Source organism: Medicago sativa, chromosome 2, assembly GCF_051527215.1.
Source record: "Medicago sativa cultivar Bolivia chromosome 2, Bolivia_mono, whole genome shotgun sequence".
Taxonomy (NCBI): Eukaryota; Viridiplantae; Streptophyta; class Magnoliopsida; order Fabales; family Fabaceae; genus Medicago; species Medicago sativa.
This window is the reverse complement of record NC_140750.1, coordinates 76,694,902-76,839,080: the sequence shown is the minus strand read 5'-3', so window position 1 is coordinate 76,839,080 and position 144,179 is coordinate 76,694,902. Positions and strand designations below refer to the sequence as shown.

At 32.4% G+C, this 144,179-nt stretch overlaps 8 protein-coding genes, 2 long non-coding RNA genes, 2 other non-coding genes and 3 pseudogenes across 20 annotated transcripts in view; 9 read left to right on the top strand and 6 right to left on the bottom strand.

Moving 5' to 3' along the window:
- LOC146950910 (large ribosomal subunit protein uL23y-like) overlaps window positions 1-979 on the bottom strand; it is a 2,404-nt gene extending 1,425 nt beyond the window's left edge. Inside the window, exon 1 of the mRNA XM_085746860.1 lies at window positions 896-979. Within this exon, the coding sequence (XP_085602986.1) occupies window positions 896-911 (16 nt within the window). The 5' untranslated portion in view covers window positions 912-979. The remainder of the gene's footprint in view (window positions 1-895) is intronic.
- A 1,859-nt stretch (window positions 980-2,838) lies between these two features.
- Window positions 2,839-5,925, bottom strand: RIBA3 (monofunctional riboflavin biosynthesis protein RIBA 3). The gene is made up of 7 exons (XM_085746857.1): window positions 5,785-5,925; window positions 5,387-5,690; window positions 4,902-5,123; window positions 4,478-4,803; window positions 4,142-4,271; window positions 3,720-4,016; window positions 2,839-3,160 (listed from the first exon to the last, which is right to left on the bottom strand). Exons 1-7 carry the CDS (start codon window positions 5,838-5,840, stop codon window positions 2,969-2,971), a joined length of 1,527 nt encoding a protein of 508 aa, XP_085602983.1. The 5' UTR covers window positions 5,841-5,925; the 3' UTR covers window positions 2,839-2,968.
- A 985-nt stretch (window positions 5,926-6,910) lies between these two features.
- LOC146950908 (UDP-galactose/UDP-glucose transporter 5-like) lies at window positions 6,911-15,007 on the top strand. 4 transcript variants are annotated; one of them, XM_085746854.1, is made up of 12 exons: window positions 6,913-7,135; window positions 7,220-7,480; window positions 8,977-9,090; window positions 9,200-9,292; window positions 9,395-9,460; window positions 10,291-10,389; window positions 11,647-11,726; window positions 12,187-12,299; window positions 13,433-13,521; window positions 13,708-13,794; window positions 13,885-13,953; window positions 14,487-15,007. In XM_085746854.1, exons 2-12 carry the CDS (start codon window positions 7,352-7,354, stop codon window positions 14,604-14,606), a joined length of 1,059 nt encoding a protein of 352 aa, XP_085602980.1. In that variant the 5' UTR covers window positions 6,913-7,135; window positions 7,220-7,351; the 3' UTR covers window positions 14,607-15,007. The 4 variants fall into 4 exon arrangements, with proteins under 4 accessions (XP_085602979.1, XP_085602980.1, XP_085602982.1 ...); XM_085746855.1 differs by having other exon boundaries at window positions 7,012-7,135; window positions 7,230-7,480; XM_085746853.1 differs by having other exon boundaries at window positions 6,911-7,480.
- A 1,337-nt stretch (window positions 15,008-16,344) lies between these two features.
- LOC146950907 (sequence-specific DNA binding transcription factor ATNDX) lies at window positions 16,345-28,603 on the bottom strand. Its single transcript, XM_085746852.1, has 20 exons — window positions 28,467-28,603; window positions 28,299-28,366; window positions 24,600-24,643; window positions 24,354-24,479; window positions 24,117-24,275; window positions 23,454-23,537; window positions 23,248-23,376; window positions 21,775-21,993; window positions 21,036-21,161; window positions 20,835-20,930; window positions 20,322-20,477; window positions 19,837-20,125; window positions 19,594-19,719; window positions 19,438-19,507; window positions 18,657-18,720; window positions 18,465-18,539; window positions 17,829-18,362; window positions 17,717-17,751; window positions 17,241-17,377; window positions 16,345-17,124 (listed from the first exon to the last, which is right to left on the bottom strand). The coding sequence occupies exons 3-20, from the start codon at window positions 24,639-24,641 to the stop codon at window positions 16,859-16,861; spliced, it is 2,733 nt and encodes a 910-aa protein (XP_085602978.1). The 5' UTR covers window positions 24,642-24,643; window positions 28,299-28,366; window positions 28,467-28,603; the 3' UTR covers window positions 16,345-16,858.
- A 15,690-nt stretch (window positions 28,604-44,293) lies between these two features.
- LOC146950906 (small nucleolar RNA R71) lies at window positions 44,294-44,400 on the bottom strand. Its single transcript, XR_015029430.1, has one exon. It is a non-coding gene; the product is annotated as a small nucleolar RNA R71 (small nucleolar RNA).
- Window positions 44,401-53,177: 8,777 nt separating this feature from the next.
- On the top strand, window positions 53,178-55,600 carry LOC146950905 (exocyst complex component EXO70H1 pseudogene; annotated as a pseudogene). The gene has a single exon (XR_015027730.1). The product of XR_015027730.1 is annotated as an exocyst complex component EXO70H1 pseudogene (transcript).
- A 22,588-nt stretch (window positions 55,601-78,188) lies between these two features.
- LOC146950904 (uncharacterized) lies at window positions 78,189-81,047 on the top strand. Its single transcript, XR_015025491.1, has 5 exons — window positions 78,189-78,601; window positions 79,907-79,974; window positions 80,053-80,152; window positions 80,280-80,413; window positions 80,728-81,047. It is a non-coding gene; the product is annotated as an uncharacterized LOC146950904 (long non-coding RNA).
- A 901-nt stretch (window positions 81,048-81,948) lies between these two features.
- On the top strand, window positions 81,949-82,700 carry LOC146950903 (uncharacterized). The gene is made up of 2 exons (XM_085748688.1): window positions 81,949-82,578; window positions 82,680-82,700. The coding sequence occupies exons 1-2, from the start codon at window positions 81,949-81,951 to the stop codon at window positions 82,698-82,700; spliced, it is 651 nt and encodes a 216-aa protein (XP_085604814.1).
- Window positions 82,701-90,807: 8,107 nt separating this feature from the next.
- Window positions 90,808-93,059, top strand: LOC146950902 (3-ketoacyl-CoA synthase 12 pseudogene; annotated as a pseudogene). The gene is made up of 2 exons (XR_015027729.1): window positions 90,808-92,361; window positions 92,624-93,059. The product of XR_015027729.1 is annotated as a 3-ketoacyl-CoA synthase 12 pseudogene (transcript).
- Window positions 93,060-104,381: 11,322 nt separating this feature from the next.
- Window positions 104,382-107,599, top strand: LOC146950901 (ankyrin repeat-containing protein At5g02620-like). Its single transcript, XM_085746851.1, has 4 exons — window positions 104,382-104,517; window positions 104,774-105,239; window positions 105,890-106,299; window positions 106,555-107,599. The coding sequence occupies exons 2-4, from the start codon at window positions 104,897-104,899 to the stop codon at window positions 107,437-107,439; spliced, it is 1,638 nt and encodes a 545-aa protein (XP_085602977.1). The 5' UTR covers window positions 104,382-104,517; window positions 104,774-104,896; the 3' UTR covers window positions 107,440-107,599.
- Window positions 107,600-108,785: 1,186 nt separating this feature from the next.
- On the bottom strand, window positions 108,786-114,389 carry LOC146950899 (NOT2 / NOT3 / NOT5 family). 4 transcript variants are annotated; one of them, XM_085746850.1, is made up of 15 exons: window positions 114,163-114,389; window positions 113,980-114,082; window positions 112,912-113,031; window positions 112,656-112,834; window positions 112,467-112,515; window positions 112,140-112,352; window positions 111,492-111,701; window positions 111,314-111,409; window positions 110,687-110,775; window positions 110,400-110,576; window positions 109,804-110,229; window positions 109,665-109,717; window positions 109,533-109,574; window positions 109,094-109,238; window positions 108,786-108,982 (listed from the first exon to the last, which is right to left on the bottom strand). In XM_085746850.1, the coding sequence occupies exons 4-15, from the start codon at window positions 112,809-112,811 to the stop codon at window positions 108,923-108,925; spliced, it is 1,716 nt and encodes a 571-aa protein (XP_085602976.1). In that variant the 5' UTR covers window positions 112,812-112,834; window positions 112,912-113,031; window positions 113,980-114,082; window positions 114,163-114,389; the 3' UTR covers window positions 108,786-108,922. The 4 variants fall into 4 exon arrangements, with proteins under 4 accessions (XP_085602976.1, XP_085602974.1, XP_085602975.1 ...); XM_085746848.1 differs by having other exon boundaries at window positions 112,912-113,017; window positions 114,165-114,389; XM_085746849.1 differs by having other exon boundaries at window positions 112,140-112,515.
- LOC146950900 (small nucleolar RNA snoR35) lies at window positions 112,912-112,989 on the top strand. Its single transcript, XR_015029574.1, has one exon. It is a non-coding gene; the product is annotated as a small nucleolar RNA snoR35 (small nucleolar RNA).
- A 5,875-nt stretch (window positions 114,390-120,264) lies between the features above and the next one.
- LOC146950898 (receptor-like protein kinase HERK 1) lies at window positions 120,265-123,715 on the top strand. The gene is made up of 2 exons (XM_085746844.1): window positions 120,265-120,416; window positions 120,528-123,715. Exon 2 carries the CDS (start codon window positions 120,590-120,592, stop codon window positions 123,128-123,130), a length of 2,541 nt encoding a protein of 846 aa, XP_085602970.1. The 5' UTR covers window positions 120,265-120,416; window positions 120,528-120,589; the 3' UTR covers window positions 123,131-123,715.
- A 1,956-nt stretch (window positions 123,716-125,671) lies between these two features.
- On the top strand, window positions 125,672-127,251 carry LOC146950897 (receptor-like protein kinase HERK 1 pseudogene; annotated as a pseudogene).
- A 4,775-nt stretch (window positions 127,252-132,026) lies between these two features.
- On the bottom strand, window positions 132,027-135,652 carry LOC146950896 (uncharacterized). Its single transcript, XR_015027733.1, has 4 exons — window positions 135,446-135,652; window positions 135,281-135,336; window positions 135,046-135,115; window positions 132,027-132,294 (listed from the first exon to the last, which is right to left on the bottom strand). It is a non-coding gene; the product is annotated as an uncharacterized LOC146950896 (long non-coding RNA).
- Window positions 135,653-144,179: the final 8,527 nt, after the last annotated feature.

Below are 144,179 nucleotides of genomic sequence, written 5' to 3'. Positions count from 1 at the left end.
CCAAAATAAGTCCAAGCAAATCATGTTCCAGCAACTTTTTTAATCAAAACAGCAAATTAACATATCATTTTAAACTCAAATATCTCAAGTTCAATCATCAAAATGTATTATTTCACATAATCACTTAAAACGACTTTTAGTGATATGTGAACTTGAGATGTTTGAGTTGAGAATGATATGTAAATTTGCTGTTTTGATTAAAAAAATTGCTGGAACATGATTTGCTTGGTCTTATTTTGGTTTTGTTAAAATGGAGACGAACTTGATTTATCTCCATGATTATTGCTTTCGAGGTCAGTACTCAGACAGTCTAATGACAATTATCAAATTTCAATCTCTGTTAAAATAATAAAGAAATGAGAATGCGGGTTTAGCAAACAAATAAGGTTCAGATACACAGCTTATTTGCAGCCTATAAAATTTTAAGTTCTACTAAAACTATTTATATAGCAAAAGATCTAAATTGGTTTCATATAAGCTATACGTTGTTTTCAGAAGCAATTTTGGAGAACTTAGAAAAGAAAACTGAAAACAGCTTATTAACAATCTCATAAGCTGTTTTCTGCTTTTCATAAGTTAGAAGTCAGCTCTTAGTAGTTAACTAGTAAAAAAAAAAATGAACCATAACATAAAAATGAGATTATATAGCAATTTTAGCTGGCATTAAGGATACAACTAGTGAATTTTCTACTCGAATCAAATCTACCGGCACAAAAACACAGATTATTAAAATCAACCGTGTAGATAAACCAATATTTAATCCAGAAACTCGTGCAAGCAGTGATTTTCGTGCTTAAGCAGTTACATTATGAAAACAGATGCAGAAATTGGAATAATTAAAGAGCAAAAACATATCTTCGACTATTGAAAAAGAAAAGAAGGATAGATGAAATACCTTTTGGTGGAGCCATTGAATCGTAGAAGATGAAGAACCCCTTAGATGTGAAATCTGCGTGAAACCTGTGTGGTGGAAGCAGACAGTGGCAAATTAGGGTTTTTGGGATTATATGTCACACTTATCAAACCGGGTTGGGTCGTGGATCATGGGCCTAGTCCATTCTAAAACTATATGATATTTTATGAAACTTGTTAAATGTACCACCAAAAACTTTTTTAATATGCAAAATATGCTTAAAAAAAATTATCTATATTTTACAAATTTTTATTTTGCTAAATTTTACTTTTACAATAATTGTAAAAATGAATTTTAATATATAATTTTTTTTTCAAAAAATAATGTTGTAAAGATGACTTTTATTGTAATATGACATTTATCGTAGCAACTAACATTTTTAGAGATGATTGGTTTTTTTTTTTGAAAGAAATAGAGATGATTGGTGTCGGGCCAATAATAAGACTTAAAATAATTTTGAATATATAAGGCATTTTTCTCTGCATATGTGTTTTTTTGTTTTATATCAAATATAATGAAAAATAATTTCTTTAATTGTCCTAATGCAAACACTATAGTAGCCTTACTCATGCACTCTAAATTTACATCGTAAACAATGTTTAATACAAAATTTTACTCAGATTTTTGTATTACACATTTTTATCAAATTAGAACGTTAATATTTATTGGTGATAGTCATATTTGAAGCACCGTCAAACACTAAATATAAATCTCAACATACAATTATTCAAAAAAAAAAAATCTCTACATACAAAAATAAAATATAAACATCTTTCAATCCACTTGGGTTGGTCTGATGGTATTGGCTTGGGTATTGGGAGTGTGCTCCTCCGCAAGGTCTCAGGTTCGATTTTCTCCGGTGTCAATTTAGGTGGACTATTTAGCTTCTTCAAAAAAAAATATAAACATCTTTTACTCGGAATTTAGGGTCCGTTTGGTTCGAGAGTTTTGGAGGGGAGGGGAGGGGAGGGGTGGGGAGGGGAAGGAAGATTTTTAATTTGAAGTGTTTGGTTCAATTTTTAGAAGGGGAGGGGAGGGGTGGGGAGGGGAACAAATTTTATTGCACTGCCAAAATTATCCTTACATTAATTTAAAATCTCAATATTATACTTGTAACAACATTTATTATTATTAGGTTATATTATCTTGAAACAACTTTTACTATTATTAGGTTATAGGTTATATTATCTTGTAACAACTTTTATTCCATATTATTAACAATTTTTTCTTGTAACAACTTTTATTCCATATTATTAACAATTTTTCCTTGTACCAACTTTTATTACTACTCGTAATTGTAACAACTATATTACCAATCCATTATTCCATAGTCTATATCATGTTGTTATCGATTATATCTTTATTGTTTCGTTACTTTATTATCCTTATTTAATTAAGTTTAAGGGTAAAACAGTAAAATAATTTTAAAATTTCTCCCCTCCCCTTGTGAACCAAACACACTTTTAATTAAAATATCTCCCCTCCCCTCCGTTAATTCACCATATTTAAAGCACCGTCAAACACTAAATATAAATCTCTGCAAAAATAAAATATAAACATCTTCTACTCGGAATTTAAACTTTGATTCATCATAGCTAAAGGCTAACCCCTTTTAGACTCAACCTTTGTTGGTTTTGTTTTAAGAAGCTCAACATTCATTGGTTATTTGGTCTGATTTGTTTTTCCTTACTTTGATTGCCACTAGGATGCGTCTCATTATCCTCGTGTTTTTACTTTTGTAGCAGGTTTACAAAAGATTGACATTTTTTTTGAACCGGATTTAGCAAAGATCGACGTAGAGTTCAAATTTCTGATTGATCAAATAGTATTATATATCATATTGATGTAAAAGAAAACTCTAGTATTCAAATGTACTTTGAAATATTTTTAGTTGCATGTTGTACGTACAGTAAACTGAATTACAATTTTCACAAATGAATTTCATCCTTTGAATATTATTTTAAAAGTGTACAAAGTTTTCATTCTGTCGTATTATGTGTAGACTATGTGTTCTTCGATGAATCTTGGTTATATACAATTGAATCATTGAGATCCTTATATATCAGACCCATAGATATGACCCATTTTGGTCCTTTTTGTTTCTAGGTAACGCTTGTTTGCTTCAGTGATTGGTGTTAGCACAGGAACACGACCTGTCACAGCTAAACCATATCCTTTTAGACCAACAAATTTTGCTGGATTGTTTGTCATCAACCTCATAGTTCGAACTCCAATGTCCCTCAAAATCTGCACATTTATCAAATACAACTTATAATAGCTTGTTTTGGAATCACATTTTTAATAGTTTTATGAAATATTGCAAATTATACAAGGATTTGATTTGTATTCACTAATACTAGGAAGATTTTTTTATACTATCAACCAACATTCAAAAATGTTTTACATGTCACCGAAGTGCATAAGTATTGTTCAATTGGTAGTTGTAGCGACATTTGATATGCTTAGACGTGAATTCAAATCTGCAATTATCTACTAATCAACATTTATTGGTGGCGAGTTTGGCAGCTATGCTTTTCATAATAAAATATGTAAAAATTATGTAAAATATGTATCAAAATTAAACTTTTTTTTTACTCAATGTATCAGAAATAAACTTATTATACAATCAAAGCAAGATACGTGAACAAAAATTCAAGTAAAACTTAGTTTTTGTTTTTTTAAAATTCGGTATTCAGACAAAAAAATTAACTAATCCGAAAGTCCAATCATACCATCTACTTTAGTTGATCATTATTTGATTTGAAGCACACAAACAATGTAAGTGAAAGTGATTAAAAGATCTAACCTGGGCACCAATGCCATACTCACGAGCATCAACAGCTAACCCCAAATCTATGTTTGCTTGGACTGTATCACGACCTTGATCTTGCAAATTATAGGCTTGAAGTTTGTGACCTAACCCAATGCCTCTTCCTTCATGACCTCTAAGATACACAATTACTCCTCTTCCAGCTTCTTCAATCAATTTCATAGCCAAATCTAGTTGCTGGCCACAGTCACACCGAGCTGATCCAAATATATCCCCAGTTAAACATTCTGAATGTACTCTTACTAGAACATCTTGCCCATCTCCTATGTTTCCCTAAGCAACCAATAAGAAATTATAATTCAGAAAAATACTATTCTTTAGTTTGCTTAGGTTTTCATATATAAATTGCTAAGTTACAAGTTTTATCTTGAAAATCTAATTAACAAAGTCATATTTACCTTTACAACAGCCACATGCTCAGTTCCATCCAACTTTGAACTATAACAATATGCTTGAAATAGACCCCATTTAGTAGGAAGATGTGACACATAAGTTCTTTCAACCAATTTCTCTCGTTTTCTCCGATACCTTGAAGCGTCACATACATTAATATTGTTAAGCGAATTTGATTGGATTAGCTTATAAACCACATTAAGAGAACATATGTTTAGATCAACAATTTAATTAAGTGCTTGTTCAATTAAAGTTTATCATACACAAGTTGTTTCTACAATTGAAGAATGAATGATCATAAACTTTGCATAAGCAAAAATTATGAAAGTAAGATTGTTTACCTTATCAAATCAGTTATTGAAACAATTGGTAAGTTATATTCCAATGCTAAGTTTTTTAAACTGGGCAAAGATGCCATATTTCCATCTTCAACATCAACAAGAGCTGTGAGAACAGAAAATGGTGGCAAGCCTGCCAATGCAACCAAATCTACAGAAGCCTCAGTATGACCAGCTCTCCTAAGCACTCCACCATTTCTATACTTAAGAGGAAAAACATGACCTGGTTTTCTTAAGTCCTCGGATTTCGACTCTGGAGATGATAAAGCAAGAATTGTTTTTGCTCTATCCGCAGCCGATACACCCGTGGAAGTTCCATATTTTGCATCCTAACAATAATATATTACACAATATCAATTAAATGAGCTTCTAACTATATGCAACAATCTACATTAGGCTTCAATATACTATATGATATTTTACTTGCCACTGTGATAGTGAAAGTAGGGGCAGATGAATCCTCTTCTTCAGTCTCAGGTGACATAAGAGGAAGGTTTAATCTTTGAAGATCCTCTTCTTTCATGCCAACAGAAACTATTCCTGATCCATGTTTAATCATAAATGCCACATCCTTGGTACTAACAAGAGATGCTGCCTTTATAAGATTCCCTTCAACATTGTTGTTTTCATCATCTACAACGATTACAAACTTCAAAAAAAATATTGATATAGGTGTTAGATATGAACAAGATCAATCCATTACTTAATAAAATGTCATCAAAATTCAAAATTATTCACTTAATACGAACATGTTCAATAACATATTTATCATAAATGTCAGTCAATTTGATTTTGATCAAAGTTGCAATTTTGTACTTTAACGAAGTCATTGTGCTACTATGATTTTGTTAGAATCAATGTGATTCCAAACATGTATTAGACGTAACGAACGCACATAAAATTCTAGCTAACCTTTCCTTGGCGTAATGCATTAAGGGCATGCTCAATGGAAGAGTACTCCTTAGAGGGACAATCTGGATCACCTTCAGCTTCACTTACAAAGAAATCGCTATTTTCTTGATCAGTTATTTCATTTGTAGCGTCTAACGTTTTTAAGAGGGATCCATTTTCATTTTTCTTCAAATCACCACTATCATCAAACACGTCTTCAGTTCCAACCTTAGAAAACCCAATAGCATAAAAAGCCAAATTTCTCACCTTGTTGTTCCACAGGCCAAATCTTACACTATGATGAGTAGTGCATGACCGATGCAAGCTTTGAATAAATAATAGAAAAATTTAACACGAGTTCAACAAATAGAGGAACAATTAATATAGTGTTGTGTTATCTAGAGAAATAAAATATGTACCTTGAATTGGTGATGACGTGGGAAATCAAAGGACTAGGGAATGAAGCAGAGTCCATAGGCAGGGATATCAAATTTTTATTCTTAGAAAATATTTGAAGGAAAGAAAAAGTATATACTCAAAAATTTTGTTCTTAATTATTTGATGTTACACACAATATAGAAAAATAAGTACACCTCTTGTTATGGATGTGTGTTTTTTTCCACCACGAACCATTATCAATTATCCAATATTTATATTTCTGGTTGTACTTTAGCAACACGTAAGTACTAAGAACCACATTCTTTTGTATTTTTGTTACTTCTCGTTGTTTTTGTTGAGCTTAACAACAAGTGGGATAGCATGATTTGGATTAATCTTGTTGGGTCATGGAGTTGTGCTACCAAGAGAACTTGACATCACATATGCATAGTAAAACGTTAGATATATATATATATATATTGAGTCATTTATATATTGTTCAACTTCTACCTATCAATCTAATACGGGATTTCTAACTCACGGTTGATGCATCAACACATTCATGTTATTTTGCGAGAGTGGGACATTGAACTCCAATCAAGTGCATGTTTGGTTTAGTCGGCTAAATATATTTAAAATACAAATACTTTTTCTTAGGGGAATGAACTTTGATTTTAAGTACGCGCGAGCCCAACTAATTTTGATTTCAAACATATTTTATTCATAGTGAAATTCTAGCTTGTGCTCTTAAAACACGTCTTGAAAATCAAAATGTAAAAATATAATCTTGAAATTGTGTATTTGATATATTTTAAAAGTTTAAACATTTATCTTTTTGATACAAATTTTCTCCTTTAATTTCTTCTTTTTTAACTCCTTATCTTGTTGCCCAAATTTATATTGAAGCAACCTAATAGTTTTTCATTTTCCTTTTACCAGTTTGAGATATTACTCATACAAAGAGTATAATTCAAATTGAAATAAATTACTGATACAAAGTTATTATAATGAAAAAAGTTATGGAATGATGATTAAAATGAAAACTAATTTTATTTACAAAAGAAGGTTTAATCAAACGCAATTTAATATAGTAAATTTTAATCCAACCTTTACCCTCAATGTTTTGTCTGGGACCGCTTAAATAAACTAGAAGAAGACATAACAAAAGTGGAGGGAGGGAGGGAGGGAACGGATTGATCGGAGCAAGAAATTAAATGAAGTGGAAGGAAGAGGGGTTTTGATTTAATTTGAATTAGAATTGATGAGTGAAGGGAAGAAATAGGAATCCAAGTGGTGAGGTGAGTGAGTCCATAATAACAGAGTCATCATTAAATAACAAATAACGTGGCAGAGTCGAGTCGAATATAGCGTAGATAGCAATTTGCGCATGAAGTGAGTCTCATTTCATCTTTCTTTTTCATTCCCTTTTCTCTTTCCTTTTTTGCTTTTAACAGAACAGAATGATGAAATGAATAGACATACATAGACAGAGAGACAAAACTTGGTCTAAGCTAGCTGGGTCCCGCAGTCACCACTACACTACACTACACACATTTGATTTGATCCAAATCCAATCAAATCCATCCGACGCCGTTTTGATTGAATTCTATGACGGAACCACCACCACCATCATCCTCTTCCACTAGCACGGCGGTTAGTTTCAGAGATAATTTATGGAAAGGAATTTTCGCTGTCTCCGGTATCATGCTCACTCTCGTCACCTATGGCCTCTTGCAGGTAATCTTTTCCTTTTTTTTTTTATTTATTAATATTTTTTCTGAAATAATATTAAATAAAACAACATCGCATCCTTCATTTCCTTGCATTGCATCGCATCGTACAACTGAATGCAAACACCTTGTAATCTGTTAATCAATGACTATGTTTTCGATGTGTTAATCATTATTAACACTCTTGCTTTCGTAATTCAGAATACTATAGCTGTCATTATTTTAATACATGAGCAATATGTGCTGTGTTTAGGGTTTAGGTTAGATTCACTTATTTGGGATAAGCACTTGTGAGATTGTTTTCAAGAGCTTATTATAGCAGCTTATGACATGTCTATAAATTGTTTTCAGCTCATTTCGATAAACTTTTCCAGATAGTTTATATAACAACTTATCATACAAAAACAGTTTGATTTTTTTTTTTATAGAAATAATAACGTATACATAAGCACTTATATAACACTTTATTATTTCCTTGGAATGCTATTGCTACCACTATTCGAAAACATGACTCATTATTGAGTCTTGTGTTTAAGCTTTGAGCTTCATTTATATTGGCTTATTTAAACTTATCTAATGGCATAAGCATATGTGAGATTGTTTGAGGTAGCTTATGACATGTCTATAAGTTGTTTTCAGCTTATTTTCAGAAACTCCCCAAGTTAGCTTATAAAAACAATTTGTCTTTATTTTTTTTGTTGTAATAGAAATAACTTAAACATAACCACTTATATGATAAGAATTTATGTTGTTAGTGTTTCATTAAGTTGTTTATCCAAAATGTGCTTAGCACTGTAACTTTAAAATAAATCAATAAATATAGACTACAGTAGCATAAACAAACAACACATGAGTGGTTGTTAATACTCTTGGTTCAAGTATTTCCTCTTTTTAGTAATTTGATTCTTAGTTTGCTCCTCTGTTGTCAATGCGGAAATGCGGCGCGGCACGGCAACCCGATAATTGGCACGGTGAGGTAGCGGGACGCGTAGTGGGCGTTGTTTCGGTGGTGCGGCCACTAATAAATTTAATACTAGATACCATACTATTAAAAAAGAAATACTAAAATACCTTAAACATTACTCAAAGTTTCATGAAACATTCATAATATGAAATAAAAGGGATATCAAAATCGAAAATGGCTAATACCAATTATATACAACTAGTACAAGTTATTGTTTTACTATTTATAGGACCACTTTGGCCGCTTTCCACTTCTGACACGCGGCAACGCGGCCTGGTGCGGTAGTCCTGATTTTTCCTCTACGCTCCGCTATAGCGGTTGGTGTGGCCGCTTTTGACAACAGACTTTGCTCTATAATTTACATACATTAAATAGTATGAATGGGCCGGTGCAAATTACTCTTAACACACACTCTCTCTCTAAATGGATAGCACAAAACCCTCTTACAGTCCGAGATTTATTCAGTGAGTTATAGATGTCTATTCTCCCTCTTACAGTCTGAGATTTATTCAGTGAGTTATAGATGTCTATTCTTGCAGGAAAAGATCATGAGAATACCATATGGAGCAGAAAAGGAGTATTTCAAGCATTCACTCTTTCTTGTTTTCTGCAACCGCATCATGACGTCAGCTGTTTCCGCTGGTTCTTTGCTGGCAAGTATATACATTACATGCATGCAAAAATACTCACATGTTTAACAGTATTTGAATTGTAACACAACTTTCTTGAACATTTCTTTATAATTTCGAACATTTCTTATAGGCAAGTAAAAAAGCATTGGACCCAGTGGCTCCCATTTATAAGTATTCCCTTGTGTCGGTAACAAACATTCTAACCACAACTTGTCAGTATGAGGTAAGAGACATAATATCTGCGTGCCTGTGAATTTATAAGAAATCGGTTACATTACTTGCCTACCATTTTTACTGAAATGACCATATTTTTTTCTTTCTCCAGGCCCTCAAATATGTTAGTTTTCCTGTTCAGACTCTTGCAAAATGTGCGAAAATGATACCAGTTATGGTAGGTCAAGCTTTGATACTGTTCCCAATTATGTATATTTTGTTTATGATGACTAGCTGATTTCAATATACATTAACCCTCTGTCTTTTATTTATCTTGTATCATTGATCTGTAGCTTATTTTTCACCTTCTCAGTCACTGCTACTTCTTTTGATGAAGAATAATCGTAATTGCTTGTGTTGTTGACTTGTTGTTGAAGAATGAATGTTTCATGCTATCTTTGTGTGTGTGTTTGTGTTTGTGTCCTCAATGGTGTGTAATTATTTTTAGTGTTTTAGTGTCCCCTTTCTTTACTAAATGGGGACAACACAAATCCATGAAGTAGGTACTAGAATATGTTTTTTGACCTCACAGTCTTGTAATCATTCAATGATCTGAAAAAAATTGTTTGAATATAATTCTTGAGTTGGTGTCAAATACTTGTGGTTCTCCCTCCCTTTTTCCCACCATCTTTATTTCACAGAATAAACCAGGGAGGGAGGAAGGAAAATTGTTAAGCCTTTGCATATTCACATGATTAAAAAATTCTAGAGGATATTTTACTTGTTGGACAAGTTGTTTATGAATGTAAAAGGACATTTTATGCATAAAACAATATATAACTTATATTTTTGGTCTGAACATTTCCAAGGACTTTCCATGTTTTCTTCTGAGTTATACAGTAGCAGAGTTTTTACATAGTGGCTGGTCTAGGTCTTAATTTTTTTTTTCCTTCTATCCTATGCCAATCATTTTCCTTGATTCCATGAATCTTGTTTCCTCTTTATTGTTTTGATTAAGATTGACCTATATACCTTGAATCTATATTCCTTCTTTTGTATCTTATACAGGTCTGGGGTACACTTATCATGCAGAAGAGATACAAGGGACCTGACTATTTGTTGGCTTTTTTAGTTACCCTTGGCTGCTCGGTATTTATCTTATATCCGGTAATTGTTTGAACTTTGACCCTAATTATTTCCTGTTGCTTTATCATCATTCTGTCTGTATTTGTAATGCTGTATGTGATCATTTTCTATCAAAGAACAACCAATGAGTAGCCATATTCAATGATTTGATGTTGCATGTGGGTTGTACTGTTATTCTTTTTGAAGTAAAGAGGGCTTTTATTTAGGACATGTCGAGAATGTTGCTCAACTGAGGATATTACTATCCTGAATCAGTATAAAACCACCCCTAAGAAGTTTATATACACTACTTTTCTCCCAAAGAGCTCGAAGTTTAGAAATATGAACAAACTCATAAGCATGTAATGCATAGCTCTCCTTCACAAAATTTACCCTCTGGCTTCCTTTGGTATGTGACTGGACTAACACAGGAATTGTTGGCACCTGAGACCTAGAGAGGAGCACACTCCTGGGTCCCAATCCTTCACCACCAGGCCAACCCCTGGGGGTTGCAACAAGAAAATTTTAACTCTCCCTCTTGATCATGATAGTGCCAGCCATGACTGCAGAAGGACTGAAACCATAGATCTCATGCTAGCACTAACACTAGGAGCGAGTGACTCACGCAGTGAAAGGGGATTACAATGATCTGGATTCCTGGTCCCCAATCAGGAAGACCTGCAAAGATCAATGATCTGTTGTAATAGTAGCCATCAACAGATATTGCATTGCATAAAGAGTTGACCCCCTTATTGAAACCTAACAAAATAAGTGTTGGTCCAAAAGTGCAACCATGGAGGGATTCCTTATACAATGGCTGTTCTGCTGACACACTTTTCCTTTAAACATGGTGAACAACACAAATGAAAAATAGTTTTCACCCTGTTAATATTTCAAGAACTTTTCACTTCCTAATTTCAATCTTTGTTTTACTACTCATAAATTAGGACCAGAGGGAAAGAGGGCCATTTCTTAGATATCTTGATGACAAAGACCTAGAGGGAGAGAGATGGTTAAGACAGAACACACATTTTTGAACAATGGAGTAGTGAGCTGCAGATTTGATATTGATATCTTGACCTTCAATCCAGACCATATTTTTATCCTTATAGCATCTTATAGAGTGCCTTTGTTGACATTCGTTTTCTGACTCATGTTCCATTTAGCAAGCAGAACATAACAAATATCACTTTCTTACTCTGAGTCTCTGATTGATTATATAGTCACTGATGCATAATCACCTAATAAGCTGGCATCATTCTTTAGTAAGCTAAAGAAACGCTTGTGTTTTTATTGTAGGCAGGAACAGACATAAGTCCATACAGTAGAGGAAGGGAAAATACAGTTTGGGGTGTTCTTCTAATGGTTGGCTATCTTGGGTATCACTACAGAACTTAAATCTCTTTCTACAATTAGTGGCTTTATATATTATGTGTTATATGGGAAAAAGAAAAAAAGGCCGAATATCAATGCTACCTTCATTCATTGTGACACGGAAGATATTTTATTTGTCCAACTGTTTTCAGTGCTGCTGGCAAGTACATCCAGTAAACTTTGAATAATGTCCTTTATTTAATTTTCATTCCTCCCTCTTTCAAAATTTAGTTATTATGGGCAACTATAATCGTTATGAACTGTTTTTGTTGGTTTAAGCAGTACAGGTTATTTTAAGCTGCATTATATAGTTAAAACTTAAATTCCCATTTTGGAATAATCTGTATTTTAAACTCTTTTCGAGGCTCTTGAATGCATGCTTATTTCAGATTGTTTTAAGAATTTATCTCCAAAAGTGGTTCATATACAAGTCCCTCGTTGAATCATTTTTTTGTTGTGTTATAGGTTTGATGGCTTTACAAGCACATTCCAAGATAAGATGTTTAGAGGCTATGACATGGAGATACATAATCAGATATTTTATACAACATTGTGTTCTTGTCTTCTTAGCTTGACAGGTTTGTTTAAGAATTTGACAGTGAATTTTTATATTCAACACTATATTTGTCACACATGATAGGAGTTTGCAAATATAATGAAACTGATATATGTGTTATTCAGAGGGGTAACCTTGGCGCAACTGGTAAAGTTGTTGTCATGTGACTGAAAGGTCACGGGTTCAAGTCCTGGAAACAGCCTCTTGTGTAAAACAAAACAGGGTAAGGCTGCGTACAATACACCAAATGGTGGGACCCCTTCCCGGACCCTGCATATGCGGGAGCTTTAGTGCACCAGGTTGCCCTTTTTTTTGATATATGTGCTATTCAAACTGATATATGTGCTATTCTGGAAAATAGATCCTGATCAGCGATGAAACTCCTGTGAAATAGAATGTACACCCGTACTATAAAAGAAAATGAAACTGTTACTGAATTGGAGCAAGCTCCTTATAAGATGGATAGTAATGAAAGAAATCTAAGAAATCCTGGACTGAAAGAGAGCCAACCTTACTGCTCAGTTACCACCAGACACCAATTTCCTCAATTCCAAGATGCCCTCTCCAAGTCTGTTACGCCCTCTAATAAACTCCACTGATTCCCAAATCAATTTCTGCCCACCCCCCTTATGCCACCTTTCTCATTCAGTTATATTGCAAGCCATTTTCAGTGAGTATTTTCAATATTTCCCATTCACTCCTCCTAGGTTTGAGTCTAACAATATCTTACTTGGTAGTGTAATGATTTATTTGCTGGAGTCATGTTTTTGGGTAAATGTTTGCAATGAATAAATTTTCTAGAAGTCTTGGATGGTGCTTTGCAAAATACAGTATATAACTTGCACCTGAAGACTCGCAGTTATTAAGTACTAATGTTTGACCCTGGCTGATTTGGTGTTTCTTTTAGGCCTTCCTTTCTCATTTTCTATGTGCTAGCTGTTCACCAAAGAATACTCACAGTCCCAACTGCTAAATAGCACTAACTTGATAGCCAATATTCTTAATGTTGTATAAACTATCTAGACTTATTTAAATAATAGTAGTAATCTTTTCTTTCTAAAATTTGAGTTCTCTTGTATTTTGGTTCAGCTTTGTTTCTCTTCCAGCTTCAAGGCCAGAAATCCACTCTTTTGATATTTGATTTTTTTCATGCAGGTCTTATTGTACAAGGACAAATGATATCAGCAGTAGAGTTTGTATATCGGCATCATGATTGTTTCTTTGACATAGCATTACTTTCAACTGTAAGCAAATTACATCTGTTTTAAATTTATATCACATTCTCCTTTTCTGTTTGTCTTAAGATATTTTTAAAATCTACATCAATATTACTATAGCGCTTTTCCTTCTTTGGCTTAAATGTCAAAAACAAGAATTCCCCTTTTCATCATCTATTTCATTGAAGTTTGTTTTATTATTGGGTTACACAGGTTGCAACAATTAGTCAATTTTTTATTTCCTACACAATTCGCACTTTTGGTGCTCTGACTTTTGCGACCATAATGACCACAAGACAGGTAACTTGCACAGAAAAATCTAATTATCATTTTCACTATAATTGCATAATATTTTAGTGTTTTTATAAAGTTTTATTCAAATCGTTGCAGTTGGTGAGCATTATGCTGTCGTGTGTGTGGTTTTCTCATCCTCTTAGCTGGGAACAGTGGATTGGAGCCGTAAGACTTCTACCTTTTCTGAACATTATAATGAATTGAGTCATGTTGATGTTGCCCTTGCTTGCACTTTAAGATTACACCATTTGTTCGTCCCTACTTGAACTTCTTTTGATTAAAATTAGGGAGATTAGCCACTTTAGTCCCTAAATAGGAAAGGAGTCATCATTTTAGTCCCTGAATGCAGATAAATTTCAAAATAGTCCCTAAATGTAGACTATGTTAGTCAATTTAGTCCCTGAATGCAGACTCCGTTAGTCAATTTAGTCCCTGAATGTAAACTACGGTAGTCACTTTAGTCCCTGAAATTGACCAACAGAGTCTACATTCGGGGACTGTTTTGCAATTTCTCTGCATTCAGGGACTAAAGTGACTACTCCTTTCCCATTCAGGGACTAAAGCGACTAATTCCCCTTAAAATTAAAACCAAACCATGTATACTGATCAAAGCTTACACTTAAATGTGTGATATAATGATTCCACTCATTTCCTTGATGAATTTAGTGCTAAGCATTGTGATGGCATGACATTGTCAGGTCATTGTCTTTGGTTCCCTTTATGCAAAAAGTTTCTGGAAGAAAGCACCTCAGAAGACAACCTCCTCTGTAGCACCTGTTCAAAATGAGAATTCGAATGATTCGAAGGACAACCCGTGACTGATATGGAGGTAAAGCATACTGACCTTACACCTGACAACATCTGAACTGAACGGGTTCAATTTTGAGTTCAAGAGCTGCACATTCAGTGTTGAGATCATGGATAGACATAGCTGGTTTGACTTAAATTGAGACAGCGCCAAGTGCGGCTAGATTCTTGGATTTTGGCATCCCTGTCGTGACAATAGAGAACTTAAAAAGGATGTTGTTAACCCCGCTTTTTTCCACAGGGGAAGTCAATTATAGACCTTACTAAAGCCAAAAGATGTTTAATGATTGTGATATGTATAATGCGTTTCTCAAGCAAAATTGTATTTGTTCAGTTTTAGCAAAAATGTGTAGGAGGGAAAGATGGAAGATTTGTGGTAATTTTTGAGGTCAATTAAAATTACTTAATATCATTTTTGGCCATTTATTTTATGATAGCATAATCTATAAGCAAAGTGTGCCAAATTATAACATTCAAACATATTGAAATTTGAAAACAGATAAATACAAAAAAAAAAAAAAAAAAAAAAACAAAAAATAAGAAGCTAAATTAATTTGAGACCTTTAGGAGGAACATATGGTTTCACATGTATACAGAGAAGAGAAGGCAACTCTTATGCTGATTTGCTAACAAAATTAGGTCTAGAGCTGCTCACTGATAATTCTATTTTTTGGTGGAACAATGTTCTTCAGTCTATCAATTATGATTACATTAGAAATAGACAAGGTAAACCTAACTATAGGTTTGTTTACTTTTGAAAAAGTTTTTTCTTTCCTTGTATTTTGCTCCTCTTTTATTTATTTATTTATGAATCTTGATGGTGCTCTTTGCATCATCTTTTGTTTAAAAAATAATAATATTTAGGTAGATGGTATTATTTTTTACTGAAGGCAGTTAATCCTATTTTAAATTTTTATATATAGTATTTTTCATTAAAAAATCATATTTTAAATTTTAGTTTTTTTTTGTGTTAATTTTGTAAGAAAAATTACATTGGAAAACGAAAAAAACACTCACCTCCCTATTTTGTAAGAAAAAACACTCATCTCTTTAAATGTCATCCTCCCTAGTTTTCAAAAAGCACTCACCTCCCTTACACTCACTAAAAAACGAAAAACTGCATCAAATATTTTTTAAGAACTTATATTTTGTACAACCATTTTGGAATAAATTTTAGAACAACTCTCTCTCATATTTATATTGTAGTATTACTCTTTGCCTCTTTCTCTCTATTGTTTTTTATCCCAAACAAAGGGGAAAAAAGACTATCTTAAAAGTTATCCAAAAAATGTTGTACATTTCTCTATTTCTTTTGCCACACATACGTCTCTTCTTGTCATTCATATATGACAGTTAAAATTTTCACTTTAATTTGCAGAGTTACGGACATACATCGGGTATATGCAATTTCAAAAGTATGTTTATGTTCCTACTTCCTAGTGACACAAACTGGAGTGTACATTCTAGTGTGTTTCTGGTGAATGACATGTAGAGACGTAAATGTAGCAAAAGAATGTTAAGCGAAATTCTTTTAGTCAGTACATGGAAGATAGGTATAAACTAGATGGAGTGAGTGTCATTTAAAGAAAACTTTAATTTCCCTTGTTTTTATTATTCTGTATCTTTGAGGCAAAAAGTTTCTATAATAGTGTAACTTAACACAAACATTAAACACAATTATTTCTTCTTCGCAAACAAATAACTATTTTAATCAGTACACCTTTTAATAATTGAACACAAAACCGATTCTTTCACGCAATCTAGTAAAAATTTCCCAAAAAATCACCTATTAAATCCAAACGACAAATTCTACCATAGTTTACTTTGATAGGTAGTTCATGTTCATGGTACCAACATTTAAAAATCACATACAACATCCATGGCAACTCACTGCCTAAAATATCAATACAAAACATCTTGAAATTGGAATGTTTTTGAAATTATTACTTTCAACATAAAATGAGACATGTATAAAATAAGACCCTACTAACCAATTTTGTAACCGGCTATTGCTCTTGTTTATATCCTATACTATCGTTGCTGAATCACCCTTCCTTTGTCCATAACTGTCTTCTTCTGCTTTCTACAAGTCCCTTCTCTAATGTTCATGATTCTTCTACTTGGTAAATTTGTTTGTCTCAGCTGATGTCTATAGAAATATAATACACATGAACATAGGGATTTGGAACCGCAAGGAAGATTGATAATTACAAGTTACAGCAAGTAGCAAAGGAACAGCTGCAGCCACCGAAGCATCACGAACTCAGTCCGTCCGCAACACTAATACTTTGTTCAAATCCCATACTATTCTCATGATACCAAACTTTGTTTGAGCATCTGCAAATGTTGTGCCAATGGCTTCTGACGAGTAGGGTAGCCGCAACCCTTTGTCAACCCTGAGCTCACAAACATCCACAACACAGGTTGCTGATTCCTCCAAGTTCTTCCCAAACCACTTATCCTGCGTCTGAAACACCGTTCCTTTCCCAATCTCCTCTCCTTGCACACCAACAAGCACAACATATTGACCTGCACCACAATGACCAAACTATGGAGAGCCAGCATTTACAAATACAGCCAGTGAAGGCTCAGGTTTAACTAATTTCACATGGTAAAAAAGACATTTTCTTCCATGTGATGAATACCTGCACTGACACGTGAGCCATGGGACCCAATTGTTGGCCCTCTCTGCCTGTCTGAGACTTGATTGTCGACATCAGCTGCTACTGGCCGAACATCCTTAGCTGCTGTACGAGCTAGCCTAGCTTTTCGATTGTTCAACCTGATATGACAGAAATGGCGTTCAATTATAAACATTGCTTAAGATATTGACGGCTTCAAGTCCAAATAACATTTCAGAGACCAAAACATTTAATTGTATAATAGTGTGTTTCAGAGACCATGATTTAGCTTCAGGTAAGATATTAAAACTTTCGGCATAATTTTGGTAAAGAAACTTTGATATATAAATTGATACTAGATATTTCACTATCTGATCCTATATAGCAAATAGGTCATGTATCAGTTCCTGAACTCCTACAAAGAAGCATGCAGTACAATGAGAAAAAGAAGTAACACCTTAAACAAACTAGTATATGACAAGTTACGTAACAAAGCATACCAATTTTTAAGCTGCGAAGACGTAACCTCAGGACCCTGAAAAACATGCAAGAAAGTCTCAAGTAAATATGTCAATGAAATTCTACTCAAGAGCTGAGTCATGTTTAACATACATCTGAACTTAATTTATCAGCCCATGATTGAAGTAAAGCTGCATTCCGCTGCATATCAGGTTCATCTAAGAGTGCCTTCTCTATCATTGTCACCTGTTCTGCATTCATTATAGTCCGTTTTCGTTTTTTCCTCTGTGCGAGCTCAATCTTTTCATCTTCTGGATTTTCTTCAACACCAACTCTTTTAAGACGCTCGTTTGATTTTGAAAGCTCACCGTTATCCACATGAACAACAACATTCTTTCCTTTTGCAGAACTGGCATCTGAGCAACTTGTTTCAATTTTATGAGCATCTTTGTCAATATCTCTTGCTCCTCCTGATGCTGTTTTACCAGATAAGCCTTTATTTTCTACCTGACTTTGCCGACTTGGACCATTGCCTTGAATTGTGTCTTCAGCTGTGGTATTACGTTGTTCCAAGTTTGGATTTGCAGAATTCTCTGACATACCTTCGACTTGACCACCCTTCTTATTAAGATCAGCTTGTTCTTTACCGGTTAAAGGTAACGGGTGTCCCCCAGCACTTTGAGCCCCCTACAGGAAATCAAACTTCTCATTGTTCTCAAGTCACTATATAGAGGACAAGCTGCTTATCATTTAATTTGTTAAGTCAAAAATAAAAATCCTTGAAAATACCTGATAACCCTCATTGATGTTGAGTTTAGAAAACTTATCCCAAGACGACTCCTCACATTTGCCATCCTGAGTTTTCTGGCAGAGTGGTTGGGCACATACATCAATTAAGAATGTGAATGAGTATAGAAGAAAAATAGATTGAACACAGAAAAGGACAATATTGACAGCTCGAACTAAAGTACAAGAATTTACTTGAACACGATTTCTCCCAAATCCATTTGATGTAAATAGTGATTGTAATTCGCCAAAAAACACCCTGCAAACAATTTACAGACAGAAGTTGTTTAATTACTGATGATATTATAATTTATAACACTGGATCTTTAGGAGCAAAATGATTGATAGAAAAATGTTTTTTTTTTTTTTGTTGAATAAAACCGAAAAATGTTTCCTATGCTAAACAGGGAGTTGAAGTTCTAGAGGGAGATGACAAAGAACAAAGTCAACATAAAGAGAACTGTATTGCTATAAAAGAGTTTCCAAGAACACATTATTGGGACTACCATAAAATCGAGTTTATTGAAATTCCTATTTGTAGCATAAATAAAATGGCTAGTAAAAAGTTATATTTAAATTTCAGAATTTTGTTTGTAATTTTTGGTCTATCCTCACCCAGGAAAATTTATTATGAAAGTTAGTTATCATCAGCACGGGTGCCATTCATCTATTTATTTTTTCACTTCGAAAAAATATTGAGGATAAGTATGTAGATATTTGTACTTTAAAAAACAATATTTTAGTATGTAAATAGAACAAAAATGGCAGATTGAGGTGTCTTCCCTAATAAGGTTTAAAAATCTTTCAATTTTAATTAAGTAGCATAAGGACCACCACCCCTATTGCTCGTGCATGAAGTGTTGTATTCTATATATGACTCATGCATGAAAAATCATGCAAATAACATTTCTAAATCAGTCATGCGAAATTGAAAGTGCCAAGTGCTACAGCAACATTTATGAGAGGGGCATGTAACCTTAAAAGTTGTACATCCTCCACATTTAAGAAGTTTGGAATCAGAGATTCTGCATGACTTAACAATGAGCCTACAAAAAAAAAAGGTTAATTGTAAGAAAGTAGCTAGGTGTTGCTCATATTTCTGCAAGAATAATTACATGAGAACAATCATTACGGAGGTTCTTGCTAGCAATGGAAACTTTAGGAGCATCAGTATCAAAAGAAAACCCAGGCAGTAAGTTAGATAGATCCATTTGCAAGCACTCGATGACCTTGCGGACGAAAAGGTTCCTTTCTTGCTCTGGAGATTAAAATTGCAAAAAAAAAAAAAAAAAACGGGTCTAATTATATGAGGAAATACTTCTCCAAAACAGCCAAATTTGGCCTAAAATGTGTAGAATGTTGACAAGGAACCTACCTTCACAAACATTGGGAACAAAACAATGAAGATTTGCAAAGAACTTGACAAATAATGATGTCCTATGGTGTGCGTAAGAAGCTTTAAGCATGCTACTCGGGGTTAGGTTGAATTCCAAATTTGTGGCATCCTTCACATCCAGTGAAGTATTATGCAAAACCCATCCAACTGCAGCAGATATATCATATTCAATACTTGCGTCCTCCTCTGTCTCTGAGAGGTTTGATGAGCACCAACAGGATAAAAAATCTCCATGGGAGAGTGAAATTATAGCAGTCAGAACTTCAGTCTGGAATCACATGCAAATCAAAGGAGATGTGTAAATATAATACATTGGCTACAAATTAAATAATAAAAAAATAAGTAATTACAATTTTAGTCTAGTGTATTTCTACAAAAAAACAGAATGATGCTTGCTAGTTGCTACTACCAAAGTCAATGACACTAAAGCAGATTAACTTATTGTCTTTAAAGGATAGACTTACAAAACAAAGTATCATGTAAGATCGAAAATTTGAATCATCGGAGAAAATGTCAGCTAGACGCATTGCATTGAGCTGTACCAATCCCATTGGGTGACTTCTGTCAGCAGTGAGATGCCCGGGATTTCTTCCAAAAGCTTTCTTCAACAAGTCAAAAACCTATATCACGAGAACCATATTAAATAGCAAACACCCCCCTATATAAAGAAATCAACGTGCTTAATAGCACAGCAAACACATACAGCAGACCACCATGGAACGATGTCAATTTAATGATTTTCTAAAGAACTTTACTTTTTCTCAACAACCCATATTATATGCTTCTCAAAAATCCAATCCCAGCTGATGAGCAACATACCCACAGACAATAGTAATATTAAGGGAGTGGCAGAAAAAGTCAATAAGGCAATTATTAGGCTATAACTTTTGCAACTCAACTATCAGCAAAATCCCAATAAAACAGTTCAGCCATATGTCTTCAACTGTTCAAATTCATTTCATTTGCTGAAAACTAACCTCTAATGCAACAGATTTAGACAAATCTAAACTCCTTGCTGTGCTGGCTACTTCATCAAGATAAGAAATGCTTTCTGCTTCACACAAACTCAGCAACTGAGAAATGAAAGCAGTGACAGTATGGTAAATAATATGCAATGGTTATAGAGCAGATTAAAGGTAAAAGCACGGATTTATAGTGAACTTTTCCATTTGACTCACAATTGAAAGTATTTTAGCTTTTAGCCTAGAAATAGCTGCTGTAATTCTATTCGATGTATATGGTTGAATGTGTAGCTTCAAGATGGATTGAGCAAGAAGAAGAATACCCCCCTTTCCGCATAGTTCCTGTAAGAGAAAGACAAACGTGTATGAAGCACATATTGTCCTTTCAATCAACAAATCAATGCAATAACATTAGGCATCATCTGTAAATAGTTTATAAAGAATGTACACCCCTCACACCACAAACCGGTTTTGTCGGATTGAGTTAACCCGGATTCTAAGGAAAACCAACAATCAACTGAAACAAACAAAACCATAATGGAAAAAGAGCTTCGCAGTTTCTCCATAAACCTATATTACATTCCTAAAAGGTAAAGCACCACAATGAGTCAAAAAGGCATAAACTGAGATGCTACTCGAATTTTTGGTTGTTCAGCCATTAGGGGTGAGAGAGAAGGGTGATCTTGAAGATAGCAAAAGATATAAACATATGATGTCTTCCTTTATTGAGGCAAAGTATATAATTACTTGATTTTTTACTAGAGAAGGAATTTGGTATGATTTATTTATTGAGCTGTCCAATTTTAGCAAATTGTATTGCGACTGAGAGAGACAAAGGATGCAACTGGGCCTCCATACTGTTCTCATCCCCAAACAAACTTTAGAAGAATTCCCTCATATATAATCACCCTTGACGAAGTGCTCATAAGTTACGTAGTAAGTTTAGTTTGGAAACCTTATTCCTAAGAAGTTGCTCCTTAAACAATTTTTGCTGACATAATGACCGAAGAAGCTGTAAAGAAGCTTCACACTGCTGGCAGAGATAAAAAACTACTCTTTCTGCTGTCAGATTTGATTCCATGGAAATATCTTCATTATAAGCTACAAGTGCAGTCTCAAGACACCTAACAGCCACACGAACTGATCCAAAAGCTGCATCCATGAATATGTCAACCTGTCATAGAATTCATCATTATCCAAGGCACAAAAATATATCATCTGTTGATAAATAAATTATATCGACTTCCAGAAAATGCCGTAAGAAATATAATTTGTTAAGAGAAGTTTTAGAATGCATCAAATGTACAGATGCGCTTTCACCCAACAACTTGAGTTTTTAGGGAGGGGTTGTTAATAGAGATTAAATAAAAAATAAATAAATTATCTGATTAGAAAAAAAATTCTAGAAGCATGCAACAACAGATTGAAATAAATGCAACTTGAATTGGTATATATTTCAGTTAAAATTAATTTTCGACATAAAAAATTCCTTTTTATTAGTGTTTGGAAAAATACAAGGGCCCATTTACTTTGTGAAAACACTTTCTGCTTTCATTTTCTAAAATATGTGGTCAGTAACTTGCTAATAAGAAGTGAGACTCTTGAAATGAACCATTGTGATGGGGAGAAGATGAAATGCTAATTAGAGATGATGCATTTTTAGAAATAATGAAAATATTTTTTTGACATTTTCATTGTTTCCAAACAATGCACACAATTTCTTTTTATATATATATAAAAAAATGCACACAATTGTTCGCTTCAAGAGTCTAGTATCTTTTTGTTAGCAAGTAAAATTAACACAAACTTTAAGAATGTTTAATGTGTGATATGCATTACAAAAACACCATTGAAATGTAAAGGAAAATTTCACAGCTTAGTTACAAGACATGCAATGCTGACTAAATCTTGGGACATAAAGAGCCAACAATAAATTAAACTCTGCGGAAAAGATAAGAATGTCAAGGTGAATGAGTGGTCACACGCAAGACAACATACAATTAGTAATACAATCATTAAGAGAAACATGGGGTAGCATACAACACACAAAAGATGGTATACGCTCTTCTTAGGTGGTTTGGGCATGTGTGTAAAAGACTTGTAGGAGCAACTATAAGGAGGGTTGACTAGATGGATGATAGTCCAATAGTTAATGGTAGAGGTAGATCAAGACAAAATTATATGCCAAAAAGGATCAACTAGAGGGGTTGTTTGGTCTATGTAACCAACCCTACCCAGTAGAATAAGGCTTGGCTGTTTTCTTGTTCTTAAGTTTGACATGTGAGAGTTAAGAAAAAAGGATTTGAAATAGTCACGACAGTACAAAAAAAAATGTATTTTTCAACCAGTTACAACAAATAGACAAAAACAAAATAAAGAATGTTTTTGAATCAAGCATCTAAGACATGAAGTGGGGGTGATTTTGTACCTTGGGGTGAGCAAGCAACACCTGTGCAATATCTCTCCATTGTGTTGAAATAAACCCTGTTAACAGATATAAATTGCATGCTACAAGAGTTGAATACAAAAGGTGCTCATGACTAAAAGCTTGGCCTTCCTGCAACATACATGTAAACCTCAATACGGATTGACAACACAGAAGATCAACATGTACAGAGCAGAATTGAGAAATACCTGTCTGTAACCAGCAAGAACAGTTAGCATGAAGAAAACCATTTCAATCATCTGCGTCACAACTTTTACATCATCTAGAAAAATCTGTAATCATATTCCGAAACAGTATTACAAAAATTGGAACCATAGCTTTTAATACTCAACTTAGGAAAATGAATATCCATAGGAAACCGCTGAAGGTTATTTTCTGCAAACAAACAAAATGTATAGGATTGCAAATACAACTTCCACAGAACTCTAAATACTTGTCTTTCTTTACCTACAATTGGTGTGAACAGTGATGGAATTTGGATGTTTTGTATAGTAATACCACAGTGATTATCAGACTCTTCTCTGTAAGTTTTGATTATTTTTACTAAAATCAAGTTTCTTGCATGACTCTCTCTCTCTCTCTCCCCCCTTCTCTCAAGTCACACTGTCAAATTGCCACTAAACTTGTTTCCTGCTTTATCTCTAAATATAGGGTGTCCGACTAACAGACTCTAGCACTGGTCAGCAAAGCATTATTTAATACACTATAAATGCTATTCAAACTTTTGAGAAAATTTGATAAATATCATTCTTCAACATTCTGGTAACGTCTTTTCCATGCAAGGAAAAACAAAAGACAGCCACAAGAGAAGCAGAATGTGACAAATGTTCATAGGCATTAAAAGTACAAACCTGCTCAAACTTAGAATTTCGAGAGGATAAATCACACAAGGCATGCAATAGTCGAACACCACATAACACGTATTTGAACATGGCCTCGTCTCTATTGGACGATATCAGAACTGACGCAAGGTGCATTGGAAGAGATCCTGCAAGCTTTTCCATGTCAACCTGTACAACCACGATCAGAATTAAGGGTCTGATAAAACAAGCTGTAGAATAGCATTATGACGTTGAGTATGAAACAACCTTCAGCAATGATCCATGTTCGGTAAGAAGGTTTATAGTAAAACCTTCTGATTCCCTCAATAATTTATTAAGTTCCACCGAGGTAACAGCTTGCAATTGTTTTACAGTTGATTTCATGTGTAATACCTGTTCAAGCAAATAAATAAGTAAATATAATTCACACTTCATCCATTGAGAAGGGTAATGACCAATAGGGGACAAGAGAGAATCATGGATCCAAGTTATATTTAAGTGGTGAACGCTTGCCTTTGCAGCATTGCTTGATGGTTCTTCATTTGTATCCCCCATTCCTGAAAATTAATAGGAAAATAGAGGAAGCAGACATTAGTGAGACATATCAGAAATATGTGAGACGCATATAAAGCACAAGTAATCAGTATGCATGGGCATGACATTGAGGCATAAGAACATCACTAATGCAATGTTGCACTTTGGAAGAAAGTAGACAGTTCACGCCAACCATACTATGAAGAACAATAGACGGAGGAAAAAAAGTTTGTGTAGCTAGAACTACCGTGATTATTGTTGGGTCAGAAACTCCAATGGCAAGCATAGTAAGAGAATATGAAGGCTTGTAACCAACCAAAGCATTAGTATATTTAGCCCGCGCCGGTACGTACCTGGTAACGGTACTTCACTATTTATGATGTACCGGTGCTTTAGAGTATCCCAAGTATTTTTATACTCCAATAGGAACAAGCTAGCATTTAAAGAAGCAGTTGAAAAAGCGGAATAACTATTTTTAATTGATGTATCTTTTATGATAATCATAGCAGATTTAGCTTCCTTTCTAGAAGGCATTAGATATGTGCACTACTAATCAGAATTCAAGAATGTTCTCCGATATGTAAAGTTATGAAGCATAAAACATGAAACGACAAAAATAGTATAAAAAATAATGTCTTAAGAAAACCATATCCACATTTCACCTTCGATGTTTTAAGAGAAAACGCTTCTCAATACTCGCAAATTCATGTTGAGCAAGTAATCATATCAGGGAAAGAACTGTCTTAAATGTTGAGCCATATAAATCAATATGACCCAAGACCTATTTATCCATTATCATCAAATGTGCTACGGATGCATACCATCAATGCCAGAATGCAGTTTTCCAGTTCATGGTCCCAGTAAAAATAGACTGGGATTCCATATCCAGGGTCCAACATTTATAACTGCGAACCCCTAAAATTATTAGATGTCACAAATTATGGCTTTCAAAATTAAAACCTCAATTCCCTAATCAGTAATACACAAATGTAGTAAAGAGATAAGAATTAACAATAAAAAGTTATATATGGACATGTTTGCATCAAACCATTACAATCCCATCAGGAATTGGACCCACGCTACACATTATGGTAGGTATTGAAGTTGTGTTGGAGTCGCATATTGCTCAGGTTGTTCCTCTACTAGAGGAAACATGCTCTCATCATCCTACCCATATCGAGTGTCGTAAGAGGAAAAGCTGAAGGTTTACTGAATGGCTTTCACTGATGTGGTATCAGAGTCCATCCAAGATCTGGGCTATCAGGTTTCTACTATTGGACCACTCGAATCACGCTCCAAATGTCCAGCCCTGGGGTGAGGTCGGTGTGTTAAGAGTTTCACATTGAATTAGATAGGACTTAAATGGGGGAAATCCTCACCTTACAAGCTTGCTCACTCATATCTTTTGCCTTTCTTGTCTAAAGGAAATATAGACACTCCAGTAAAATTGGCGTGCTTATGGATTTCAAGGGTTTAGGACAAGTGGATAAAGCTTTTGTTCCGCTACTAGAGGAAGCATGCTCTCATCATCCTTCACTTGTTGATGATGATGCTCTCATCATCATCCTTCACTTGTTGATGATGAGAGCATGCTTCCTCTAGTAGCAGAACAAAAGCTTTTTCCACTTGTCCTAAACCCTTGAAATCCATAACCACACCAATTCTACTAGTGTCTATATTTCCTTAAGACAAGAAAGGCGAAAGATATGAATGAGCAAGCTTGTAAGGTGAGGATTGTCCCCACTTAAGTCATATCTAATTCAATGCGAGACTCTTAACACACCGACCTCACCACAAGATTGGACATCTGAGCGTGATTCGAGTGGTCCAATAGCAAAAACCTGATAGCCCAGATCCTGGATCGACTTTGATACCACAGTAGTGAAAGCCATTAAGTAAACCTTCAACTTTTCCTCTACCGACACTCAATATGTGAAGGATGATGAGCGCATGCCTTTTACATTCTGCCCGTCCCATACCTTTGTAGCTCATACCTTTGGTGGGTGGCCAGAATCAATAAACTCTAATAGCGTTTTTTTTAACGAAATAAACCCTAATAACATATTAAATGGGCTTGGATCTCATCCCAAAAGCTATCTCCAAATATCCAAACACGTCTATACATTTCGAATGTTATTATGGTAATGGTCATTTATAGGCCATCCCATGAAGCAACTTGATGAAAGGAATTGGATTCAAATCTTTTAAATAAACTCAATTAACTTTATTGTATTTGATAAACATTTTTGGCTTAATTGCATTTGTGGTCCCTCTATTTTCTAAAACATGAAGTTTTGGTCTCCCTGTTTTAAAAATCGATTTTTTGGACCCCTATTTAACTTTTTTTCAGAATCCTGGTGTCCCATCTCATTTTTGCACCATTTTTTTGATGAAATGACATATTCATTTATGACATGGCAGCGTTTAGTAAACATATTTTTGCTGACAAAGATGCACAATGTCACCTAATGAGCATTGCTACGTCATAAATGAATAAGTCAAGTCATAAAAAATGACCGTAATGAACTAAGATAGACCCTGTAGAATAGAATAAGCCTGAGTTATATTAGGTAATGAGTCATGATTTTCTGGAAGGATCTAAAGTAATCAATTATGATGAGTCTTTGGGTAAGGTTTTAGAATACCAACGTTATAAAATGATCGGTGGTTGTAATCATTGTCAAGCAAAATGAATAATTTAATGTTTAGAAATGATTAGAGACTAAACATTAAATTCATTCATTTCGTTTGATAATGATTAGAATCACTAATCACTTTTTTATAAAGTTGGTATTCTAACAACTTAACTAATGACTCGTCACAATTGATCTATCTGGATCCTTCTAGAAAAGAACGACTCATCACTTAGGCCTATTCTATTCCACTTGTCTATCCTAGTTCATTAAAATGAGATAATGGACCAAAATTCAGAAGAAAAAAAAGTAAAATAAGGAACCGAAAAACCAATTTTACAACAGGGGGGGATAAAACTTCGTATTTTTTAAAATAGAGATCAAATGAGCATTTTTAGAAAAAAAATCCACCACCAATGAATCTAGTGATCATTGTTGATATGGTTAATGGTTTGCCCTAGGCATTAAAAATTCTAGATCCTCCCTTCATTAGTATTTTTTTACACCAAAAACGACTCTTAAAAAATTTATGAAATTCAATTGGATCTCATAGTTATGAATGCAATTTAATAAATCAATAAAATCTCGTTTAATTCCAAAGTTTACAATATCTTGTAAAAAAATCCTCAAAAAAAAAAATCTCTTTGTAAAAAAACTAATTTTACAATAATATCCGTGGAACACCGGTAATAATAATAATAATTACTGTATTACAAGCTAATTCCACCAAACACAACAAATTTTCCAAAATTTAAGCTCATTCAATCATTCTGATAACACATTCATGCGTATTTATAGTTAGATTATCCACATTATATATGTTGCTGCGAATTAACTTTTTTTTAAAGAGTTGTGGCTACGAATTAACCTTATGAGTGAAAACAACGTCGTGAAGGAATCAAACGATAGTAATGCATAAGCATTTCAATTTCACAAAAATAATAATAATAAGCATTTCAATTTCAAAAAAACAAAAAAATAAACATTTCAAAGTTTAGAATTGTAACGTAATGAAAGTTGAAGAAAATAAATTTGAAGAACGAACCTGAAGCAGATTTGAGAAATCAAGCGAGCAGAGGAGGAAGTTTGCGAGAGTTGTACTGCAAGCTACAACTGCAAGAAGAATGAAAGATCAGTAAAAATTGTAAAATCAAAATAAATTACTGTTTGAGAGAGAGACAGAGAGAGAGAGAGAGAGAGAGAGAGAGAGAACCTGGAACGAAGTAGAATTGAGGAAGAGTGGTGGTGGAGGGAGACGGTTACGGAAGAGTGAGGTGGCGAGTATATTATATACACTCTTAAAATTTCAGTGAAAGGGGAAGTAGAAAAAGAAGAGAAAGACGAGAGTATGGTAAGAGGAGAGTATGGTTTGGTGTTTTGACTATAATAGAGTTGATGGTAAAGACATGACAAGAATAAGAGTTTACATTGATAAATTATGGCGTATTTTTTACACCGACATCTAATAAGAATTAAGTATGGGTAATTATTTTTATAAAACTTTAGATTAATTAAAGGTAAGCAGATGTCAAAAACATGACAAGAATCAGAGTTTATAAAGATAAACTATGATGTATTTTTTGTATTGACATCTGATAAGAATTAAGTGTGTGTAATTTCTTTTATAAAACTTTAGACTGAAGGTGAGTTAATGGTAAAGACATCACAAGAATTAGAGTTTATAAAGATAAACTATGACGTACTTTTTGCATCGACATCTGATAAGAATTAAGTATGAGTAATTATTTTTATAAAACTTTAGATTAAAGGTGGGGTGATGGCAAAAACATTACAAGAATCAGAGTTTATATAGACAAACTATGACGTATTTTTTACACCGATATCTGATAAGAATTAAGTATGTGTAATTATGTTTTACAAAACTTTATACTAGAGGTGAGCTGATGGTATAGATAGGACAAGAATCAGAGTTTATATAAACAAAGTATGACGTACTTTTTACACCGACATCTGATAAGAATTAAGTATGTGTAATTATGTCTATAAAACTTTAAATTAAAGGTGAGTTGATGGTAAAGACATGACAATAATCAAAGTTTATATAGACAAACTATGACGTACTTTTTACACCAACATCCGATAAGAATTAAGTATGTGTAATTATTTCTATAAAACTTTAGACTAAAGGTGAGTTAATGGTAAAGATATGACAAGAATCGGAGTTTATATAGACAAATTATGATGTACATTTTTACACCGACGTCCGATAAGAATTAAGTATGTGTGGTTATTTCTATAAAACTTTATATAGATAAACTATGACATGTATTTTTAAACCGATATTCAATATCCAATAAGAATCAAGTATGTGTAATTATTTTTATAAAACTTTATATAGATACACTATGACGTGCATTTTTACACCAAATCCAATAAGAATCAAGTATGTGCAATTATTTCTATAAAACTTTATACTAAAGGTGGGTTGATGGTAAAGACATGACAAAAATCAGAGTTTATAAAGATAAACTATGACGTACTTTTTGCACCGACATCCGATAAGAATTAAGTATGTGTAATTTTTTCTATAAAATTTTAGACTAAAGGTGAGTTGATGGTAAGGAAATGACAAAAATCAAAGTTTATATAGACAAACTATGACATAGTTTTTACACTCACATCCTATAAGAATTAATTGTGTGTAATTATTTTTGTAAAACTTTAGACTAGAGGTGGGTTGATGGTAAAGACATGAAAAGAATCAAAGTTTATACAGACTATGATGTACATTTTTACACCGACATCCGTTAAGAATTAAGTATGTGTGATTATTTCTATAAAACTTTATATAGATAAACTATGACATGTATTTTTACACCGATATACAATAAGAATAAAGTATGTGTAACTATTTTTAAGCTTAATTACACTTTTGGCTCCTTAAGTTTCCCAAAGTTGTGATTTTGGCCCCCTAAAAAAAACATCTCTTTTCAGGCCCCCTAAGTTTACTTTCTCTTGCAATTTTGGCCCCCTAGCCCAAATTTGACCCAGTCAACGCTGACTTGGACGCATTTTTGTATTTTTTTAATATTTTTATTTTGTAATTAAAAAATAAAAAATAAATAATTGTTTTTATTTTTAATTTTTGTAATAAAAAAACAAAAAAATTGTAATTAATTTTTTTATTTGTAATAAAAAATTATTTTTTTGTAATTAAAAAAACAATTTTTTTAAATTACAAAAATATTTTCTTATTTTTCTTAAATTTAAAAAAATAGATGGTATGATTTAAAAATATCAATTAAAATTAAATTGAAAATGACTCTTTTTTTACGATAAATATTTTTGCAAATGTGACAAATTTTGTAAGATAGATATATATTATATTGGGTTATGTTACAAGCCACCCTTTGGTGGTGTCTTTTATCAAGTCACACCTTAAGGTGTGATTTTCACTTTTTAGTTATAACTTTGATAAAAGACACCTTCCTAAATGTAAGTTGGTGTCTTTTCGCAAATGCTCATAGAGTAACTTGATAAAAGACACCTTCATAAAAGGTGTCTTCTATCATAACCCTATTATATTTTACTCTCTCCGGTTGGATTTATAAGAAACAATTGACTTTTTGTATTTATTGAATAATTAATATATCTTGTCTATGTAGTATATATAGACCAGATACGTTAATTATTCAATCAATCTAAAAAGTCAATTATTTTTTATAAATAGGACCAGAAAAAGTATAAAAGAAGATGTATTCAACTAATTGCATTCCCTAAGTTATTCATTAATTATTATTTTACCTTTTTATTAAAAATATCAATTAAGTTTACATATTTAAATTATATATGCTAAATGACTGATATAATGTCCTCGTGAGCTTAGCTCAGCTGGTTGGGACAATGCATAAAATATGCAAGGTCCGGGATTCAAACCCCGACCACTACCAAAAAAAAAAGACTGATATAATAAATATAAGACAAATTAATATGTTTTAAATTTAATATATAATATGTATATAAATAATATTAAATATATGTATAGAAATAATTAATATTAAAATAAAATTTTGGTCAACAAAAAATTAAAAATACTATTTATAGATTTTTCCTTACTTAACAAATTTCCTTATTTCCATAATTTCTTTTTTTGGTAGTGTTTCCATAATTTCTAAATAAACTATTATTTTAGTTTCATACTTTATTTTGATGATTTCTATATAAGTTATTTGTCTATTTCCATACTTTCAACTTTATTTCCATAATTTATAAATAAGTAATATAAACAAAAATAATTCTTTAATTTATAAATAAGTTGTTAAAATAATAGTTGGTCAAAATAATATCAAAATAAAAGTTATTAATTCAACTCAAAATATAAATATTAAGTAAAAAAAACTCAAAATACAAATTAGAATAGTACACTAAAATTTATAGAGTAAAATGTTTGAGAATAGTACACTCAAACATCACTTAAAAAGGAACAAAGAGAGTAGTTTATTATGTGTTATATTTTGCTTTCAACTTACAATTTTATCGTGTCTTTATTAATTTTAATAGATGTTTTCACAAGATTGTACTTTTAGAAGTTATCCGAACCGGAACAAACCACGAGTATTTGAGTGTTTGGACCGGATAATTTTTTATATCATAACTGATTCAAACCGCACCGCAAAAACCCTTGCATTTCACATGGCATCCCTAAATCATTAAAAAAAATATTCCATTTATTTTTATCTTTTTAATTAAAGTATCAATTAAATTTATGTATTGAAAGTTATATATCTTTTTTCTCATATAAAAGAAAGTTTATAAAACTAATTACATTCTGGATTTTCCTAAACCATTAAGCAAATAATGTTTCATTTAATTTTTTTTTGTTTTGCAAAAAATAACAATTGAATTTATGAATATAAATTTATTCTTCCTCTTAAAAAAATATAAGAAAATTTGACTTAAAAGGTCAAATGTGTTTGGTCTAAATTTCTACCTAAGTACATTCGATTTTACTTTTTATTTTTTTTACGCGTATTTTATTTTAGAGGTACATATTTACATTTAAATGATTGGTTCATCGAATAAAAAACATATTAAATATTTTCATAAATACAATATTTAACACACACACACACATATATATTTATTTAAATTAAACTCAATATATAAATATAAATTAATACTCTTTCAAAAAGAAATATAAATTAATATATACAAAAATAATATAAGTCAAATCTATTATAGAATTTTCTAAAAAAAAAAAACTATTATAGAATATAAAATAAAATTATCATATAAAATATGGTTTAGGAAACTAGTTACATCCCCCCATGACATTTTCTAAACTATTTAACAATTAATATTCAAGTTACTCTTGATTTTAACTTTTTTACTTATTACACACGTGCTACCTCATAGGTAAAAATTTAGTCTTGTAATTTTAAGACACAAAGTTTAAACCTTCACAAAGACAGCTGTAAAATAGTCATTATTGGCTATAAATAAACTCATTCTAGCGAACATATTCGACTATCTCATTCTGATCAACATGTTTATTTTAGATCCTCCTACTCGCTTCAAGCGTTACAGTGAATACAACATGCCTCTCGTGGCTGAGAGCTTCTTGCCGGTAGGCTCCGCCTCGCGCGATTGGGCAATGAAGACCAAATATTGTCCCATTGTTCCGGTTGAGGTGAGTGGTTACTTATGACAAACTCCTCTCTTGTGTTTATCAGTTTTGATGACCTTTTTTGCATGTTTTGTAGGCTAAGAAGAATCCACTTAAGTGGAATGCAGAGCTTTTTTTGCAAGGGGAGCAAATCCATGTTTTCCTTGTTTTTCTTGTCTGGGAAAAGCTTGCTCAAGAAGCGCTTTTGAAGAAAATGGTCTGAAGTCCGATCACTTACAAATTAGTCATTAGCCGAAATTTTAATTATGAAAGCCAATAAATTTCCTTGGTGATAATTAGTCACAATCCGAAATTGTAAGAGTTAAGATTTTAATTTAATCCTGCTTCCGTCTTGCTTAATTACATGGTTGATCAAAATTGTATGCTACAATTATTTTACAAATCAATCTTTCGGTGTTTAGTTGTAATGTGTAAGATGGTAATGAACAAGAATTTGTTTTTAATAATTTTAAACAGGTTATAATAAATAAATAAGCAGATCGAAAAACTAAAGAACACTCAATTATTTAATTAGATAAAAAGAGGGACTAAAATTATAGTTTGTGTTTTGCAAAGATCGTAAATTTATCTAAACATTAGGAAGAAACAATAAGTTGGTTCTTTTTCTAAGATATTACTCCCATCTTAAATATAGTCAAAGGTTGTTCAAATAAAAGGGATGTACTTCTTGACCAAAAATAAATAAAGGGGATGTACTTGGTCCCAAATTTAGACCAAATATATCGATTTTTAGGATCAATTTTTGTTTACGTTTGAAGCCGTATGAGTAGTAGTAGTAAGTCACATGAGTTACTTGCTGATCCTCAAAACATAATTGATACACTACAAATTATTTAGTTTATTCGAATCAAGCGATTAACAGAGCCGTTTCAATCATTATTGGGACGTAAAACAACTATAAGAATGAGGCTTTTTTTTAAAAAAAATAATAATTAAATTATTTATAAATTGTATTTTTCAAGCTTTTTGAGATGCAAAATTATTTATTAAATTACAATAATCGATTTCATTTAATATTTAGTTTTTAATAGACAATAAAACTAATTCATTTAAACTTTATTCAGACATTGTTGATTTAAGATAACAAATAAGAAATTATTGACGTGGGTTGGTCTCTTCTCTTGAAATGAAATGTCCAACTAAAAAGATGTATGTCTAATTACTTTTTTTTTAGGGAATGTCTAATTACTTTATTGAATAATACTGATTGAGTATAAAATTGAATGTTGCATAATATGATAAAGCTGGAATGTTGTCCTTAGGAAAACATTACAATGCAAGAGGAATTATATAATTGAATTCTCACAAATTCGAATTTATTAATAATATAGTTTTAAACTTTAGAAACGTGTTTGAATTTACGCTCAATGTCCTTTTAAGTTTTCTAGCAGTCAGACTCGCCCACTTGAACAAATCCAAGTTACGATACTAATTGTAATTAAATACTTAGAAGTTGTCATAAATTATTAAAAATAATTATTTGACGGCAAAACACTCTATGGCACACACTTTTTCTTTATTAGTTTGAAATAATGTGTTTCCCTAACTTCATATGTTGCTAACTCTTGACAACGAAATCATATAGGGTTTTAGTCCCTTTTTAGTGTCAATTTAGAGTAAAAGTAGATAGCTTAAATGTATTTTAGTTGAGTTTTGTAAATAATTCAATATAAAGTCATGAGAGGACAAGAATGGGAAAATATGCTTGAAACCGTGGAAGTCTACTCAAATCAGACAACTCACTTATCGTGCTACTATTTACAAGTTTATTAGGCATAGTCGTTACGAACATTTTGGTACGAAAACTTGGAGCAAGAAGTGAAGAAACAAGCATGAATCAACCCCATCATCACTCTAGAAACAGAGAGAATTGTCAAGATCAGCCTCACATCGAATCACGTCGTAGACTGCAGAGGTTGTCTCACGGGACTTTGAAGGAAATGCAACTAAATTAGCCCAGTGGAAAAGCACCTTTTGACGAGCAGACGAAGGCAAAAACATGATTTCAGAAGGATTAGAGCGATCGGAGCTATTCGGGTGCCAAAGAATAATCATCTGGTGATCCTTTTCTCATGTTTTCTTATTCATATCCATTTGTATATGCTTAGGAACTATGAGTAGCTAATCCTCTTTAGATTAGTTCATGGAAGAGGAACTTTTCTAGAATTGTTTGATCATGTAACTTTAAACTATTCTATGAATTTCACTTGACTACTTTGCTATTTTATTCAGTTCATGTTATTTTTAATGTTTTTTATGCGTTTACGGATGTCCATAGATTGATCTAGGTTATAATGATTACTTGACCCTAATTTTGATTGCTTGACCTATTTTCACTGTTCAATCTTTGATTAGATTTAGACATAAACTAATGATAACTGTGTACTTAATTAAACATTCTTAAACCTTAATTTGACACAAAAGTATTGCTGATAACATACAATTGCACACTCTAAAAAAAAAACATACAACTGCACACGATTCTCATGAAATTGGCCATAGCATCATACACATATGAGTTTAAATAAGAACTTTATCCGATCCTTATTTAAATACTGTTTAAGTTGTGTTCTTGACAATTAATTAAACACATAATCACCACTTAAAGATGCGAGTTCTTGAATTTTCAAACCTATTTTTTAGATGCTAAATCTATTAGATCAAATGTAAATTTTAGATTGACCTATAAATAATAGGGACAAATCAATTAAAGCACTACACGAAAAATCAATGACATATATTTTTTGCACTCATAAGGTATAAAACAATGACACTTGAAATTAAACATGTGTTTGGTGTCGGGCACATGTTTGTATTTTGCAGCGAAACAAACCTATTAATATAATTTTTTTAAAATTATTATCGATGTCATTCTAATTTTGTGTCCATCATATTTTGAGCATCAAGTTTAGGATAATTCTGTGAACTTTAGCATCTTTATCCACTAATATACTACCATACAAGGACAAAATGTAGTTTCAATGTATATCCTCTTATTTAACACCCCCCCCCCGACATAATTTGCGCGGACATTTTTTTTCTTCTTCGTATATTTCCTCCACCAAAAGCAATCATATTCGAGATATTATTGAAAACACTAAATGTGAGCATATTCAAACATTTCTACACTGTCAACGTTTGACTTTTTGAAATACAATTTTTTTAAAATAATTTTGGATTTGAGAAGGCATACTCAAAAGATAATGTTTTGTTTAAGTTTGTTTAAGTCTTACCTGAAAATCCACTAAACCGCTAGTAGTCTAACATGCTTATAACTTTCACTCACTTATTCCTCAACCATAATTAAAACATAGTACATGATGTAATTATTTAGATAACACAATTTCTTGATTTGTTTAAAAGTGCTAATTTTGATACAAAAGTTGTGTATTTTTTGATGTATTTCATCCGGAATGATTTGAGAGTAAGAAAAATAAAGAGAAGTACAATGAGTACTAAATTTAAAACACGAGTATAAGTATAAGGAATACTTTATCCATCAAAAGCACACCTAAAAATTAAAAATTCATACAAAGCATAGGTTCGAGAACCACTCATAATACAGACACGACCCCCATTTTTTCATAGGAAGAAACCATCTCCAAGAGGTGTGTTTAATAGGATCTACAATTTCCTCCACCCTTAGATTTTTAGAAAATAAAATACTATCATTTCTTAGGATCCATTTCTTACCCACCTAAATCTTTCACTGGCTTATGTGTCAGATAAGATTTAATCCTTTATAGTGGCCGATTAAAAAAAAAAATCCTTTATAGTGACTTTTGTTACAAAAAGAGGAAGATAAATATTCAAGAAGTGTAACAAAATTTCCAAGTAATACCAAAGCCAAGCCCCCTCATCCCAATGACCAGTGTCAATACATACTGAAATTGCTTTGACCATTATTCCTCTTTACTAGTATAAGGAAAATTGTATTGAAAAATAGTTCTTGAATTTTAATCCACCACAACCCGTTTGACAAAACTACTCCACTAGGAATTGAATAGGAAAATATTGAGTTAATGATATATTTTTTGGTCTAATATACCATCATAATTGTATACCATGTTCATTTTTTTTTATACTCAATAAGAAAACTTTAAATGACAAAGCTTCATTGAGTATCATACCTCTTTCACAACTACTTAATAAATTGTGAGTTATTTTTTTTAAATGATTGCATTTTAGGTCATGTATTGCTCAAATCAGACAAAATACACCATAAAAAAATATCTTTCAACATACAAAAGTAAAAAAATATACCGTAGAAACAAATATACTCTCCATTAAGAAAAGAAAATATGCATCGAAGGTGTAATAATATTGAATTCAATTTTTTTTTTAACAAGATAAAACGAGATATATATTAACAACAAAATAGTATTGCTCCATAGCATAAGGAGTGTCTAAAGAAGCAAAACAAAGTTACACCAATAAGACCCGAGGAACAGAGTTAGAGTTGAAAAATAAAAACATCATTCAATCCCCAAACAAACTGGGGGATGGTGCCACCACATATGATAACCAAAAGGAAAACACACATTTTTGGCTTTCAACCACCGAAGAGATGTAATCTTAACCTTGTCCAAGAGTTGCCAGTCGTGTTGGCTTTATTAGCAATGAGTCTATGGTTCCTTTCATTCCAGAGGACCCAAATACAACAATGCCAAATCAAATGTAAGAATGACTGTCGCGGAGCGTAACCACCTGAAGAGTGAACAAATTGATAAAAATGATCCGTAACCAGTTGGATTGAATTCAAATATTGAATTACATATGGAAAATATCTTTCTATATGTAATTCGAGGTGCATTTTATTCTTATGGTCCATCATGTGTCATGTTTCTGCTCTGGCAATTTATTTAATCCTAATGGAACTAAATTAAAAGTTAGTTTATTTACTCTTTGATTGGATACTGAGTTTTTTAAAAAAAAGTTGGCTTCCTTAAAAAAAAAAAATCGTTGGCTTATGTACTCTGGTTGCATCATGTTTGAAGCCTCCAGTTTATTGCACGTTCAACAGAAAGCTATAAATTTTTCTATGCAGATGGTTCGCCATTTGTTTATGAATTTATAGGTTTAATTTGGTATTCAAAGCTGAAAATTAGTTCTTGAGTTTTGCTCTACACCAAACATTCATTAGTTTGAAACAAACTACTAGTCTGGAAATTGAATATGAAAATTTTGAATTAATGATATGATATATTCTTATGGTAATATATATAATCTTAATGGTATACCATTTGATTTATTTATTTTTTTAAACTTCAAATGACTCAGCTTATTGAATATCATATATCTTCCGTTTCAATGTGCTCTCAGCTGAATCGTGTGTGAGAGGTCAATTTCACCAAACCAATAATAATATTTGGGCCAGCCTCTTTGACATGATTTTTCTCATCGTGTTTTTCTTTTGAATTTTGCTCTTCTCCCTGCACTTTTCACTCGCGCTCTGCAATCATGCTAAAAATGCCCTTATGTTAGTTAACTAACGCAAGTGTTAAACTCTATGTTACTTAATTAACGTTGCGTGAGTTAACTAGCGCGCAGCGTTAGTTAACTCACGCCAGTCTACAATTTTCAAAAGAACAGCCACAACAGTTTATATGCACAGCAATAACAAGGGGTTGGAACGACACATAATTAATTTCTATCAATGGAAATTCAATTCAAAAAGTCAAGCCTTGCACGGTATATTACGACACCAGTGGTGATAATAACAATTCATAATTGGGATTGAAGTGAAAAGCGCAACAATCAGGACATACATGAATAAAGGGGAAGCAACTAAGGATAACAATAAGAAACTGGAATTTGGAATTAGCAATCGCTGCGTGAATTCAAATGGAAAAATATTTCTGCAGAAATTCTATTGTAAATTCCAGCGTTAGTTAACTCACGCAAGTGTTAATTACAGCATGAGTTAAGTTGCGCGGCGTTAGTTAACTAACATATAGATATTTTGGTCAGTTTGGCTGGGTGGGAGCGAAAAGTGCAGGGGGGAGAGCATAAATCTTTTCTTTTTGGTACAAAAGAGGGCAAAAGCCCAAGAAGAAAACTACAAATCTAAACGAAAATTCCGAGACATGCAAGTGCCAGATCTGTCATCAAAGAGAATATTTTGAAGTTCCCTCGGAGGAGTCTCCATTACGTGGAAATCAAAAGCGTTCAAAGTTAAACTGAAGTTAGCTAACGAATTGCTCTTATTGCCTTCACGCCAAATATAGTTAATTTGCTCATTGTGTTTTAATTCAAGTAAAAATTCGGTTAAGAATTTATTTTCGGCATATATTTACCGTAAGTACACTGTTAAACTTAAGATCTAAGTGTAACCAAAAAACTTAAGATCTGAGTTAACAACGAAACTCCATTGTGCATGCATATATTTTATTATTTAAAAGTTTACTATTTAAATGTTAGTTGTTTGAAAGTGATTTCCGCCAAATAACAAATTTAATTGGTTGAGATCTTTTTATGATAAATTTTTGGTAAAAACTCTCTAGATAAATTGCAATGCTCGTTTGAATGTCACGCAATTCACGATATTTCAGTCGCATTCGTATACATCAAAGTAACGTTGAGGAGTTTTTGTTTTGTGTATTACTGCCAAGTTTATTTGGTGGCTCATTGAATGTGAACTGTTTCTTGGCCATATCTTCTGCCTTGTAATAGTTGAATGAATCTTCCTTTTGCTTTTGAAAAAATAACAATTATATTCATGGACCGACCACAACAAAGAATTAAGAAATAAACATACTTTCTTTTTTTTTTTTAAGGAAAATAAACATACTTTCTCTTTTTCGTACTAGTTCCATAAACTCGATGGACTATGGCTGCTTCTGAACCGCCTAGGCGAACAAACTTTTGATTCTGAAATTACACCTAGCCTATACTCCCTCCATTCCTTTTCTTTTGATGTTTTAGCCATTGGTACAAGTTTTAAGGAGTAATTAAAGTATATAAATATTTATGTGTTTTTGACTAAAATATCCTTATTCATCATTAAATTCAAATGTGATAAACCAAAGGTCACAACTACTTAGTGTTTTCCAACAAGGGTAAACTTGAGAAAACAATAATAAATTCACTAAAACATCAAAAGTTTTGGAATATAATTGAAACTCTAAAACATCAAAAGAAAATGAATGGAGAGAGTACTTTATAGGGTGGGGAGCTTATTTATTGAGCTCTTAACGGTTGAACATTCTTCTACGGTCATAGAACTTTATAGGGTGGGGAGCTTATTTATTGAACTCTTAATGGTTGAACATTCTTATATGAATAGTATTTGGGCACAAACTTATAAAAACTAATTTTTTTTAAAGTATTAAAGCATTTTATTATTATTATTATTATTATTATTATTATTATTATTATTATTATTATTATTATTATTTTATTATTAAACAAAAATATATTTATTTGTGTATCTTAATATTATTCATTTTTACTTATGAAAATAGAAGAATGCACCCTTAACTCTTTGCGTTTTTGAGCCTTGACGACACGACACAGGTGAAGTGGGAGAAAGTTTTAGTTGGTCACAAACACAAATAAATAGTACTTAGGCACATACACATGGATGAGAAAAATTAAAAAGTTAAAAGTAAAAGATGATGTGATTAATTTATTTCTCTATTAAATTTTTTTAATTGTGAGTGTGTGCCCAAATGTTTTTCATTTGGGTTTGTGTCCATATAAGAGTTGCTCGGTGAAATGGCCCATCCCTGTTTCTCTTATTTTGTCTGTCTATGTAACAAACGGTGAAATGGCCCATCCCTGTTTCTCTTATTTTGTCTGTCTATGTAACAAAAGTGGGTCAAAGAAAATTGATATATTTAGTCTAAATTTTGAATCATGTACATCAATTTTGTTTAACTCATTCTATTTTTTATGTTTTGTTACAAGTATATTGTATTGTTTCCCTTTTATCATTCGAAAAACAAAAGTAATAGAAATTGCTACGTTTTATAGAATTCATAATTCAATTTCAATAAGGGTAAGGCTTGTAAAAGTTCAAGCTCTCGAGACTATACTAACTATCATGTTGATACAAGTGTAACGAGCTGATTAAAGATAACAACACATCTAGATGAACTCTTCCTAAAAAAAATCATGCGTAGATGAACGAATCTAATTTGTATGTATCTTTAATCTAAAAAAATGTATATTCATCTTCATATTTTTGAATGATTAGATAAGAATAAGATATAAACTCTTAACGATTTGAATATATAATTTGGTGTCTGGTTCTGCAACATAGTGTACGTTTTGAACCCTTTGAATGGACTATTTGCGATATAATAACCTGGTGTCTGGTGACCCAATAACAGCTCCAACTGATAAGCGACAAGTAGAACATTCTATCCATTATACATCCACCAAATATAATCTGCATTTCCTATATGAACTTATTGGTTGGCTCAAATATTTTAATTAATATTATATATTATGTTATAGTAGCACATTGACACTAATCGTGAATTAATCATCATCACTTCCAAAGGGTGTGTTTCATGTGGACCGGTTCATAACATCATTAACTTACGTGTATGTGTATGGTTTGATATCTTGATTCTTTGTTTAAACTTTTTGTTTTGGTCTAAGTCTTTTTTTAACCATTTTTTATTTAATTAATTTAAATAAACTAAATAATGTTACCAAAAGGTAGATCAAATCAAAATCGCGACGGCACTTACAACTAAATGCGACGGACTTGTTCCTTTCTTTCTACCAAATCAACATGACTATACCGCGTGTTATTAATAAAGGATATACCAAACTTTTTTACTAAAAATACTTACTGGTCTATACACATAGAAAACAACAAATATGTAGATGATGAGAATAGGTCACAAGCTGGACTTCATCTTTCTGAGTTTAATTTGGTACAACAATTTAAAACCTCAACTATATTCCATTGGATTGTCACTGGTCCTATACAGCATTTACTCTTTAAGCCTACTAGTGAATGTAAACACGGAATGGAATAATGAGGCATGAGCAGGCTAAGTCATCATCCAATGCCCAAAACAAGTAATTTGTTTGAAGAAAAAGAATCTTACGTATGGGTAACTTGATTACCATACAGCCCTATCGAAATTTCTAGAACCAAAGTTTTTTTTTGGGTCATGTTAACCAGTGCCCCGGGGCACTGGTTAAGGAAATTAAAAAAAGAAAGTTTTAAAATGAAAGTAACACTTTTTATACTTTTGAAAAGTTGACAGCACAAGTTCCAACATAATATTTACTATATTTGACTCCTTAACCAGTGCCCCGGGAGCACTGGTTAACATTACCTTTTTTTTTTGAAGGACCAAAGTATTTATAAGTAACTTATTTAAAATACCTTTTGTTTTTCTTTATTTTTTTTTTTATTTTTCTTTATGAAATACATTATTATTCTTTTTTACGCAAAAATACAGTACTCTTAAAAACACTTCATCGTTAGATTGGACCTTATGCTCTCTCTTTTTTATTTTTATTTTTGAGGGGGAAAACTGCCTTACGCTCTTTTTTTTGGTTTATTAAAAAACACCCATCATCGTATGAGCCATTATTGGTTGTCCATTGATGAGTCATAGATAGTCTTATTTATTGCCTTATTTAGTTTAGTTTTATTTTAGATTTGATTTGATTTTATTTTATTGCATTTTATTTTAGTTTAGAATATTTTACTTCAAATTGTGTTTTATTTTATTTTAGGAATAAATATATGGTGGAAGGTGCCTTGGAGCAAAAGAAAGAGGACTGTAGCAAATACAGCGCAAGAATACGAAGATACGGGACAAAAATATGTTCCCCCAAAGTCAGAAGCTTGGCACGGCCCGTGCCAACATGTGGCACAGCCGTGCCCGTCTTAGGACCTGTTTTGCTGCTTTTCTTCAAGCCCAAGTTACCCCGTTGCAGCTTTACCGTTTTATCCTTTTAGTTGCTTAGTTTCTAAGTCAGATGTAAAGCTATAAATAGAGTAGCTCTCCACCATAAACAATCATCCTTTACTTTGTTTATTTCAATTGCTATTTTAATAAAAGTCTTTATTTTCCTTTTTACTTTCTTCGCAATTTACTTTACTGTTATTTTCTCTCTTCTTCCCCCATGTCTACGATGAACATGAGTGAGTAGACTTCTTCGTCTTGGGATTATTGGGGAGTCTAATGACTCAATCCTAAACAAAACATGTCTAAACCCTAATTTCTATGTAACCCTAATTTCTAATCTAGATTCACCGTCTTAACGTGGATTAACAATTATCAAACTGTGGAAGAGAAAGCGGAGGGTTTGATAATCGTTAATCCATCATCCCAAACATCAATTCATAAAGCGAGAGCGGAGTCTTGATGTTGGAACAAGTGAATCTAGACAATAATTGCAAAACAGTGAAATAGTCTTTGCAATTATTGAGACAAAGAGTAGTTTCAATCCTCTATGCATCTTCTAGTAATCATGTCAGTGAAATAGGCTTGGTTACTAGAAGTAAACTCTCACTGGACTTTCATCGGAAAGGTGAGGGGCTAAGGGAAACCGGTCTTTAGAAATTAGTGTGTAAATCATGAAATTAGATGTTTAGGTTTTGTCTAGTGAAGGATTAGTCATTATGATGAACCGATGATCCTAAGGCCCTTTATTATTATTGTTTTTACCTTCAGCAATCAAACTCTCTTTTATTAACTTTCTCTCCTCTAATCATTCACTAAAAGTTAATTAAGTTGAACAACTCCCTAGCGGAACGATAATTCTACTTACTACTATTACTTTGATAGGCCGTGCACTTGCGGTTTGGCCCTATCAAGTTTTTGGCGCCGTTGCCGGGGAGTTAACTAATTTAATTAGCTTTTTCTTAGTGATTAGAATTCTCTCTTCTTCTTTCTCTTTTTCTTTTTATTTTTAACTTTTTATTTTTCTGTCATTATTAACTTCTTGGGTTCTCAATTTTTTTTATGCGAAAAACCAGAAATCGAGTTGTAATAATCAACGAGATCGAAAGGTATTTGCATAGACGAAAGAGAGACGCACGAAATAACACCGCCATGGCCAATCGCACTCTCAAAGAGTATGCAACGCCGTCTACGGCTGAGCCACAAGCTGTTATTGTGTACCCAACGGTTGAGGATGACAACTTTGAAATCAAGTCTGCCCAACTTAACTTGGTGCAGCAAAACCAATTCTCGGGATCCCCCACTGAGGATCCCAATCTTCACATCTCTGTTTTCCTACGAATTAGTGGAACCATGAAGGAGAACCAAGAGGCCGTAAGACTTCATCTCTTTCCCTTTTCCTTAAGGGATAGAGCTAGCGCTTGGTTCCATTCCCTCGAAGTCGGTTCCATTACTTCATGGGATCAGATGAGGCAAGCATTCCTTGCCCGTTTCTTTCCACCATCTAAAACCGCTAAACTTAGAGACCAAATTACGCGGTTCAACCAAAAAGACGGGGAATCTCTCTATGATGCGTGGGAGCGTTTCAAAGAAATGCTAAGACTTTGTCCCCACCATGGCCTAGAGAAGTGGCTTATAGTCCACACTTTTTATAATGGCTTGTCTTATACCACTAAGATGTCTGTTGATGCAGCTGCAGGTGGAGCACTTATGAACAAGAACTACACGGAGGCGTATGCCTTGATTGAAGACATGGCTCAAAATCATTACAAATGGACCGACGAGAGAGCCATCACTAGTTCTTCATCCTCCAAAAAGGAGGCAGGTATGTACGAAGTCTCTAACTATGACCACCTTGCTTCTAAAATTGATACACTAACCGAAAAACTTGAAAAACTCAATGTTAGTGCTATCAATTCTGCTTCTACTCCTTCTTGTGAAATATGTGGTATAACTGGTCATGCTGGTGTTGATTGCCAACTAGGTAGTGCTATTAACGGTGTTGAGCAAATGAACTATGCTCAATACAACCAAGGGATGAGACAAAATCAAAATTTTTATAAAAATCAAAATCCCTATGGACAAGTAGCACTACCCGGTTATGCAAACAACCAAAGATTCACTCAGAAATCCAATTTGGAAATTTTGTTGGAAAACTCTATTGCCAACCAAAACAAACAACTTCAAGAACTCAAAAACCAAACCGGATTTCTGAATGATTCTCTTTCCAAGCTCAATACCAAGGTTGATTCTATTGCTACTCACTCTAAAATGCTTGAAACTCAAATCGCCCAAATAGCCCAACAAGTGGATACCTCTTCCCAAACACCGGGAGTCTTTCCTGGTCAAACCGAAGCCAATCCCAAAGCCCAAGTTAATGTCGTATCTTTTGGGGGTAGTAAGTTAAACGAAACATTTGCTAAGGTTAAAAACATTGGGAAACAAAGTGTCGAGCCTTTAGGTGATAAAATTGTGATAGAAGAAGCAAAACCGCTTGAAGAAAACAAAACTCCATCCCCCTTAAATCTTGATAAGCTTAAACTAGAGGGTAAGTTTGAAAAATTTGTTAACATACTTAGGAAGATTTGCATTAAACTTCCCCTTGCTGAAGCTTTGTCTAGGATGCCTCTATATGCCAAGTTTTTAAAGGAAATTTTTTCAAAGAAAAGGGCTATAGAGCATAATGAGACAATAGCCTTGGCAAAGGAAACTAGTGCAATCATTCAAGAAGCACCCCCTAAGCTTAGAGATCCAGGTAGCTTTGCCATACCATGTGAAATTGGGAATGAAACCATACACAAAGCCTTATGTGACTTAGGAGCTAGTGTTAGTTTGCTGCCTTTGTCTCTTCTTAAAAGGATAGGGATAGGAGAGTTGAAACCTACCGAAATGGAATTAAAGCTTGCTGATCGTTCTACCATGAAACTTGTAGGATTTGTCGAGGACATACCTGTTAAGATAGAAGGGATATACATCCCAACTGATTTTGTAGTCGTTGACATTGAAGAGGACGATGACGTCCCCATAATCCTAGGTAGACCTTTCCTCGCAACTGCAGGAGCTCTCATTGATGTTAAACTTGGTAGGATTGTCTTTCAAGTGAGTGATAAGATGGTAGGATTTGAGCTGAAAAATGTTATGAAGGGTCCCGCTCTTTACTCTTGTTGCATGCTTAACGATCATGTTGTGAAAGAACGTTTTATAGCGTCATCCACACAATATGATATATTTGATCCATTCTAAGGACTCTTTCTAACCGTCAAGCTAATGACATTAAAAGAGCGCTTCGTGGGAGGCAACCCACGCATTTTACTGCTTTTGTTTTGTTTTTCTTTATTTTAAGATGTTTTGTAGGTAATTGTCCAAGTTGATTCGAAAAAATGGAAAATTTTTGAAGCCCCAGGACCAGAAAGGTGGCACGGCCCGTGCTAGTTATGGCACGGCCGTGCCAAGTTTTTAAGAGAAAAATTGAAGCTTGAAGTCAGGAAGATGGCACGGCCCGTGCCAAGGTTGGCACGGCCGTGCCCGTGTTCTTGTTGCCTATATACACAATTTTTTTTTCTTTCTTCTTCCTCATTCACAAACAACAACCCTCTTTCATCTTTCAACCTTCTCTCTAAACCTCCATAACCTTCAAACCTTCAAACCCTCATATCTCCCTCAATTCTTAACCAAATCACTCAATTCTTTCACCAATCAACCACAAACTTCATCCAAAACAAAGACCACCAATCAAAAACATCCTTCATCCATTTAAACCCATAATTCACCAAAACCCTAATCTTTCAAAACCTAACCCAAACACCACAAAACCTTAACCAATCTCCACATCCAAACCAACAAACCTTCCTTAAACATCAACCCCAACCCTAAACCAATCCTTTCCACCACAAACCCTCCCAAACCCTAAACCTTCAAAACCAATTCCAACAAGGGTCAATGGCTTCAAGAAGAAGTGGTAAAGAACCAGCAAGCTCTCAAGGAGGACCTCCCCCAAAGAAGCAAGCACAAGTGAAGAATCATGGAATAAACTTCAAAAACAACAAGCAACGGGACAGGTATAAAATTCTAATCTCTAAACACTTGCATCCTTCTCGTTATCCTGATCCCAATACTTTAGATGTGCTAGAGCTGTTTGATGATGTTTCTAGGATGATAGGAAAGTTAGGTTGGACTGATTTGCTGAAACCTATGCGGGGTTATGAAAACTTCACTTATGAATTTTTAAGCTCAATTGTTTTCACTAAAGATAAGTTGAATTTTGATAACCCTAACCATAGAGTTGTTTTTCGGTTGATGAATATTGATTATGACATGTCACTTCAGCACTTTTGTGAGGCCTTAGGTTTTGCAAATTAAGGATATATTCATGATCATTGGGATCCTAGCCTAAAACCGGATAACTATGACCCAACTGCCTTTTGGACACGTATCACCGGCGTTTCCAACTATGTTCCTAGAGCCAACAAAGCTAGCAACATCCACAACCCCGTACTTAGGTACCTCCAAAGGGTAATGGCTTGCACTATTTGGGGTAGAACCGAGCTAGGAAACACTAGAACCGATGAATTGTTCATGCTATGGGCAATGCTCCACGACCACCCCGTCAATACTTGTTTTTATTTGATTGATTACCTAGACTTTGTCGGTACTAGACCGGCCGGTAGAGGAGACATAGTGGTGGGTGGCATCATTACATATATAGCTAGGTGTTTTGGAGTAGGTGAAAATGAGGGGATCAAACCAATTGAGGGAAACAATAGGCTTAACATAGAAACCCTTATTGCTATAAATTTCATCAAACATCGTCCACCGCTCCATTACCAACTTAAGCTAAATGTGCCAATCGTGTTTTTATTGCCTAACCCATCTCGGACTACCACCGAGGTGGAAGAAAATTGGTTGTATGTTAATGATGTGCAGGTTCTTGGTGAGCAAGATGATGAAGAGGGAGAAGGTGCTAACCTGCACCATGATGAGGGAGAAGGTACTAACTTGCACCAAGAGGGGCACCATGGCCATGCAGCCGGTGAGCTTAATGAAAATCAAAGATGGACATGGATTCATAATGAGATCGAGAGGATGAGCACCGAGCAACAAAGGCAAGGTGTTGAGATATCCGACCTTCGCAATGAAGTTCAAAGGGGCAACCGTGTCAATGATGAAAATAATGAGATGATCCGTCAGATGATGCAACACCTCCAACTTCAAGGTCCTCCTTACGGACCTCAATAAACAAATGTGAGCTTTCCTCTTCCTCTCTTCTCTTCTTCCTCTCTTCCCTTCTCTCTCTCTACTACTCTTCTTCTACTCCTTCTCTCTTCTTCTTCTACTTCTTCTCTATTAATTTCTTTTTCTTTGAATCATTGAGGACAATGCTTCCCCTAAGTGTGTGGGGGGGGGGGGGGGGGCTAATAAAGTGTCTAGAGTCGTAGTGTTCCCAAACTCCCTTGAACTTTATTCTTTTGTTTTGTTTTTATAGCAAGAGGCATAACTAAGTAGCTTGTTTTTAATGTAAATATGGCATGAATTTTTTTTGTTTTGTCTCTTCCTTAGGTTGCTTCTTGTACATAAAAGTAGTTTCTTGTGTTTCTTATGTTCTTGCTATACCCATATCTTGTTTTAATGTGAAAATTCTCCAATGAGAAAAGCACCCGGTTGCAATCCTTGAGTAAATGTATGAATAGGTATTTTAAGGAGCACGTTATATCTTTAGTGTTAACTTAGACCCTTTAAAGTCTTAAGAGTAAAAGTAGTATAAGTTTGTGTGGGAAAATTAATCAAATTGATTCTTAATTGTTATATTCTTCTTAATTTTTTAATGTTAAATGGGGCGGGAGAATGGCACCAACATGTGGGGGAAGGGACAATTACATCCTAACTTCCTAATTGTGGTGGTGACTCCTTAATTTGAACTTAAATGAAACAAATTCATCAATGCTAGGGGGAAAGGACAATTACATCCAAAAAGACTTCCTACGCGGAGACGAAACAAATAATAATTTTGCAGCACTGCTTAGGGTGATTTTGAATCTAGGGGGAAAGGACAATTACATCCGAGAAGACTTCCTACGAGGATAGATAGCCCCTAAGCATCTGCAGCCCCTTGTGCTTAATTGTTAATCTAATCTAATTTTAACTTAAATTCCCATCACTCTTATATGAAATGAAGAAAGGACTTTTCTCGGTTACTTTAGCACTAGGGATAGAACCTGTTCCTCATAATATCTGTCTTATACAGGAGCAAGAAAAGGGTTGGACTGCACACACACACACTCACTTGAGACTTGATGTTGGGTAGAATAGGTTCATGAGAAGTGTTTGAAGTTGTAATTAGTGTACTTGAAGCAAAACCTTTCTTTTGAGACATTTGTTCTTAATATTGCCATAATCAAATCTTTTGTTGCTGATATGTTTGCTGCCTTCTGCTTGAGGACAAGCAAGGATTCAAGTGTGGGGGAGTTTGATGAGTCATAGATAGTCTTATTTATTGCTTTATTTAGTTTAGTTTTATTTTATTTTAGATTTGATTTTATTTTATTGCATTTTATTTTAGTTTAGAATATTTTACTTCAAATTGTGTTTTATTTTATTTTAGGAATAAATATATGGTGGAAGGTGCCTTGGAGCAAAAGAAAGAGGACTGGAGCAAATACAGCGCAAGAATACGAAGATACGGGACAAAAATATGTTCCCCCAAAGTCAGAAGCTTGGCACGGCCCGTGCCAACATGTGGCACAGCCGTGCCCGTCTTAGGACCTGTTTTGCTGCTTTTCTTCAAGCCCAAGTTACCCCGTTGCAGCTTTACCGTTTTATCCTTTTAGTTGCTTAGTTTCTAAGTCAGATGTAAAGCTATAAATAGAGTAGCTCTCCACCATAAACAATCATCCTTTACTTTGTTTATTTCAATTGCTATTTTAATAAAAGTCTTTATTTTCCTTTTTACTTTCTTCGCAATTTACTTTACTGTTATTTTCTCTCTTCTTCCCCCATGTCTACGATGAACATGAGTGAGTAGACTTCTTCGTCTTGGGATTATTGGGGAGTCTAATGACTCAATCCTAAACAAAACATGTCTAAACCCTAATTTCTATGTAACCCTAATTTCTAATCTAGATTCACCGTCTTAACGTGGATTAACAATTATCAAACTGTGGAAGAGAAAGCGGAGGGTTTGATAATCGTTAATCCATCATCCCAAACATCAATTCATAAAGCGAGAGCGGAGTCTTGATGTTGGAACAAGTGAATCTAGACAATAATTGCAAAACAGTGAAATAGTCTTTGCAATTATTGAGACAAAGAGTAGTTTCAATCCTCTATGCATCTTCTAGTAATCATGTCAGTGAAATAGGCTTGGTTACTAGAAGTAAACTCTCACTGGACTTTCATCGGAAAGGTGAGGGGCTAAGGGAAACCGGTCTTTAGAAATTAGTGTGTAAATCATGAAATTAGATGTTTAGGTTTTGTCTAGTGAAGGATTAGTCATTATGATGAACCGATGATCCTAAGGCCCTTTATTATTATTGTTTTTACCTTCAGCAATCAAACTCTCTTTTATTAACTTTCTCTCCTCTAATCATTCACTAAAAGTTAATTAAGTTGAACAACTCCCTAGCGGAACGATAACTCTACTTACTACTATTACTTCGATAGGCCGTGCACTTGCGGTTTGGCCCTATCATCCATATATTAGAAATTCCAATAAAAATGAATTCAACTACCAATACAAATTTCTTACCGTAAAATAAAGTGATTCTGCTATTAAGACGAGAAACTACTTGTTTTAGATGTTTTTTGAAAAATTAAGGGTGTGTTTGTATCAAGTTATAATTGAAGATTCTTGGGAATAAAATCATAAAAATATACATGTCTATGTTTGTTACAAGTTTACTAAATTTTTATTCCCGGTTGTAAAATGTTTCTGGGAATAAAAAAAATTCAAAGAAAATGGTGGGAATAAAGTTCTCATGAAGATGAGAATAAATTCATGTATAATTACCTATTATAATCTCTATTTTTAAGGTTCCTTGGAATATTATAAAGTTAACCAAACATCTTTTTTTTCTAAATACTTTGGAATAAAATTTACGTCTATATATTCCAAAGAATGTTAATCCTAAGAATAAATTTGGTAAAATTTAAACAAACACACTCTAAGTGTGAATGTGTGATAAATAAGAGAGGATGTTTATATAAAGATCCATAAAAATATGTGGCTAAAATATGGTATTGGTCCCTGCAAAATTGGTCAGTTTTGGTTTTAGTCCCTGAATTTTTTTTTTATGGTTTTTGGTCCCTGCAAAAAAAGGTCAGTTTTGGTTTTAGTCCCTGCAATTTTTTTTTATAGTTTTTGGTCCCTGCAAAAATAGGCCAGTTTTGGTTTTAGTCCCTGCAAATTTTTTTTTAATAGTTTTTGGTCCCTGCAAAAATTTTTGTTTTTGAAAATAGTCCCTGACCCCAATTATGTGATGATTTGTCACTTTTGTGCATATGTGACATATGTGCTTACTTAATAAAAAGAATATTATTTTTTATAATTTATATAACAATAATTATTTTTTAATTAAAAAATAATAATAAAACAGATACAATAATTATTTTTTAACTAGCGGAAAGACGGGCACTATCATGCCCGTCTGTCCGCTCTTTCTACTGCGCTAACGCATGTGATTATTTTATTATGTTTGTTTGTATAATTTTTATTAAAATTTTTAAATTTTAAAATATTAATGGAAATTATTGATATATTGATTTAGAAACAAAATATTGTCAAGGCATATAATAAAATTATTTTTGAATCATAATCACTTAAAAACCAACAAAGTCAAATATAATCCATAAAATTAATCGACTTTGATTAGTTGTAACATGAAATAAAAAGAAAAAAACTTATATAATTCTGAATTCTGATGTAGAGGGCTGAGAGAGGTTCAGAAAAACTAAACAATGCGGGAACGAACTATGAACTATGAGAACCCTAATTATTAGTAATATTTAATATAGTGCTAACAAATCTTTTTCTAAAATATTTTGAGTCCTAATATTTTTTTAAAGGATTTAAAGTCCAATCTTTAGCAAAAAATTTTGCTCACGTTTGTTACTAATCTTTTTTTAGAGGATTTAAAGTCCAATCTTTAACATTATATTTTGCTCACGTTTGTTACTAATCTTTTTTTTTTCCAGAAGATTTAAAGTCCAATCTTTAACATTATTTTTTGCTCACGTTTGTTACTAATCTTTTTTTAGAGTATTTAAAGTCCAATCTTTAACATTATTATTTTTTGCTCACGTTTGTTACTAATCTTTTTTCAGAGGATTTAAAGTCCAATCTTTAACAATATTTTTTGCTCATATTTGTTACTAATATTTTTTTAGAGGATTTAAAGTCTAATTTTTAACATTATATTTTGTTCACGTTTGTTACTAATATTTTTTTAGAGGATTTAAAGTCCAATCTTTACCATTATTTTTTGCTCACATTTGTTACAATTGATCAAAGGCTAAGGAATAATAACTTATATTAATAAAATAATAAAATAATATGGAAATACTGTTTTTTGTGGAAGGGATATGAAAATACTTGGCAATCTTTGTCGCTTGTATTGAGGGGAACAACGCAGATGTACAACATAGAATCTGTTGATAAAAAAGTAACATGAGTTTTTGTTTTGCTCTTGTTTTTTTTTTTTTTTGAGTTTAATCTGTGGTTAATGGAGGTAAAAAAGCGTTAACGGGGACGATTAGTGACATGGATTAGTAATCCACGTGTTACTTTATAATTGGCTAACAGTAAGAACAGTTCATAAGGAATTGTGTGTGAGTTTTCTCCTTAAATTAAATTTATTCTTATATATTTGTTACATGTGTTATTTGTATTTAAAATAAAATTAAAATTAAAAATTAAGGGTATTTTTGGAAAGAAAAGTCCAACCCAAAAGTGTGTTGAAAGGGGTAGTTTTCTTTATATGTAGTATAAATTTATAAAAGTGACAAATCATCACATAAATGGGGTCAGGGACTATTTCCAAAAATAAAAATTTTTGCAGGGACCAAAAACTATAAAAAAAAATTGCAGGGACTAAAACCAAAACTGACCTATTTTTGCAGGGACCAAAAACTATAAAAAAATTTGCAGGGACTAAAACTAAAACTGACCTATTTTGCAGGGACCAATACCATATTTAAGCCAAAATATGTTATCATAAATTTGTCTAATCGGTAAGGGACTTAGTCCCCATGAGTAAGGGTTCACATATTTGATATTTTAATCTTGTGTAACTTGATTAGCAGGGAAAAACTTGATGTTTTAATCTTGTAATATAATCACTCTTCTTGTTTTAATGTAAAAGCAAAGATCCAATAAGTAGTTCCCTTCCTCAGTTGTTGCCCATGAAAGCATGAGAAAATTATGTTGGCAAGATCTGAACCTATAACCGCGTCTGTTGTCTTGTTTTTACTTCACCTTCCCCACACGCTGACACGATTACGTTCCCACCTCAAACAAGACTTAACTATCTTCAAATGTTTCCTCTTCTATAAAAACCCCTCAACCCCAACACTCCAAACTAGAAAGAATCACTTCACAACACAAACTCAACTTAAAACCTCAACAAACACATTAATTAATCACACAGAAATAAACCCTTCAATAATGTCTAAACCTAGAAACTTCTTTTTCTTCAAACCATCACCACCCAAATCATCATCACCATCACCATCTCCACAAAACAAAACATTCTCAGACGCAATAGTTGATGAAAACATAGAGACCGCACGCACTCTTATAACCAAATGGAACACTGTCTCTACTTCTTCTAACCATTCTAATTCTCTTTTCACCAACACTCGTCAAGAAGCCAAACACTATCTTAAAGCCGTTAAGAGTCTACAATCTGCTATGTTGTACCTCGTCGCACGTGATTCCACCTCCAAAAAACTCGTTGAAGCACAATCCTTAATGCAACTCGCCATAAAGAAACTCGAAACTGAATTTTATCGAATATTATCACAAAACAGAGACCGATTCGACTCTGAATCGATCTCTGTTCGTTCCTCCACTGATCGTCGGAGTTCTTCCTCTGACGAGGAATTCTCCGACGACGACTCGTCAATCGCAGCAGACTCAGTATCCATGTCTGCTGTTGCTGATTTGAAAGCTATTGCAGAGTGTATGATTTTCACTGGTTACAGTAAAGAATGTGTGAATATTTACTTAATTGTGAGAAAATCTATTATGGATGAAGCTTTGTACAATCTCGGAGTTGAGAATTTGAGTTTTTCTCAAATTCAGAAAATGGATTGGGAAATGCTTGAATATAAAATCAAGTGCTGGTTAAACGCCGTCAAAGTCGCCGTTAACACTCTGTTTCACGGCGAGAGAATACTCTGCAATTATATTTTCGATTCGCCGGAGAAGAACAACATCGGAGAATCGTGTTTCGCTGATATTTGCAGAGAAAGCGCATTGATGCTGTTTGCATTCCCGGAAAACGTGGCAAAATGCAAGAAAACACCGGAGAAAATGTTCAGAACGCTTGATTTATATGAAGCTATTTCAGAAAATTGGAATCAAATTGAATCAATTTTTTCATCGGAATCAAATTCAACTATCAGATCGCAAGTCGTTGCTTCACAAGTGAGACTCGGTGAAACGGTTAGAACAATGTTAACCGATTTTGAAACGGCGATTCAGAAGGAATCTTCGAAAATTCCGGTACCAGGCGGAGGAATTCATCCTCTGACGCGGTATGTGATGAACTACATCGCACTTCTCGCCGATTACAGCGAAGCAATCGGCGATATAGTTTCCGATTGGCCACAAACTCCGGTACCGGAATCTTACTACAAAAGTCCAATTCACGACGAGGATAATCCACCGTCGGAGATAGCGAAACGGTTATCGTGGTTGATTCTTGTGGTTCTCTGCAAACTCGATGGAAAAGCTGAGTTTTACAAAGACGTTGCACTTTCGTATCTTTTTCTTGCGAATAACATGCAATACGTCGTCGTAAAGGTTCGTAAATCGAATCTAAGGTTTATTCTCGGCGAAGATTGGTTATTGAAGCACGAGATGAAGGCTAAAGAGTATGTTACGAAATACGAACGCATGGCGTGGAGTAAGGTACTATCGTCGATTCCGGAGAATCCAACGGTGGAGAAAGCAAGAGAAATTTTTCAGTGTTTCAATGTGGAATTCGATGAAGCGTTTAGAATGCAATATTTGTGGGTTATACCCGACCCGGAACTGCGTAATGAAATTAAAGAGTCGTTGATATCGAAGATTGTTTTCAAGTATAGAGAATTTTACGCGAGGTTTCGGATCGGGTTGGATTCGGTTATAAGATATTCGCCCGAAGATTTGAAGGAGTATCTATCCGAAATTTTGTGTGGACCCGATCGGGTCAAAGATTCTTGAAGTTGGAGGACCTGCCGGCAATAATGGGGCCCACGGTGAAGACAAGAAAATGGGGAAAATATCCAACGACAAGAACAAAGATTTATCAATATGCTGTTTCTTGGTTGTGTACAGTGGGAGTAGCTTGGATGCATATGTATTTGGTAGGAATCAACGTAAGTATATAGATTTAGAATTAGATCATTGATGGAATCCACATATAGGAGTAGGAAAATGATAAATATATATAAAGTCCGGGGGTTCGAATCTTTGACATCATCAAAAGTTTTATTTTACGGTTCAACGAATGCAAATAGACATCCTTTTGTTTGTAACATATTGAATGTTTACGTCTATGTGATTTGATGTTAAAATCAATTTTTCTGTATTGTTTCCAAAGCAAATGAATTACACATTCCACGTCCATTTCCATGCAACACTGCACACAATTTTGCTGTTATAATCAATTTTGCTGTGTTACATTTCATGTTATAATCAATTTTGCTGTATTGTTTAAGCTTTTTTCTCATTTGATTAAATCTAACGATGTTGAACTGAATTGTCAAATACAATAGAATACAACTCTATGAAAAATTGTATTCTATTTTACTCATATTTGTGAGGTTCTCTTGAAATATTTACTCGCATAAATATCAGTTTTTTTGTCAAATAGTTTATTAGTTGGAGCTTACACATTTTAAATGTGGAGAAATTGTGTGTACGAGATTTGAATCTCGAATCTTGCATATATTATATAGTGTCCTTATCAATTGAGTTAAGCTCACATAGACTATGCGATAAATAACATTATTCTTAACAAAATTACAACCAAACGTGCATTAATGATTAACAAATTAGAAAAACGATAATTTATAATCAATATATGTTAGTCTTGATAAATAAGTATATTTATTGACCCAATAGGTAGACTATGAAGGATTGTTAAGCACTCTAAATATGTTTGTAGGGGTGTACTCTAACATTAAAAAAAATGGGTAAAATATGCTTTTCGTCCCTGTAATTATAGGCCATTTGAATTTTCGTCCCTGAGCTTACTAATCCTCCCATTTCGTCCCTGTAAAAGTTAATCACTTGAAATTTCGTCCCTCGCCCCTTTTAATCACTGCCACGTCAGCAAATTACCAAAATGGCATGGGAAATGACGAAAATACCCCTGGCTTATTTTTTTTTGTTTTTTTTCCTTCAAAATTTTTTTCCCAGCTTTTTCCCGAATTTTTTTTTACGATTTTTTCTCTGAAAAATTTCAGTTTTAATTTTAACATTTTTTTCCCGAAATTTTTTATGTTTTTTAATTATTTTTTCAGATATTTTAATTTAAAAAAATAATTTTCACAAAAAAAAATTTCCCAGTTTTCTCCCGAATTTTTTTTTACGATTTTTTCTCCGAAAAATTTCAGTTTTTTCAGTTTTAATTTTAACATTTTTTTTCCAAATTTTTTTATGATTTTTAATTATTTTTTCAGATTTTTTTAATTTAAAAAAAGAATTTTCAAAATTTTGAAATTTTTTTTAAGGAAAAAAAAATAAGTCAGGGGTATTTTCGTCATTTCCCATGCCATTTTGGTTATTTGCTGACGTGGCAGTGATTAAAAGGGGCGAGGGACGAAATTTCAAGTGATTAACTTTTACAGGGACGAAATGGGAGGATTAGTAAGCTCAGGGACGAAAATTCAAATGGCCTATAATTACAGGGACGAAAAGCATATTTTACCCAAAAAAAATTAAGCACTCTAAATATGTTTGTAGGGGTGTACTCTAACATTAAAGAAAAAAACGAAAAAGATTTGTTCAAAAAATAAAATAAAAAGTAAAACGGAAGTGAGTGGTAAGTGGGATAGGATGTAATGTATAATGGTAAAAACTGTAAGAGCTGTAATGCATCCATAATATGAAATATTGCTCTTCTCCCAACAAGAATTGCTCCTTCCCGAAAAAACTTTCCAAAATGCCCCTATGTATAACTCACGTAAGTGTATAATCAAAGTGACTTAAGTCACGTTCGGCATATTGAATTATTTCAACGTAAGTTAACCCACATTGAATTATGTTAAAAAAACAGAACAACACTATTATGCTATAGGAATTTCCAAAACTCTATTGTTGCGATTTTGATCTCCATTCTTGCGATTTTCTTCAAGCTTAAGTCCATCAACACCAATTACAACCCAAGATCAAGTAAGTGTTTATTATCCTATTGAATTGACTTTTTTTGATTGAATTGTTATATTTTTTTGATAAATTTCACATATTTAGGTTTTTAGGATTGGATTTGGATGTTAGTTTTTGATTGAATTGTTAGATGTTGATTAGAGTATAAATTGTTGATTAAAGTAGAATTGATTGAATTGTGGTAGAAATTGTTAGATGATTGAAATTGTTAGAAATTGTTGGATAAATTGTTAATGATTGAATGTTACACTCTAGAAATTGTCAAATTGTGGTAGAATTTTTAGGAATAGAGTAGGTTTGACCATTGATTTTTTACATTGTGTAGATATGTCTGAAAAACAAGGTGATGCTCAATTGAAAAAGGAGGGTGAGAAGAAGAAAGCAAAAACCGCCGTGACATAGCACGACATTGAATGCGAAGGATCGGGATAAAAAAAAAATGTGAAGGTGCCAGTGTACAATTTCAACAAGCTGAGAAGGAGTGGAAGGACATGTTATTTTTGTCCACAACCAAAAGTAGGTGCCCCAAAAACTGTCGAGGACAACCCAATTGACTTAAGTGACGAGGGAGAAGATTAAAAGATATTTTTGTAATGGCTTGTAATAATGTCTTTGTTTTTGGATTTTTTGTAAGTTTTTGGATATGCGCAATTTGGTACATTTTTGCGTACATTTTGGTACTTTGAATAAATTTGAATAAAATTTTGTATTGAATAAAGTTGCACAAGTACACGAAATCAATTACTTTTGTGTAAGAATAAATTACATTTGTGACTGAGGATAGCTCGATTGGTACGGACATTACATAATATATAGAAGTTGAAGTTAGAATTTTGCGCACCCTGCTTATTTATTTTAAAGGTTGAATTTTTATCCATTTGACTATTTGACCAAAATAAATAAATTACCTTTACATTAAAAATAATTATTTTTTACATAAGTTAGACTAAAGCATTGACAATATTTTGTAAAAAACGATAGTTGTTTTTTACCAAGCAACCAAGGAACTGACACTAAATTATTGTTAATTTGCATGTTTAATGTGTTTGATTGCATGTTCTTTTTGTTGCATAGGTGGTCAGGGATGGGCCCATGAATTTTTAGTAGTGTAGGCCAACCGAGAGGTAGCAACGAAGCTACATATTCCAAAATATATTCAATAAAAAAAAAGTAAAACAGAAAATAGATTAGGCCAAAACTTCATCAGAAAGAAACAAACTTCAGACTTACATATACTCCATCCGATCAAATTTATAAGCAAAAAACAACTTTTTAGGTTCATTGAATAGTTAACGTATCTGGTCACATTTATAGACTTGATACATTAATTATTTAATAAATCAAAAAAATTATTCTTTATTTATAAATGTGACCGAATGAAGTACACCACAGTTTTTCTCTACGGTTTCTCATATTTTGAAAACATTAAATTATTTTCTCCTTTTTGAATGTCAATTAAAATATCTCTCATTTTCTCATTTTCAAAATTTTCTATGCCCGTTCCTGTTGTTAATGCTTCTTCTCTCTCTCACCGTATAAAATTAGAGTTACTTTCATTTTTATTTCAATTTGGGAATTTGGTAAAAAATAGTCTATTAATTGGTTTATTTAGTTTATAACTTGGTGTGAGTCATTATTGCCTTGTCAAAGTTGTTGACCACACTACTATATGATCATTAGGAAGTGTATGGGTAGTATACTAGTATTTATTTTTTAAAACTAGTGAGGGCCTAGGCCCACAGGACCCTGCACGTGGGTCCGTCCTTGGAGGTGGTGCCCATTCATCTTCGTTCTTTTCATAAACATACGGGCTTCTAAAGAATTGTATAAAGTTATGTGAAAAATTGCTTTTTCACCGTCAGAATTTGCTATGAAGCACTTGAAAATTACGGATTTACTTCCAACAGCAGTTAACTTCGGTTCGCTCTACAAGAAGAATTAAACACCAAACAACAACTCCAAAAGAGAAATGTGTAATTTCCTGGTGTTTCTTAGCAATTTCTAAAGTGGAAAAAGCAATTTTCAGTTCTGTGAACAATTCAAAGCCAATTGGGCTCAGTTTAACAAAAAGCCCAGAATTTTTAAGTCGTTTCAAGGAAGATTTGTCATTCCTCACCTAGTTTACCTATACGGTATAGGCTATACCCCCACCCTTAATTTTAATTTATTCCAATTTAGAATTTCTGAAATATAAATCATATTCTAGAAATTTAAAAGAAAAAAAATCTATCCCAAACTTTTGAAAAGAAAGATTCAGTATGGAAGTTTCATTTTTAAGAATTTCTGAAATATAAATCATCTTCTAGAAATTTTAAAAATAGAAATTTCATGTATCAGAGTAACACGTAAATTTGAACTCTGCTTCGAAAGTTTGCAAGTCTCCTTAAATTAATACGGAATAGTTGTATATTGAAGGTAAATGCTCTTTGAATATAATATGAAACATTTCTAGAGTTATGTAAAATAATTTATTCCGAATATTTGAAAACTTTTAAAGCTCCGAATGTTTTAAAAGTTTGAATATTTTAGGTATTTATCTAACGGCCAAAACAAATATATATTGAAACTTTTCAAAAAAGCACAAGTATCTAAACGGAATAAAAATTATATACAAAATAAACAAGCTAGGCGTCTAGCCAAGTAAGTAAAACCGCAACTTTACAAAATGTTATAATCGAGACACACCTACGGGTTGGACCACAAAGAATGAACCTCAAATGATGAAAGAGATTTATATGTCTTCAACCACCATAAAAAATGAAGTTTGATACATTAAGAAATTATTGTAGAGATAAAAGTTTATAACAAAAAATTCTATCATTGCACTCCTCCTACAAAATCCATATAGTAGCCAACCAAGGAACCTAAAGACCAAAAGATATATCTTTCCACAAAGTATTAGAGCCACCAAATTGAAATGCATGCTCACCATCATCAGCTGGGTTTGCCGTTGAAATTCCCCACATTGATAAATAAGATGCCAAATGTTACCAAAAAAATTGCACCCAACGAAAAGATGATTAATTTATTCCTCCTTCTTACATCCTCCCGAACAAGTCGTCGATCTCGAAAGCACCACTCCACAACAAAGAAAACTATCCTTCGTTCGTATCCTTCCTTTTAAAAGTTCTCCAAGCGAATAACAACACTTTATAAGGAACAACTTTGTTCCAAATAATGTCTAAATGATAGTCGGGTCCGGACTGCTCAGACTGAGATAGAATGTGACAAGCGTCCTTGACCATGCACCCCTCAGTAAGATTAGGAGTCCAAACCCATTTATCCACAACATTATCCTGCAAAAAAATGCTATCTAAAATTGAAGCACAGTGAGCCAACTGCAGACAAATATTCTCCTTCTCCAACGTCATCCATGGCCATCAACCCACATCCAAGCCTCTACATCTTCGTTACGGTAACACATCAATCATCAATAAATAATATAAACGCCAAAATCTAAGACGTTGGCACCCGCCCTCTAACCAAGGATCACACTAAAATGATGAGGTGTTCTCCCCATCTCCAATCTTTCAAACCACCCTCTCCTTAAACCAACTCACCTTCTTACCTACTACACTTTGCTAATAGACCATAACTCATTTCACCAAGAAGCTTTTGCAAATATTTTCAATAAGTGGTTTCCAAAAGGATAAATACCGAGGACTCCGCCAACAGGGAGGCCAAATAAACGAAAAGAAGCTAACCAATTTTACAATGCAACGCAACCACCACTTCCACCAACCAAGATTCCGTTACATTCACACCAACAAGTTAAGTTCTTGTTAAAATTCCCTTTCAAACCTGATATGATTTCAAAGAGAATTTGTGTTTTTTAGTTAAAAAAGAAAAGTTCAAACTTGTTCATACTCTGATTTTCTTCTTCTTCTTCAAAGCTTCGGCATTTTACTGAACGAGTCAATTTTTTTTTTTTTTTTTTTTTTTACTTTAACGATCAACAAGATAAGATATTTCAGCATTTAATTTCTACATATTCTGAAGGGGTGGCAGGTACAGATGAGGCGATAACAAATAGATTCCTCCATTTCAAGTCTCAATTCGATATATAGATATTGGCCTTTCTTCTGTCATTTCAAGGCCAAAAGTAAACTAAGAAAAAAACCCATTATATATATATATATATATATATATATATATATATATATATATATATATATATATATATATATATATATATATATATATATATAAATTCAAGCCTTGTTTAGAGATATAGAGATATCAATTCCTTCAAAAAGAAAAAAAATAGAGATATCAAGCTTTGTCTTGTGTCATTTTAAGGCCGAAGATATACTTTCACACACCTCCCTCATAAAAAAAGCCTAAAATTTATGTTTGACTAATGTTTTTAAATATATTTATCTGCATTCTTCCCTAAAATATATATATAAATATATATATATATATATATATATATATATATATATATATATATATATATATATATATATATATATATATATATATATATATATATATATGGGGTTTGCTAGAACACACCCACTAGTTTTTATGTGGGAGTGTTTTAGCAAAGCTACACCTTAGGGTGTAATTAACCACTTTTTAGTTATTTACTTGCTAAAACACTCCCACATAAAAACTAGTGGGTGCGTTCTAGCAAATGCCTATAGGATTTGCTAGAACACACCCACTTGTTTTTGTTAGAAGGTGTGTTATAGCAACATACACCTTAGGGTGTATTTAACCACTTTTTAGTTATTTACTTGCTAAAACACTCCCACATGAAAACTAGTGGGTGTGTTCTAGCAAACCCCTATATATATATATATATATTTATTTATTTATCAGCATTCTATAGAAAATATGATGATGAAAAGCATGTCTAATGATGCCATGACCATGAGATAATATGAAGATGAACTAGTTGAAAGAAAAATAAATTACACTTGTATTTATTTATTTTGGCTAGACAAGCATTAATATTCATGGAAAATAACATGTCCTCTTTGTGACCTAAATTGGGATGAATTTAGCACGTACCCATGCATTTATCCCTCTACCCCTACTATATAGCATAAAAAATGTCAATTTTACTCCCTTTTTTTTTTGTTCCTTTTAACATTCATCATTTCACTTTTACTTTTTACCTTCACTTTAAACATTTACTAATTTAGTTGATGTGTAGGTGAGGTGGCATTGCATCCTATATATGTGTACTTGCATTAGTGAGTCCCTAGGATATGTGTTATACATGATGAATATGAATTTATATTATAATATTTAATATGCACGATCAGTTGATTTAATCGAAATGAATGTTAATAAAAGTTGGTAAATTAATAAAGGGTTAATATGTGTTTACACCCTGTAATTTAGGCGAGTTCCGGTTTTCCCCCTGTAAAAAATTTTGTTAAGATTCCGACCCTGTAATTTGAAGATTCCGTCGAAAACACCCCTGGTCGAATCTGGCACACGCCAGGTGCTGATGTGGCGCGCCATGTCACCTTTTTATGATGACGTGGCACGCTGACTGTATAATTATTTTATTTTTTATTTTTTTATATTGTACACGTGGCATTTTTTATTTTTTTAATTAATTTTTTTTAAAAAAAAACGGAAAAAATTCTTAACAAATAAAAAAAAATGAAAAAAATACTGAAAAAATAAAAAATACCGAAAAAATTAATAAAAATGAAAACAAAACTCTGGAAAATTTTAAAAATAAAAAATAAAATCTGGAAAAATTTAAAAAATGAAAACATTCTGGAAAAAATTAATAAATTTCAAAAAATTCATATTTCCAGATTTTTTTCAATACCGGAAAAATGAAAAAAATTCATTTTTTTTAGAAAGTACTTTTCAAAAATGTCCTCAATTTTCAATACAAATAATTTCCAGATTGTTTTTATCCTCAATTTTTAAATATTAGAAAATATTCTCAAATTTGTAACACATCGTAAAAAAAATTGAAAAAAAATCTGAATTTTCCTAAATTTTTAAATAAATTTGTACACAGATTTTTAAAAATAAAAATATTTTCAAGATTTTTTTTGTTGAGAAAATTTGAAAAACTTCTTTTTCGAAAAATAAAAACAATCTGGAATTTTTTTAATATTTACGATGTGTTACATGTTTTATTTGTATTGAAAATTGAGGACATTTTTGAAAAGAAACAACCAGTCCCAAAGAGCTGATTAATCCTTTTTCAAAAATTTCAAGATTGATCATTTTCAAAATTTTCAAGATTAATCATATTTATAAAAATCATGTCCGAATAACAGGATACAATGATTGACACCGGTATATAAATCATGTTATACGGTTGAAAGACAAGTACTTTCCCAAAAAAAAGAATTTTTTTCATTTTTCCGGTATTGAAAAAAATCTGGAAATATGAATTTTTCGAAATTTATTAATTTTTTCCCGAATGTTTTCATTTTTCCAGATTTTATTTTTTATTTTAAAATTTTCCAGATTTTTGTTTTCATTTTTATTAATTTTTTCGGTATTTTTTTATTTTTTCAGAATTTTTTTAATTTTTTTTATTTGTTAAGAATTTTTTTCGTTTTTTAAAAAAAAAAATTTAATTTTTTTTAAAAAATTTAAAAAAAATATTTTTTTAATTAAAAATAATATTTTTTTAATAAAAAATTAAAAACTGCCACGTGTACAAAATAAAAAAATAAAAAAATTATACAGTCAGCGTGCCACGTCATCATAAAAAGGTGACGTGGCGCGCCACATCAGCACCTGACATGTGCCAGATTCGACCAGGGGTGTTTTCGACGGAATCTTCAAATTACAGGGTCGGAATCTTAACAAAATTTTTTACAGGGAGAAAAACCGGAACTCGCCCAAATTACAGGGGGTAAACACATATTAACCCATTAATAAATAAGTTATATGTTGATCGTTATGGCCATTCTATATGATTTACATGATTGTGGTGTGATTATCATGTGAAGACCAACATTTCATATATATGCAACGATGTGGATCTTGTTGAAGTTATCTCGATGTAATGCCAGAAACTGGATTGGATGAAATATCACTATATCGAGTCAACATCTTGGATGTATTACTAGCATTAGTGGCAACAACTTAAACATTATTATTACTAGCATGAGTTAACTATGAACAATGTCTATAACTTGATGTTTTTTTATGGATGTTATGCTTAAATTTTCGGTTTGGGATGTTATGTTATGAAAGAAAATTAATTATCATCATAATCATAATAATGACCATAGTCATTCTGCTATTACAAATTCATCTACTGAACACATCTTACTAAAAAAAACTAATCCAGAGATCTTACTGTGTGCTACATTTGTTAGAAGAAAAATGCTAAAGTTCCCGACAGGTTTTTATCCCGAATCAGCCCTAGCGTGTATTCCACACAGCCACCTTTTTTGACTTCCTCCTTTTTCCATATGACCTACCATGAATTGTGGGAAAAGCAAAGCTTTCATTGGTTGCTTTTAATTCTTGATGCCCTCGGGATGGATTTTTTGGGGTTGAATAGCAATGCTGTTGTTAGAAATCCAAACTATCGAACATATCAGACAAGTAAGGAATTACATTGCCACATCAGTGAATGCAAACTCCAATATAGAGGTAGCAACTCATGCATCAGAGACCAATATTCATTAACTTTGAGATTCCAATGTTTATATACTTCCACTGAAATACTAGAGGCTACCATTGCTTTGTCAACGTCTAAATCTACTTGATTACAAACTATTTAGAAAATACTCGTAAATCCATCACTGTTACATAATTAAAAAAATTAGAAAAATAATAACTTAATGCTGCCACCTTAATCTTAAAAATAATATAAATAATGTAAAAGTTTCATGTATCCTCTGACCTATATCATGTCAACCCTTGCACCATATCCTAAATACGCGTACAATACAACCAAAGTAGCAACACCCTAAGGATATCTATTGCAATTTGACAAATTCCTAAACAATAATGTGGATATTTGGCATCTACAAGAGTGTGGATCTTGTCTACAAAAATGGTACACCGTTTTGGGTGCAGCATGTACACCCTAATAGAGAAGTCAAACATATGATCATGACGATGCCTCTTAAATAAGTCTCAAAGCCACTCTACCAGCGGCGAAGTTAGAGAAATTTTTACGAGGGGTCAAATACAAATAATTTTTTTAGGCAAAGAAAAATTATATATCAAATTTAAAGGTTAAATATGTTTAATCTCTGTAAAATTAGGCTTCGAGAAATCAAATATATTCATAATTGAATATTTGTTAAATAGACTAACAATTTCTTCTTCAACGTAGACAAATAAGTTATTTGCATTAAAATATCCTCTATTATGTTTGACTATTGATCATTTTTATTGTTAAAAATGCTTTCTCTATTGTTGTTGTAGAGACTGAAATGACAAAATAAGAAAAATAAGTTTATCAATCAAGTAATAATATTTTAGCCTTTTAATTTATGCTAATTTTTTACAAATAAATTTATTTGAGGTAGCTAAAAATATATTATTGAGGTAGATTGCCATATTAATATACATAGTGATTCAATAGAAATAAAAAATTTGGGGTAGCCAAAGCTACCCCATCCTATCAAAGGGAATCGACCCTGCACTCTACCCTAAAAAGGGCACATTTGGCCTTCCCCTATTCATTTTCCTAGATTCCTCAATACTCACCCTAATATTTCCCTAATTGAAATTTGAAAGACAAAGTATGTTCGCAACGGAAAATACTTCAGTGACTTAGAAATGGTGTCATTGGTGCCATAGCAGAGATCCTGGCCGTTGATGTGTGTGGGTCCGCGTGGGAATGTGTGTGTGATGTGTGTGTGTGTGTGTGGTGGAGATGGAATTGGATGGTGCCATTGGTGTCATTAATGGCACCAAAGTGGAACCCGTTCGCAACATCATCCTGTTTAATCATCATTTCACTAAATAAAGTATGCTATTTAAAATGAAGATGTCTCAAAGTGTCATCTCTCCATAAATACTGATGTTAGGCAATTGGTGGTCAACTTTAAATTACCCCTCTAAATTGCGTCAAAGCTAGTACCTTAATTACCTTCCACCAAACCGTGTATTAATGAAGGTAGATGTGAATGTGTAAATTTAATTAATTTTTTACCATGAGCCACCAAGGATGGTCCAGTGTAATTTTCAAACAAATATTTATTATCTATACTATATATAAAGAAAACTATCCCTTTCAGCTTTTTTGGGTTGAATTTTTCTTTTCGAAAATACCCTCAATTTTCAATGCAAATAATACAAGTAACAAATAGATAATAATAAATTTAAATATTAAAATAAAAGTGTAACAAACACAAATATCTAGTTTTTTTCTCTTTATTATTTAAAAAGTCTAACAAACTAGATGAGAGACTTGCTTTTTCATTATTTCAATTATACCCTTAAACAACAACTTTTTCTATTATAAAGATGGTTGTTGGTGTCATTAAAAAAATAAGAATTTAGATTATATTATTTTGTTATATTGTTTGTTTCATTGAAATAGATAATCATGATTAGTTTGATTTGTTATAATTTGAAAGCAAAAAACATTTATATTTTAAATTTTAATCAAAATTAAAATTTTATAAAAAAAACATCTCACAATTTTCAAACGTTAGCGCAATAAAAAGAGCGGAAAGACGGGCACGTGAGTGTCCGTCTTTTCGCTAGTCTAAATAAAGTAATTAAATACATAAAACTAATAAAAACCCATTACTTACCTATCCATACCACACCACACTCTTGGAGCGATATGAACCCCAAACATCTTGAGAACATGCATATCATATGGTCCTCCAAAAGAATGGTGTTCAACCTCCCGTTGCTCCTGATGTCCACGCTCTTCCTCCTGATAGAATTATATGATGTTATTAAACTAATTAACGTCTCCGTGAGCTTAACTCAATTGGTAGGGACATTGCATAATATGTACAGGAGTCGAAGTTCGAACCTCGGACACCCCACTTATTCTCCTTAAAAGGAGAATTACTAGCCATTAGGCTACGTGGCAGAAAAAAAAAACTAATTAACAAATAAACACCCATAAACATAATATATAGGGTAAAGACGCGTGTAATACGTATGTTTTTTTTGTGAGTAATATTATGTACAGTTCTCCCTAAAAAAAGCACAGTTCTTTGAATTCACAACGGAAAAAGTACAACTCTAAACATGGATAATTACATGAAAACTAACTAATTAATTGGACTCGGTGGTCAATGAACTTCATTAAAGACGAGTTCAGAAGAATTTAAATTCAATTTTTGATGGAACAATTTTTTTGCCAGACTTTACTTCTAACCTTCCGACCGAACTCTAAATTATCAACGGAGGGTTACCACCAAACTAAAAATTACATGAAAACTAAGCGACCTTTTGAAACAAAAAGTAAGATAAATAATTCTATTAAATCTTTTAAAAATCAATGGATCAAATCAAAACTAAATTAGATAAAGAATCAACCCGAAAATAGTAAAATTTTAAAAACTAAGAAAAACAAAATAAGAAAATAAATAGGAGTTTTATTCAGTTTTTTAGATAAGCAAAGTTTTTCTTGACAAGATAAGCAAAGATTGTTTGAAGAGAGTATAAGGGTACTCGAACTCATTATCAAAGAATGTTTATCTTTCCACTATAGGGATTAAATGCAATAAATGAGATTTCCCCACCAATTTGAATAATGCTTATCTTTCCACTATATTCATGAACCATCTAAAAAAGAATTTTGATTTCAGATACCACAGTTGATTAAGTCTTCAACTTCTTTAAATAAACTTGTGTTTCTCATCTCCCAAAAACTCCATAACACAACAATCCTAATCAGGTAACACACCCTCTTTGAATTCGTGCCTTTGAACAAAGAGTCAAAGTGAAGAAAATATTGCCGAATGTCATTGTGAGTTACCTACGCCACCCCATTTGCACACTACACACCACACTAAGAAAGAAAATGGCCACTGGCTAGGATAGGAATGTATGCTTTATCTCTTCCTTCTCACAAAATCAGAAAACACAAGAAGCACCAAAGATAGGATTAATTATACCTCTATGAGTTTTATTCAGTGGCAGAGGCATCATTTTTAAGATGGACCAAATACAAAAAAAAATTAAGTTGATACCATTACCAACGAGGTTGAGTTATATGCAAGAGACTAAACTCTCATAATATGGTGAATCATAATTCGAATCACAATTTAGAGATATATCCATATTTAATGTCTGGCACATATCCAATGTGATTACTTAGTGGGAACTTGTGGAAAACAAGAATAGAAAAATATGTAGTTAACCAATAAACCAAAAAAAAAAAAACACAATAACTTATAAAATTTAAATTTAAGAAGCAATAAAGGAAATAAAAATTGAAAATAGTTTTTTTTTTAATTTAAAATTGAGCTTGATAAAACTTCAATGAGTCATTTCATGTATAATTGATTTTACACTAAAATAATTAACCTATTTGCAGAAAAATCATCATCTGTTTTATTTGAGAGACTTTTGCTCACATCCAGAAACACTAAAATGAGATGATAAAAGATCTCTTTCAGCTTAAGAAGAGGTTCTTGTTCGAATCCATCCTTTAGATTTACAACAATGTTAAATCTATTAAGGAAGATCTTTGCCGCTCATGCGGTCATATCAATTCACAGTTGTATTGCTGAAAAGTTGTCTAATTGATATAGAGATTGAACTTGCACTAAAACAAGATAAATCAGTGTCATTTCTTGTTATATTATCTAATCTAGTTGGGCCAATAAATTTGTTTGGAATGCTAAATATAAAATATACTTATTGATTCAAAAATAAAATTTGGGTAGAGTACTTAAGGGGCTACCGACCACATCGTTGTTAAAGGCTCCACCCCTTCCCCTGCTTATATCCTAAAAATAAAGTCAAACAAGCTTATAAAATTACATGTTAATTAAACTATTTTTATATAAATTTTAGATTAATCCTAGGTCTTTATCAATATAATTAAGTTTGACCACATTGTTTGAAAGATACATGAATCAAGTAAAACAAAGAAGTCACTAGAGATGTCACTATCCTCAACGATTATTAGCTTATTAGTCAACTTTGTGTAGTTGGATGGACCAAATCAATGTTGCTATTCCTAAACAAAAACATGTGTAGTGTATAGATCTGCCAATTCAATGCAGCTAGGAAGAAGTCAGCAAAACAATGAATATATATGCCAAAAATGGTTTCTTGGCCCTTATCTCTCCTTTCACATCCTTGTCATTGATCTGGAAGGGATTAATTTAAAGCATTTTTACAAGCATATTTTTTTTTTATTAAGCATTGTTTAGATATCATATTTCGAAGTATTTTTAGCCGTTAAGCAAATAGAAACACCCTACCACATATGCTAACATAAATGTGATCGTGAACATTTATTCATAAAAAAGAAAAGTGATGGTGAACAAGAGGAAGCTATTTTTACGTAAATAGCAAAAGAGAAAACTATTTTTACGTTATTGATTCGGTCTATTCTCCTCTGTTACTTGTTACAAGCACAAGCCCCTACTTTTGAATTACATTAATTCAATAGAAAGCTGTGATGCTACTAAATTAAGTAAATAAATTGAAAACTTAAATATGAGAAATGTTGGATCAGGATATCATGTTGTGATTTTGAGTGTTATATTTCAAAAGTAGGAAATTTATCTTAATTTAGTAAAGGAGTTTATATGATGAGATGGTAAATCACATCTTTGATCTAACGATTCACAGTCAGAAACCGATGGCATATAGGATCCAACTACGAGAAGAGAATGAACTTATGTGATAAGATAGATCTTAATTAAGTAATTTCCATTTTTTAATAATATTACATGTTTTGCGTATAATTGATTTTACAAATTTTTGCTTATTTAAATATTATATTAAAAAAACAGTTGTTGGATTTGAGAAATTTTACCCAAAATTCATAGTATTTGACTAGTTTAAATTATGATAAAGCACTTTGAAGTCTTATATTAGGAAACAGATCCTCCCCGCGGTATAAAGATTGTGCGGTGAGCTCTCGGCTTCCATTTTTATACCACATGTGGGTTCCAGAGAATTAAAAATTGAGGATGTACATTAGACACTCTCCAGTAAGTGTATATATATATATATATATATATATATATATATATATATATATATATATATATATATATATATATATATATATATATATATATATATATATATACAGGATCCGTTGACACCAAATCTTAACCGTTGATTTTATTTAATCAATGGATGATAATAGTTTCCATATTTTATTTATTGTGTATCTTCTTTTTGAATCACACACTATTATTGTATTCAATGATTAAAAAATCTCAATCATGATCCTGCTTATTCTCTTGTGTGCAAAGTGAAACTGATATTCATGAATCTTCTTGATCTTTTGCCTTCTCACATCTTGTGATTCATTTTTTTTTTAATGCTACCTTCAATATCTAATTCTTTAGAGATGCCATGGCAAAATTGGATCAATTATTGTTGTGATAATTCATGAATTTAATTTCACAACAATGATACAGTTCGATTAACTCACATACTTTTTTATTCCAATTTCAAGAATTTTATTCAGGTGCTTAATCTCATATTTTTGTGGATTTTTGTTACGGTTTGAATTGGAAAGATACGGTGAAATATGATTTGGAAGGGATGATCCCAAACTCAGATTCAAGGTTTATGCCAAAAAAAATTACATGCTAACTAATGTTGGATTCATGTGAAGAATAAACATAAAACAATTTAACAACCATGAACCAATTCTTTTGAAAGATAATATGGTGTTGGTACATGATATATCATTGAGAAGAAGATAGGTATCGTTTAGGAAACAAGAGGATTTTTATGAAAGGAGATATGGAATACTAAATGCCCACATTAAGATTTTGATCAATAATTATTGACCTTTAGATTAAAGGAAATGAACGTTTAAGATTTGGTGTCAACGAATCCATTGACACCTGGTGTCAATGGATCCTATCTCATATATATATATATATATATATATATATATATATATATATATATATATATATATATATATATATATATATATATATGGGTTATGATAGAAGACACCTTTTATGAAGGTGTCTTTTATCAAGTTACTCTATGAGCATTTGCGAAAAGACACCAACTTACTTTTAGGAAGGTGTCTTTTATCAAAGTTATAACTAAAAAGTGAAAATCACACCTTAAGGTGTGACTTCATAAAAGACACCACCAAATGGTGGCTTGTAACATAACCCTATATATATATATGATCACCATTAACTACCACGGACTGCAAAATCTTCATTATCAACTTTTTGGTTTATTACTATGTTATAGATATTTTCCACTGTCGTTAAGATATGACTATACTCTATCGAATATATTGTGGGATATACAAAACGAGCTCTTCCCTCCCAATTTTTTTTTTTTTTTATAAAAGCAAAACGATATTCATTCATTCAAATCGATGAAATATATTGTGGGAAATACAAAACAAGCTCTTCCCTCCCAATTAATTAATTTTTTTTGACAAAAGCAAAAGGGTTAATTAAGTTTTTGGTCTTTATAAATATTTTCAGGTTTGTTTTTAGTCCCTATAAAAATAAATCACACTTTTTAGCCCCTACAAAATTTTCCGTTAGTGTTTTTAGTCACTGTCAAATTAAAATTTGTTTAATTATGCTTACAATTTTAAATTTTTTTAATGATTTTTTACATACTTGTTTAAAACATTATAAAACGTTCCGCCGCAATAAGTTAACTCAAAATTTTATTTTTAGTTCCAAATTTTCGTTAGTTTTATCTTGAATTTTTAGCGTTTAAAAAAAATTATATTTAATTCATTACATGTTAAAAAATTCTAATTTTTTATAAAAGAGATTATTATAATGTTCTTAACATGTCTGTTAAAAATCATTTAAAAATATAAAAGTTTAAGTATAATTAAATAAATTTTAATTTAACAGGGACCAACACATACTTTTAGTCCTTGTAAAATTAAAATTTGCTTAATTGTGCTAAACTTTTAAATTTTTAACATTTTTTACATACTTATTTAGAACATTATACAAAGTTCCTCCGCGAAAAAGTAACTCAAAATTTTATTATTAGGTCCAAATTTTCATTAATATAATCTTGAAATTTTGGGTTTTAGAAAAATTCATATTTAATTCATTACATGTTAAAAAACTAAAAGATTTTATAAAAGAGTGTCTTACGATGTTATGAACATGTCCGTAAAAAATCTTTCAAAAATTTAGACGTTTAAGCAAAATTAAACAAATTTTAATTTAACAGGGACTAAAAACACTAACGGAAAATTTTGTAGGGACTAAAAAGTGTGATTTATTTTTATAGGGACTAAAAACAAAACTGCAAATATTTATAGGGACCAAAAACTTAATTAACCCAAAGCAAAACGATATTCATTCATTCAAATCGATGGATTACATCATTCAACACCGCTAAAAACGTAAAGGATGAATCTGCGAACAAACTCACACATCGAGTTAATAGCATATAACGGCATAATGCCTACAAAAATATATGATAAAATAATAGTGACCGGAATACTCATATGTCTCCGGATTTGCAACGTTGATGCCCAAATCTTTAATTGAATAATTGATCTTTCGGTGTGAATCAAATGAACACCGCAACAAGACGGGAAATCAAACAATGTCGCACAAGACGACAAACAACACACCACCACACTCAGATGGCGAAATCATGAAGAAAAAACCTAGATCTATGTGAAAATCACTTATTTAAATTGAAATAGAGAGAAAAAGATGAAGAGGGGTTATTTCAGGTCAAAAATTGACCCAAAACCACCCCTCAATGAAGACGTTGGAAGAGAAAACCGAGAGAAAAACAACTAGGGCCGGCTTGTTGGAGAGGGAGAGAGCTTGTTATGAGACAATATAATAAGTAATGCTATGCGTCTATTATCACTTACTGTGTGTTTGGTTTGCAAAACAGTAAGTACTGAACTGAACAGTACAAGATAGAACAACACAACATAAGACATAACAACACAGGACAAATTTTTATGACATTGAATAATTTTTTGTTTCATACGATTTTTGAGGGACGAAATGCTATTTTCGTATTTTAGACAACTTGTACGTGGGACAAAAAGTTGTGATGTGGTTTGGTGAGGGACAAAAATATGAGTTTTTGTCCAGTCCCTTGCCTTCAGTTTGTCCTGTACCTGAAACAGTTTTACAAATCAAACATTGGACAACTGAAGTTGTTCTGTCCTGTACTTCATTTTTTAGCAAATCAAACGCACCCTTAAAGAAGTTTGATTAATTAGCAAATTTTATCTTAGTTAAACGGTCATAATTTTAAGAGCCTATTATAGGTTCTTCAGTCACCACCACCATTAAAGTCTTTCCTCTATAGATTCCTTTTCAATTTTAGATGGCTCTCATCAATTTTGGCAAGTGGCATACCACAAATATAAATATTATAAAATATAATAATGTCTGCAACACTAATTTTAACACAATCTTTTTAATTTTCACTCTTCAATTGAATGAAATATATCTAGGTTTTACCACTTTATATGAGACCAATTCTCAAAATGACGTGATCAATGCTTTCCTCGATAGGAGACTGAGTGTTAAAAATAGAGCGTTGCCGGCATTAATCTTGAAAATATATACCCATTTCTCATTTGCTCAAAGTCAAAATCAAGACTTGCTCAAATTAAACTGTGCAGATTTGAGCGAATATTCAATTAGATATTTAAGACTTGGGTCACTGCATGCACTGGTTTGGATTAGGACGTAATCGTCATAATGCATTATATGGAGAAATCACGAGATTGTTTTAGCAAACAATTTAGGCATCAAATTTGAATGCATGTATATCTTTAGGATGATTGATGTATATATGAAACCAAATTGCTTGAATTTTCCATTCATGATCAAGACAGACAACGACATTAAAATTCAGGAGCAACAAGAAAAATATGCTCTCATATCCTACAATTTGCCACCCCATTAATTGGCACACCAAAACTTTTGGTGTTTTGGCGTCGCTTCCTTTAGTTTCTAGAGGACACTATACTAATTAAATTTTGTGATGTTCAAATTGGAATTGGAAACGCAATCTTCAGCTATGATTTTTTTTTTGTAGTCGAGGTTTAAACTCCGAACCTTGCATATATTATGAATTGTCCCTAACAACTGAGCTAAGCTCACAAGGAAAATCTTTAGCTAGGATATTCACAAAAAATATAATAAAAATAAAAACTTTCATTATATTATACGAACCCGAGTAATTACAATGTAAAGTAAGCTGGGTATAAGTATCTTAGTATCCACAAGTTTGATTCGATATATGGATATTTTTCTCAACAGTAAGCATGAGAATTGAGAACGAGTATTATTTGAGAAAGACTAGAATAATTATTATTATTAGAAGTCATTTTTTTTTTTTTTACAATCTTCTTATTCCAATTGAAAGAGAATTTTGATAATTCGAAATTCTACCTGAATATGAGTAAAATATGGCAAAAAAATGTTTAACCATTAACCAATAACAAATTACATTATGTATAACGTTGAAGGTATAATAATATGATTAGAGATTGGTTGACATGTATATATAGACGGCCTTCACCATGACAACCTATATACATAATACATATACATATATTAAATCCAAAACGCTTGTTCATTGAGATTGCTTGACATGATATATTGTAGTATGGTCGAAGGAGATTATAATTTAAGTTTCGATTTGGATCCTCAGCTGCAGCATCGTCTACTGCAATGTCTGCTGCTAAATCTGAGCCATTGGATTAATAAATAATTAATTAATTAAAATAGATAATAATAAAAATATGAAAACTGCCCAATTACTGCATGTAGTGTGCGCGTTATTTTGTTTCTACCAAGGAAGTTATTCATTGATGCTGCAAAAACTAACTAGCTTGTGCCAAGATACAAAGAACACTAATATTCTTTGTCCTTATTTACTTTTTCGATTGTCTCAAATCTCAGGTATGTTTGTTGTTTGAGGATCCAAATCGTTTAAGTTTCTCTATGATGAGAGAGTATTTAGAATAATGGAAGTCGTATATTCTTTTGTGTTGGATGTCATGCTTTGATGTTTGAAAAACATTTTAGATATAATAAGTAATGTTATGCGTCTGACTTCTCGGGTGAATTTTTCTTAATCAAATTTTACTTATCTCTTCGTCGAAGTCCGTATTAACACCCCTTTTCCCTGATGGAACTCAATGGTTAGCACCAAATATATATATGAGACATGGTTACCACAATTTAAATATGTGGTTAAGTAATTACGTATGTTAGATTTTCTTATTTATTCTACTAAAAAAGTATATTATTAATGAATATAACAAGATGTTGTAATTAATTAATTGTGTAATGAATTTAATTAGCCAAGTATTTAACGACATTAACCATGTAATTTTAACTCGGTTCGAAGTTTAGATGAAAGGAAAGGAAGAGTTGCGGCCCTTAGACATCCGGATATGGAGGTTTTTAACAACTTTATTCATGATAGTATGCTGCTGGATTTGCCTATTTGTGGGAGGTTGTTTACTTGGTTTAGAGGCGATGGAATTTCTATGAGTAGATTGGACCGGTTTTTGTTGTCGAATAAATGGTGTGAAATATGGCCACATTGTTTACAGGTTGCTTATCAACGGGGTCTTTCTGATCACGTTCCTCTTATGTTATATGTTGACAAATTAAATTGGGGGCCACGTCCTTTAAGGATGCTCAAATGCTGGTCGGATCTTCCTGGTTATGCTGAATTTGTTCGTAACAAATGGGAAACGTTTAACTGTCAAGGGTGGGGAGGTTTTGTGCTCCAACAAAAGTTGAAATTGATTAAGTCAAGCTTAAAGCAGTGGCATTTCGAACATGTACAGAATTTGGATGGAAGAATGCGTGATTTAAAGGACAAATTGTCTGTTTTAGATGCTAAAGCGGAATCTATGGATCTTCTTGAAGCGGAAGTCTCTGAACTTAAAGATTTATCTGTTTCATTACATTCTATGGCCCGCTTACAAAATAGTATCAATTGGCAGAAATCGAGGATGAATTGGTTGAAGGAGGGGGATGCTAATTCCAAATTTTTTCATAATTATATGTCCAATCGTCGGCGCCATAACTCCATCCATATGGTGTCTGTTGACGGCGGTGTGGTAGAAGGGGTTCAGGATATCCGTGCGACTGTTTTCAATCATTTTTCTCAGCATTTTCAGTCAAGGGGTTCACAAAGGCCAAGTGTTGAAGGTCTAAACTTTCGCAAACTATCTCATCATGACGCGGGAATTTTAACTAAGCCGTTTTCTTTAGAGGAGGTGAAACAAGCCGTTTGGGATTGTGATAGTTACAAGAGTCCGGGCCCTGATGGTGTTAGCTTTGGTTTTATAAAGGATTTTTGGAATTTATTGAAGGATGATTTGTTAAGGTTTATGGCGGAGTTTCATCGAAATGGTAAGTTGACAAAGGGTTTAAATTCTACTTTTATTACTCTTATACCAAAGGTGATTAGTCCGCAAAGATTGAATGATTTTCGACCCATTTCTTTGGTCGGAAGTTTGTACAAGATTCTTTCTAAGGTGCTTGCAAATAGATTGCGGTCGGTAATAGGATGTGTGGTATCTGAGTGCCAGTCAGCTTTTGTTAAAGGGAAACAGATTTTGGACGGTATTTTAATTGCTAATGAAGTTGTTGATGAAGCGACGCGGTTGAAAAAGGAGCTTCTTATGTTTAAAGTAGATTTTGAGAAGGCTTATGACTCTGTCGATTTAAATTACCTGGATTCCGTAATGGCAAACATGAATTTTCCAATGCTGTGGAGGAAGTGGATTTTTGAATGTGTTAGTACAGCAAAGGCTTCTGTGTTAGTGAACGGTAGTCCTACGGAGGAGTTTCCCTTACAGCGGGGTCTTCGCCAGGGTGACCCCTTGTCGCCTTTTTTATTTTTGTTAGCTGCTGAAGGTCTGAGTGTCTTAATGAAGGCGGTAGAGGGGGCGCACCTTTTTACTGGTTACGGCATTGGTGGTGCTGCAGAGGTTTGGCTAACACACCTTCAGTTCGCCGATGACACTATAATTTTTGGTGAGAAGAGTTGGTTAAATGTTCGTACTATGAGGTCGGTTCTTTTGTTATTTGAGGAGCTTTCGGGTCTTAAAGTGAATTTCCATTAAAGCATGTTGACCGGTGTAAATATTCCCGCTTCCTGGTTGTCAGAGGCTGCTACGGTGATGAATTGTCGAAGAGGTACCATTCCTTTTGTTTACTTGGGGCTGCCTATTGGAGGTGATTCTAGAAAACTCTCTTTTTGGAAACCTGTTATCGATTGCATCGTCTCTCGTCTGTCGTCGTGGAACCATAAGTTTCAATCTTTCGGTGGCCGTCTAGTTCTTCTGAAATCAGTATTGTCCTCTCTGCCGGTTTACTTTCTTTCCTTTTTCAAAGCCCCTGCAGGTATAATTTCTTCTATTGAATCTCTTTTTAAATTTTTTTTTTTGGGGGGGTGGTGAGGATTTTAGGAAAGTTGCTTGGATAAAATGGGAGTCAATTTGTACTCCAAAGGAGGTAGGAGGGCTGGGGGTTAAGAGGATGGGTGCTTTTAATTTATCCCTTTTAGGTAAATGGTGTTGGAGGATGATGATTGATAAAGAAGGTTTGTGGTCACTACTAAAAAAACAGTGATTTCGGACGGAATTTTCGGACGGATACAATTTTGTCTGAAATGTTCGGACGGATTTGGGACGGTTTTAACGGAGCAAAATATTTGTCCGAAATCCGTCCCAAAATTGTGTGAAAATTTTATGGCATGTTCAAACAGGGTGTTTTCCCACGGATTTCGCACGAATTTCCTTAAAAAAACAAAGCCGTCCCAAAACCGTGTGAAATATTGAGACGGATTTCAGACGGATTTGAGGGTTTTTATTTAATTTTTATTAACTGTGAAAATTTCATGTATACTGCTCTCTCTCATTGTCCCGCCTGTGCTACTAAAATTTCCCTCTCGTGTATACTGCTCTCTCTCATAAGCAATCTCACTCTTTCATAACCCTAAATCAATTTCACAATCAATTTAGCAAGCTCTTCAATCAATTTTTTCCAAAAACCAGTTTTAAGATTTCTCAAGCTCTTGAATCAATTTCTCAGGCTGTTCAAGTTTGGAATCTCTTTTCTTCAGATCTGAGGATTATCAGTTTCAAGCTTTTCAAGGTATTACTATTCACTCTCTCTATCATAATATGTGTTCTCTTGAAGAAATTAACCATGTTCCCATAAACTTGTACCTGATTCTTGGTACAATTTATTGGGTTTATTTTGTTTTACTTATTAGAGTTTTTAGTGTGCTTAACTACATAGACCTGGATTCACCTTTGCTGTTGAAATATATTGTGGGTTTTTGCTCCAATTGTGGGTTTTGTGGTTTTAGGTGTTGTGTTGCTTCGGTGGGTGGATTGTTTTTTCCATTAGTATTGTTTTTAGGTGTTTTTAGCTTAGGTAGGTGTTGCTTTGGTTTATATTGTTTGCTAAGATCCATACTCATGTTAGATTAATTCCTATGTGTTTCTTGATTTTTGAAGTTTAAATCTTTGTGTTTCTTTATTTTTTTTTAGTTTTTGTTCATATGTTTTTAAATCAGATGTGGTGATTTCAGACGGAGAGAAATTATAAGTATTAGAATAACAAGATTCTTTTATATTTCGTGGAAGCTTCATAAACTAGTGTATTCACATACTGTGTTTAACATGTCAATCTAGTGTATTCACATACTGTGTTATGAAGCTTTATAAGTATTAGAGAAATTATTTAGCATGTCAATCTAGTGTATTCACATATTGTGTTAAACTAGTGTAGATTGTTTGTTTTAAAATATAGGGGAAGCTTCATAACATGTCACGGGTTAGAATGCAAACACAGTATGCCAACATCTCAAATAGTAAGAGTATTATATATAATTTGGAGTGTTAGTTGTTTTATACATACCGTATAAAACAAATTAATATAGTGGACAATAGTGCAGCTGAAAGAATTTATGTGATGTTTTTACTGCTGTTTTGGTGTTTAGCAGCTGCATATCAGCAACGTTTTCTGCTGTTGCTGCAGCTTCTGTGTTGTTTTTCCCTTTACGTTAGTGGCTAAGGGAGCTTAATTCTCATAGTAGCTTTTGGTTTATTTTTTCTAGTGTACTTTTAGTGCCTTCTATTTGGTTTGGGAGCTAGTGTTTGAAGCAATTGTTTGCACGGTTGGGTTTAATTGTACTACCAAAGCTATTTTGGTTACTGCTATATTTTTGGTTGATCGGTTTGTGTCAATTTTACTTGTTTATTGAGAGGTAGTTTTACCTGTTAATAAGGAGAAAAATGACTATTAAAGTGACCAATTGTCATGCATTTATAGATTAATTTTATTGTGCACAATTTTACAATTTCTTTGTTCACTTTTTGATGTTGAATGACTTTGATTCACGTTTTGATGCTTAATGACTTTCACTTTCTGCTTTGCTGCTGCTTTTTCTAGGTGTAGCTAGTGTGTTTGTGCAGCTAGAGTGCTGCTGTTGTGGTTGTTGAGATTCAGCCCTATATTGAGTAAGTACTTTCTAAAATAAAAACTTCTTCATTTCCTAATTGTGATAATTATAATTGAATTAAATTATGTAACAATAGGATCTTTGTTGAGACACTACGCATAAATCATCCTAATATTAGCGACGAACATGCTGATAAATGCATTGAAGAAAACTTTGCAGCATGGCTAAAAGATTATGTAAGTATATTTTGAAAACTTTTCAGCATGTTGATTGCATACATATTATTTTGTATGCCTTCTTTTAGTAACACTCTTATTGACGAATGATTTTGTATGCCTTCTTTTTGTGCTACATTTTGAATAGGTTGACAATCCTTCAATCCATCATCTTCTATTCGTTTCTTGACGAAATCCATTAAGAGCAAATTGGATTGGTTTTGTCCTACATGGGGACATGCATCTCTCGACAAGAAGTTGTTATGGTTTACTGAATTTAAGGTAATAGTTATGTAATTAGTATTTTATAGTTAATTAGTAATATATTTGTTTAAGAAGAATACTTAGCTACAACGCTTTATATACAGTTCAGTCTGTTCTTAACATTAATTTTGCTAAACGACTTTGTTTTAATGATACAAAATGTCTTTGCTGACGTAAGTTTTTGGTAGTTAAGATGAATATTAGTGTAGAACAGTACAAACAATGCACAAAGTACTTTATCTAAGTGTTTTTTTTTTCATTAGTTTGATGTAATTTACTGAACTCTTGAAATTTTTGAATCGCTAACATGTTAATTGGGTGCAATTTTGTAGAATATTGTAAATGACATCCTAAATATGATGCTAAGATTCGACAAATTTTTGAAATCAAGGGAGAAGCTAGATTCAGAGGTATGATGTATCAAGAGAGGAACAACTATGCAGAAAATTCTGAATACAGGCCAAAGTACATGCCTGAGCCACTATGGAATCATCAGCAATTTAATCATCCCTGCTAGTGCACTTGATTGTGTTACTTTTATTGTTGAGTACTGACTCATCAACAATTTAGTCATGTTAGTTTGTGATATATTGTGTTAGAACATTGAGCACTTAGATAAATCTAGTTTATATAATTTTGTTTCAGCCAATAAGCATTTGTTTACTCTTGAATTATTATTTATTTTTATTTGATTTAGTATGTATTATTGAATATAAATTTTACATATTAAAATTTATCCCAAACTCATTAAAAAATACGAATTGTGGCAATTCTGTAAAATAAAAAAATTATAACCACGGCCGAAAAGCATGGAAAATATTTTAAAGCAATTTTAATCCGTCCGAAAATCGTTGGAAAATTTATCTTAAATCCGTCCGAAAACCGTAGGAAATTATAACTCAATTCCGTCTGAAAACCGTTGGAAATTAAATTCAATTTCGTCCGAAAACCGTTGGAAATTAAATTCAATTCCGTCCGAAATCCGTTCGAAATTTAGTTCAATATCCCACGACTGTGTTTGTGCGAAAACCGTCCGAAATATATTTCGGACGGAATTTGGGACGAAAATACGATTTGCGACGCGGCTTTTTCGGACAACGCCCAATCTGTCCGAATTCCGTCCGAAAACGCATATCCGTCCGAAATCCGTGGGAAAGTTCCGTAAATTCCGTCCCAAAACCGTCCGAACTTTCGTCCGAAAATGACTTTCTTTTAGTAGTGGGTACCGAGTCCTTAAGGCTCGTTATGGTGAGGAGGGGGGGCGGTTGAAAGAGGGTGGTAGCCATTGCTCGGCGTGGTGGCGGTCTTTGTGTAGGATTCGCGAAGGGGTGGGTGAGGGTGTTGGTAGTTGGTTTGATACTAATATTCGGAGGGTCCTTGGTAATGGGCGGAGTGCTCTTTTTTGGCATGATATTTGGGTCGGGGAAATTCCTTTGAAACTAAAATTCCCCCGCCTTTTTGAGTTGTCTGTTGACAAGGATTGCTCGGTGGAGAAGATGAGGAGGGAGTTAGGGGCGGTTGAAGGGTGGAGGGGGCTGTGGCGTCGGCGATTGATGGCGTGGGAGGAGGAGAGTGTGAGGGAGTGTTTTATGTATTTCCATAACATTGCTTTTCAGGAAAATGTCGAAGATACTTGGAAGTGGCTGCTTGATCCCATTCATGGATATTCCGTGAGTGGGACTTACCGTTTTCTTACCATATCGACTGAATTGGAGGACAGGTCCCAAGTTGTAGACATTTGGCATCATCAAATTCCTTCTAAGGTGTCGGTGTTCGTGTGGCGCCTTCTCCGTAATAGGCTTCCAACCAAGGATAATTTGGTGCGGCGGAGGGTTCTATCTCTAGAGGATGCGGTTTGTGTGGCTGGTTGTGGTAGTCAAGAAACAGCGACTCATCTATTTTTGGGTTGTCATGTATTTGGTTCTCTTTGGTCACAGGTTTGGCATTGGCTTGGTCTGTCTATGGTTTCACCGTGTGAGATACGTCAACACCTCACACAATTTCTCAATATGCCTGGCTTGCCTAGATCTACTCATATGTTTTTTAGAATTATTTGGTTTGCATCGGTTTGGATTCTTTGGAAGGAAAGGAACGATCGTGTGTTTAATAACACGGTCTCGACACCTTTCTCCCTCATTGACAAGGTTAAAATGACATCTTTTTTATGGTTAAAGTCAAAGCAGGCAAGTTTTCCTTATAGTCATCATGATTGGTGGAATAAACCGCTCCTCTGTATGGGCGTCCACTTGTAATTTTGTTTGTTTTTGCCTGTCTTGTTGCTCAGGTGGTGCTTTGCTTTGATTAGCATCTTGCTCTTGTAAATAACTCTTGAGTAGTTCCCTTTTGCACATCTTGTGCGGGGTAAACTACAGTTGTCTATGTATATATTCCTCTTTGTTAGTTCAAAAAAAAAAAAACCATGTAATTTTTTCGGTGGTTTTGAAGAAAACAGTAAGCTCGATAAAAATATATAATAACTCATTAACCACATAACCATGCATCCACAATAAAAATGCTCATTTTTGGATACTTAAAAGGGTTTCACGTGTACATATCATTCATTTATAATTTTTTAATTGTAATATCTAATAAACATTCAATCTCTCTAACTCAGCACCTCACAAATTTCTTAAACGTGACTCATTATTAATCATATAGCAGTAACTTTATATCATTACATTTTAATATTCAAATATTAAAAAAAAAATGTGGTTCCAGCCAAAAGAGAGTGTGTTTCGCAAATCACCTCTTTCGCAAAGCACCTCTCCCTAATAGGTGCTATGTTTTTGGATCCACAATGTGAATACTTGTTAGATACCAAGTCTTAAAAGAGAAAGACCCTTCCATTGTGGATGATCTTATAACCTTGTAATTCTTGCATGAATAATAATAGTTCTAGATTGGTTTATATCCCGATCTTTCATTATCTCAAGACTCATTTTCACAAAGGCTCAATCCAACAAGATAAATTAAATTTCCCAGCTTCGGATCTTCTCCGCCTCGTAACGCCTCCCAAATGACTATTGGATCTAAATATTGAAAGGCGTAGCCGTCTGTAACAACCCCTTCATTCCGGATCTACAACGACTCCTTTTCTGTGCCTATATACACAATCATTCACAACAATTAAAGATACACACTTCTTTCCATCTAAAATCTCTTAATCTCTCACGGACTTAAACATGAGAGTGTGTGCAGTTACAATCCTCAACAACCGACTTAACAAAGCTGCTCAAGTTCAACTAACCTTCTCGATCACCTTATATAAGTTAGTATACAATGTCCCGAATTTCTTATGGATGACAATAATAATAGACCGTTACTCAAAAAAAAAAAAAAACAATAATAATAGACCGGTATGAAGGTAGTATTAAGTATTGATTGAATTAGTTGAGTGCTGTTGCATTGCTTTTTGACTAAGATATGTATGTCCAAATGACAATTATTTCGCAATTATTTCACCAAATCCAAAACCAACCAATGGGAAACGACGAGAGATTAATACTACGAACTGACTTGACTAACATGAAGTCAGAACTCGGAAACCCTAGTGAGTGCTACACCTAACAAACAGACTTAACACTCGGTTCCATTTTGGAACAAAAAAAATTAAAATAGAATTGTATAATTGGTTTTAATATATTTAGATATTTTTTAATCAAGCAATTGTAATTTAAGTGGTTAATGGACGAATTATTCAAACAGTGGCGAATCTTGAAGTTTTGACCGATGGAAGCAAAGTTATTTATGACAAATATTTAAATAAAAAAAATATATCAACTTACAACGATAAAATGATTGTTCATATCATTACCAGGGGCGAATGCTTGTGGAAGGGTGGGGTAAAATTTGTATTTTCATTGAATGATTAAGTGTATTATCCTGCTAGCTACCCCAATAATATATTTTTGGCCACCTCAAACAAGTTTATTCGCAAAATATTAGCACAAATAAAAAGATTAACAAACTAATATTTGATTAATAAACATATTTGTCTTATTTTGACATTTCGGTCTCTACAACAACTATAGAGAGAGCATTTTTAGCAATCAAAATTATCAATAGTCAAACAAAATGGACGATAGGTTAATACAAATAGTTTATTTATTTACATCGAAAAAGAAATTGTTAGTCTATTTTCAAATATCCAATTATGAATATATTTGACTCCATGAAGCCTAATTTTATAGAGATTAAGCATATTTAACCCTTAAATTTAATATATAACGTTAAAAAAAATTAATTTTTTTTACCTAAAAAAAATCTTTGTATTTGGCCCCCTCGTAAAAATGACTCTAGCTTCGCCGCTGATCATAACTATTGAGCAATAATGAGATATTACAAAAACTTTACTATAGTATATCTAAAAAAATAAGAGATTATAAATTTATCATAGATATTATCTGAATAATTTTATAATTGAAAATTATTAGTATAAGATTTGTTTTTCTTCATTTTCAACATATAGAAGATATCTCTATTCATGTGACTAAACAATCATTCAAAAAGTTATATCCCATATAATTTTGTATTTGATTCTTCACATAATTTATTATAGAAAAACGGGTTCTACTTCGGTGACTTTGAGTTGAGTGATTTTAGTGACTTTGTTTCTATCTCTCTCTCCTAACCAATAATTCTCTCTTATCAAAATAATTTATTTTAGTCATTCATCTATCATTCTCTCTAATCTAAAATACATTAAAGTAACCAAAGTCACAAAAACTCAAAGTCACCCAAATATTTTCCTTTTTTTGACACAACCCAAGTATTTTCCTAGCTAGAAAAACATCTTGCACAGTTTGAAATGGCATATAGTTTAGTTTTTGTAACATTAAGTAAAACACTTTTTTTTTTTCACATAATTAAATACGCTTCTTGGCCTTTTTGTTTTTTTTATAATTTTTTCGTATGTTAAACACGGGAGGAAGAGCTAAATTTTGGCTTATCAATAGGGGTGGCAAAAATACCCATGCCCACGGGTACCCGTGGGTAAAATCCATCACGGGCACGGGGCGGGTAGCTAAACGGGTATCCACGGGTATAGTCAATGGGTATTTGACTACCCATTATTATATGGATATGGACACGGATTTGATTGTACCCATACCCACGGGTACCCATACCCGATAATAAATTAAGTAAATCACTAAAATATTCTTATATATCTTATCTTATTACTTAAAGTTGTTACCTTATTGAAGGAAATTTTACGGCCTACCTAAGATTCCTCGTTAACAACCTATTTTTATTTTCAATCTTTTTAATTCATCTTATTAAGTTCACGTTTCTACTTCATTCACATCATAAAACATATCATATGGATTATATAAAAATCATGAATTTCCTATGGATTATGTACGATTTATGAAATTTTGAATGAATTATGTATGAATGTTTAAAAGTTGAAGTTCTTTGGTAACTAAGAAAAATTTATTGTTTGTACAAAAAAAATATCAAAAATCCATGGGTACCCATGAATACCTCAATACCCACGGGTACTCGCACAGTGGGTACCCACGAGGGTACGGGGCGGGCACGGGTATCATATTTATCCAACGGGGCGGGCACGGATATCATACTATCCGTACCCATGGGTACCCATTGACATCCCTACTTATCAACATTCGAACACATATTTTTTAAATAAATGGAAATAGAAATATAATAAAAATACCCTTAAAAAAAGAAATATAATAAAATTAATGTGGAACATATATAAACTCTTTCAATTCCAAATTATAAATTTCCTTTCAAAAAAAAAAAATTCCAAATTATAAATTTGTCAAAAAAAAGTCCAAATTATAAATCATTTTTTGGTCTAGTGGCTAGTTTAACTTTAATTTTAACATTGGTGTTCAAATCTTAACGATAACATTTAAAAAATAATAATTTCCATAAAAAGAATAAATATGATTTTTAACTTTAATTTTAAGATTCTTGTAAAAAAAAAACTTTAATTTTAACATTGGTGTTTTTTTTTGACAAAAGTAAACGATATTCATTCATTCAAATTGATAGAGTACATCGATACAATACAAATCCATATTCGCTAAAAACAAAAAGGATGAATCTGTGAACAAACTCACAGCATCCATGTTAATAGCATAAAACATCGAAGTATCTATGCCTACAAATTTGACTAATATGACTATATTCAAGTCTCCAGAATACTCATGTCTCCGGATCTGCAACGTTGACGACGCCGAAGTCATTGTCATTGATCGAATATGCACTTGTTCAAAGCTAATCTTTCAACCTGAATCAAATAAACACCGCACTAAGACGGGAAATAAAAAACACACCGCACAAAGACGGGAAATCATAACAAACAGAGTCGTTCGGAGACGACGAAATCACAAAAACAAACGAAAGAAAACAGAAAATATGTGAAATCACTTATTCAATTAAGATAGAAGGAAAACAACTCGGAGGGGTGATTTTTGGGTCAAAATTGACCCTAAATCACCCCTCTAACAAGAAAAAGAAGAAGAAAGGGGTGACTGCTAGGGTTTGAGAAGGAGAGAAGAGAGAGAGGAAGAAAGGGTTGACAATGTTCAACATTGGTGTTCAATCTTTAGATAAAGAATAAATATGAATTTTAACGCTGACAACTGTAAAAAATTCATATTTATTGAAAGAGGATTAAAATGATTAATTAAATAGATAAATAAAAAGAGCAAAGTTTACGACTGTTACATTTACGCGATGCTACCAAAACACACGAAGCTTTTTTTTTTTTTTTGAGAGAAAAACACACCAAGCAACATGAATTAATGCTAATTACAAGGTACGATTATCCAGCTCCAGTTTTTGATATTCTTTGGCAATTTCTTCATTGTGTTAAACAAAATTTGTTGAAGACCATTTTGTTATTATGGACTGTGGAACACGGAATGTCTCGAAAGGTTTCAATTATTGGTTGCAGGCCAACTATTTGATGATATTTTTCTTTCTTGATGTTAACCTCATTCATATTCTAGCTTTTATCTATAAAGATAATGGATGATTAAAATTTTTGCATTCTTTCTACCCGCGTTGACATTTCAACTTTTGTACATAAAGATAATGGAAAAATCGGTTTGGGAGGTGAAAATTGTCGTCACTTAATAGCATTTGTTCAGGCTATATCATTTTCAGTGTGAGACTCTTACCACACCTCTCACATCCAAGATTGAACATTTAGAGCGTGACCCGAGTGGTCCGATAGGTGAAACTTGATAGCCGGGGTGGTTAAACAAATTTTGGATAGACTCTAATAATATCTTAGAATTTGTGGTTGGTAAAACCCAACTCTACAAAACTGACTTGTAAGATGAAGACAACCCACTTATAAACACTTGTTCGGACATTTTAAGAGACGTTGAGTAGATTTCAATCTTTCTAGTTTCACTAGTTTCATAGTTTATGTTCACAAAAATAATAGACGATTAAGCGTTTTGTAATTTTTTTCTATCATGATTAACATTTTAGCTTAAGTCAATAAAAATAATGAATTGTTAAACATTTTTCATAAATATATGAGTAAATTACACTCCCTTTCCTTCAAAGATGCTTGAATTACACTCCCCTCCTTTCTTATGTTAAAATATACACTCATCTTCCTTGAAAAGTAAAATTTATACTCCCCTCCCTTATATGATGCTTAAATTACAACCCCCTCCCTTAATAATTAAATATGCACTACACTTTAATCTATTTTAACATAAATAAATATTTTTAAGATATATATTAATTTTGAGCCACCATTTAAGAAAAATTAATTCATTTCTTTATAACTTAAATGTCAATGATAATTAAATTTAAATATTTTGCTATTGATTTTATAATTTAGAGTATAAAATTAACTTTTAAATAACCATGCTTTATTGCATTTAGTAATTTTTCACATATTTTAATTTTATTTTGGGCTGTTTTATATTTTATAATAGGGTTTAAAACTACATGTTAATGAAATTATGAATAAAAAATAACGAAAAATATGTATTCAATTTTTTATTATATTAAAATAGACCCGCAATACTATTTTTTTGAAATGTGTTAGATAATTATTTTTTTGCTAGATATTAAAAATAAAAAAATTTATTGAGGGACTAAGTGTAGATTTTAACATAAGAGGGGAGGGTAATGTAATTCAAGCTTCTCTTAGGGGAGGGGAGTGAAAAATTTTCTAATATGTTTTGAATAAGAGGGGAGAGGAGTGTATATTTTAACATAAGAGGGGAGGGGAGTGTAATTCAAGTATCTTTAAGGGGAGGGTAGTGAAATTTACTCTAAATATATTGGATGGTTTAGCATCTTTTAGTTCCTGCTTTGTTAAGTGGTTAAGCTTTGTTCATAATATATTTAGAAAATTTTCAAGTTGGAAGTGTACACTTCTAGCTTGCGGGGATATTAGAGATAATATTTGTTAATTCTCAGTTAAGAATTAGTTAAGTAGTCATTAGTGTAATCTTTTTCATTCCATATGGACCGTATGCATAAATAGAGTCTTTTGTATTCCTAACTAATCAGTTGATTAAGCTATCATAAATGAAGTTTCAGCTCCTAGATACTTCAAAATGGATAATGTATCGTATCCTCTGCGTATCTTGTACTGATATTTGTCCGATACTTCTCGATACGTATCAGGAGAGTATCTGAAGATTAATTTTTTTTTTTTTAAAAACAATTATCCGATACTTTTCAGATACATCTGGGATATGAGCAATAGACTGTGGAAAACCGATATGTGTGGGATACCTGATGTTTCTATTATATTTGGTATATATTTAATTGACCAAGTAACGATGTTTTCTATTTAGGATATATCATATATGTAATTGACTAATTGTCGCTTTTTTTAATTATCAATATTACTTACATTTATATTTCCATTGTTGCCGCTGTCTGTTTTGTGTCTCTTTGTTTGTTTGAGAACGATGCTATTGTTGATTGTTGTGAGAAGGCGATTTCATTGGTGTACCTTATAGTTTTTCTATGTCTGTTTGGTCTAGGTTTTGCGTCAATTTTTTTGTTTTTGAGTTTTAGTCCATATTTTGTATTTTGAGTTTTAATATGTAGTTTAAATTTAATTTTTTATTGATGTATTCCAGCCGTATCGTATTATGAATTTTAAAATTTTCCCGTATCGATGTTGTATCGTATCCGTATCGTATCATATACCTGGGCTTGATAGAATTTCAGGAATAGATACAGCAAAATAGAACATAGCAAACTTAGATTTATGAGATAACTAACTGCTTTAAGATACAGCACATAGTCTTAACTCTTAATTATAACATTGTTTCTTCATAAAAATATATATATTTGTACGTACATACATCGGTTCTCATTGCATTTGTGTGGGTAAATATGGAAGAATTCTGTTATATATAAAATTTGATCACACCAGAATATAGATCTGTAGTATAATAATGTTTTTAAGATTACCGTGTTTTCTTCTGTTCCCCTGTCTACCGTACCAATTCTCTATTAAATGTAAATAACCATACAGGGCAAGCTACTACCTATTTATGGAGCATAGTGTCTTTATTTTTTGCTTTAAAATTCTATTTCAACTTCAACAATTTCTTTCTTACAGCTTAAACTAGCTGGCCTATTAACCAATGTCTGCCTCATTTAGTGCAATTGTTACCAGAATATCAACTATTAATATTTTCACACATTTACTATTTATTATCCAACTTTTTTTTTATCAGTATTTATTATCCACCTACATGTAACCCTAACAACTGATTTCTTAGGCCAACTAGAGTATTATCGCGAGTAAATTGCAGAGATTAATCATACGAGATAATTGAGATTCGTTTAAGAGGGTTAAGCTCTTTCAACAGGTGTTTTTCCATGCACGTTAGTCAGAAATTGAACCTCCACCATGTTGGTGTGTCAAGTGTCAGTTAGAAGTTCCACGTTAGTGGCGTTCAATTTAACATAATATGCATAATAATATACAATGCACAACTTGTAATTTAGAATAAAAGTAGATTCTTATGGGATCCTATAAGGGAAATACTTGGGTGACATAATGTCACCGTGACATTAAATCTGGGCCACACAAAGGTGTTGTGTTGTGTGGCCCAGATGTGTTGTATGTGTTGTGTGGCCCAGATGTTATGTGGCAATGTGTGTTGTGTGGTCCATATTTAATGTCACCCAAGTGCTTCCCGATCCTATAATGGCATATAGAGACTGGTAGACCAGTAACTCTTTCCCTACACATGCCCAAGGTGTGACTAATTTTTTGCATTGTTTATTGTAATAAAAGTTGACACGGAATCTTCCAAAATGAGATAAGTTTGTTGGGGGTTGAGTCTTAGCAATATTGTTGACATTTGCATCTTAGTCCTTCCCCTACACAGTACGTACTAACTCCCTTCTTATATAAAGTACCTTCTTAATTTGAATTTCACACACATTCATCAAACATTAATTCATTAAAACTCATACACATACAAACTCTCTTTCTCTCTCTCCCTCTCTCTTCTCTCTAATGGAGTTTCTCACTTTACTTTTTATTTTTACAACAATGCACTTGTGTTTCCTGATCTGGAAAAAATTTGATCAGAGAAGGGACCAAGAGTGTTACATATTAAACTATCAATGTTACAAGCCAAGTGATGAAAGAAAACTTGGAAGTGAACAATGTGGCAAGATTATAGGAAACAATGAGAATATTGGTCTTGATGAGTGCAAGTTCTTCCTCAAAGCCGTTGTCAACTCAGGCATTGGTGAGGAAACTTATGCTCCAAGAAACTTCATCGAAGGCCGAACTGTGAACCCAACGATGGAAGACGAAGTGGAGGAAATGGAAGAGTTTTGTAATGATAGCATTGCAAAGCTTCTAAACAAATCAGGCATTTCACCTTCGGAGATCGATATTCTTGTGGTAAATGTATCTTTATTCTCTTCTGTGCCTTCTTTAACTTCAAGAATCATTAACCATTACAAAATGAGAGAGGATATAAAAGCTTATAACCTATCTGGTATGGGTTGTAGTGCTAGTCTAATCTCATTAGACGTTATTCAAAACATTTTCAAGTCACAAAAGAACAAGTATGCTCTTTTGTTAACATCAGAGTCTCTTAGTACAAATTGGTATTCAGGAAACAATAGGTCAATGATCCTTGCAAATTGTCTTTTCCGTACCGGCGGTTGTGCAATTCTTCTCACAAATAAAAGATCCTTAAAACACAAAGCTATACTGAAGTTGAAGTGTCTAGTTAGAACTCATCATGGTGCTAGAGATGATGCTCATAACTGTTGTAGTCAAAAAGAAGATGAACAAGGTAAACTTGGTTTTTACCTAGCTAAAGATCTTCCAAAAGCAGCTACAAGAGCTTTTACTGATAATTTAAGGGTGTTATCACCTAAAATTTTACCAGCTAGGGAAATATTTAGGTATATGCTTATGTCACTCATAAAAAAAGTGATAAAATATTTTGCTCCTAAGTCAGCTGCAAGATGGTTTGGAACAAGTAACAAATCACCAGTGAATTTCAAAACAGGTGTTGATCATTTTGTTCTTCACACTGGAGGAAAAGCAGTGATAGATGGAATTGGGATGAGTTTAGATCTGAATGATTATGACCTAGAACCAGCAAGAATGTCATTACATAGATTTGGTAATACATCAGCAAGTAGTTTGTGGTATGTGTTGGGGTATATGGAAGCTAAGAAGAGGTTGAAAAAAGGTGAGAGAGTATTGATGATAAGTTTAGGTGCTGGCTTTAAATGCAACAGTTGTTATTGGGAAGTAATGAGAGATGTTGTTGGTGACGATGGAAATGTGTGGGACGATTGCATTGATTACTATCCACCACACTCTTTGGCCAACCCATTCATGGAGAAGTACGGTTGGATTAACAACATTCAAGATCCAAACACTTTCAAACTCAAACTTGCTGAGTTTCTTCTCAGTCTTAAGTGAGATTCACATTACATTCATATCAATCAATTAATATAAGGTACTACTTTACATGTGTTGTATTGTATTTTATCTCATTTTTAAAGAAAAAAGGAAGAATAAAAAGAATTCAATCATGATTATTGTGCTTTTAGATTTTATTACAACTTTTATGTTTCTTAAGGGTTCCTTATGCAATAAGGTGTTTTGTTTCTAAATTTTGTATGTTATTATAACTGAAACCTACCATGGTACTTGTGTATTACAGTTTCTTTTTGCCAGTGTTTTATTGGATTAATTTTTTTTTTGTTTTGTTTCCACAGATTCTCCACATCGGAGGTAATCCTATTGATACATGTGAGACACTAAATGTGGATACATTTTTCAAACTTTCGTGCGATAAGTTATGGGAATCTAGCATTTTCTACGAAACCCAACCTGTTGGTGTATTCGATTAAATATTAGCATATAGGATTGTGTTAATATTTTTTCTGTTTTGAGAAGGAAAAAAAGTTGTAGCATAAAGTGTTGTTCTTGTTTTACTAAATACATGTAATTTTCATTCTTTTTAAAAAAAAATAGATAATTTTCATTCTTCTTGAGTAGATAGGATATATGTTGAGTTTTGATGGGGTTGTGTGCATGTATACTTTCTTTTTCTATGTATATGTAATTTTCAATAGCATTCCAAAGAAATATAAGGGTATGCAATTTCAATAGAAAAGTTTATAAGGGGAAAAGACCCTACTTCAACTTCAAGGTTGCATCATATCATACTACTAGTTATGCAAATGTACACTTGCATCATTTATCAGGACCGGTGCATGTCAATTTCATCCAAATCCATTACATTAATTTTGTGTTTCTGTTTCGGAGCAATGGACGGGTTTGAATTTGAAATGTCAGACAATAACTAATTATGTTCTTTCTTTTTCTTATTGAAAATTCAGACATAAGGACAGTAGTCCCGAATGATTTGAGCAACAAATCGGGTTTGAAAATTAAGATTTAAACTCGGATCATCCCCAACGATTTATTCTAAAGAATCTTATTGTTAAAAGATTTTTATTGCTTTCAAACAATGATGGATGTTATCCATAGTTAATTTTGGTCTAAATTTTGCATAACTCTCCTACGTAGTTAAATTGTTTTTTGAGTCTTATAAGTGCGGCACAAATGTAAAAGGTTGTAGATTCATTTGATGTGTTGAATACAAATTTAAACCTCTCATACTCATTTTTTTTGTACTTGGTTTGTATGAGTTTCATCGTTAGATTCTTTAAAAGATTTTTTTAAACCTATAATTTTTGTTGTGTTGCTCATCCTTTATAGCAGTCAAAGCCTTTTATTTTTCCTCCAATTGATATTATTTTTTGCATGTTTTTTTTTCGCTTTGACATTGAGTAACATTCTCTTTCTTTTTGTGTCAAAGTTAGAGGTGAGAATGTCTACCAAAAAAATTGGAGATTAATTTCTATTTACGGATACATCTAATCAAATCACAATAAAAAGTTTTTTTGTAAAGATATATTAGGAACTAATTTAAAACAGCATTTTGGAGCGATTTGATTGGATTAATATGTGAAACAAAATTATAGTGCCCATTTATATTTATAGAAATTAAATCCAAAATATAGAGATGATGGTAGTTTAGATTGCACAATTTATATCATTTATGCATTGCTCACACAATTTATTTTCTTGACTCATTGCCCCCCATGACCTTAAATCTCTTGATCCGTCTCATCCCTATTAGTAAATAGATCCATGGTTCCATAACATGGTAAAAGCAAAATCACAAAAAAAGGGAGCAGCGTCCATGTTCCTATAGAGATTAGTAGGGTCCCCCTATGTACCTTGAATGTGAGACGTTGATTTTACTTTTAAAATACATTAACTTTAAGACCTAAGGAATGACAACTTGCTAAATATGTCGATGCTTGAAACATGTGCACAAAAGTTTGTGGCCCCTAAAATGATGAGATTTTAAATTTTTACTCCATATATCCTAGCATCTAATGTGTTTTTCTTCCCGGATTTTACTTTTACACTTGCTAAAAGTGTTTGTGATATACAATGAAGAAAATTGCACTTGACACATTGCATAAGGCTGTGGCACACATGTAAAATACGTTTTTGCTCTCTCGGAAGTTAACTGTCGAATTATGAAACCGGCTGCAGTTAACTACCGAGGAAAACTTCGGCAGTTAACTACCGAGGAAAATTGAAAACTTCGGCAGTTAACTGCCGAGGAATCCTCAAACCCTTTTTTTTTTTACAAAAACCATTAATTTTTTTTATTCTTTAAACCTAAATTTTCCTTAATTAAATTTGTTTCTTTAATCCTTTTAAGGAATTAAACACAATTTTTTTTTATGATTTCATTCATGTGATTTTGTTGCCATAAATGAAGAAATATGAGAGATGAATAATATTCGGTAGTTAATGGACCTAAAATGATAATTCAATAAAAAAAATGCAACAACAAAAAACGTTACAAATGATAGAATAATTATATTTGTAATTATTAGTAATTAATTATAATATTTAAGATATTTTTTTGTTGTTCACAAATTATAATATTTCAGATATTATTCATCTATCTTTCAAATAATTATATTTGTAATTATTCTATCAATAATACCTTTTTTTTGTACAAATAAAACCATTTTTCTATTCTTCAAAAAAAAACATTTTTTTAATTAATAAACGTGATTGAATATGTAGTAATTCTATGATCTCATATTTTTTTATTTATGGCAACAAAATCATATGAATGAAATCAACAACTTTATAAAAAGAATCGTGTATTTAATGGCAACAAAATTCATATTTCTTCATTTATGGCAACAAAATCACATGAATGAAATCATGAAAAGAATTATGTTTAATTCCTTAAAAGGATTAAAGAATTAAATTTAATTAAGGAAAATTTAAGTTTAAAGAATAAAAAGAATTAATGGTTTTTGTAAACTGCCGAAGTTTAAAGAATAAAAAGAAGTTTTCAATTTTCCTCGGTAGTTAACTGCCGAAGTTTTCCTCGGTAGTTAACTGCAGCCGGTTTCATAATTCGGCAGTTAACTGCCGAGGGGGTAAAAACGTATTTTACATGTGTGTCACAGTCTTATGCAATGTGTCAACAGCAATTTTCTACAATGAATTGATGCTAAAAAACCTCTAAAATTTTTTATCAGTGTTCACGTTAAAGTGATTTAATCAGTGTTGGTTCGACAAATAATTTGATTGGTGTTTCACATTAAAGTGATTTAATCGATGATTATTGGACAAAATTAACTTGACTAGTGTTCCACGTTAAATTGATTTAATTGGTGTTGATTCGACACAAATAACACAAAACAAACTTGAGTTTTTTTTTTCTCTCAAAAAAAACTTGAGTTTTTTTTTTTAAGGAAAACTTGAGTTATGAAGCACAATCATTTTTTAAAAAAAAAATAATTTTGGCACAGATATACACTAATTGGGTTAACGGTCTCGGTCTCCATTAAAAGGATATGAGTGGTATTATGAAATTATACTTGCAATTAATTGTCGTTGTTAGAGTTTCAAGCTATTTTCAAACATTAATTCATAGTAGTATCATACAAGACACTTATACGATGCGGTCTGGAAACTGAATTTTTTGGAAAACATTAATTACTGTTGGTGCACCATTGCAAGTCTAAACTTTTTCTTATTACAAATCAGTACTCATAGAAAACATATAATTACTTTTGATTTATTAACTTATTTTATTTATTAATTATGTAGAAACTCTTTAATCATTTTTAAATTACAATTTCACTTTCCTCTTTTTTCGTCTCCATCTTTCCTCGTCTCCTTGTTCCTCGTCCTTCTTCATACAAATATGAATTCACAAAAAGTAAAAATTCAGTTTCTTTCATGTTGCTTTCGTTCATGTTCTTCATATCTTCCAATTCATATGCCGGATGAAAAATCACTAACCCATATTCATCTTCCGATCTCATATAACGATGTTCTTGGTATTCATTTAAGGTAATGATCCATGTTAGTGATTTTTCAACCTCAATTCATCTTCCTCAAATTTCGACCTCAATTCATCTTCCTATTCATTTAAGGGTTAGAGAATGTCAAGAACGGGTAGATGGTTACTAAATGGATGTGAAGATCGATTTGATTAAGCAAGATGGTTTTAGGGTTCGAGAATGTGAATTTTTTAGAAGATGAATTTTGGAGAGAAAGGGATTTGATTAAGCAGGTGAATTTTGGAGAGAAATAGTTTTAGGGTTAGAGAATGTGAATTTTGGAGAAGATGATTTACAAAATAAAATAATAATAAAAATAAAAATGTTTAATTTTGATTTAATCATAGACTTAATTGCAATAAGTAAAGATATAATGACACATTTTATGGGCAAATGTGTAATACACCATATAATCTGATATGGCATAGTTTAAATACACAAATGCTCAATGATTGACCATGAGGTTAACTTCACCAGAAAAGTCATTTTTATGACTTCACCATAAAACTTTCCCCTTAACAAATCTTGAGGACAATATCAAAATAACTTCAACATAAAACCAAACGTTTATTTTATTATTTAATATATCATTATGTTAAAAATCTTACATTTAATAAGATATAGTTTGAATATGTTCATATATTGGAATCTTCACTTTATAAGACAGATTTATCCCTAAAAAAAAAAGGCAGATTTATATTGTCCTCTAAAAAAGAGACAAATTTATATAGTTGAATTAAACCAATTCAAATTCTGAATTGGTACACAAAAAAAACCTATCAAATTTGTCAAAAAAAAAAAAAAAACCTATCAAATATCTATTGAGCCATTTGTTACTATATGAATATGTGTTTATAAATAGAAGTAATATAGACCTCACAATTCAATTATATAAGATTTTGTATATTGAGTTAGATCCATTCTAAATACTAACATATTAGCCTTTGAAGGATATATAGTGTTCACTATATATTATTCGAAGGAAAATTATCTCTCTTTCATCAAATAATAACCAATGAAAATTATCTTTTCCAAAGAAAAATTAAATGCAAAGTGCATTCAATTTGCCATCTCTTTCATTTTCTCAATAACCAATAACCAATGAAAATTGTTTTTACATCTTCCTATAAAACTTATTCTCAATAACCAATAACTGTATATTGAGTTAAAAGTAAGGTTTAAGTTGTGTAGGCTTGAGTTAGTCTTAGTTTATAGTTTAGTCATTTCCTTTTTATAAAATAAACTTTTAAGGTATTATAAGTTTTTTTTTTTGTTTTTTTTTGGCCTATTGATTATTTATATCAAAGATAATCTAATTCGTGATACTATTGGTAATTAGTAGATGTAAATCTCTCTAAATCAAAATTCAAACTTTAATTCCCCATATTGTAGAAGATTATCTTCTTTAAATCAAATCCATGTGCTTGTAATTGATATTATGATAAAAAGTTAAACAGTGAAATGATACTCCTACTATAGCTTTAGGTATATAAAGAAGTATTTAAAGAATTTACTAGATAATTATAATAAGAGATTAATTGTTATGATAGACGGTGTAAATTTTTTCACACACATCTAATATTCAAAATATGTCAGCAAGAGCTTTTTAGATAATTTAGGAGTTTATTTAAAAAGTGTTTCATAAATGATTTGATTGAACACAATTGTAAAAATATTTTCCATTTGTTTTAATAAATCAAAATATTCTGTTATTATTTTATATATAAATGTTAGCGCTAGATTTGCTAAGGAGATGAGAAATGTTAGTAGGAGATCCCCTAACCATTGGGTCACCTACATAGTATTGTTTGGGTGTCCCAACTCAAACTATTATATCCCTATTCATTCTTTGAAACATGGGTTCACGTCATATATGGTATTTGTGAGGTTGGAAGTCTCGCATTATTTAGAAAAGTTTGAGGTTGAACATTTTTATAAGTAAGATGATTAGAAATTTAATGTCTTAATGTTTTCGTTAAAGGTATGATGTTCAACTACTTGTGTGGTTGCTCTTGACCTAATATAGATGATTCACGGACTTATGTTGATGGTGTTATATTATCTATATATGTTATTTTAATATATGGCAAACTCTTACGAATTTACGAGTCGAGTTTACATAAGTTAAATGAGTTAACCGAGTTTGACAACCATACAGGTAAGTGTATGTGGATGAAAAAGCTTCCCCTTGAGAGGGAGCATAATGAATTGATAACCCACACTTGAATGAGATATTGTTGTGTAGCAAGTGTGATGTAGGGAGTCTCCCATTGCTTAGAAAAACGAAGGCTAAGCATTTTAAAAGAAAAATAATTCATAAATCCAATGTATTAAGGTTTTCAATAAAGATGCGATGTCAATTTACATATGTGGTTGCTCTTGATCCAATATGTATGATCCTCTCCTCCAGACTCCCCATGATTCAACACTTGTGAGTCAACCTGGTTTCATGTTTTAACTCACCCTTAAACAACTTTTTTTAAAAAACAAATATATGTGTGTTTATTATGCCATTCATTTGCTTAATAACAATGATATGAAACTCTGTTCTTTTGTTGTTGGTGGGAACGAACATAGTATATAAAATATGGCACTTTATGCATGACGTTGGGTAAATATGGGATAGCAATATAAAAATGACTTCATAAACCAATAACAAACGTTAGAAGCATGACACCATAGAATAATAACATTGGACCAGAAAGGAACAGTTACCAAACCAGAAAATCTCAACACAACACAAGTAATGAACTGAAAAAGCGGAAAATCAGTTGAGAAATGAGAACAGAACAAACGTCATACGGCATGGTTGGTTGGTTGATGAATAAAGTGTCTTTCATGTTACAGAACATTTGCGTGTGCCAAATCCATGTAGGTGGACCCCACCACCAGGTAGACATGTGCAGCTTGTGATCAAAGAAAAATCTATTAAATTTCCTAACCAATTTAATGCCATATACTTGAACCTACTGGGATTGGGGTATCCTGTGTTTCATCATCATTAAAGTTATGAACGGTTGTGAAATTTATGAACATTAAATGTCGAAATCTTGTGAGCTGCGGGTTTGAATTTGCTATCCAGTTAGGGCTACAATGAACGGTGTATTCGTGTCAATTTAAACACATTTAAGTTGAACTTGATTCATGAATCAAAATATTTGAACTTTAAGTTATATATAATTTAACTTGTTTGGTTTATAAGTTGACTCAGTTATACATAATTCTATATTTGAGTTGGTTTGGTGTTGTTGACTTGAGACTTTGAGTGTGTTAGTCTTAGTTTCGATTCTCTTATTGATAATTTTGATGGGTTGATTTGACTTCTTCAAAAAATATATTCTATATTTTTTTTTGCTGCATATGCCATATTTATGCGAGTCGTCTGAACTTTATATTTGTATCTATATTTTGTAAGTTTGGGGATAACTTTTATTTGAATTAAATTTTTGCCTTTTCAATAAAACCATAATTTAAAAGGTAAAAGATCTAGATTTCTTTATTATTTTTTTGACAAATAACAAATTTGATTTATGAATTATGTGATTAGAGTAAAACAAGCTGAATTGAGTTGTTGAACTTGAAAATGAGTTGAGTTCGAGAAAAAAAGAGTGTGTATTGAACTCAAATCAATTTTTAATCTAAACTATAATTGTTATCGAGTCGAGTTGAGGCGATTTCGTCTCGGTTCATTTTCAGCCTTATCTCAAACTTATAAAATGTACTTACAATTCCTTAAAAGTGTACTTACAACCTTTCATTGTCTATCATATGAATTATACTTGGTGAATATTTGTTTTTATGGCGACAAGAATTGACTTTGAATAGATATTGATTCCGTAAAATTTATTTTAGATAAAAGTGGGTTGAATGTAAATTGATTTATGTTTGGATATATTTATATAAAAATAGATATAACAATAAATTTAAGGCTAAAATCAATTGTAGAAAATAAGTTACAAATTTCAACTTCAAGTAGAATCAATTCTACAAGCAAAATCATTTTTCTTTTAAATCATTCAAACATGATAAAATCAATTCTAGAATATTTAAAAATAACTTTTGAATCTCCAAAATTGAAACCAAGCATATTATAAGTAACATAATTTTTTAGTAGCTTTTTTTTATAATGTTTTTTTGTCAAGTAGCCTATTCACTAGAAATTCACATTTTTTTAAGTTGAATAAGTGAGATGTTAGATGTTCGAACCTCGGCCCTTGCGTATAGTATTCAACATCCCTACCAACTGAGCTAAACTCACAAAGACGACATATACTAAGAAAAAAAACATTTTATAAAAAAATAATAATTTTTAACTCAAATAAAAAGCTATTAAGAATAACTTTTCCAATTTTGTTTTTAAAAAACAAAAAGATAACACGTGAACCAGTTAAAAAATCATTTTTTTAAGATAGTAAACAAACAAAAATAACTTCAACTATTTTTTTAAGTTAAAAGAAACCCACACATTTTTCTTTAAATGGTCTCCTTTTATAAACTAAGGATCACAATCTAATATCTATAGCCAATATAATTCACTCATTAGACACGAGGGAAATAAGGGAAAAGATCAGGTGAAGTATATGTCGGAAACCAACGTGGGGCACAAGTGAGTTGGCAAGAGCAAGTATTTATTGGTTGGAGGTGTTGGATTGACCTGTATTTCATGATGGTTAGAGGTGTTGAATCTCTTTATCATTTAAGGTGATAAAGAGATCAAAAAATAATCCCATGCAACCCATAATGGTTGGGTTGAGCTTGATAATTTCCAAGTAATTGATGAAGTATATGTTTGACATATATATACCCCTCCAACAATTTCCTCAATGCATGTTTCCAGCATTTTACACTATTTTTATGTAGATTAAATTATTTTGTGTTTAAACTACACGTGGTTTAAATTACACATCTGAGTTGCACTAATGGGTTACATGCATAGTGTTGTGCAAACCTAGTAAACACGTAAATATAAAAATATGTTATGGAACTATATATATTACAATTATAGTCTCCCACCCTCACTTTTGTGGTTTTGTAAAATCTAACATATTGAATAACTAGACTATAACCCGTGCGATGCACGGGTATATATTTTTTTGAATGGTTTTTTAGAGTTTTATGTATAGTTATCAAATTGACTATATTATTAGAAACATTTAATGAAATACAATAGTGTTTTAAAAAAACTAAAGCGATTCATTAATTGACTGTATGATGTATATATTCCATAAAAAAATAAAGAATAAAAATGAAATCAGACATACATATATATATATTCCCTAATTTGAAATGAGACATATATATTGCTTATAAAAATGTTATAAGTGGCTATCTTAAAATAATGATTAATAACGTAGACAATTTGTCAAAAAGTTCAGTCATGCATTAAGGTTAATGGACGGGGTTTAGTGGTAAGTTATGATGTTGATAATAATAACTGTGTGGGTAGATATTAATAAGTGGTTAGTGAGTTACGGATAATGTGATAGTGGGATATTGAATATCAACTAATGGAAACAAAATTAAATCAAAAAAATTGTTAGTGGCTTAGTGGTCAAAATGTTGAGGAGAAATTATTGGTCTTGGGTTCGATTCTCAGAAGTGGTTTTTTCATAAAGATTTTTATTTTTTTATTTTTTACTCAGAAGTGGTTTTTTCATAAAGATTTTTTAAGCTAATAAAAAAAGGCAGGATTAGGGTTAATCAGGACTACTTGCAGACTGTCTAACATTTATATATATAAAGATGAATATGAATATTATTTTCAACTGTGACATTTTTTCTTTATTTTACGGATTAATCAACTTATTTCATTTCATCTTGAGATCAAGTGGATAATGAACAAATTAAGATCATCGAACAAAGTAAGTTGGCTGGCTGACAACATATATTGATTATCTAGATATATTATGAGCAACCATATATATTAATTTTCCCCTAAAAAGAAGTTACACCTTGTAACCATCAAATTGTGATAAAAAAAATTCCTTCATATATAAAACAATATCAGTGAGTAAAATCAACAATCCCTTTAATAATTAGACTCAAAGATGACATTAAGATAACTTAAATTAGTAATTGAAAGCTTGTAAGAGACCAAAAGTTTCTCCTTCACATATATTAATTTTCCCCTAAAAAGAAGTTACACCTTGTAACCATCAAATTGTGATAAAAAAAATTCCTTCATATATAAAACAATATCAGTGAGTAAAATCAACAATCCCTTTAATAATTAGACTCAAAGATGACATTAAGATAACTCAAATTAGTAATTGAAAGCTTGTAAGAGACCAAAAGTTTCTCCTTCACTTTAACACAAGAAATCAGGTGGATGTTACTCCCTCCGGTCCTTATTATAAGAAACAATTGACTTTTTTGGTTCATAGATTAATTAATGTATCTTGTTATAAATATAGACTAGATACATCACTTACACAATGAACCTAAAAAGTCAACTTTTTCTTATAATAAGGACCGGAGGGAGTATGAAAAAGCCAATGTGGTCCTGATAAACATACACATTCATAATACTCAATTTGGGAGTTTAAATAAGGCTTAATTGCATGTTTGGTCCCTTATGTTTATTTTAGTTTTCAAGTTGGTCCCTTATGTTTTGAAAGTTTCAAGTTGGTCCCATACGTTAATTTTAGTTTTCAAGTTGGTCCCTTACGTTTTGAAAGTTTCAAGTTAGTCCCTTATGTTTATTTTAGTTTTCAAGTTGGTCCCTTATGTTTATTTTAGTTTTCAAGTTGGTCCCTTATGTTTATTTTAGTTTTCAAGTTGGTCCCTTATGTTTTGGACCGACTTGAAAACTAAAATAAACATAAGGGACCAACTTGAAAACTAAAATAAACATAAGGGACCAACTTGAAACTTTCAAAACGTAAGGGACCAACTTGAAAACTTTTAAAACGTAAGGGACCAACTTGAAACTTTCAAAACGTAAGGGACCAACTTGAAAACTAAAATAAACATAAGGGACCAAACATGCAATTAAGCCTTTAAATAAAGATCACCTTATTTTTATATTATTCTACACATTTAATTATTAAAATAATTTAACTATATTTTTTAAATATTAACACAACCCATCAAAAACTTTAAAATATATTCCACTATTCTCACGACTAAATGATGCTCTAAGACAAGTGTCCATTCCAACATGAGAATTATAATAATCAAAGTATTATCAATAGAAAAATGTTAAAAAAAAAAATCCTTAGAGCATTGGTTAAAAGAACAAAAATAGAAATATTGCGTTGAAACCGGATGAAAAGTAATGATTAAACTTTTTAAAGGTTTAATAATTATTGTTTCCAATGCAAAATTACTATTTTAAATTTTCGTAACAAATACCCTTAAAACATTTTTTTAGCATGAACCTTATCAATATTACATTTAGAGAAACCTTCTAGATATATATGCCCAATCGAAAACTCTTACATTTCGAGAAACCTTCTAGATATATATGCCTGATCCAAAACTCTTAATGGTGTGTGTATTTATTTCTTCTTGCAATATCATTTTAAATTTATGTGCAATATTATTATGTAAAATGATAATTTTTTCTTACAATACATTAAAAAGTAAATTTTTTTACATAATAATATTGCACATAAATTTAAAATGATATTGCAAGAAGAAATAAATATTGAAACATTAAAACATTAAAATATTGTGTTCGTCAAATTAACATAAAAATCTAACATTCAAATTAGCATTAAAACATTAAAAAATTAGCATAACTCTTATAATAATCTAACAAATATAATGACTGAGCATAAAAATCCTCTACACATATGCTTGTATATGAATTAAATCATATTCACACACACAAAAATAAATTTAAATCATATAATTTGTAACCAATATTGCACATATTAACCGAGGAAGTAATAGTAAAAAAATTGGTGTTAATCGTTAATGACATTGGCATTTCCCCTCGCGCCAATATGGGATAAAAGAAAAAAAGAAAAAAACAAAATGTTCTGCGTCCGTGGTTCTGTTATTTCAGTTTCTCATATTTCATTGGCCACAACAACCTACGGGTTTTGTCTCTTTCTGTCTCTCTCAAACATATATTTTTTCGAAATATTTCCGACAACCTTTGCAGATGTTGCTTCCTTCAAAACCAAATCTTTGTTATACATAGTTTTCACGGTGGTAGAAAGAAACTAGCACAAAAGGGTTGAGGAGGTTTTTTCTTCAACCCCAAGGTTTTATTCCTCTTCAACCTCGTTTTTTCCTTTATCATTTCTTAGCCATAATGATGATTTAACCAATACAATGAACCTATCCTTGCCTCTTTTGTCTTTGTCCAAATTTTGTTTTTGGGTTGTTTTGGTTTTTTTTAATATAAACCTTTCTTTTCTCTCTTTTTCATTTTACAAACAATGATAATGTTATAAAAAACATAACCTAGTGCAATGTTTTTAACCCATTTTTTGTAATTCTTTTTTGTGTTGTGATCAGATTTCACAATGATTTTGATGATCATATTCCCCTATGAGTTGTTGTGCTGTGAAAGATGCTTGTGTTGATATGGGAATTTGCTAGAAGAAAGAAAAGAAAGTTTTTGATAGGAGATTTTTCAAGATGGGTGAATCCAGCATGGCTACACCAATGGTGCACACACCTAGGAAAAAAATGACGAAACAATTGACAGGAAAAAGGGATGATACACCTTTGCATTCTGCAGCAAGAGCAGGGAATTTAGATGTTGTGAGGGATATTCTTAATGATGCTCAAGAGGATGAATTGCTTGAATTATTGGCTAGGCAGAACCAAGATGGAGAAACAGCTCTTTATGTTGCTGCTGAGTATGGTTATATTGATGTCGTTAGGGGAATGATTCAATATTATGATCTTGCTGGTGCTGGAATTAAAGCAAGAAACGGTTTTGATGCATTTCATATTGCTGCTAAACAAGGGGATATAGGTATTTTCATCATCTTTGTTGTTTATTTGTTTGTTTTGTTCCATGTGATTTCAAAGAGTAAGTAGGCATTTTAGTCCTTGAAATTATGCGGATTAGTCAATTTAGCCTCAAATTTATGAAATAGCAGCTTAGTCGCATTAATTGAACAATGTCGGTCAATTTAATCTTTTTTTCCTTCAAATTTAACACCTTCATTTTAAAGGTTATATGCTTGTCTTGAGCAGTGTTGTCGATCACAGAACACAAAAACTAGCAGTTGGTTCAATTTTTGCTACGCTAGCCACTATTTGACAACAATGTGTACTAATTAGTGTATCATGGAACAATAATATGTTCAAATACTGCAACGCTATAGTGTTTTAGTGTTGCTAATTGCAATGGCCGCTATTTGATAACATTCGTCTTCATGTTGCAAGAGACTACTCAAGTCAATACTTCCGTATTTCATTGGTTTGGATAGATGTTTATTAAACAAGTATTTTGATAAATGGACACAATTGATTGATATTCTTTAAGTTAAGGGTTTAATTGCTATTTAGTAAATTTGAGGGACTAAATTGAACAGCTATTACAATTTCAATGACTAAAATGCCGATTTACACATTTTTAAAGGGAATCTCATTATCTGAAATATTTTTGCCTTGTTGCAGACATATTGAAGATCCTTATGGAGGTTCATCCTGAATTGTCAATGACAGTGGATCCATCAAACACAACAGCTTTGCATACAGCTGCAACACAAGGACATATTGAGATAGTGAAATTCCTATTGGAAGCAGGAAGTAGTTTGGCAACCATTGCTAAAAGTAACGGGAAAACGGCTCTTCATTCTGCTGCAAGAAATGGACATTTGGAGGTTGTGAAAGCACTTCTTGAGAAAGAGCCAGGAGTTGCAACAAGGACTGATAAAAAGGGCCAGACAGCACTTCACATGGCAGTAAAGGGACAAAATCTTGAGGTAGTGGAAGAGTTGATAAAAGCAGATCCTTCAACAATAAACATGGTTGATACTAAAGGAAACACAACATTGCATATAGCAACCAGGAAAGCCAGAACTCGGGTAAATTACATAATGCTTGTCAAAATTCCATAGACATATACTAGGTACTAGGGTCTGTTTGTATTGAATTATTTGAATTTGTTTTCTGGCATAAGCACTTCTGAAACTGTTTGGAAGTGCTTGTGAAAACAGCTTATGACACATCCATAAGCTACTTTCTGCAACTTAATTTTGAAATCCGTCATTGACAATGGAAAAGGAAAATTATTGACATCTGTTTCTGAGAGGCTAAAATATGTAAATTTGTTTGTGCAGATTGTAAATATGCTTCTAGGACAAAAGGAAACAAATGTAAGTGCTGTTAACAGATCAGGTGAAACAGCAGTAGACACTGCTGAGAAAATAGGGAACCAGGATGTTAAAGCCCTTCTATTAGAGCATGGTGTTCAAAGTGCAAAGTCTATAAAACCACCACAAGGATCAACAAGCACAGCTCGCGAGTTAAAGCAAACTGTAAGCGACATAAAGCACGAGGTACATTACCAATTAGAACACACACGCCAGACACGAAAACGTGTTCAAGGAATCGCAAAACGTATCAACAAGATGAATACAGAAGGACTCAACAATGCAATAAACTCGACAACCGTTGTGGCAGTACTAATAGCAACGGTTGCATTTGCTGCGATTTTCACTGTCCCTGGTCAATTTGTTGATGATCCAAACAATATTCCAGAAGGGATGATACTTGGTGAAGCAAATATATCTCCAGAAGCACCATTTATAATTTTCTTTGTATTTGATTCTATTGCACTCTTCATTTCTCTGGCTGTTGTGGTTGTTCAAACTTCGGTTGTCGTTATAGAAAGCAAAGCGAAGAAACAAATGGCGGCTATAATTAATAAGCTAATGTGGTTGGCTTGTGTGCTTATTTCTGTGGCATTTTTAGCATTGTCATTTGTTGTTGTTGGAAAGGAAGAAAAATGGTTGGCAATTTTTGTTACCATTATAGGAGCAACTATAATGGCTACAACTTTGGGAACTATGTGTTATTGGGTCATTAAGCATCGAATTGAGGCATCAAACTTGAGGAACATTAGGAAATCTTCAATGGAAAGCAAATCAAAGTCTTTTTCAGTGACAGCTTTGTCAGATTCTGAGCTAATGAACAATGAATTTAAGAAAATGTATGCTATTTAGCAAAATTGTACTAACCTTATTTACTTCAATGAAATGGCTATATGTAAATGATGTACTAACCAAATCCAGATAGTAAATAGTCACATATTACTCCAACAGGGGTGGCATATCTTAAAGAACATTCTGCTCATGTTAATCGTGATTTGAGTATGATTTCAAAGTTTTCCTATTGATAAATTATACATGAATTTTATTATTTGTAAGTTCTTGCTGAAATTGTGGTTTCTCTATAGCTTTCATAGAATGTGTCTCCCCTAGAATTCGCAGCAAAACGGAATTTAATTAGTCCAAACCACCTAATTTTATCTTCTAGTGACATGATAAGGACTACACCTCATGATCATGCATATTTTTAGGACTTGTAGGAGAATCTGAGGTTACGAAATTAGGGCACCTTTCTTTGATACTTCCTGTTAGTTGTAACAAGGTCCTTAACAAGTTAATGTTATTGGCTTGTATACAAACACTTAAGTTACTTCAAATTCAAATTTCAGTAAACCTACTCATCGTTTACCATTATCTGGATTCTGGATATAATTATCTTGATATAAAGAACCGTGTGTTACAAAATTATACTTCTAAAATTAGAGCTGCCCCATAGTCACTTCATTTAATGTCTTTGTCTTGTAAATTTCAAAACGCATCCGCAGCTGTTATCATTTTGGTTGGTTCTTAAGGCTGTATTCAGACGCATGGTAAATTCATGTGTTGCCGACTTATGACGGCATGACCTTTAATAAAATTTACAAAGAGTACAATTCCAAGATCATTTAGAGATGCTGAATGTAGGTTCATTCAGCTGCTGTGAGAATCTGAAAAATCAAAAACACAAGGGTAACTTTTATGACAAAAGGTTCCATTTGCAGAAGCAATTCAAACTTTAATTACCACTCCGGTCATTGTTCTTCTGCAAAAATGATTTTCAAGACATGAATTGAAAATCATATCCAACGCGAACTGGAAAATCGGGTGTTCCATAGTAAATCATATCCAACGCGAACTGGAAAATCGGGTGTTCCATAGTCTTGTGGTAATATGCAGCTTCAATTTTGGTAGCACTAGTGTAATCATTACTTTTTCACCATGTGTACTAATAATCTAAGGAAAATAACATGGGCTAATCCATTTTATTTCCGTACTTGGGGCATATTCCTCTCAACATTAAGATAACTTTATTTTTGTATAGGTCAACTACCAGATACTGCAATACTGCATACAATATGATAATATATTAGGTATGTTCAACAGACAGGAATAGAACAGCTAGGTTAGGTTAACCTCCCGTCTACTAATATAACTACAATTCACATTTGGGCGACAAGATAACAGCTCTCAGTGGATCGAGATTTAGTAAAATCTAAGATAATTATATTCATACTCTAATAATTGTCAAATTGTAGTGCTTATATAAAATGGCTTCCCTCATGATAAATTATATTCATGCATAAAAAGATTTACACTGAAGGGGTTTTCTATCTGCTCCTCAATGTTGTGGCAAAGACGGTCTCTTTTCCACCATTTCATACTGAAAAACAAAATTATCCTGCAAAAAAATGTGTCCATTAGAAGCCTAAATAGAACAATTATCCTGCAATAATATAACAACAACAACATATAACAGAGGAGTGAGAGTGGTATGTTCACAGAAACTCACCCTCCGGACAGTTTCGAAAGTGCTTGGATCAAAACAGTGGTAAGATCCTCTTTCGTATGTGCTTGTTTTGACAAGCGGCTCCATGTTGGGAACTTTTATATACCACATGCGATGCTCTTTGTGATAAAACCAACCTCGTTTGTAACTGAGAGCAACAACCATAGTTTGTCGGTAATCTTTTGTATATGATTAAAAATAAAGATAAGTCAAAATATTTCGAATTTAAGGATAACCACGTGGATAAATAAGTAAAAAATTTCAGAGTGGTATGTGCTAAAAGTAAAACCATCTAACAACTTAATAAACCACTCACAGCTACTTATTTTCAAATTAAAAACTTTTTCCAAGAATCCATGAACGTAGTTATCCAAGAATAACCCGGAAACAAGGCCAAATAACAAAAAATAACAAAAAAGGGTATATGTGATCGAATGCATACAGTTCATTTGCTGCATATAGCTGTGCTTCATCTTTGGGCATGCTGAAATAAAAGATCATATTTAATTTAGTACTAATATTATAATAACAAGTATGCATAGTGAAAGTGAATAGGATTTGTTTCAAAAGGCACCTGTAAAATATGTAAAACAACGTCTCCAAAGTAAACTTCGCAAAATACCCTTGCTGCATCACATAAAAGAATTAGCCCAACTAAAAAGCAAAAAATAAGGGCAGGGAAAATATATAAAGCATAAGCCAGAATGTCTCACGTGTAGAGCAGGAGGTGGTTTAGCATAATAACATTGAAGCACACTAAACTCTGGATCACCCTTAGCTGGTTCCTCAGACCAAGGAGACCCAAAAGTCTTGTGAAGATTTTCTGAGGAATTCAAATTTAACCCGAGTGTTGTAAGATCGATTCCAAGAGCAAGAGATGTCAGATCAGGATCACTCATCCTGATTACACTTAACAAGCCAAGCAGACCAAATGGATCAGGAGCAGATTGTGCAGTTTGCATAGACTTCATCCCATGATCCCTAAAGGACTGGTTTACAGCTGACATTTGCTGAAGGCGAAACTGGGATTGGTTCTGGTGTTGTTGATACTGCTGGATGAGTTGATCATATGGACCCGTACCAGAAACAGTATTTGGAGAATTTAGAGGCCTTAATCCAATGCCAGGAGGTCCGCTAGTCTAATCCAAAATTCATAAGCGATTAGAACGTCAGAAACTTGCTTTGATGGGAATATGGAATTCCAGTTCAAAACAAAACCTCACATCACATAAAAAGTTTTAAAAAAATAAAATAAAATACATTCTAACACAATAGCAAGTGCCTCATTTACATTAGGAAAGTCGTGTACCTGTGAATGATACGTAGAGTTTGAAGACGGAAAAACATCAGACCCATGCATATGAAGATCTTGATTGTTCATAGATGAAAAAGAGACGCCGCTGTTACTGACAGAAGGAGAATGCTGCTGTTGAGGACGATGTGATGAATAAGATCCTCCCAAACTGAAACCAGCAGACCTCCCCATCTGCAGAAAGAATACAGATAAGATTGAGAACAAATTTTGATCAGATAGTATCATGAACAAGGATAAGATTAAGAACACAACATCTTAATCTTTTACTGTATGAAACTCACGGAGAAATGTTGTGACTGCATCATTGACATGGTATTGTCATTAAGTTGTTCTTTCTGGTGCATATCCATAGTAAATTCTCCATTACCACCTGTGTACAAATATTATCATAAAAACAAATGCCAAAGCCAACTGACTAACCTCTGTAAATTAGATTTCTCAGTTCTGCTGACCAAATTGACCAAAAATAATAAAAATCTCATCAGATAACTAACGAGATAATATTCACAACAAGCCATCAAAGATTCAATAATGAAAACATGATAAATCATCAACTCCTCTACAACAATAGGAACCATTAAAGCATCTTCGCCAAATGTATGACAGGTCACACAAATATATAGAAAAAACTAATGCAAGAAACTGTCATAATACCTGTCAAAACAAATAAAAGAAAATGGAGACAAAACACTGATACATTATGCACGATGAAGCATATGCAAAAAATTTAATGAAGCTAAAAAGCAGATTTATAAGCAAATATCCAAAACTCCTTCAAGAAGAGAGTATAAACTTCACCCTTTTATAACCCCAAAAATAAGAAAATAATACAACTGAGCTGCATAATTTCCTAACGAAAAATGTGCTGTCAATTAGCACACAAAGATCATTCAAGTTATACACAGTACCTTTGTATCCGGGTAAAGCTGGAAAGTCTTCATTTTGAATGCTAAACTCTTGGTTTTGTTGTACAATAGGACTAAGACCCTGTTTTCGTAAAGAGCCTGAAATGTATAGATTACATTATTCTTTTTTGCTGAAGGAGAAGAATATATATTAAACTAAACAACATTTTCCATCACGCACCCAACTGTCCTTGAGGCCCCCCAGCAGAACTAGGACGACTTGTTAGCTGAGGGAAGTCATTGAGGTCAAAGGGTGAACTGTCACTGGAATTCAAATCATTCAACATCCCCATAGAATTCAAGTGATGTACTGCTTGCATATGGCTTTGTGAAAGTGGACCTCCAGCACTGGGATAAGAATTTCCTAACATTGAAATTACCTGAGGAGATCCTGAATCAAAATATGAGGAAAGAAGTGTACAACAACATAGCTTCATGAGATTCCAAAGAAAGAAAGAAAACCAAATTAAACAAATATAGATGAATTTCTAGGCACTCAAACATGTCATCTAATGCAACAAAGTACATAATAAGAAAACTATATCCAAGATAATCAAGTCAACAAGATATGAAAAGCGATAACCAAGTTAACAAGATAAGTAAAGATCATCCGTGAAAAAAGAGTGTAGTCCTATATATCCTTAGATAAATTATACGTAAAAGAAATACATAAAAAGAGTTTACATCACTTTTAATATCTAATTCTAACTCTTTTGAAAGAGATCTCAACTGAACATATGAAGATAACCTATATATAATTGGATATTTTTTAGGAGAAAATATTACTTCCATGTCACCTTAATGGACTTGTGACTACCAAAATACATACCTTGTGGAAGCACGCCACTCATCAATCGATTTTGTCCTTGCACGCCTAAGCCACCAGATCCGCTGTTTCCATTTAAATTTAGACGTGAAGCAAGCCCAGGAATGGACAATCCTCCAGAGCTTAGCCTCCCAATGTTCCCCCCAGCAACCATGTTTCCCATAGAACTTGTTATCCGCGGACCTGCATTTCCCAAAATTGGGGATACTCCCAATCCTGGAACAGCATTACGGTTACCAATTGCAGCAGAAGATGGAAGAATCCCAGGAATAGAACCAGCAACTCCATTTGTGTTATTACTAAATCCAGGATTTCCTACAACACTTATACCTCCTCTACTGTTGACTCCTGAATGTCCATGAGAGCTTCCATGAGATAGCTGCAAATATGATATATAGACAAATGGAAATACATTAAACTATGCACCTGTAGAAAGATAATGAAAGACAGAAGAGTTGAGTACGTTCAATAGCTCAGCCGTTACTCTTGAGATACTCAAACAAAGGCATTCACATGTACCTGTGACAGAGCAGAAGGAAGATTATTAGATGTAAATCTTCCACTAGAAAGACTTGATGTAGGTTGTTGAACCGCTCCAGTTGGCATGTTATTTATCGTTGAGTTTCTTGATGTAAGTGTACTGGGCATGTTGGGAATGTTAAAGCTACCATGCATGTTGTGCAACCCCTGAATACCACCTGCAGCAAAAAGGTAGCGATTATGAAACTAAATCAAGGAGAGGATAAAACGATTGACTCCAGCAAAGTATTCACACCAGTGTGCTGATAAATTGGGGAAGCTGCACCAGACTGACTAGAAAATGAAGTAAAAGTCCGCCCAGCACCGTCTGGAAGATTTGAAGTAGATCCGTTCAGAGAAGACTGCAAACAGAGCTCTGTTATAATTTAGATCTATGGTGAATAAAAGGCCAGAAAAACAAATCAATATCTGACAATAATAATAAGATGATGAAGCTAAAAAAAAGTTGCATTCATTCTATGTGATAAATCCAATGTGCATAAGGCATGCTATACAGAACATGGGATAGAAATTTTACTTGAAAATAGGTAATTTTCGAGACAGTTCTAAAAACACTTAGCAGTCATAGGCAATTTCTTGTGATATTCAAATTTAAGAAATGAGTACTTGACTAGGATATTTTATACTTGTTTAGAATTTGTCTAAGATTTTTATTAACATTAGGCAATAAATACCCCTTACATATGCCTAATGTTTCTAGGATTTTTGCGATAATTATAACATCGATATTTCCTTGTGCTTATACGGCATCGGCAATCAAAAGAAGTACTCTAGATTTATCGTTCTAGTCAGATACTTCCTTGTCCTTATAGAGTATCGGCAATCCTTATAGGATTTTTGCGATAATTATAACATCCATGTTTCCTTGTCCTTATAGAGTATCGGCAATCCTCTAGATTAATTCTACCATAGAGAAGTATGGTGTGTTTATCATTCTGCATCATTTCGATTCTCACTACCTAAGCTAATATTTGAATTGGTTTCTGATATATCAAAATGTTGACAAACAATTCTAATTAGTACTAAATATCAAAGAATGGCATCATTGAAAGCACGTGAATGAAAACTACGACATACTATTACTGCCAAATATGAATGATCAGAAGAGACAGTAAATGACATGAAAATGTACAAGCTTGAATAACAAAATCCCAGCCATTTACTTCAATCTAGTATAATTAAACACAACATTCAATAAAAATGAACCAAAATTCGAAACTATAGCAATTCGGCATCGATAACGGTGCATGTTCAGTAAAGGGCAAGAAAAGATATACACTTGTACAGGGCATAAAGAGAATACATTGAGTAAACCGGACATTGCATGAATTTCAACAGATCAAGCAAAATTTCATCCCTAAACCCGAAAAATACTCGGAATCTTTCCCTCGAAACCAATCAACGACCTGCATACAAAAATCATCAGATTAAGCATTATTCAGTTGTAAACTACTAATTCAGTAACAAAATAAGCACAATAGTTCACACTTGCACGATCGATCTGATTGATAATTGAGAAACTGAATTTTGTTTCGATTTGCGTGACTAGATTCCCCTAATTCGCAACGGAGAATCACGAAACCCTAGCCTACGAGTCTCCGACAAGAGAACGCGGTGGTTTCCGACGAGTTTCCGGTGAAGACGGTTATTGTAGAGTGATAAGCAGATCAGAGATGGAAGAAAGAAGGGTTAGTGCGGTGGTGAAAAGGAGACAAGATGAGAAATTAGGGTGACACTAATTTAAAATTGGGTTATTGCTTTGTTCCTGGGCCCATTTTTGTGCTCAATAATTCAAATGGATAATTTATGAGAGAATATTTAGTACTTTTTTATGATTTCCTAAAAAAAAAAGTACTTTTTTATGATAAAAAAATTTTAGTAATCTTACCAAACATTTTTTTTTTCACCAAACATATTAATAATTAATAAAGTGGTATAATTTAATTGAATTTGTATCCACCAATGATATGTGGGCACATCATATGATGTGGTTGAAAAGACATAAGTTGGCATACTAGTTAAATAATGTGGTTAGGTATTATTAGATGTATATGTACAATAATTTTACATATGCAATGTGTAGAAATTAAATTCATATTTTTTCGGTCTCGACCATGTTTCAGATTAATAACTGAAGCATTTGCTATGTGTTACTTAGTTCAACCATGTTTTTTCCTTTCATGTGAAACAACTCTTGTGTCATAATGCAACTCTCTCATATGATTCAACTATAAAAACATCTTTGATTATTATTGCTTATGCCACGTAAAGGATAGAACATTTCCTACCTCTAGCTACAATCATAGAGCCTTTAGTAAGTTTTCAAGAGTCCCTCGAGAACAAGTTATCATAACGTTCATCACATAGTTTAGTCAACGAAAGAAGGTTCAATGGTATGTTTATAATATGTTTCACATCCTTGAGAGTTAACTGTGTCATTGGACATCTCCAAATTAACTTCACCCAAGGCCAACATATTTAAGCACACTTTCACGAGTCAACTTCACATCACCGAGTTCACCTCTAGTATATGGGCAGAAAATATTTCTCCTGCAAGTGGCATGTACTGAAGTATCATTATTAATCACCCAACTGGATGCACTATCAACAATATCAGCAATACATGCTTTTCAATAAGAAGTGTGTCATCATATATCTAAAATATCTTGTAAAATAGACCGGATACATTGATTATTCAATGAAACCAAAACAAAATGCTTATATTTAAAACCAAAAGAAGTTTAATAATTAGACAAAAGGAAGAATCATGAAATCTATTACCACAATTTATGTAAAACCATGATGAAACTAGTACAGTAAATAGTCAATTTTGGCACTTTTATCAATCTAATCTCCTGCTACATCAGTATTTCAAAATAATTATTTACTTTTCAAAACGTTCATCGGTTTGTCTCTTAGCTAGTCTTTGTAGTTAATGGAGTTCATGTGAAGTGTCTCGCTAATAGCACATATTGGTGTCACCTTATCCCCACATGGGTTAGAATTGATTATGGAGATGAATAATTGGTTATGCCATGTTTGGTTGTCTTTCGGGATAATGTATTTAGATTTTAAAATTGATTCTGCTTGAAGTTAGAATTTGTAACATTTGTTTCTATAATTGATTTTCACGTACACATATACATTTCAATTCACCTTTACATTAATGTATCCAAACATAAATCACTTTACCCTCAATTTACTTATAGTTATGATGAATTTTACAGAAACAATTCACTTAAAATAAATTTTTGTTTTTGCAAAACCAAACATATATGATAATGCACCATTAATAAGACACAATCCAAAATGGAAAATAAACATTTCCCTAAAAATTGACGATAAAAAAAATAAATGCCGAGAAAAATCATCGAAGTCATTGCCTCTAAAACACATTGGCATAATAGAATTCAACATTCCACGTCTGAATAGATTGTCCTTTGTAGAGAGTCTATTATTTAAAAATCCTTAAACAATAATGAAATCTTCAATAAAATCACGATATTCCAAATAATGAAACAAAATGAAAAAACGCCAGCTTGAGAATTGCTCTTCAACAACCGATAAGCTCATTTAATGAAATACACATAATTGTGACCATGGCTCCATATCCATATGTCAATAACATTGCATTATCCAACAAGGAAATACAGCTCAGACAATAACCCTTCCTCTTAGACATACACGCACAAAAAGGCCCCTCCTCCGCTATCAACCATCTCCACCCACCCCCCATCTAAACCTAAACATGCCTACAACAAAAATATTTTTGTCACATGTCAAACTAAATAATCTACTAAGATGCTCACACAACACCAAACTGAACACGGTGTTGTTACAGCAAGACGTTGTAACGGATATTGATTGTCTGATCTCCAATCACCGATTGAGATCGTTATACCGTGTAAAATTAATTTTTAAATCTAAATCATCCGATCTCAAATCAATGACCGAAATTGACAATACAATGTTTTTTTATAGCAGTGGATTTGGGTCCCACACATAGAGTTGTAAAAAATGGGTTGGCCTAAAAAAGTCAGCCCAATATTGCAGTTTTGGTCTCCTAAGTATCACAATATTGCGATTTTGGTCCCTGTAAAAAACAATAACAAATTAGCCCCCTAAGTTTACCCTATTTTGCACTTTTGGCCCCAGACCAATTTTGACCAAGTCAATGCATACATGACACCCAAATCACTTTATTTATTAGGCTGAACTGCTATTTTGGCGTCCTAAGTATCACAATCTTGCGATTTTAACCCCCTTAAGAAAATAGAAAGTCACATGTGGCACCTCACTTTAATTGATGTGGGTGTCACGTAAACATTGACTTGGTCAAAATTGGTCTGGGCCAAAAGTGCAAAGGGGGTAAAAAAATTTCTGACCATCTGAAAAGTTGTTGTGTTAAAATATATACTCATCCAAGTTATGAATCGACGAGTAGTTGAAAGAAATAAAGGTCGATAGTTATTATAAATATGAATGTTTTATATTAAGTTGTGTGCACAACAACAACTCTAGTATTTTAAATGTACTGAAACTTGAATTGTTGCGTTTCTTAACAGGTTTGTAAATTTGTCTTTTAAAAATTGTATGTTGAGTAATAAATTTTTATTGTGTTTTTTTTTTAAAGATTTTTTGTGATTGTTTTTCTAACAAAAGTTAAAATGAAGCATTTTATATTGAACTTGATCACGCGAGTGAAATTTAGAATTTACTCCCACCAACTTTAATATAAGTTAGTGGAAGTAAATATAAATCAAATTTATAATTTGGAATTTACCTTATGAGAGTGAAATAATTTTAGATTATCATCTTCAAAATAATTTTTACACTATAATAATTCCCCCGCCTACCCTAAAATAAAAAAAAGGATAATGATTAAGAGCACGACATAATTTTTTGTGCATGTTGCACGACAACATATTTCTTTCTTTTATTTGATGCCAGTATTGTGCTAGTGTTGTACCAACATCATAAAAGCACATTTATGATGGAATTGGAAGCAAATTAAGGAAAAAAACATTGTCGTGCACCAGTCGTGCAATTAGAGTGTCGTGCGATATAGCACCACTCTAAAAAAAAATCACTCCCCCGCCTGTTAGGAATTGTTCAAGAGACCACTTAATCACGAGCTTGAGTTTTTTTTTTAGCAAACGAGCTTGAGACAATTTTTTTTTAGGGGTGAGTTTGAGTTTTATTGCATGCTACTTATTGACTTTTTTTTTTGTTTTTGTTTTGTAGGAATTGCTTATTGACTTTTAATTTTTATATAATAGATAATAATAAAAATATTTTTTTGACAAGATATTTATAATTTTTTTTAATTGAGTTTATTCTACGCTTTGCCACTTGGTAGCCAGAGAAGCACAATTGCACAAAACATCATCCTCCCCACGCGTTTTGTCAACCAAAAAAAATCATCCTTCCCTTCCCATACGTAGTTCATCATCTCCCATAATTATCCTTTTTATTTGACGCACCACAATATTTCTTATCCAAACTTTTCACACCCTGACGATTGATTGTGAAGAGAGTAAATTACACCTGAAAAGGTATTAACCCACAAAGATCACATTAATGTCATTATGAGATTTTGGAGGGAAAATGTGATAGAAGACCATAGTGGCTTTATATATTATTATTATTATTAAGGTTAAGAAAAGGTATATTTGTTTACACGTTACTTTTAGGATGTCACAAGATCAAGATGTGTATCTTATCTTAGCATAATAAAAGGTAGATTTACAATTACACTTCACTTTTATGAAACAATTGTTTTCATTTGGCAGATTTTAAGGAATTATTGCTAATTAACATTACTTAACTAAACAAAAACCAAACTATGGTGTTTTTATTTTGTTTTTTAGTAAAAGATAGAGAAACTTCGTTTTGACACGATTACTATAAGACAGCGCTTGATACGGTGTTACAGTATGCAAGTCAATTTCCTATCCTACAATTTGGTAGGGCATATAGAACAGCTCGACTATTCATGCTTTCTCACACACACCACCTGGAACAACAATTTTCTTGTTCATATGTTTTGGCTCTTTCATATTCATATAAATTCACATATGATTTGGACGGGAAGATGAATGAGCCTATAGATCCAACAACCATTACCAAACGTATTTCTTAGACCAATTTATTTGTCTATAGTACTCCTCTTAGATTAATATGAAACTAGGAGTTTTTCGTACCTAGTAAAAATTGCATGATCTAATTTTTGTATAAATCAACATATTTTCTTCACGCAATTATAAAGACTAGAGTCTATCAAAACAACTGTGATTTATTTAATGGATTGATCTCTTTCAACATATGTTTTTGCTTATGTTCGGTTAAGGATCGAACACTTGACTAAGTTATGTTTTAATTTTTCAGATACTATATTGAATCAAACTGTTTCTGTCAAAAATGAAAATAAGTCTTGACTCTCTATATATTTCTTTTTAACAAAACTCTATTTTTTTTATTGAGGAATGTTATTTGAACAACCCTTTGTTGGGACAACTTGTTGGACAAGCAAAATATATAAAGAAATATAGGTATTAATACAATAACCAAAACAATATAAAAAGAAAGTAAAAATATAATATGAGTATGAAAGATAAAATTGTCATAAAAATTGTCAAAAATGTTTGTTCAAATATCATTTCTCCTTTTTATTAAATCAACATTAGAAATTAATATCGGAAGATGCACTTAAAAGTATACATCTAATATTATATCAATACAAATTGGTTGATTGATAGGAAGTTGACTTATATTCTATAATAGCGTGCATTCAACTTCCATTATTGACATAAAAATCTCCTTGAAGTTTGAATGGTGTATGAGTTTTGGAGTATGCTTTGACATTGATAAACACCCACAAATCAATAAACCTAATTTTTTTTTATTAAAAAAATGGGTAGTGTTAACTTGTGCCCTTAGGGCACATGTTAAGAAATCTAAAAGAAGAAATATTCTATAAAAGTTTGTGCATTTAATTAATTAAAAAGTTAAAGTTTAAATTAAATACACACATTTCAATAAATTATTTCTCTGTTTGAATCATTAACTTGTGCCTTGAGGGCACAAGTTAACATTTCCTAAAAAAATACATTTAAAGATTGTAATGGCAACGATTACTCCACTAATCAAGGTAAGTGGTTTTATTCTAGAAAGTGGTTTTCTTAGTCTAAATCTAAATTTTAGTAGCATATAAGAAAAGGACAAGAAACAAAAGATAACGCATTACAATTTATTTACAAAATCCTTGCCATAATTAAAAATACAAATAACTCAACTTCATTTTCCTTTTTTGTTTTACTTCTATTCATTCACTCTCCATTTTAATCAACTTCATTTCTCACTTACCTAAACACACTTACCTCACCTATCTCAATCTCAATTTTTATAATCTCTATTTACACCACACACGTTTTCAAGCAAAGCATCAATCAAAAACCATGCACCAACCCTTCTGAGTTTTGACTCTGCTTCCACCGTTTCTCTCTCTTACCACTACTTAAACAAAAAAAATAAAAATAAAAAAACAAAGAATCTATGAATATGTCAAGAGTTTAGGTTGTCATAAAACATCATTGTATGTTCCAGCTTATGCTTAGCTAGATTCTTTCTCAACATCTCCTTCCACTATTTCAATTTCTTTTCAACTAACTCTCTCTCAAAATAACAAAACACAGATCCTTTCAGATTTTTCTTCTGCTCAAGCTATAACACTGTTTAAAGGTGACACTTTCTTCTATTTCTCTTTTCTTTGACTTTTCTGTTTTTATGCTTAACATTTTTTTTTTTTTTTGAAAATACCCTTATTAGTTTCTGTTTTTGTTTGTATTACAGATCTTCCTAGGATTCAGTTTGCTTCAAAAAGACAAGATTTTTAGAAGCAAAACAAAAAACCCATGATGTTGGATTGGAAAAAACATGGTTTGTTTGTCTGTGTTTTGTATATGTTGTTACCCTTGTTATGTTTTTGTGCAACTTTTGTTCCATCGGATAATTACCTTATAGACTGTGGATCAACTACAAGTACTTCAGTTGGTAACCGTAATTTCAGTTCAGATAGTTTCCATAAGAAGTTACTTTCAACTCAGCAAGAGATTCTTGCTAGTACTAGCTCAAAATCTGTTTCTGATGCTGGTGATGAATCACCTCTTTATCAAACTGCAAGAATCTTTACTGGATCTTCAAAGTACACTTTTCCAATTAACCAAAAGGGTAGACACTGGATCCGGTTTTATTTCTTTCCATTTATTTATGATAGATACAATTTGAATGCTGCAAAATTCTCTGTTGCAACACAGACTTTTGTTCTTCTTAGTGGATTTACTGCTCAGAAGAGTCCTGTTATGAAGGAGTATTCTATCAATGTTACAACAGATACTCTTGTGATTACTTTTAAACCTTCTGATGATTCTGTTGCATTTGTGAATGCAATTGAAGTTGTTTCTGTTCCGGATGAACTCATTGCTGATGAGGCTCCTACCTTGAGTCCGGTATCAACGTTTTCTGGATTGGGGTTTCAGGCTTTGGAGACTGTTTGGAGGGTTAACATGGGTGGTCCAGTTGTTACCTCTGGACAGGACCCTCTTTATAGAACTTGGATTTCGGATCAAAAGTATCTTCTACAATCGAGCCTTGCCACTGATGTTTCAAATCTTGTTGGTGTTGATTTTGAGGATGGAGGGCCAACAGAGAACATTGCCCCGCGTAGTGTTTACGGTACTGCCGCGGAGATGAACACGAACCAGAGCGGTGATGCTAATCTTAATTTCAATGTGACATGGCAGTTTGACACGGAGCCAGGATTTCAATACCTTGTTCGAACTCACTTTTGTGATATAGTCAGTAAAGGTCTCAATCAACTTTATTTCAATGTTTACATTGACTCGTTGACGGCTGCTAAGGATCTTGATCTTGCTTCTAAAAGTAGTAATGTTTTGTCCGTTCCATATTATCAGGATTCTATTACGCCTTTAGCTGACGGCAATAAACTTCGTGTAAGTATTGGCCCTTCCACTTTGAATAAGGACAACCCTAATGCTATTTTGAATGGGCTGGAGATCTTGAAAATGAACAATTCTATAGGCAGTCTAAGTGCAGATGCAGCATCTGGTGCTGGGGGTGCTACTTCTGGTTCGAGTTCTAGCAAGGTTGGTGTGATAGCTGGTGTGAGTGTTGGGGTAGTGAGTGCATTGGTCTTGGCCGGAGTTTTTTGTGTACTGTGCAGGAAAAAGAAGAGGTTGGCAAGACAAAGGCAGTCGAAGACATGGATTCCTTTATCCGTGAATGATGCAACATCCCATACAATGGGAAGTAAATATTCCAATGGCACAACAATAAGTGCTGCTTCGAACTTCGAGTACCGCGTCCCTTTTGCGGAAGTTCAGGAGGGTACAAATAATTTTGATGAGAGTTGGGTTATTGGGGTTGGTGGTTTTGGGAAAGTATACAAGGGAGAGTTAAGGGATGGTAGAAAAGTGGCGGTGAAGAGGGGGAATCCGCGGTCCCAGCAAGGGATTGCTGAATTTAGAACTGAAATTGAAATGTTGTCTCAGTTTCGTCATCGCCATTTGGTGTCCTTGATTGGTTATTGTGATGAAAATAATGAAATGATCCTGATATATGAATACATGGAGAAGGGAACACTCAAGGGTCATCTGTATGGTTTGGGACTCCCGAGCTTAAGTTGGAAGGAGAGACTTGATATATGCATTGGATCTGCCAGAGGACTTCATTACCTTCACACTGGCTATGCTAAAGCGGTTATTCATCGTGACGTGAAGTCTGCAAATATCTTACTTGATGAGAACCTAATGGCTAAAGTTGCTGATTTTGGATTGTCAAAAACCGGTCCCGAGCTCGATCAAACGCACGTGAGCACAGCTGTCAAGGGGAGTTTTGGGTACCTTGATCCAGAGTATTTCAGGAGGCAACAACTGACAGAAAAATCAGACGTATATTCCTTTGGGGTAGTTCTGTTTGAAGTTCTTTGTGCAAGGCCAGTTATAGATCCATCTCTTCCTAGGGAAATGGTGAACTTGGCAGAATGGGCAATGAAATATCAGAAAAAAGGACAGCTGGAGCAAATCATCGATACATCTCTTCAAGGGAAAATCAAACCAGATTCTCTTAGGAAGTTCGCTGAAACTGCTGAGAAATGTTTGGCTGATTATGGTGTTGACAGGCCTTCAATGGGAGATGTCTTGTGGAATTTGGAATATGCGCTTCAACTTCAAGAGGCCGTGGTTCAAGGTGATCCTGAAGAAAACAGTACAAATATGATCGGTGAACTATCTCCACAAGTCAACAATTTCAACCAGGATGCAAATGTTTCTTCTTCTGCCTCTGCCGTGCCATTCGAAGCTTCAACCGTCGATGATCTATCTGGTGTTTCTATGAGTAGGGTATTCTCACAGTTGGTGAAGTCTGAGGGTAGATGAAGTCCTCTTTTCTAAATTATGTATTGCAGTATTCTTTTTTTTTTTTTTTTTGCTTTTGTTGTTTTTCTTCAAATCAGTAGCTCTCTGCCACCTATGTAGCACCGACACTTCACATTGAAGGCGTGTCTGCTGTCCGACATTGACACACAACACTGACCACTTACACGGGTGTTTACATTCATTTATTCCACCTTTTCAAATTATTATCAGTGTCGACGTGTCAGTGTCCGTGTCAGTGCTTCAGCTTCATAGTTTGTCACCACATAGAAGATTGAGACATTTCATAGATCTGTAAAGAAAGATGGAGTTATTGAAACATGCTTAATTGGTAATCAGTGGTTTGCACTGGTCTATCTTAAAAATTGAGTGCAAGTTGTGCAACTATTTAGATCTACCTTATCAATCAGAGAGATATCTGAATCTAAAATTTGGCAAAGTTCTCCCTCTAAACTGCCTATAAGAATTCAGTCGCATGTTTTTGTATTTTTCTTTCATATGAAAGATCAAGGCCTTCTGTACTTTCATTTTGTTATCATGTATGTTAATACAAGTTGAACCATGGTTTATTTGATTTTCATTCATTTACTTCCTTTTTGTTCTTTCAATTTATTTTTATATATTTGCAATTAATACAAGTTGTGTGGTTTATTTTTGTATGTACTTTTAGTCAATAGAGAAAGTTCTCTTTTTTTTTTTTGAATAATGGTTCATTCAAGTTAATCAAACAATAGTATAAGCTATATCAGCTGTGCAAGAGTAACAAAAGGTAACAAACTTTGTAACTAACAAGTAACAACAAATTAAACTACTTTACCTAACAAGCAACAACTGTTTTCCCTTGATATAGAAAAATGAGAGATTCTTATAATGAAGATGGATAACCATTCCCAATTCTAATGAAGTCATGATAAAACATTAAAACTTGTCATGGAACTTGAACATGTGATACATCAAAGTATCAAGGAAACTTCTATTATTAGCAACTGATAGGGATATAATTGTCACACAAGTAATATACTCTTAAAACACAAATTAAATGAATTTGAACGCTTAACATAAATGATACCTTACCCCCTAGCCATCAATCATCAGTAACAGTATAAAATGGAAAAGAAAAAAAAATAATTGAGGATCCTTACTGTTGGCTATATTTTCTTGGCAAATTCACTTTTAGACTATTTTGCTGTGTAGTGCTGTATATTTGGTACCCATCCCTATCATGGAAAGAAGTGCTAGTCTTTTCTATTTTTGGAGTCAGTTTTGGTAATAAGAAATTCCATGACTAGATTGAAGTGAATAAAATGCTACAAACCATATATATCCTATTCCACTATCTTCTACATTCCTTTCTCACCTAACATGTAACAACACAATACACCATTTTCCTTCTTATTCATTCATTTTCTGCCGGCTTGTACAACGGAAACTCCAAAGCCTACTATAGTCTTAATAGCTTGCACACGTTAAATTAAATGATCAGTTAAATATTTCAATCTCTATTTTTTTATCAAAGTCAAAATTTCATAAAATATTATAGAGATGTAAACATGCCATCTTTAGATAAAAAAAACATATTTAACCCTACTTAATTTTTATAGAGATGTTCCCAAAGTTTCTCACTTATTAGTTGTGAATTTTCCCTATAAATCACATAGTGCATTCCACACACCAAAGAGTTTCATTGAGTTGTCGGAAACTCTTTCTCTCTTCTCCCTTTCTTGACTTGTGTTGACGAGTCTTTCCTCTCTTCTCCCTCCTTCGACTTGTTTAACAAGTCATTCTCCTTTTTCTACTCCTTTCTGTCCCTACGGAATTAAGAGTGTTCTTAAGACCATAGTCCCTTTTCGGTTTAATGTCCCTTCGGAATTAAGAATGGTCTTAAGTTCATAGTCCCTTCGGTAATATATGTCCCTTCGGAATAAAGAGTACTTTTAAGATCATAGTCCCTATTTGAAATAATAATGTCCCGTCGGAATCAAGAATGATCTTAACGGTATATAAATATTATAACAATATTTTTCTATTTGAGGAGAAATAGTGGTAACACCATATTTGAGTGGTCATAGTACCATATTGATAGTTTGGAGAACTTAAGGGTTAGAATGGTGGAAACACAATATTTGAGTGGTCTTAGCACCATAATAGAATGGTAATAATACCATATTAAAGTGGTTTCAGTATTAAAGAGTGGTCTTAGTACCATATTTGAAGGTGTAATTCTCGAACGGTTTTCTACAGTGCAGTAGTTAACCGCACAGTTGTAGTTGGACTTGTTTTATCCTGGAGGCGGCGTGGTTGATAGTCTACCTTGCACAACTTTGGGTAGTGCCACGAAACGTCTTAAAGAGAGCGACCTGGTGGTGACTCAACCTAGTAACAACTTCGGTAGATAATAGAATTTGGAAATCCAAATACAATAGTTTGGAAATCCAAAAAACAACAAGAAAAGATAAAATAAAGATAAATTGTTTTCATATAAGCTATAAGTGATTTTCATGAGTTATCTTGGAGAGTTTATAGAAATAAGTTGAAAAACAACCGATGGACATGTAATAAGTTGTTTCTATAAGTTCTCTGAAACAATTTCACAAGTTTTTATGCAAGCAGATGAGGTCAAATAAGTTAATCCGAATATATCTATTTTTGATTTGTTTGTATTGGTCTTGCAAAGAAGTTACTTGTAGTTCAAGTTCTAGTAAGATTGGTGTGTTAGCTGGTGTGAGTGTCGTGGTAGTGAGTGCGTTGGTCTTGGCCAGAGTTTGATGTGTATTACACAGATTCCTTTATCCGTCAATCAGGGCCGGACCTTGGGGAGTGCAAGAAGCGCTACCGCACCGAGCCTCTAAAAACTACGGGCCTCAAAAAAAATTATAATACCCACCCCCATTGAAAGAATTACAACAATGATTTCTTTTTCGCATAAACCATTCGTTTTCCCTTTTCCTACGACGTAGGAGTGACATTCCAAACGACACCGTTAGGTAAATTTCACCTCTCTTTCACTTAATTTTATTTTGTTTTGTTTCGTGTTAAAAAGTTCTTCTGATTCTGATTTTTTAATGAAGCTTAACTACAAAAAAAGAATTGCGTTTTGATTTTACTAGAGCCTATTTTAAAAATAGAACCGAGCCTCCTATTTCATAGGAACGACCCTGCCGTCAATGATGCAGCATCACATACGATGGGAAATAAATACTCCAACGATAAAATATGTGTTGCTTCAAACTTGTAGTATCGTGTTGCTTTTGCAGAAGTTCAAGAAAGTTCAAACAATTTTGATTATCGAGGGAGAATTAAGGGATGGCAGGAAAGTGGCAGTGAAGAGGGTGAATCCGCAGTCACAAGAGGGTATCGCAGAATTTAGAACTGAAATTGAAATGTTGTCTTAGTTCAGTCATCGCCATTTGGTTACTGTGATGATGATAATGAAATGATCCTGATATATGAATACATGGAGAAGGAAACTCTCAAGAGTCATCTATACGGTTCAGGACTCCCGAGCTTAAGTTGGTAGGAGAGGCTTGAGATATGCATTGGATCTGCTAGAGGACTTCATTACCTTCACACCGGCAATGCTAAAGCGGTTATTCACCACGACGTGAAGTCTGCAAATATGTTACTTGACGAGAACGTAATGGCTAAAGTTGCTGATTTTGGATTGTCAAAAACCGGTCCCAAGTTCGATCAAACGCATGTGTGCACAGCTGTCAAGGGGAGTTTCGTCAATCCAGAGTATTTCCTGAGGCAACAACTGATAGAAAAGTCTGATGTATATTCCTTTTGTGTAGGCCTGTCATAGATCCATCGCTTCCTAGGGAAATGGTGAACTTATCATCGATACAGCACTCGTAGGGAAAATCAAACTAGACTCGCTTGGCTGTGTATGGTGTTGAAAGACATTCAATGGGAGATGTATTGTGGAATTTGAAGTATGCTCTTCAACTTTCAAGAGGCTGTTGTGCAAGGTGATCCTGAAGATAACATTACAAATATGATCGGGGAGCTCTCTCAACAGGTCAACAATTTCAACCAGGACGCAAATGTTTCTTCGTCTGATTTTGCCGTACCGTTTGAAGCTTTTAAGTGTGGATGATCTTTCTGGTGTTTCTATGAGTAGATGAGGTCCTTTTTTTCTAAATTATGTATTGCAGTGTTCTTTTATTGCTGTTGTTGTTTGTTTGTCTTCAAATTAGTAGCTCTCTCCCCATGTATGTAGCACCGACATTTCACATTGAAGGTGTGTCTAGTGTCCGACATTGACACAACACCGACACAAACACATGCTTGCTTAATTGGTAATCAGAGGTTTGTACTGGTCTATGTTAAAAATTGAGTGCAAGTTGTAAAGGTATTTAGATGTATCTTATATATCATAGAAATACCTGAATCTGAATTTTGGCCCAAGTTCTCCCACTAAACTGCCTTTAAGAATTCCGTCACATGGTTTGCTGTACTTTCATTTTGTTATACTTCCATTTTGATGACGCTGTTAATACAAGTTGGATGGTTTAATTATATCTGTATGTTTGGTTTCACTTTTGCCACCAAAGAACAAATTACAAAACAAACGCAAAACCGAAGTAGCAGAAACTTCTATACTTGCAACTGCTAGAGAAATAATGTCACACCAGTATTATATTCTTAAAACACAAACTAATTGAAGGCTTAACCTAACTTTTCCCACTCCATCATCATCAAAACCAAAGTATTAGAAAAAAATAAAAAGTTGATGAGTGCTTGACATATTCTCTTTTTGGACTATTTTTCTGCATACTGCTCAAAATCTGGTGCCCATCCCTGTCCTCTATCATGGAAAATACTACTTGTTTTTTCTTTTTGTGGAGAGTGGAGACAGTGAGTTTTTGTGATATTGGTGACTTTGTCTCTATCTCTCTCTCATAACCAATCATTTTCTCTCATCAAAATAATTTATTTTAATCATTCATGTATCATTACCTCTCAACAAAAATATATTAAACTCCAAAAGACTACTATAGTCTTATTAATAGCTTAGACTCGTTAAATTAAATATTTCAATGTCAATGTAATAAATAAACCCAGATAGTATCCACTATCACATTCAATGTCTCTTTCCACATTTGACTCCAATATTACGCAAAGTAACACGTATATAGTAGAGTAACTTTCATGACACATACATAAAAACCTTATAAAATCATCTCTGCCCCACTTAGACTAAGTCCCTTCTCAGAATTATATGGCACATAATTATTATTTTCATTGTGTACCATAGAATAGGGTAGAGCTAGTTTTTATTCAAGTCTCATGGATATTAAAGAAGATAACAACTGTAATATTAATATTAATATGCTTAACTAAAAGCAAGCAAACATTTATTTGACTTGAAAAAAAGAGGTTACAAGAAAGAAGATACTATAAGTGTAAATATAGCTTGCACATATTAAAACCAGTAATTGATCAAAGGAGAAGATGTATGATAGCCTATATGTTTGATTTCACTAATTAACTAGAATTAATGCATCCAAACATAAATCGCTTACATTTAACTCACTATTAACTAGAATCAATCATACAAAATTCATTCAAATCCACTTTTGTCACCAATGATCAAAACAGACACAATCAGGATAAAACTTGTCATGGAACTTGAACATGTGATACATCATACAGGTAATAAAGTCGCAGAAACTTCTATGGTTGCAACTGATAAAGAAACAATGTCACACCAGTATTATATATTCTTAGCCGGCTTGTACAACAGAAACTCCAAAGCCTACTATAGTCTTATTAATAGCTTATCACATTCAACGTCTCATTCCACTTTTGACTAACATTACGCAAAGTAACACGTATGTAGTAGAGTAACTTTCATGACACGTACATACAAACCTTATTAAAATCATCTCTGTCCCACTTAGACTAGGTCCCTTCTCAGAATTATATGGCACATAATTATTATTTTCATTGTGTACCATAGAATAGGGTAGAGCTAGTTTTTATTCAAGTCTCATGGATATTAAAGAAGATAACAACTGTAATATTAATATTAATATGCTTAACTAAAAGCAAGCAAACATTTATTTGACTTGAAAAAAAGAGGTTACAAGAAAGAAGATACTATAAGTGTAAATATAGATTGCACATATTAAAACCAGTAATTGATCAAAGGAGAAGATGTATGATAGCCTATATGTTTGATTTCACTAGTTCTACACTTACTATACTCGCGTTCATATGCCAATCGACCATGATTTAATAGAAACTACAAACTATAGCTTTGATCCTTATTCTTATTGGACACTGATCCACCACAAGAACAAACATCCACGCAACATTAGAAATCATGACGAGCCACATGGACCTTATCAGATCGAGAAAGCAACCTATGATAGACTGACGCAGCAGCATGAGTGATATACTTAGCCCTCCATAGAATCTTACGATTACCCTTACTATTACAATATAATATATTGCTAGCACAAATCACACTCTCCTTTACACTGCTGAAATATTTTATGGTCTTCTCGGTAACACTCAATTTCTTCCTGGAGAATTTGTAACTTCTCAGATACACTTGCCTGCAGGAGAGGCTATCAACTTCAACTCTGTCACGATAGTTGTTTGAGATGATAGTCTTCACAAATTCTACTTCTGATTTTGGCCACTTGTAGAGTTGGTCGAATCAGAATACTTTTGTTATTGACACAATTGGATATTGTAGAGTTGGTCGAATCAAAATACTTTTGTTATTGACACAATTGGATATGAAAACAGAGGCCATGGAATTTGTGAAGAATAAACAAAATAGTTGGAGTGTTGTTTGAGAGGCAGTGAGGCTTTTATATAGTCCAAATCTTAGTCATCACAGAGATAATATAGTCTACTTGTGCGTATTAAATTAGTGCAATGGGATGTGACATAATCAGTTTTTTAGTGCAATGGGATGTGACATAATCAGTTATTTAATTAAATCTGATGACATTTTTTTTGGTAACAAATCTGATGACATTTAAAACTAAATATGAATATTTCAAGCTAAGGTGTCCTTTAAAATGGATTATTAGCATTGAGGAGAGTCCTATCTATCTTACAGCATAGATATTAAGATAATGTTAGTTTAAGGAATGGAATTGATTTATCTCACGCAACACTTGGCATGAACTATACGCCTGACTAATAAAATCATTTAACATTTTGAATTTTGCAATGGATGCTTTTCATATGGTTTTCTAGAGTGTTACAAATTTTCTGTGAACTACAAATTTTCAAAGTCAATTTATAGGTTCAAAATCAGAGGTAAAAATCTAACAAGAGCAAAAACAATAGAAAATGAATGAAATGAGAGTTGAAACATAAATATGTCTTCAATGAAACAAGTAGTAGTTACATAACATAATTACCATAAAAAAGTAAACTACCTATCACAGACAACATACACATACCATAATTAATCCCAAATCTTCTCCTAAAAACACACCTCAAATTCCCTCCCCAAGCAACAACAACAAAATCAAAACCCATGGGCCATAGAGTCCTCTCTGGCCTCTGAAGTGCATAAACAACATCCATAGCAGCAGTAACAGTCTTAAGCTTCTTGATTTATTTCAATATTAATTTGCATATTGATAATTGATTTTTATATTTCGACATGTATCTAACATGTAGTAATAAAAAATCAAAAAATTATATATTTAGAGGAACTAAAAATTAATTAGTAGTTAAACTAATGATTCAATGTCCGAGGTAGTCAGATTTATACAAAATTTATTTATATAAATCTACCTCAATACCGTGAATTAATAATACAACTAAGAGACTTAAATGTTTATTCAATAATCACTTGTACTTCTTTATTTATCGCTCCATTTTTTTGTTATCGGGACGTTTGGTTATACACCCAGGATACAAGGTTTTCTCTTGTATAGGAGAAGAAAAACACTAGTGAAGACCAAAGTAAAGAACAACTCTCACGCACTCAGAACTTCACTCCCTCTCCTGCTGATTTTGGAGATTGATGCCTCTTGGTTGGAAGTTTCTTCTTAGTTTGAAGAGAAAAGATCTATTGTCATAGATCTATTGCTTCCTAGGGAAATGGTGAAATTAGCAGAATGGCGATGAAATATCAGAAAAAACGATAGAATCCATCTTGCTTGATACAACCAATGCTGCATTGATAATTTTATTATCTGAGTTTATAAGAATCCATCTTGCTTCAATTTAGAACGTTTTTATGCAACATTTAGCATTTTCCTGTATGAGTTGGTCTATACTTGATTCAAATTTTCAAAGAGAGCGAGTTTGTGAATAATTTTTCACTCAAGTTAGTCAAACAAGGATGATAACATGCTTATATATGGAAGAGTACAAGCTATACCAACTGCTGCAAGAGTAACAGAAAGTAACAAATTATGTAAACTAACAACTGTTTTTCCTGAGTGGTGGTTAAATCATATGTGATCGTGATAAGTATAAACCACCTTCTCATTAAAATGTACTGTCGAATCAACAAACATGATTCATCAATAAGACTGCTAAATTCATTGAACTGAAAATGTATTAGATTTCTAATGATCTAATGAAGTCATGAAAAAACTTGCCATGGAACTTGAATTGAACATGTGATCTATCGTGGCAAATTCTAGTAGGTCTTGCATTGGGCGCCACTTGAAATCCTTGCTAGATTAAGGTTTCACCAATTTACATTGTACTAGTATTTCCACCCGTGCAACGCACGGGCAAAAGTTTTATTGTGGTGTTGATAAAGTTTACTTTGAACATATCACAAAATAAAAAAAATTATACAATTCATAGATAAATCAAATGTTATTGTCTTTATGAAAATAAAGAAAAAAATAGAAAATAATTTAAATATAAATATTATGTTTGGAAATAACACGGACCTAGTGAAAGAATATAATACACAAAACCATAAAATAGATCATAAATAAGTTCCGAAGTATCAACCAAAAAGGCCAAGCCAAGTAACATTAGTCTAACATTGGTTGTCAACACAGTACATGTCACAAATTACTTAGATATATAACCAAATTTTTGAATATATTGAGACATATGTTGATGTCTTCATATTCCTTCTCATCATGAGAGACACTTTTTGACAATGAACCAACATCATCAAGTTTGGCTCCGTTTTCAATAGTAACATATCCCTCAATGGCCAATTCCTACATAGTATTTTGTCAAAACTGGTTAGTCATGTTGCAACAAACTCATCAATTTGAATAGATGGGTCACCAACAAAGAACCAAACAACAAACTATGAAATAGATCTGTCCAATTACAACCTGTTGGGTATTTCAACAGTGAATTTTGTAAATACATCAATAGTCCAAACTACAATCTTGGGTTATTTCAAATATGCAACCTTAGTTGAATCTTAAGAGATCGAAGCAACAAAGTTTCTCAATATTAAGTCTTAGTTGAATCTTAATATGTCCAAAGAAAAGTCTAAATAAATTCAAAAAGTATGCCTAGTTGAATGTTAATAGTTCCATAATACTCTAAAAAAATTGAAAAGAATAGTAAAAACACGTTACCAATCTAACAGATTTGAAGAGTTAAATATACATAAATCTGCATCTTAGTCAAAATGGCTAAAAGAATAAAGATACTAAATAACAAAAACATGTTTCTCAACAATGATAGAAAAAAATAATCTTATAACTTATTTTTGCAAGAATCACTTCTAAGATCAACCTATCTTGCTATATGAATTGAAAAATTATAGTAATGTCTCTTTAAGTTGGACTTTTGTTATTTAAGAGAGCAGCGTGCACAATGTGCATGTGTGTTACAATGATGTTTATTTTCAAATGTGTGTACAATTAAATTCAATCAAAGACTACCCTTTTATAGCAAAATATTCAAACACAAAGATTATCAAAGAAAAAACCAAAAGAAATAGTCATATTTAGATCAAATTTTGAACTTCAACATTATGCAAATATTTAAATTTTTGGCTAAATCGCAATCTCAAGAAAATGGTAAAAAAATTCTAAACTCAGTTGATCAACTTAATGCAAATGCCAAACATTCAAATTAAAACCTTTGAAATAAGGACATGGGATGTGAGATAGTTGACTTTGTTAGGCTTATAAATACTCATGAGTTTCATATGACAATTTCACATAACCAAATTCATATTTGATGGTCTTAATAAGTCAGTTACACATACATGTAAGGTCAAAAGATGGGGATGTAAATTGTTAATTTTTCTAGGCTTATACCTACTCATCAGTTTCACGTGACAATTTCACATACTCATCAGTTTCAAATAGGTTTTAATAAGTCAGCTTCACAGTTGCTAGTAGTCCCAAGAATTTAATAAGTCATTTTCAAATTCATAAGAAATTAAACTTTGATAGATATAGGAAACATTAGACATGACATTGATAGATATAGGAAACATTAGACGTGACAATCAACTTTAGTTAACAATTTTTTATGGATTAGGCCTTGAAGCAAAACATATTATGGATTAGGCCTTGAAGCAAAACATATAATCCCTCATATTCATTATTACTTCTTAAAATCACAAAAAAAAAAAAAACCTTTATTTTCATTACACAGTTTTCTTTGTACATTAAGTTGTACATGTCATGCAACTTAGAATCTACTACTTTAGGAAGCTACAGAAGTGTGACTTTTTTGAAGCCACAAATCGATGAAGACATGGAGTATGTAGTAGGAAAATGTGTAAGTAATCTGAAAAAACAAAGGTACTATTATTATATTAATTAATAAGTTTGGAACAGGATGACCTTATAATATGGTTCACCACATGTTTTCATAAAGAGAAGGTAGTAGTCTAGTCAAACTTTTGAGGTAGATGAACAATAAAACTTGTATGCTATGCTAAAACTAATAGTACAATATGAGAGCAATCAATGTTTGATTTGCTCTTGTACAATTATATTCAATCAAAGGCTAACCTTTTATCGCAAAAAATCCAGACACAAAGATTATCAAAGAAAAAACCAAAAGAAAGAGAAGTGTCATATTTAGATTCAAGTAAAAATTATATGCATAAGAAGTTGCACTTTGAAAGAAAAAATTAACAAAAAATAGTTGTTATTACCGTTTCAAAAGAGACAATATTACATCAAATTATATGCATAAGAAGTTGCACTTATACACAATATGACAGCAAAATATTTCATTAAGAGACATCAAGTAAAGTCGAATCAAATTAAGGTGGCAAACATGTGGACTGTTTTACACATTTAACTTTTTTTAGATTTTCCAAACATCATTTTATGACCCGTCTCTTTGATTTATCATTTTGTTGAGGTAAAAGTGATCTCCTATCTTACAACTCCATACATGTTCTTATATATGTTTTTTTTTTTTTTGCTTATTTTTATGTCTTTCCACTTAGTCTACTGCCATATCATACTCTATTGTATAACAAATAGCTTCAAGAAATAAAAAATAAAAGAATCTGAACCAACCTTGTAAACCAGATATTACTCACTACCCAAAGGCATAACAATGTCTCATGAAATTTAGTGGAAAGGATAGCTTTAGAAGTTCAAATAAGTTGCAGCAATTAATAATCTTTTGAAATTAGTGTCAGAGAAAATTGCAATTAAATTAGATGTATTGAAGCAAAGCATATACAACTATAGAAAGAAAAAAAGATTGCAATTATAATCTTTTTTAATTACAGACAGTTTCTCTTCTTAAACTATCAAAGTAATAAATATGAAGTTACAAATAAACTGAAACAGAAAGTGATGAACCATTTGTGAGCGTTTGAAATTGAAACAATCTTTGGACAACTCAAGGTTCTTTTCTTATTTTTACTCACACTATATTCAACTAATTAAGTTTATTTTTAAAGGCAAGTGCACATGAGTAGAGGTAGACCACAAAAATGGTAGCAAAAGGAAGAAACACAACACTGTAAAGCATACCTTGTGATTCTTTGCTCCAACAATCAGTCAAGCAAATCAAAATCTCCACTATTTTCAATTATCTCATTCACTGAATGATAGAAACCAATCAAAAAAGCAAAATATAGGTTAGTGTGAGTATCAATTGTCAACCACAGGAGGATATAAAGTAAAAACCAATGAAATTGTTCACCTATGAATATATTGTTTCAGAAAGTCAAAACAATGAAAAATCAAATGGATTTAGAATTCTTACCTTCGCAGCCAGTCATTCTCTTTTTCATCAAATCGAATCTTCATAATCGCATTTGGCTTGTGATTAAACATTCAATTTAAATCAAATGGCTTCTTATAAGAGAAGGTAAAAACAACAAATTTAAGAGAAACAAAACCACATAAAAATAGATAAATAGCTACTTACTTTTAGTTGATGATTATGTCATTTTGTTCTCCCAATCTGTTCCTCATCAATCCAATAGAACCATTTCTAATTTTGATCCACCTTTTAACCACCTCAACAAATAAAACACAAACAAAATCATCGGGACCATGTAAAACTAACAATATCATCCATTTTCTTATTGAAACATTTTCGCAAAGAACTGAATAAACAGTTATTTGTACCCAAAGAGTAGAAAATGTTACATTATTTAAATTTAAATTAAATAAACAGTTTTGCATAAATATTGAATGCCAAGCATTTCAAAATGCAACCTCTTTTCTTATGCTCTCTGTAACCGTCACTATCTTCTCCTTGGACAATGGCTGAACAAAAAACACGATGGCGATGATAGCATGTTCGTGAATGTGAAGACAAAATTTTGCTCTAGATCTAACAGTTTCTACAGTTGTTACACCACAGCCAATTAGCATCATCAGTACCAAAGTATAAAATGAAAAACAAATTATGAGTGTTGGGTAATTGGCTCTATTTTGACACGTTGTCTTTTGGACGATTTTGCTGCGTAGTGCTCAAGATCTAGTGCCGATCCCTATCCCCATCTTCTACATTCCCTTTTCACTGTCTAGGTCCCTTCTCAAAGCTATAAATCACATAATTATATTTTGACTCCAATAATAGGAAAACTAACACACATAGTAAGTATCGTACAGACCTTATAAAATCATCTTTGCCTCTCTTAGACTAGGTCCCTTCACAAAACTATAAGTCAGATAACTATAAGTAACCAAAGTGTTAAGCTAATTTTTATTCAAGCCTCGCGCATATTAAAGGAGATAACAACTGTAATATTAATAGTAGGATAATGCTTATTCTTACGAAGGAGCAAATTAAAGAAAGGCACAAAATAATCTGATTTGTAGATTTCACCAAGGCAAGCACATGATTTTCGTCAAACAGGGAGAAAGTACATTTCAGTTAATATCTCTCTTTTTTTTAATTTGTATTTCAATGATGCAACTCATCTAGCATTGGTAATCTTAAACTCCATCACAGGTTTGATGAGAATCTATTTCACTTCTAGTTATAACTTTTGTTTATGCAACAAAAATACATTTTCCTGGATGAGTTGGTGTGTAATTGATTGAAATTTTCAAAGAGAAAGCAAGTTTGTGAATAATTTTTCATTCAAGTTAATCAAACAAACAAGATGACATGCTTATATATGGAAGAGTGCTAGCTATATCAGCTGCTGCAAAAGTAACAAACACTGTAACTAACAATATATTAAACTACTTTAACTAACAACTGTTTTTCCTGGAATGGGATCATGATTCGTCAATAAGTCCGGTGGTAAATTCATTCAACCTTAAAATATGTATGCAGTGTATGTTTACTTTCGCTTTTGGAGGAGACAAAATTGTTACTAAAGGTGTAAACTTGATTTTGATATATTTGAATGTTCTCAAGTAAAATTAATTTTTACTAGAAGCTAGAATTCAGACCTTTTACCCCTACAATTGGTTTTTAACCTTTAATCTATTGTTCAACCATAAATGTATCTAAACAAAATCATGATAAAACTTGTCAAGGAACATGAACATGTGATAAATCATATTCTTTGCAACTGCTGAGAGAAATAACTGTCACATACCAGTATTATAAGACAAACTAATGGAAGACTTAACCTAACTTTTCCCACTGGCCATCATCATCAGTACCAAATTATTAGAAAAAAATATAAAAATCAACGAGTGTTGGCTTTAATTTCTTGACTATTTCGCTGCTTAGTGCTCTATATCTAGTACTCATCCCTATCATGGAAAGTACTACTAATCTTTTCTTTTTCCGGAGTCAGTTTAATCACAATAAGAAAGTCCATGACTAGATTGAAGTGAGGAAAATGTTTAATCCCAATTTCAAGCATTTCCACTATCAAGGTTACACTTGTAATATTAAAAGTGTAAATATAGCTTGCACATATAAAAGCCAGTAATTAATCAAAGGAGAAATTGATGCATGATAGCCTATATGTTTAGTTTCACTTCTACACTCGCTATTCTCGCATTCATATCGACTGTGATTTAACAGAAACTATAAAATACTGCTTTGATCCTTACACATATTGGACATTGATCTACCGCAAAAACAAACCACGAAACAATAGAAATCATGACGAGCCACATGGACCTTATCAGACCGAGAAAGCAACCTACGATAGACTGACACAGCAGCATGAGTAATATACGTAGCGTTCCCTAGAATCTTACAATTACCCTTCTTAATATTATGATTTAATCTACTGCTGGCACAAACCACACTCTCTTTTACATTGCTGAAACATTTTATGCTCTTCCCAGTGATACTTAATTTCTTCCATGAGAATTTGTAGCTCCTAAAATACATTTGCCTTCAAGAGAGACTATCAACTTCAGCTCCATCACAATAATTGTTACAGTTCTTAGTCTTCACAAATTCTACGTCTGATTATTCAGGCCATTCATAGAGGTTTGCGAAAGTTGGCCTAATGGGAATACCTTTGTTGGTATTGACAGAATTGGATATCCAAATAGAAGCCATGGAATTTGTGAAGGATTCCAATTCAAGAGCATAATACACTAAATAGTTGCACTGCTTGAGAGAATGTTCATGTGAGGCTATTATATAATCTAAATCTTAGTCATGAGAGAAATAATATAGTATAATTGTGTGTATTAAATAAGTGTGAGGGAATGTGACAAAATCATTTTTTTAAATAAAATTCAATGACATGTAAAATTAATCATGGATGTTCCAGTTCTAATAGTTTTTTCAACCAACCCAGCTGTAAGCTTAGCTTCCACCATGATAAAAAATTCCGTGGCATCATATTGTGTGTGCATACTCCCACTTCTGCTCTAACCATAGAGATACCAATGCCGTTTGAGAGCTAGAAAGTTACACATTAAGTGCAAAGAAGTGAAGTATTGCCAGTTCGATAAAAAGTACCTGCAACATTTCTCCAAATTCTACACTTTTCTCTACTTTCACAAATTCCACAATCATCCCACACTTTTCTCAACTGTCAAAAATTCCACAATTCATTCTCACCCAATGTTCAATTACACACTGCCTCATGTACACTTTCATTACACCACATTGTCATTCTTATTATGAATTATCACGCTCTTGTATTTTTTTAGCTTAGATGTAACCCACATTGGAAAGAAAGAAAGAAAGAAAGAAAGAAAAACAGAAACGGGATAAGGTGATTGAGCAGACAACAGAAGGGTAAACCTCATTGTTCAACTTATGTGTCAATTAAATATCTCCCAGCTGCTGCGTGGTGTCTTTGCAGTCCATAATAACAAGGTTAATGGCTGCAAAGCAAAACATATGGGAACCATTGGTACTAGTTCAAATACACAGATTGCGGTCCATGAACACCCATTTGTGAAAAAATAAATTAGTTTAGCTATCTGACCATGCATAAAATTGTTGGTCATTCTTTGTCACCGCTGTAAGTCTCATATTCCTCAATATTCAAAAACTGATTATGTATAAGGTTATCGCACAAAATAAAAATTTATAAATATAAAATTGGACTAACACATCTCCATTCAATTGTGAAGTATTTGTTATTCATAATTGCATCACAGATTTCTTAACATAAATGGAAAAAAAAAATGCATTGGGTAGACATTGAAATTGTGAACTTGAACAGTTACAAATCAAAAACCAAAACTAAAACATCATTTGTTAAGGAGTTGATGGATTTCGCACAATATTTTAATTCTGATGTCCATGTTCAGATTTAATCTAGTGGATACATTACGAATTTAGGGTTTTCATATCGCTTTCATGAGTATTCCTTTTAAGGCAAATGAAAGGTTAAGTTAGTCTAATCTCAAGCATCCCAGATGAAAGGTTGAGAAAATAGCAAAAAAATACCAAGAACGATAGAAAATGGATTAAAAGGAGAAATTCTTCTTCATTAAACCAAGTAGTTACATAACATAGCATAACCACCACTCAAATATAAACTACCTACCTATCACAAAATACACATAACATAATTACTCCTAATCTTTCATCTAAACTAAAAACACCACCTAATTTCCAACCCAGCTGTTTTTACAAATAGAAAGAAATATTAACCATATGTGTCTCTGATGTATTGGTTCAGGCCTCTCTTGATTTTATATTTTACTGCTTTGATAAAAAAAAAACATAGAAACACCTTGTAATTAATTGATGTTTTTCTATCATAATCAGCACAACACACATTTACCAATTTTCCACAAGTGTCTAGACTACAATGCAATATCATGCATAGTTACATATCATATTTTATCACAAAGTTTACAATACCCTTCCCGAAATGTTGCATAGTTAATTAGTTACAACAATAAAGGTTTGCGTAGCTTGGTTGATTAGGAATGCACAGTTGAATATGCTAATAGAGGCCATGAAATTTGAGCAAAGATGGACACAAAAAGTAGATAATGTGTCTTACGGTGGATCTCATCATCATTAATTATTTAAATTTTAAAATTCTTAAACTCTTTTAGAGAAAACCGGTTTGTATCTTTATCTCCCTAAATAAGAGAAATTGATAGGAGAGGATCTTAATTTATGAAATTGCACTACTTTTCTGAGTAAAAAAGATGGTGGATTCTAGGGTGAGGGGTCAATTAAGTCCCTCACCGGTGGACCATGAATATAAAACCGTTAGATTTAATTAATGATCTAGATCAATTGAAAATAAAAGTGAGAGCATTTATAATTGTCACACTGTATCGTGACCCCATGTCTTCCTCTCCCTACCAGGTACTACACGTCGTGATTCAATGGATTAGTTTTAATTAAACTTTCCAGATTTTTTGCAAGTTGGAAGGTGCTTCAATAATGCAATTCTTGAGGACTCTTGTAAATTGACGAGAAAGAATTTAATTGGTGAAGATATTAGGAGTTTTTTTTTTTTTTTGACAGATGAAGATATTAGGAGTTATGTTGGCAGTATTTGCAGTTGCCCTAAGAGCATTTAATATGTATTATTATTATGTTGGTGAAGATATGAAGATTTATGTTGGTAGTAGTTTAACTTTGACCCTCCCACTCAACATTCGTTCGATGATAGCCATTTCCATTGGAGATTTTAGAATTGGAAATTTTAAATTTTCTCCATTGAATTGAATCACCATTGGAGGGAGAGGTAGAGGTCAAGAAAGTAGGCGTATGATACAGTGTGAAAATTATAGATGCTCTCATTTTTATTTTCAATTGATCTAGATCATTAATTAAATCTAACGGTTTTATTTTCATGGTCCACCGGTGAGGGACTTAATTGATCCCTCACCCTAGAATCTACCAAAAAAGATGGGTAAAAAATGAAAATATTGAGGTTTTTGTATAATTCAAATCTTAATCATTAGAGAGATAATATATTCTAATTGTGTGTATTAATGACTACCTCAGGTCTCTACATGTAAGATCCTTTTGATAAAATCACAAGAATTTAAGAAAAACTTTGTCAAAAAAAAAAGAATTTAAGAAAAATTGTGGTTGTAATAAATTTGTCAACAATGTATATTCTCTTTCCAAAACTATCATTCAATTATTAAAAGAGATAAATAGTTTATCTTTTAAATCACTTCATTTAATTAGGGGTATCTTTGTAAAACAAATAATTAATTAGTGTATTTTAATACTTGAAAAGGGTATTATAAAAAAGGACAGCAAAATTTTACAGAATTATCTTATAAATAAAGAATGTAGGTAGTATTAAATAAGTGTGAGGAGATGTCACAAAATAGTTTTTCCATAAATCCAGTGAAATTTAAAATTAATTATGGATATTTCATGCAAATGTGTCATTCTAAATGAATATTTAACATGAACCAAGCAATTGTTTCACTAAAGGATGAATGAACTTCATTATAGGATGAATGCTTCGAGAGAAATCGAGTTCAATTATAGGATAGAACAATTCTTGATTAGAGTATACTTACTTCATTGCAGAAATTCGAATCATTGTAGCTCATTTTCCCTTAGAACGAGAGGGTTGACAAAATATATATTAACATTGAGGAGAGTCGTATCTATCTTAGTGCTTATATATATATATATATATATATATATATATATATATATATATATATATATATATATATATATGTTGTTGCTAACTTATTAAGATAATGTTAGTTTAAGGAATGGATTAATTGAAAAGATTCATCCCAGACAACATTTTAATGGGTGGTATGAACTAAAAGCGTACTCTTTATATAACTAGGGTAGTATTAAAATAGTTAAATTAAAAAATATATCAATAGTCCCGTAAGTGTAGCTTAGTTGGTAACTACCAGGGATAATTTGTGCAGGGACCGAAGTTTGAACTCCGGATTTTCCACTTTTCCATACATAATGTGTGTGAATCTAGTCACTAAGCTACTTGACCAAAAAAAAAAAATATATATATATATATCAATATAATTTTTATTTTTATCCCGTGGCTAAAAATAATTAACTAAATAAAGTATCATCTTTCATAGATAGAAAAATCAAAGAAATCAATCACATGCAAGAAAAATACATAAGGTAGCAAAAATTATTTATGTTATAAATATTAGAATAATAAATTGAAAATTATTGAAACTATAATATTAGTAAGATTGATACATTGCATTTTAAGTTAAAAGTTAAGATGAAGTAATCAAATAGATTGTTAGTCTAGAAATATTTATACTATCTCTATAAATAAAAAATAACATGTTATTATTATTTTCTCATCTAGAATAAATAAAAATATATATTATTTTGTTAAGATGCTTCTTTTATCGAGAAATCATATATGTTAGTTCTTTGAATATAAATTTACATATTGGTAAATGACTTTTAATATTTCGATATATATTTCTCTTACTTCAAAAAAAAAAAATTTCGATATATATTTCTCTTAAGATAAAAATTGACATATATTTAATTGACATGTAAAAACTATTGTCAAAAAATTATATATACAGAGGAACTAAAAACTCAAAGGAGGAAAAAAAAAATAATTAATAGTTAAATTGAAAATAATCCAACAATTCAAGATGAGTTATGAGTTATTAATTAATAGTTAAATTGAAAATCCAACAATTCAAGATGAGTAAAAATAATTAATAGTTAAATTGAAAATCCAACAATTCAAGATGATGAAAATCCAACAATTCAAGATGAGTTATAAGACAGACAAATTGTATAACCTCGTCCTGAATGGAAGGATTTATAATATAGTTAATAATTAAATATCCAGTCAAAAACAGTCAGATTTCTTTATTTATATATCTCCGTTTCTGTTATATTTGTCGACGTGGGACGTATAGTTATAGACTTCAAGGACAAGATTTTCTTGTATAGGAGAAGAAAAGCACCAGTAAAGACCAAAGAAGCATTTTTCAATTTTCACGAGTGAGCCAAAAGTAAAGAACAATTCTCGCACACTCAGATCTTCACTCCCTTTTTCTCTCTTCGCTCTCCTGCTGATTTTGGAGATTGTTGCTTCATGGTTGGAAGCTTTCTTCTTAGTTTGAGGAGAAAAGATATATTGTCATAGATATATAAGGCTTAATTAATCCATTTGTGTTTTTTATTTTATATTTTTCAACTTTAGGATAACACGTCTATATCATTTGAATCACAATATTGCAACATTTAATGTATGATTGATGTTATTTGTTTGTTGTTAATTTGGAATAGCATTAATGTGATTTGCATGTCAATCAGTAAGGAGTGAGTACTTTTCTGGTGCAAGTCGTGTTTGGATAAATAGTTTAACTTTAATTAAATGTTTTTGTATAAGCTATTTCTATAACAAAAGATAAAATAAAATTGTTTTTATATAAGCTACAAGCGATTTTCATAATTATCCTTGGGTTTATGGAAATAAGTTGAAAACAACTTATTGACATGTAAGAAGTTGTTTCTATAACAGCCTGTTTATTTCTGTATGCACTGCTACTGAATTGCCAAAGTTCTGTTCTCTTTTTTTTTTTAATTTGTATTTCAAAGATAAAACCCATGTAGCATTGGTAATCTTAAACTCCAGTTAACTTTGTTAATGCAACACAAAACATTTTCCTGGATGTAGCATTAGTATTGTTGCGAATTCGATGAAAAACTCACACCAATAACAACTTGATGTGTGGAGCAAGGGATAATTAAGCAACCAAAATCAAAGTGTATGGAACAATTATAAACACAAGCCAAAAGTAGAAAACAACAGCGAGAGAAAAGGAAGAGAGAACACAAAGAATTTGTTGACCCAGTTCGGTCCAAATTGACCTAGTCTGGGGGAGAGAGCAGCCCTCCGTTCCACTATATGATGAGTAACGTTACAAAAGAGATTTCAATGGGTTACAAGAATAAGTCTCCCGCCTAATTCTACCCAAATCCCAGCCTCTTCCCGTAACCAAGAGACTCAATCCTAATAGTGTTTCCCAAGGTGAATCAACCTTCAAACCCTAGTTTGTTGCCAAGAGACAAACTCTATACAAACCCTAGTTTGATTTCTAAACCCTTGTTTCAGCCCCCTCTATCTCTCTCTAAATAGTCTGATACAAGGCCTATATTTATAGTAAAAGAAACTCCCATAAAATTGTAACAAATCTGGCCCAAAAATACGTTTCTGAAAAATAACAGCACGCGAAATCGGCCACCGATTTTCCAAATCGTCCACCGATTTTTCCCGAACAGAAAGCCTCCCAAAAGGCAGCCAAAATCGGCCACCGAT

What these genes read in the sequence shown, in the direction of transcription:
- RIBA3 (XM_085746857.1), bottom strand. Translation starts at nt 5,840, where the DNA reads ATGGACTCTGCTTCATTCCCTAGTCCTTTGATTTCCCACGTCATCACC. An exon ending in ATGCATTACGCCAAGGAAAG is followed by an intron (nt 5,124 to 5,386) that starts GTTAGCTAGAAT and finishes TTTTTTTTGAAG; the next exon opens with TTTGTAATCGTTGTAGATGA. An exon ending in CTACTTTCACTATCACAGTG is followed by an intron (nt 4,804 to 4,901) that starts GCAAGTAAAATA and finishes TATTATTGTTAG; the next exon opens with GATGCAAAATATGGAACTTC.
- LOC146950908 (XM_085746853.1), top strand. Translation starts at nt 7,352, where the DNA reads ATGACGGAACCACCACCACCATCATCCTCTTCCACTAGCACGGCGGTT. An exon ending in TTTCCGCTGGTTCTTTGCTG is followed by an intron (nt 9,091 to 9,199) that starts GCAAGTATATAC and finishes CATTTCTTATAG; the next exon opens with GCAAGTAAAAAAGCATTGGA. An exon ending in CTAATGGTTGGCTATCTTGG is followed by an intron (nt 11,727 to 12,186) that starts GTATCACTACAG and finishes GTTGTGTTATAG; the next exon opens with GTTTGATGGCTTTACAAGCA.
- LOC146950907 (XM_085746852.1), bottom strand. Translation starts at nt 24,641, where the DNA reads ATGGGGGATACAAATGAAGAACCATCAAGCAATGCTGCAAAG. An exon ending in AACATGGATCATTGCTGAAG is followed by an intron (nt 24,276 to 24,353) that starts GTTGTTTCATAC and finishes GTGGTTGTACAG; the next exon opens with GTTGACATGGAAAAGCTTGC. An exon ending in CTTACATGATACTTTGTTTT is followed by an intron (nt 20,126 to 20,321) that starts GTAAGTCTATCC and finishes ATGTGATTCCAG; the next exon opens with ACTGAAGTTCTGACTGCTAT.
- LOC146950903 (XM_085748688.1), top strand. Translation starts at nt 81,949, where the DNA reads ATGGCGTGGGAGGAGGAGAGTGTGAGGGAGTGTTTTATGTATTTCCAT. An exon ending in TATGGTTAAAGTCAAAGCAG is followed by an intron (nt 82,579 to 82,679) that starts GCAAGTTTTCCT and finishes CTTGTTGCTCAG; the next exon opens with GTGGTGCTTTGCTTTGATTA.
- LOC146950901 (XM_085746851.1), top strand. Translation starts at nt 104,897, where the DNA reads ATGGGTGAATCCAGCATGGCTACACCAATGGTGCACACACCTAGGAAA. An exon ending in TGCTAAACAAGGGGATATAG is followed by an intron (nt 105,240 to 105,889) that starts GTATTTTCATCA and finishes GCCTTGTTGCAG; the next exon opens with ACATATTGAAGATCCTTATG. An exon ending in CCAGGAAAGCCAGAACTCGG is followed by an intron (nt 106,300 to 106,554) that starts GTAAATTACATA and finishes TTGTTTGTGCAG; the next exon opens with ATTGTAAATATGCTTCTAGG.
- LOC146950899 (XM_085746847.1), bottom strand. An exon ending in AGCTTTACCCGGATACAAAG is followed by an intron (nt 110,776 to 111,313) that starts GTACTGTGTATA and finishes ATTTGTACACAG; the next exon opens with GTGGTAATGGAGAATTTACT. An exon ending in AACCACCTCCTGCTCTACAC is followed by an intron (nt 109,718 to 109,803) that starts GTGAGACATTCT and finishes TATGTGATGCAG; the next exon opens with CAAGGGTATTTTGCGAAGTT.
- LOC146950898 (XM_085746844.1), top strand. Translation starts at nt 120,590, where the DNA reads ATGATGTTGGATTGGAAAAAACATGGTTTGTTTGTCTGTGTTTTGTAT.